The following is a 144,179-nucleotide window of genomic DNA, read 5'->3' as shown; positions in this document are numbered from 1 at the left end:
GAATTAAAAGAAGGCATACCTGAATGAAACTGTTACTAATTCTCTTGATCTTTCATGCTTATAGAACAAGTTGAATATCAAATCTTGGCATTTATGCTTCTAGTAACAGCAAGCAGATTTTTCAATTAATTATGGCATCTGTGCACTTTTGAAGGTCTTATTCCTCTCATTACTTACTGATTGCTGCTCTGCATTGTGCTTTATTCAATAAAATGCACATCATTAAGGTCTAGTTACAGCTGTGGCATCCTCCTGCTTTAGAGCGTCACTGTAAAACATATTTTATCTTGACATATTTCTGAAGATTTTTCTATATAAGCAGGGATGGTGAGATGTGGGTTGAATGGACCCTATAGTTAATTTCTATTGATTCTACGCATTGATTCCTATATTCACAATTCTTTCACTCATTTATTCAACAATTTTTAAACTAAATTCCTGCTATGTTCCAGTCATTTATAGGCTTATAAAGATATAAATGTGGGAGGGCGGAGCAACATGGCGGCGAGGAGACGCTGCCAGTAAGATCTCCCATTAAAAAAAAGTTAATAGGGAGGAAAAGCGGCAGGTCCCAGTGAGAACTGGGACACGGAAGATAAACGGGTGACTCCAGCAAACTACCCGAAGAAGAAAGTGGCCATAAAAGAGGACTAGAAGGGAGGGAAGCGCAGAACCCTGCTCCCCTCCCCCGCCCACAGAGGCGGCACTCTCCGGCCAGCAGAGAGGAGGAAAACAACAAACCAAAACGGCCACCAAGAACAAATGACGCAGCAAGCGGGACTGTGAGTGGAAAGGAACTATTGCAGCCACCACACCCCGTGAACGGGAGCTGAGGCGAACCCTGCAGGATTCGCCGCGGCGGTGAGCGAACGGCTCCGGGCGCCATTAGAGAAGAACAAAGACCCCGGGAGACGCGCACACAGCCCGGGCTGCCAGTAAGCTGGCGCGGAAAAGCAGTGCGCTTGGTGCGCTTGAAAAGCAAATGCAGACCTAGATCGCGGCTGCCCAGGTACCCGCGCCTGCGACCTAGGCTTGCGGGGAGACGCGCGGAGGTCCTCACTGAGGTGAAGGTCCCTCCCTGAGTAAGCAGGAACCAGGCGCCCGGGCACGGAGCGGTGCAAAAGGCGCCATTCCCGCGCCACTGAACTGGGCTACAGCCCGCGTCCTGGAACTGAGGGCTTTGAACTGAGACCCGGGGCACGAAAATTCGGGGCGTGGGTTCTCCACGACGGTGGGGCACAAGGCAGACACAGCACCCCAAAGCTGTTGAGGTGTACCCTACCATTCCCGCTCTGTTCCCTGTCCCACGGGGTGGGGGGAGGCGAAAAACAGCCCCCCAAGGACAATAGGAGAGATCTCTGGCGCCACCTAGTGACCAGGAAAAAAAAGTCACTAACACCCCATAGAACAGGAAATTTCTTAAGACTGCTTGAAAAGGGCAGAAGGCTTCTGGAGGACCCAGTGGCCAGCCGGGAAGTTAGCCCACGCCAGGCCCCTTCCGACCAGCAGTCTGAGCCCACAGAGGGAGCAGGCACCCACGTCCGGGGCAGACCGGGTGCGCAGAAGAGTGGGCCTGAAACCGGAGGCGCAGGGACTGCATCCCGCTTCGCCATTTTAGAACAGGGACATTTCTTCAGTAAAAACTGCCTAAAACCAGCAGAAAGCTCCCCCAGAAGACAGAGATGGCTCCTGGAAGAGCCAGATGGGAGCGGAGAAGTTCACCCAAGATGCCAGTCAGTCCTAGCAACACAGTGTCCCAACACATACGACAAATTAGAAAACAGACAGTAGGGAGTAGAAGAACCACACGCAACCTAACAACTCCTCGGGAAAGAAGCACACCACAAAAAGAAAACCACTCCCCAGATTGCAACGACAGCAACTTGGAAGAACTTCTGAGCCTTCCAGAAAGAGAATTTAAAATTGCCATGATTAAAAAAGTGATAGATCAGAAGAAGGAAATTGAGTCCCTAAAGAGGGAAGTAAGAGAAATGCAGGAGATCAAAGAATTAATGGAGGAACTAAAGAACTCTGGGAAAAGCAATGAAAGCAGAATAGATGAAATGGAAGAACGAATAAGTAATCTTGAAGACACAGAAATAAAAAGAACCAAAACAGAAAAGGAAAGAGAAGTACGAAGGAAAAAGAATGAAGAAAGACTTCGGGAACTATCTGACTCCATGAGGAAAGGAAATATAAGAGTTATAGGAATTCCAGAAGGAGAGGAGAGAGATGTAGGAACAGAGAAAATATTCCAGGAGATAATTGAAGAGAACTCCCCAAATGCGAAGAAGGAGCTGAAAATTGATATACAAGAAGCAAGAAGAACACCAAACTTCCACGACGAAAGGAAAAACACAGCAAGACACATAATAGTAAGCTCCCAAGAATCCAGGACAAGGAAAAAATAATGAAGCTGGCAAGAGGGAAGAAACAGATAACATTCAAAGGAAAACCAATCAGGCTGACATCAGACTTCTCTGAAGAAACACTACGGGCAAGGAGAGAGTGGAGGGACATAGTCAACAGACTCCAAGAAAACAGATGCCAACCAAGAATACTCTATCCCGCAAAGCTCTCTTTCCTCCATGAAGAAAGAATATGGACCTTCCCAGACAAAGAGAAACTCCGGAATTTCATTGCGACTAAACCCCCACTCCAAAAAATACTACAAGGAATCCTAAAGCCAGAACCTCAGAGGGACGAATAACAACGAAAGAAGACCAAAAAAAAAAGTTATTAAAAGAATAAATAAATAAAATCAAAGGAAAGACAAACATAATGGCAAATACAGATGCTAACATATCAATATTAACTCTAAATGTAAATGGACTAAACTCTTCAATAAAAAGACACAGATGCAGCCTGGATTAAGAAACAAAACCCAACCTTTTGCTGTCTCCAGGAAACACATTTAGATACAAAAGATAAAAATAGGCTCAAAGTCAAAGGATGGAAAACAATCCTACAAGCAAATGGGCCAAAAAAGAAAGCAGGATCAGCTATACTTATATCAGATAAAACAGACTTCAAACTCAAAAAAATAAAAAGAGACCCCAATGGTCACTACATTATGATTAAGGGGACAACACTTCAAGAAGAAATAACACTCATTAACATATACTCACCAAATGAAAGAGCACCAAAATATATCAGACAACTGTTGTCCTCTCTGAAAACAGACATCAGAGAAAACACATACGTAGTGGGAGACTTCAACACACCACTATCAACAATGGATAGATCAACAAGACAAAAAATAAGTAAAGAAACTAAAGCTCTAAATAAGGACCTAGAGCATTTGGGCTTAACAGACATCTATAGAACACTAAACCCAAAAAAAACGGAGTACACATTTTTCTCAAGCGCACACAGATCATTCTCCAGAATCGATCACATACTGGGGCACAAGACAAACATCAACAGATACACCAAGATTGAAATCATACCAACCATCTTTTCTGACCACGAAGGCATCAAACTAGAAATAAATCATAAAAAGAAGGCAAGGAGCTATCCTACCTCATGGAGATTAAAAGCCACACTACTGGAAGACCACTGGACTAACGAGGAGATCAAAGAAGAAATTAAAAAATTCTTTGAATTGAATGACAAGGAGGACGCCAATATCCTAAATGTATGGGATGCAGCAAAAGCAGTAATAAGAGGAAAATATATAGCAATAGAAACTCACATCAAAAAACAAGAAAGAACTCAAAGAAACAACCTAATCTCGAAGCTCAAAGATCTAGAAAAAGAACAACCAAAAAACCCCCAAACCAGTAGATGAAAAGAAATAATAAAAACCAAAGCAGAAATAAATGAAATTGAAACTAAAAAAACAATCCAAAAGATCAATGAAACCAAGAGCTGGTTCTTTGAAAAAATAAATAAAATAGACAAACCCCTAGCCAGGCTCACAAAGGAAAAAAGGGAGAAAGCACAAATACACAGGATCATAAATGAAAGAGGAGAAATCACAACGGACACAGCAGAAATCAAAAGAATAATCAGTAACTACTATGAACAGTTATATGGAAACAAGTTCAACAATCTAGAGGAGATGGACAAATTCCTACAACTCTACAATCACCCAAAGCTAGATAAAGAAGAAATAGAACACCTAAACAGACCAATTACAAGCAGCGAAATTGAAATGGTAATCAAAAACCTCCCCAAAAACAAAAGCCCAGGACCTGATGGATTTACAAATGAATTCTACCAAACATTCAGAGACGAATTAGTGCCTATCCTTCAAAGAACTGAGAAGGAAGGGACAATACCAAACATGTTCTATGAAGCCAACATTACACTAATACCAAAACCGAACAAGGACAACACAAAAAAGGAAAACTACAGGCCAATCTCCCTAATGAACACTGATGCAAAAAACCTCAATAAAGTTTTAGCTATCAGAATCCAACAATGTATCCATAAGATAATTCACCACGACCAAGTAGGATTCATTCCAGGGACACAAGGATGGTTTAACATCCGAAAATGAATCAACGTTATCCAACACATCAACAAAAAGAAATATAAAAACCATATGATAATATCAATAGATGCTGAGAAAGCTTTCGACAAAGTGCAACACCCATTCATGATAAAAGCCCTTGAAATTCTTGGGATACAAGGAACATACCTCAACATCATAAAGGCCATCTATGACAAGCCAACAGCCAGTATCATTCTCAATGGTGAGAAGCTGAAAGCAATTCCATTAAGATCTGGAACAAGACAAGGATGTCCACTCTCACCACTGCTTTTCAATATAATACTGGAAGTCCTAGCCAGAGCAATAAGACAAGAGAAAGACATCCAAGGAATCCAAATAGGAAAAGAAGAAGTCAAACTATCACTATTTGCAGATGATATGATAATATACGTAGAGAACCCCAAAATCTCCACAGAAAAACTAATTCAACTCATCAATCAATTCAGTAAAGTGGCAGGGTACAAAATCAACACGCAAAAGTCAGTAGCCTTCCTATACACAAACAATAAATCTGAAGAAGAAGAAATCAAAAAAACCACCCCTTTTATTATCGAAACAAAAAAAATCAAATATTTGGGAATAAATCTAACAAAAGAGGTAAAGGACCTATACAAAGAAAACTATAAAACACTGTTAAAAGAAATAGAAGAAGACACAAAGAAATGGAAAGACATCCCCTGCTCATGGATTGGAAGAATAAACATTATTAAAATGGCCATCCTACCAAAAGCAATATACAGATTCAATGCTATTCCAATCAAAATCTCAATGCATTCTTCAAAGAAATAGAACAATTATTGATGAAATTCATATGGAATCACCAAAAACCCCGAATAGCCAAAGCTCTACTGAAAAAAAAAGAAGGAAATGGAGGCATCACACTCCCAGACTTCAAACTATAGTACAAAGCCATAATCATCAAAACTGCATGGTATTGGAACAAGAACAGACATACAGACCAATGGAATCGAATAGAAAATCCAGAAATAAACCCACAGATTTATGGTCAACTAATCTTTGACAAAGGAGCAAAGACTATGCATTGGAGCAAAGAAAGTTTGTTCAATAAATGGTGCTGGGAAAACTGGGTCGCTACATGCAAAAGAATGAAGCTTGACCACTACCTCACACCATACACAAAAATCAACTCAAAATGGATTAAAGAACTAGACATAAGACCTGAAACCATAAAATACATAGAAGGAAATATAGGTGAAACACTACGGGATTTGCACATCAAAGACATCTTTACAGACACATCACCCAAAGCAGTGATAGTGAAGACAAAGATAAACAGCTGGGACTACATCAAATTAAAGAGCTGCTGCACAGCAAAAGAGACAATAACAAAAACAAAGAGAAACCCCACCAACTGGGAGAACATTTTTGCACCCAACCCTAATGATAAAGGACTGATCACAAAAATCTGCAAAGAGCTGATGAGACTCAGCAACCAGAAAGAAAATAATCCAGTCAAAAAATGGGCAGAAGAGCTAAAAAGAAACTTCTCTGAAGAGGAAATGCAAATGGCCAACAGGCATATGAAAAAATGTTCAACATCACTTGTAATCAGGGACATGCAAATCAAAACTACCATGAGATACCATCTCACACCAGTGAGAATGGCACATTTTAAAAAAACTAGCAACAACAAATGTTGGCGAGGGTGTGGAGAAAAAGGAACTCTCCTGCACTGTTGGTGGGAGTGCAAACTGGTCCAACCACTATGGAGAGCTGTGTGGAGATTTCTGGACCTACTAAACATAGAGCTTCCATAGGATCCAGCAATTCCACTCCTAGGTATTTACCCAAAGGACACAGAAACATCAATTCCAAAGAGCACCTGCACCCCTATGTTTATAGCAGCACTGTTTACAATAGCTAAGCTTTGGAAACAACCCAAATGCCCAAAAATAGATGACTGGATCAAGAAGATGTGGTACATATATACCATGGAATATTACTCAGCATTCAAAAAAGATAAACACATGCAATTTGCAGCAACATGGATGGCGCTGGAAGGGATCATGCTCAGCGAAATAAGCCAAAAAGAAAAAGAAAAATACCGATGGTCTCACTCATAGCAGGAATCTAGAAAACTTAAATAAGGGACCAGGAAAATGAATATAAGAAAGTGAAAATCAAAATCAACAAAAAACTATGAACCAGGGACACTTTTGCGGGGGTGGGGGGGCGGGAGGGGAAGGATTGGGGTCAGAATGGGGCGTTTGCAATTGTATGGGGGAATATAAAAATAAAATTTAATATTAAAAAAAAAGATATAAATGTGAATGGTGGTTTTCTTCTCTTAGCTAAAAGTTTAGAGATAAAATAATTACAAACCAGAGTAAATGCTATGAAGGAAGCAACATATTGAGATTTACAAAATTTAGAGCAGACTAGGTCCTTCCATGCCTCAAAGCTTTCTGAGCTCTGCACTGCCTGTGCAATGAGGCCAGACTCCTCAGTATGACATTCAAAGCTCTTCACAATACAGACCCCGCCTAATGTTCCCGGTTTCCATTTTCTCCCATACTCCAGGTTACATGAAAGCATTCACCTCTCCCTGGGCATGGATATACAGTTGAGCCTTGAACAATGTGGGCATTAGGGGCACCAACTCACCACACAGTCAAAAATTCATCTATAATGTTTTCTCTCTCCCCAAACTTAACTACTAATAGCCTGCTATTAGCTAGAAGCTTTACTGATAACATAACAGTTAATTAACACATAATTTGCATGTTAGATGTATTATAGTCTGTATAGTAAAGTAAGCTAGAGAAAAATGGTTTTTAAGAAAAATTTTTAAAAATAATTTATTTATATGTATTTTGCATCATTCATTTTTTACAGTGTTTGCTTTCTTAAGAAAAAAGTATGTAGTACTATCCTGTATTTATCAATATCATAGATTTATGCCATCAGTTTACAAGAAAATCCACAAATAGGTGGACCCATGTTGTTCAAACTCAAGTTGTTCAAAGATCAACTATAATGGCAAGAAGCTCAGAGCCTGACTAACCTGTCAAGAGGGAATTTGTTGATTCAAGCAAGGCAGAGACAGTCTCATGCAATGTATGCTTTGGATGGTAACTCTGCAGAGAGGGATGTGCAGGATGACACCGTCTGGTGGAAGTATAGGATCTGTTAGGAAGCACTGACAAGGCTTCTGCAAGAGAATGGCATAGACTGAAATGTCCATGGCAGTGGTAGAGCTATGAGAAACTGAGATGGTCTGTTTTCTGGGACTTGGTCATGGATTGACTGTGAAGAGAAAAGCAAATGACCCTTGCCTCCTGACCTTGACGACATTAGTGAGTTGTCAACAGAGGCAGTAAAAGTAGCAGTAAAGTGGTGTTAAGGAGCTAACATTACTTTAATCAATATATAGATTCTTCCAGAGAAAAGTCAGAAATAATTTTTTCCTCTGGGACTCACCAGAATCTTACAAGAAAATGATTCAGACTTCTTGGAGGTGGTACTCTCACATAAAGGACATGGTGAGGATTATCTCATAAGCCTCTAACCTGGGGCCTCAGAAGGGTGCCACAGAGGCTGAACTTAGCTCCAGACCAAAAAGGTACTTTATTTTCCACAGAATTTTAAATCAGAGAGTTCCTCACAAGATTTCTGATTTCCAGCTTCTTGTTAAAAATAAGATCTGCTTACGGTCTTATATGACAATTGGCTAAACTGAGAGGTGACTCTCTCCTTCCCAAAGCATCTGCCCCCTGGTTGGCCATAGACCCCACTACTGCCTAATGTGCATCCAGCTGCAGACTGAGAAGTCCTCTTACAGAAGTACTTTGTAGAAGGGTCCTTGTGCAATATATCCAGGGTCTTCTCAGACTGAGACTCCACAGCATACAGTGAAGCTGTAAATACAGTCCCTGCTTGGATTGTAGTGGCGCTGATGTGCTACCCCAAATCCTCCCCTGGGTGCCTGATCATTGAGTGCTCCAAGTCATAGCTGTTCTTCTGTGTTTCTCTCCACCCACGAAGCATGTGCCAATGTGTTGGAATCAAGCCCGACGCTCTACCCCATTGCAAGGAATCCTGTAGACTACCTGCAGTCTATCCATTATTTGCATGCTATTAGTAATAACTTCAACAACATTAATACGAATAATTTTAGAGCAATTACCATGGTCCAGACATTCTGTCAAGGATTTTATATGAATACACACCTCCTTCAGTGACTCTGAGGGGAGATATTATTATTCTCATTTTATAGATGTGGAAATAGAGACTAGGTAAAATTCTTGGTTTCTACCTTTAAAGAACTTCTGGTCAATGGTATATTTTAAAATAAAAGTGGATGTTTCTTCTTATGAGTTTTGACTCCTTTCTCATCTTTGCCAATTAAGGTCCCTGATCTGAAAGCTTCCAGTCCCAATTTGTGTGTGTGTGTGTGTGTGTGTGTATTTCTGAGATAGTATTGATTTTAAATATTGTTAATTTGTGTAAAAATCATGAATTATTAATTCATATTATTTGTTGTGTTTATAATGCTTTGAATTTGCATTGTGAATTTAAAAAATTGGACACAAGTCTCCTTATGAGATAGAGAAGTCTTTTTTTAAATTTTTTAAAATAAATTTTATTTTTATATTCCCCATACAATTGCAACCCCCTCATTCTGACCCCAATCCCTCCCCTCCCGCCACCCACCCCCCCAAAAGTGTCTCTGGTTCATAGTTTTTTGTTGATTTTGATTTTCACTTTCTTATAGTTATTCATTTTCCTGGTCCCTTATTTAAGTTTTCTAGATTCCTGCTATGAGTGAGACCATCCGGTATTTTTCTTTTTCTTTCTGGCTTATTTCGCTGAGCATGATCCCTTCCAGTGCCATCTATGTTGCTGCAAATTGCATGTATTTATCTTTTTTGAATGCTGAGTAATATTCCATGGTGTATATGTACCACATCTTCTTGATCCAGTCATCTATTTTTGGGCATTTGGGCTGTTTCCAAAGCTTAGCTATTGTAAACAGTGCTGCTATAAACATAGGGGTGCAGGTGTTCTTTGGAATTGATGTTTCTGTGTCCTTTGGGTAAATACCTAGGAGTGGAATTGCTGGATCATATGGAAGCTCTATGTTTAGTAGGTCCAGAAATCTCCACACAGCTCTCCATAGTGGTTGGACCGGTTTGCACTCCCACCAACAGTGCAGGAGAGTTCCTTTTTCTCCATAACCTCGCCAACATTTGTTGTTGCTAGTTTTTTTAATATGTGCCATTCTCACTGGTGTAAGATGGCATCTCATGGTAGTTTTGATTTGCATGTCCCTGATTACAAGTGATGTTGAACATTTTTTCATATGCCTGTTGGCCATTTGCATTTCCTCTTCAGAGAAGTTTCTTTTTAGCTCTTCTGCCCATTTATTTACTGGATTATTTTCTTTGTTGTTGTTGAGTCTCATCAGCTCTTTGCAGATTTTTGTGATCAGTCCTTTATCATTAGTGTTGGGTGCAAAAATGTTCTCCTAGTTGGTGGGTTTTTTCTTTTTTTTTTTGTTATTGTTTCTTTTGCTGTGCAGAAGCTCTTTAATTTGATGTAGTCCCAGCTGTTTATCTTTGCCTTCAATGAGATAGTGAAGTCTTAAGAGCAAAAATCACATCTTATTCATGTGACTGCTCCAACCAGGCTAAAATGGTAGAGCATACTGCAGGCCTTAGAATAATGTTGTTTAGTGAGACATCATTTCATTACAATGTTGATGAACTGAAGTTATTCGAGGACTCCTTTCATTGTACATCTTTTTGTTTAAAGTCATAGTTTTCCAAGAATGTATGGAGGACATTAACTGAGGACTTACTGTGCTACATGGAGTGGACAGTTTGTCTTGTACCATCTAGATTCTGGGTCTGTGCCTTTTGCTTAAAAACATGGCAGATTCCTTTTCCTCTGTGTCCATCAAACCATTTTGGTTAATATTATGGAAACTCTCTCTGAGGCATCAGAGCTGATGACTGATTTTTAGATACTGGATCAGCCTGCGTCCAAGGCCTCAACTGATAACTTCCATATAGAAAGGGTCAGTTATCAGAATCCCACAAGTGTGAGGACAGGGACATATTCAAACAGGTAACCATAGTTAGTTTAGAGCAGTGGATCTGAACCAGGTGTGACTCCCCTTCCTACACCAATCCCTCAGATACTGTCTGCATGTATTTTTGGTTGTTACAACTTAGGGAGGGAGGATCTACTGACATCTAGTGGGTAGAGGTGAGGGAGCCTATTAACCATCTTACAATTCAAATCCCTAAATGTCAATTCCATCCCTGAATGTCAATTCCATCCCTAAATGTCAGTAGTATTGAAGTTGAGAAACTCAACTTGAGCTGATTTTCTATTGCTGCTATAGCAAATTTCCATGAACGGTAGCTTAAAATAAGTTTATTGGGGGTGGGGGTGGGGTAAGAATGAAGAGGAAAGGAAGCACAATGGATTATAGTAGGCTATAGTGGGTAGAGGTAAGGGAACCCGTGAGGATCTACCCACTTCTACCCACTATAGCCCAGGGGTGATTTGATGGTGGGTGCACTACAGTGTTAGTACCTGATGGGGGTATCCTAATATTACCTCAATTAAAATAAATTAATTTTAAAAAGACACAACAGTGTTGTCTTATGGCTGTGGGCATCAGCAAGTGTCAGCAGGGCTGCATTCCCTTGCGTTTACAGCTTCTGCAGGCCACTCAGAATTGTTGACTGGCTGTTGCCATCCTCCATCTTCAGAACCAGCAATGTCAGGCCAAGTGTTTGGGCTGCCATGTTTTTGTTCTCCCTCTCCTGCTTCCCTATTTCACTTATGGATCCTTATGATTATGTTGGTTCTACCTCACAATTTTCCTCTTTGCAGGTCATCTGATTAGCAACCTTAATTCTATCTGAAATAATCCCCCTTTGCCATTTAATGCAACCTATGTTTGGAGATTAGGACATGGGCATCTTTGGGGGCTATTTTTCTACTTACTGGAGAGGTTCTATCCTATCCTACAAGTATTGATCACAATCTACCCAAAATCAAGTGCATTTATTGGCATTATTAAGATCAATCTTCAAGTCATTTAAATAATGTTCAAAAACCATGATATGACTTTGAGAACTAGGTGTGTACTTCTCAAACTATGTAATTTACTTAATTATTTCTTCAATTACAGTTATTTAATGACCAAGGCCTGCTATATAAACTTCAGTGGCATTATTTCCTGAGACTAATAGTTAAGGGCTCTAGGATTAATCACACCTGCTTCCCTATGTAGTGACCAGGTGAGGGGACTATACACAAAGATCAATAGACAATGAAAATCAATGTGCCTCTTCACTGGGTACCAGATGCAATGACTCCCAATACAGAGATAAGCGATCCAAGAGAGACTTCAGTCTGCTTCCCAGAAAATTCAAGACACTATTAAAAATTTCCTACCCAGTTACAGGTACAGTGGTGGAGGAAGAAAGACCCTGGCTGGGTCTTTCCAGAGAAGAATCCTCTCTTCCCGCCTCCCACCCAGTTCTGCCTGAAACAGGGAACAGGGTGTGTACACGTGAACAAGCAACAACTGTTTTCTGCTCCCTTGGACCAACACAGAAAATTAGGCTTTAAAAAAAGGCTAGGGCCTCCCTGGTGGCACAGGTGGTTGAGCACCACACTGCGAAGCTGTCTGCAGCCTGTGCAGGGCGGATTCGATCCTGGCCAGCTGGGGAGAAACCCACATGGTGCAGCAGACCTCTCCTGCCTCACCCGCTGCTCCCCTCAGCAGTGTATTTCAGTCAGTCTGCTTGTTCTTTTCCCCGCTGTCTCCTCTCACCCTCCTGCACATCTGGCCTGTATCCCGGTTCTTGTATAAATAAATAAATCTTTAAAAAATAAAAATAAAAAAAAGGCTAATGTCAGTTTATGGCCTGCTGGAGAGCCATTCTAACCTTAGGAAGCAAGCTGTAATTCAGGGACCAATGGCAAAGGAAACTTGGTTACCCTGAGGTTACCTGTGGTGGTACAGAATGGGGGTGGGCAGGGCACCCGTGGCAGAATAGGGACTGAACTCAGTACTCTGGCTGGAAGCAGGGTATTCCAGTGCTGGCTCATCTCTGTCTGGGGCAGCTGCCTCCCACACCTTGCTCAGGCCAGGCCTGAAGTCCCATCCCTGGTGTCCCACAGCCTGGGGTTCCAGTTCCTTTCAAGTAGGGCAGGTGCACACAAAGTAATATTACCTAGAAATGCACCTGCAGATCAGTGGTGGTTATTTTAGGAAGACGTTAGGGAAATAACACTGATTTCCAGCATTCTCTGGCTTTTGGTAGTAAAACCCTAGTGCCTGGCATGTCACACAGACCATGGTGCTGTTGCCATCTCCTGGGCTGTCATGTGAGCCCAGAAATAAATTTGCCCTTGGAGCCAGCAAAATGATTTATCTGAAAGAAAGTCTATAATGAGCATGTGCTTCAAATGAGAGAATGTGGATCATACTGCCAGAGCCCAGCCTGTTACAGTAATGCTCTGGAGGGAGGTAGCTTGAAAATCATTTTTATTAAGGCAATGGAACACACAGGGTGGAGAAATGGAACTTGCTAGCAGCCAAAGGTCTCATATCCCTTCACCTTCAATTTGCAAGTGTCTGGGATGCCAGGCACAGTTGGCAGGGACAATTAGTAGGGTGGTGATGCTGGTGATGGCCTTGTGGACTGTCTGAGCCTATAGAAAGACCTTCCTTACATCTGTAATTTGCCCAAACTTGCTTTCCCTGGTTCTCTTTGCTCTGCATAGATGGGCATCAGGATGGACCAGACTCTAGTGCCTCCACAGTGTTGGCAGGTAGTGCTTCAGTTAAGAGGCTTGGTGGGGGTTGGGTGGGGGGGACTGCTGCCTTCCCTCTCCCTGTCATTTTTCAGGCCCCACCCTCCTGATCTCCACCAGCATGCTTGCGTTTTATTTGCCTTGGTGCTTTATATCAAATCACTGTGATAATTATACCAATAGCCTTCTACCTAATTTCTTGACCCTCCCTTGGTGCCTGAGGAAGAAAAAGACAATCCCTGACAACTGGGATCTGGTTTAGCACCCACACATGGAGCACCCACATCAGACACAGGTGCTCTGTGGCTGTGATGGAGCTAGACAAAAACAAGGTCACTCCACAGTCATGGCCGAACACAGACAAAAATAAGAACAGTGTTCAAAATGCAAAAGGGACTAAACATTCATGTACTCTGAATGAGTGACTGCTACTTTACCAATTGCATTTCTAGCCTTTCTGTCTTCTCACCTTCAAGATGAGAATTATAAAGATACACAGTTATATGTTAGCTGGATGGTATCTAATCTAGGGGGAAGACCTGCTTCTTTAACTTTCAACTCACCTAACAAAGTTCTAAGTCCCAAGTTCTGCTGTAAGTCCCATCACCCTTCCACTGAGCTACCCCACACTTCTGCAATGGTCAGTACAAGCAAACTACTGGGTGCTCCCTGACTGGGACAGCTGCCATGTGCTACAGTCTGATCTCCACGCAGCAGCACGCAGATCCTCCCAGTGCAGGTCATGTTGCTGTTCCCAGAAGTTCTGGGACTTCTGATCTTACTTTGAGCAAAACCCAAATTCGTTACCATTGCCCACAGACCTATGTGACTGATGGGAGACAGAAGACCTCTTCCAAGAATTCTTTTTTTGGTTCTTTTCTCTTCTAGGTCATTGTTTTGACAGAAGATGGCAGAGGAGGAAAAAATTGGAAGTAACTGCAGCCCTGGAGCCACAGGCAACTAATTTAGAGTATACTTGGCCCTCAGATCCATGCCCTACCAACTCCCAAGACCATGGCCACCTAAGGTTTCACACAGCTAGTAAGTAGTCAGATGGGATTTAGATCAGCTTCTCTCTTCTTCCTGTCCCAGGATGAACAAGAGCAAACCCAGCCTTGCCCTGGCTGGATTCTTATATCAGAGGGTCCGAGGGGAGCCCCAGGAGCCTCCGCACAGCTGTAGCTGCCCTTCCTCACATGCACTCATGTTGATTTCAGCCTCAGTTTCCATGTTCGCTTCTCCAAATTCTTGCTACTGGAGGACTCTCCTGGATGCATGTCTATGTCCCTGACTTCTTCCTTGAGTCCTGTTTTTAAAAAAAAAGTCAATATATCTATCTAACCCAGTGAAATGAATGTTTGTTTACAAAAGCCAGCCCTGTGGTCCGCCAGTCAGAATGAAGATAGTGTATTGAAGTGGACACCTGTGAACTCTCTGGAAGAAAAGAACAGCCTGTCTCTCTGGGAGGCATTGTGTTTCTAGGAAACCCACATGGAAGCTCCAAATATGTCATTATCTGCTCCCCAGCATTCACCAAAACAGACATTCATTACAAAAGGAATGCATATCTATTGTAAAAAATATAGGCGTTTGATAAAGGAATAAAGAGAAAACCCTGGAATCCTATCACTCTACCACAGATATGTGTGTGTATTTACAGCACTAGAGTCACACTACTTCCTGTGTACAAGGTATATACATAAACCTTGTACATAAACATGCAACTGGAGTTATATGTTTTATATATTGGCATTTAAATATATTTTGCTAGTTTCATTTTTAATAGCTGGCTAATGGCATTATTTTGTATAAATCAGTACTTTCTAAAATTTGGGTATGCTTTATAATTGCTTGGGGGAGCTTAAACATTTTTGTAAATTCCTGGGCTCTTTTCCACACATTGCTGTGTCAGAATGTCTGGGTTTAGAACCTTGCATTTTTATTAAACTCCCTAGTGATTCTGACACAGCCCCATTTTCAGAACCCCCATACCTGTGTGCTGTTGTGAGCAGTCAGAGGAGGAGGTGGGCTCAGCATTCCTGCAGAGGCGAGAGCCAGATCCCTGGGAGGTCTGGGTTCTTGCTGCCTTTCTCCTGGAGGGCGGTGCAGAGCCAACATCCTGGAGTTCACAGAGGAAAGAAGACCTGGAAAAAAGGGAAAAGTTATTGAAATGGATTAAGACCTGCTTCTTCCTACCTGTGACCTCATTTGATAACTCCTCAAAGGACAACTCCACTGCTGTTTTGCATGTTTAAAATAATTCTACCACAAATGCCCTATTTTTTTTTCCTGTGAACACTTCTGCAATTTCTTTCATCTTTTCAACTCCTTACTGAAGACTGGGTCCTACTGCTGTGTCTGGGTGTCTGCTGTGAAAAGACAAGTGCCATCTTTGTCGATGCCAGCTGAGAGGCTCCCTGGAACCTCACCTTGGAGTACTGGGATGTCAGCTCTAAGCTACCACGGGGCTTTAGATTTAGCTTAGTGACTTGAGGTGATGGCCCCACCCGCAGTGTACTGCCCTGCCTGTCCTCCCAGCTTATTCTCCTTTCAGGGTGTCCCAGCCCCATTGCCTGTGTGAACATCATCTTCCTGACCCCACCTCATAAAGACTGTGACTCATCAGAGCTTGGTGGCTTCAGGGGATTCCAAGACCCAGGTCGTCTTTGGACATCAAGATGAGTTTCAACCCCATCCTGTGGTTCCTAAAATGAACATGGAACTTTGAATTCCCAGTTCCAGTGAGGCCAGGGGCACTGGTGCCTGCTGGCCTGCAGCTGGGGAAGGCCCAGGCTGTGTGGCCTGGGGAGCCAGGGATCTGCCACTTCCCCTGTAGTCCAAGCCTTCCAGGCTTGGGGTGCTGACTCATGCCTCCACTGACCTCACTGTACAAGAGAAACCCAGCATTCTAAGTCCACTTCTGCTTTCAGAATGTTTCATTCTAACTTCACTCAGTGGATGGTGGATTAAGCCCTTGTTCATGGCCGCGGGCAGACGCTGAGTAAGAAAGTAGCTTCTTAAATGTTGTGCGTCAAGGGCTATCTGCCTAGGCCTTTCCCAGCCGGCTCCAGACCATCTGCGTGATTAGAACTTTTTTCTTTGAGTCAGAAGCATTGGCTCTTGCAGAATCTCTACATAAATACCCACATCTTGAGAGGAATCATGCCTCGGGCCTTTCTCACCAGTGCATCTGGGGGTGACGGCACATTAGTTGACAGGCAACAGAAAGCAATGGCTTTTTGAATCAGACCTCACAATTTATGTGCCAAGTACAAGGTATTTTCATATGCTTCATTTCATTTAATTTCATCATTTCATCCCCTCATGAGGCAAATGTCAGTATCTGCATGGTGCCAATGAGGAAAAGGAGACTCAGAAAGTAAGCAGAATGCCTGACACTGCTCATGTGGGGTCTGGGTTTTGCCCTGGGGTTTTCTGACAACTTATCTTATGGGACAGTGGTGACATTTGCCTGCCATCACCTACTTCTGCTTCCTTTCCTCTCCTCAAAGTCCCAGTGCTACATTTACTGTAACCAACATCTTCTCCCTAGAGTTGACTCTAGTTTCATCCCCTTTTTCTTGAAAAGAGATGAACTGAAGTTGATGAGTAGGAGGCCACGGTATTTCTGAGGGAAGGCAGTGGGCCCAAGCGGGGCCTATGTGAACAATAGCTGTTATAATGGGGCTTTCAGGGCAGGGTGCGCACAGTGCCTTGCATTTGTCTCTTAATCAGCCCCTGGTGTATTTGGCTGGTTCCTGCCATTGAAATCTCCTAACACCCTGAATAAAGAGCCATTGTGCTGCTTTCCCAAACAGAATGGGGCCTGTCATCCCAAATACAGAGAGGAGACTTGCCTTTTCTGTACAGAGCCACTGTCCCCGCTGGTCCTTATTCTCCCACAACAGTTGCAAGCAGGTGCTACCAAGGGCATGAGGTGATGCAGTTGGCAGCCCCCAGAAGGTGCTGGGACTTGATGCCTTCTTGGAGAATGGCCTGATTACTTACCTTAAACTTAAACCTTCAATCAAGTCCTTGAGTGGAGGGCACCTGAAGCAGCAATGCTCTTAAATAGGGCTTCTCAAACCTCGGTATATATAGGAATCACCTGAGGCTCTTGGAAAACTATAGGTTTGGATTCAGCCTGTGATTTTGCATTCCTAACAAGCTTCCAGTGTTACTGATCTGTGGCCATGTTTTTGTTTTTGTTTTTGTTTTTTACAAGAAAGGACTTAGAGACTTGTCCAATAAGGTCACTTTGACCTTCAATCATTTATGCCTGGAGCTGCAGTCGAAAATACATTGTCAAGAAGAGTAAGTTTCATTCAGAAATGATCCACCTGATAAACATGCAAGGAGGGTCTACTAGAGTTTGGGAGTAACGATATCACAGGGATGATGACAGAATGTGCCTGACTGTAACTATCAGGTCTGGGAGGCAGCAACTAAGCTAATAACTTGGGCACAGTTGCAAATGAGATAAGTGGAATAACGGGGAAGTATTTCCCAGGAGCAGGATCTTGGCAAGTACATACACTGCTGAAAGAGGGGTAATTGGTGGGTATCAGAAGAGAAAGAAAGGATGGGCAATGACCTGGGCACCCCAAAGGAGCCACAGAACCAGAGGGGGATGGGAACTGCTCTGTTCCTGTACTTGATATTTCACACAGAACCTGGGTTTTTGATTAGTCATCATGCAGAGTCTCTGTGGTTTTACTCAGTTTAAATACCTCTCCCTACTCCCACCAACTTACCAGTTGTAACACCAGCAAGACACAGAACAGATTCTCTATGGATCCAGGCAGATGGGTAAAGGAGGATTCCTGGAGCCTTCAGTGACTTTTTCAGGCTTTTTATGATCTTTCTACACCATTTGTAGTGAAACAACCAGGTACGGGGCAGGCAGGGAGGCCTGGGGGCCAGTAGGCTGGCAGGCCTCCTAGTCCCTGCAAATCTTCACTCTTTCTGGGCTCTCTGGCGCTCTCTCGTGGTCTCTTTGCCAGTCTCTACTGTGCTCTGTCATCCAGTCCTCTGCCCTCGTGCCTCTGCTGCTGCCTTCTGTGATGCCGCCCTTATATATGCTCAGTCGCGCCCACTCATGCACGCCCACACCATGCTGCAGGTGGCGCCATCAGCACTGTGTGTAAGACCACAGGTGTCAATTGTTGATGCTAATGGTGGGAGGGCAGAAAAAACTCAGCAATGTCCATTTATCCTACACCATTCCTAGGGTTCCCTGAGGTTGCCAGAAGAATTGACCTGGTTGCAATATTAACCCTACCCTTTCAGCTCCTACTAAATTCATACATCAGGACAAGATGTTCCTGTCGCACCACTGAACTTCCCAGCAAGCAATCTATTTTTGACTATTGAATCCCTTGCACAATCCCAGGGGTAGGGCCTGGGGACCATACAATGATATCACCCACAACCCAACATATCCCCTCCTTTTTTTTCAGAGAATTTTCCTCAAGCTCAATACCCAGAGGTATTTTCCTTCTCCCTGAAGCAAACTTATGGTAGGGTGAATCTATGGGTGATTAGAGCTCAAACAAAATGCTGCCGTGTTTTAAAATACTAAATAAAAATTCTTTAAGAAGATCCCATCTGGCATTATTATTCTTTCCACTCAAAATATGAGTAAAATGGGGCACGGGTATGTGTTGTAACCTTCCTAAGATCACTTGGCTGGTCATGGCCAGGCCTCCGGGGCTCCCTTCAGTTAAAGTGTTAGTGTGCCAAATGTTAGTATGCCTGGGCTGTGGCTAGGAAGCTAGGAGACCAGTGGTGTCTTTAGGTTTGTTGGGAAATTTACTCACCTTCTGGGCCCCAGTGTCCTCTATAAAAGGAAGAATGTGGCTCACTAGGGCTCTAATTCACAAGGCCCTGGCAGGCACAAGTTGTAGCTGTGGCTCTTTATCAATGATCGCTTAGGGTTTGGGTTCAGGTCCCCTTGCTACACTCAGGGAAAGTTATGTTAAAAGAACTGCTTTGTTGAGGGCTGCTTCGTCTCACATCGCCTTCCTGCCTGTTGCCATGATTCATTCTTTCTCTCTTAGCTTTTGCCTTGGTTATCTCTGAAGCCCTGAATGCTGTTTCTGCTCTCTAGTCCAGCCATCTTGTGACATTTATCTCACATGCCACTTCCTCACTGAGACAGTCACAGCCTCTGCTTTCAGGGATTCATTCAGCAGAATAAGGCACCTATAGCCAAAGATGACTTCTGATAATAAATCCTGAGGATTTATGGCAATGATGGGACACTCAATTTTTTAGAATCCTTGAGTAGGGCTTTAAATCCATCTTACCTAGATGTGAAAGGATAAGGTGGGTCAATTTTACATCTTGATCAGGGAGGAGAGGGTAAGGGATGGATGATGTAAAATTGAGCCACATATTCCACGGAGTGAATTCAGATTAAGGATCACGTTGCCATTTTGCTCGTGTTCTCCCTGACCTGCAGCCTGTCTCCTCAGTAATGGGGCTCAGCCACATTCCTTAATATTCACCACCCAAAATATTCACATAGGATATTCATATTGTGAAAGTCTGGTGAGTGGGGATTCATTTTAGCACAGAAAAGCAAATTTCAGTGTTATATAATTCTCTACCCCCCAAAAATTTCAGGGTCATTTCCACAATTTGGACTCCAAATGCAGCTCAGCTCACATTTTTTTTTTTCCCTTCAAATTAATTGTGATAACAGTTGTGGAAATAAGATACTTTAAAAATTTCTAGGTTCCAAATGTATTCATCAGGAATACATTTTACAGTGGTCCAAGATCGGGGCTGGACACTGCACTCGTGGTTGGGGATATTGGTGAGTGAAACAGGGTCTTTGGCTTCAAGAAATTTATAGATAAAGCAGCACAGATGAGGGTTCCAGATTTGCACATGTGTGGCGGGCACCTCAGAAGAGGAGGAGTCAACAGCACCTCTTGTGTCTGAAAATGTTTGCAGAGGAGGTGACATTTGAGTTACACTCTTGAAAATAGTCAACAGGCACAAAAGGAGAAGAAGAGGTTTCCAGGCACAGAGCAACAAATAGTTTGTATTATTAAAATGTAAGCAAGGGACTGCTGGTAACGAATTAACAGCATGTTCTCAAAAAAAAAAAAAAGAAAGAAAGAAAGAAAGAAAGAAAGAAAGAAAGAAAGAAAGAAAGAAAAGCCTAGCATCTGCTGATTTTTGTGTTTGCTGATTTCCATGGTGTAAATGCTCCCAGTATGGTTAATTTCAAGCTAAGTAAGCAGTATCACTGAATATTGGCCTGGTTGGCAGGAGACATGCTCCTTTGTTCTTCATAGGACAGTGCTAGCTCCACAGTATGCAGGGTACAGAAGAGGCTGAAGGGTGTTAAATTTTGCCACTAGTGTAATAGTGTAATCCCTATAAGAAGGGGAAGTTCCAGGTTCCCTGCCCCACCTAAGGAAGGGTGGAGCTGAATAGCAAGGGGAAGCTCAAAAATACTTAAGAGAGAAGGAAGAGAGAAGGCTTGGAAGAAGCATGTGGAGAAGAAATATATGAGGAAATCGATTTCACTTCTTGACCTTGGACTTGTACCAGGAATTTGGGGAACAAGGAAGGAGCGCTTGGAAGAGATGTGGGTGAGAGTGAGCAGTGGGGAGTCTGACAGTGGCAGCCTTTGAGTTGTGTTTTGATTTTGCTCTTTTCCTTCCAGATTTCTTTCCACCTTCTGCCCCTTTCCTATGGTTCCACACTAGAAGGTGCCTTAGACTTGTGGCAGGCTTTTGGGCCTCAGTGGTCCTGCTTTGGGCCAACCTTTTTTTGGATGGGCATTTACCCACGAGGGGATGGGCAAATTTGGGTGTTTAGATGAAAACTATTATCTTCCAATTGCACACTAATTCTATTTAAGCTCTTTTCTATTGAAGATCTTATGTACTAAGAGTAAAAAAGATGCTATTTAGGGTGTGCAGGTTTAGGGGTCCTGGGGTACCCCTCAGTCTTCCACTAACACCAGACTGTAACTTCACTAGAACACAACTTCAGTGCAGGGAGTTTGGTCTTTATATCCCTGCACGTTATCATCAGTCTGGCAAAAAGTAGGAAAGCACTCAATGAATACTGTTGAAAGAAAGAATAAATGGAGGATAGTAAAGGCCTATAAAGTGTTTAGATTTTAGCCTCCATGGAATGTTTCTAGAGCTGAAGAGGGCCATGATTAGTTTTGAGATTTATAAAGATTGTTCCAGCAGCAGTAAAGGGGAGTGGCAGGAGGTAAGACTGGTGGCATTGGGAAGTACTACAATTATCCCAGTAGTAGTTAATTGTGAGCTGAACTAAGGCAGGGTATATGGGAATGGAGAAAAAGCAGTGATTTAAAACAGGATCTGATGTCTTCATTTGCATTTGAGAGCAATCACTTTCAAGCAATATGAACAATGGGACTTTGTTTTCCCCCTTGAATTATTTTATTGTTTCACTTGAATTGTTTCATTGTCTAATCCCCAGTTCACTGATTCTTGCCTTCACCTGATCAGAAGTTTCTATGGCTCATACTAGGAGGGTGTGCATAACTTTTCTAACAATCCATTGGGCTAAATTCACATGATCAGAGCTAACTATAAGAGAGGCTCATATATATAGTGCAGCTGTGCCCAGGAGAAGGGGTGAGGAGGGCTATGAGTGAGCAGTAGCTGTATATACCAGAGGGGAAGTCTAATTCTAGACTTCATTATTAGTAGGCTCACTTGCCTGCAGGCACAAGGCACATTTATTAGTAATAAGAGTGTTGTTTTAATCTCCCTTCTGTCATCCTTTGTTTTAAAGCTCTGTTCAAAGCTCTCATGGGGAAGGGAGAGGCTATTTTTGGACCCCTCAACTCCAACATTTGGTGCATGGCCTTGGATCACTGAGAAATAAAACATAGGAGTTGAATAACAATTGGGATGAGTTTTAGATTTTAATTTCCTTTGAACCTTAAATCAAAAGGGGAAGAAAATGATTTTGGACTTGAAATCCTTTGGACTTTAATATATTTGGACTTTAACTTAATCACTGAATTTAATCATTGAACTTTAATTTTTCTCAGAAACTTCATGATGAGAAGGCGTTTATATTCAAATTCAGGATATCTAATAACTGGTATTTTATTACTGTAACATCTTAAAGACAATTAATTTCATTGCAGAACATATAATAGTCTTTATTTAGAGTGACCATATAATTTATCACCCAAACTAGGATAGTTTCGAGAAAGAATGGAGGTTCTATTAATTTCACTGTGACAACAGGTATAAACCCAGATTACCTTGCGTGAACTGGGATGTACGGTTCTTTAGCTATGTTGGACAATGTGGAAGGACATACTTAGGAAAGAAAAGTGGAACAGGGAATGAATTTCCACTATCGTAGTAGACTTAATTAATGAAGATTTTCTGATCCATATAAAATCCCTGTGGGGATCAATTCCAACAGGTCCACTAGGGGAGGGGACATAGGAGGTCTCACAAAGGAACGGTACCAGTCAGTGATCATCCAGGCAGGGAAAGAGGATGAACAGTAGGCACTTCAGATAGAGAGAACTCACAGCAGGAAACTGGTTACATACATGTTGGAGGACTGAAAATGCAGAAGCCAGGGGCTTTCTGGGCAAGCCAAAGGGTTGAAAGCAAATCATTGGGAAAGCCGGTAGTGGGTGCTTCTTCTCCACTCTTGCTGTTCCTTTCATGTGGAGTTGTTACATTTCCAACTTCGATTTGTATTTCAGTCCCCCAAAGTGGGTGGAAAGGACCGATTAAGAATTTGGGGAGAATAAACTAGGCATGCTCAGCTCAGCCTTCCCTTTCTTTTGGGTGTGGGCTGCTCGTAGGAAGCTGACACGCACCTTTGCCCTTCCATGTGTAAGTCTTATCACTTTACTCATAAACCTAGTACTTGTTGGTGCCTGCTCTATTCCAGGCACTATTCTGGTCCTGGGGATACAACAGTGAACAAAACAGAGAAGCTTGTCTCAGGGGAGATATAGACAAACGATAAACACACCAGTAAGCACATGACATGATGTGTCACAAGGTACGAAATGACACGATGTGTTACAAGGTACAAAAATGCTACTACCAAGAAAACCACAGAGAATGAGGAGCATCAGAATCACGGGGCTGACAGCTGCAGCATTCAACACTGGGTCCCGAGGCTCACTTAGAAGGTGCCATCTGAACAAAGATTTGAAGGTAATCAGGAAGTTAGACAAGCAGATATCTGGGGGAAGTACATTCCCAGAGGAGCAAAGGGATGGGCAGAGGTCCTAAGCTTGTGTATGTCTGGTGTTGTCAAGGTTCAGCAAGGAGCCAGGGCAGCAGAGTGGAGCAGGCGATGGCCAGAGTGAAGGGGCTGAGGCCTGAGTGTAAGGGGGAGTGGCACGGAGGTCTGCTGAGATAAATTTCTAGGCTGTAGATGGAGCCACTCCTATCTGAGGCGCCACATCAGCAAAACAAAACTTCTGTGACTTTCTCGATCCTGCAAATTCTCCCCTAGACCAGAAAAACAGCTGTCCAGTCAGTCACTCCCCAAAGTCAGGGCAATTTTCTTGTTCCTTATTTTCTCTTTTTCTTTTCCTGTCTTCCTATTCCTTATCCTGCAAAAAATTCCTGTCTTCTGCAGCTCTCTGGGCCGTTGAGAATGAAGACAGCCCCCACTTCATGAAATATTCAGAAAGTTTGTTTGCATCATTTAAATTGTCTTCTTTAATAATTTTTAACAAAAGCATGCCAAAAAAAAAAAAAAAAAAAGACGTGCTATTTGTCATCCACACTCAGAAACCTAATAAATGCCATCGCTATACTTCTGTACTTCAGTTCAAAGTACGGACTAATGATGCTAGCCCCCAGTCCTGGGTGTCCCAGGGGGTTGTATGGGGAGGACTCCAGGTTTCTGGCCCCAGCAGAGGCAGGAATAATCACCAGGTTCATCTGCTGAGGTGTTGCCTGCAGCAAAGTCTCAACTAGCATTGCCTATCACTAGTGCTTTAACCAGCTTTGCAAACAGGTGCCTATGGTCCCTGAGCCTGCCCACCTCGCCTGACTTCAGCTTTGCCCAGGACAGCAGCATTACAGCAGTGACTAGTGCTGTTGGCAAATATGGGAGCACTGTTTCCCTTTAAGGAAGCAACCCTCACATGTGACCCCTCTGGTGGGTGGAGGGCGTGCCCTTGAGAATTCTTCAGAAGGTCTGCAAGGTCACGACTGTTTCTATAGCAGCACTAAGAGGCCATTTGCTTTTTCACTTTAACTCTCATGTATATAGTGAGATTTTTCAGAGATTACGTGGCACATTACAACACAGCAGATTGAATGTAGAAGCACATTAAAATACCCCCCTTTTTGCTAACTGCATATTTGTGTGAAGACTGATTTTCTTTATATATTTCCATCAAAACAACATATTGCAACAGATTGAAGGCAGCAGATACGAAAATCCAGCTGTCTTCTATTAAGCCAAACTTGAAGAATTTGCAAAAAGTTAAAACAATATCACTCTTCTCACTACATATTTTTTGTGGGGGCAAATATAGTAACTTCTATATGAAAGGCATTTGTGTTAATACACAGTGATTTTATTATTATTTTAAATTATTGTTATTATGAATATTTATATTATAAATTATATTATAAATTATTGTAAATTTATAAATAAATTTATAAGTATAATTTTTTAGCTTTAATTTTTATTATAGTCAATATCAATGGATGTGATTCATTCATAAATAAACACAAAGGGGATCCTGAGACCAAAAAGGTTGACAAAGCTTTTCTGGAGAGTTTTGATGTGATCCCTCAGCATGGCACGATACAACCTCAGAACACCTACTTCTTCAGAGATGCCCTTGTCCCAGACTTCCCGGACACCTGGCCATCCTTCCTGACTTGATTCTCTTTGGGTATTTACAAGCTTGCAGAACTGCTTTAGTTAAGTTTGTCTTTCTGGAAAAAAAAAGTCTACTCATTTAATCCTGAGTAGAAAGAATACAAATTAAAGTGACCCTAACAGATATGTGGACAGTTGCAAGAAATGATAGAGTTGGACTCCTGTGAACATACAGTTGTCCTCAAGGACAACCCAGAGCAATTGGATGGAGGCAAGCAAGGGGAACCTGCACAGTTTGTGGCCATGAGGAATTTGGGTTCAAACCACCTGACATGGCTTGGATCACTGGCTCTTTACTTCTGGTTTGTTGAAGAGTAGCTCTAGAACCACCTGTGCCGGAAGTCTCTGTGTTGCTTGCCACACACAGATTTCCTTGGTAGTCCCACGACCCAATGAATCTGAATCTCTGGTCTTGGGGATGTAGAAATACTGCTTTTAACTCCTTGGGTGATTTTATGTTGCAAGCAGGCTTGGGCCATTTGATCAGCCTCCTTAAAAATCTGTCAGGTGGTTATGAAAATGTGTGCATTATGGAAATGCCCTTGGCTGGGTCCACATATTTCTCTTAGCCATGTTCCAAGAGTACCCAACTCTGGTTATAAGTTCTTTGAGATTAGGACAGCACCACCTCCAATGCTTTCATTTGTTTGCAATTCATTTGTTTGCAATTCATTTGTGCTCTTGCAGTAAACTCTTAGCAAGGGCAGCCTATGCTTCTGCACCCTGAGGGATAAGGATGGCAGAAAGGATGGGGACAAGGAGATGAATTTTGGGGAGGATATGGAAGTGGGGGCCAGGAGTAAAACCTAAGAACTCAGGTCCCCTTGATAGGCAATAAGAGAACAGAAGATGGATATTGATTTCTGCCAATCCGCAAGGCTCTGTGGAGGAGCCAAGATGTTTCTGCAGATTTTGAAAAGTGTGGCCATTAATATTCCTACTACTGGATGATGATGATACATGCTGCTCTGAATGATGAAGAGCAACCCAGAAGGTCTCTGTTGTCTCCGGTGTGTAGCTAAGTTCCAGCTGATGACTTTCCTGTTTCTAGCCAGGTTCTCTTGTCTATGCTGCTTCCAGAAAAATTTTTCTAAAAGACTGAAAAAACACAGTTTTAGAAACTTTTTATTGTGAAATATAACACACATTCACCAAATACACAAAACATACATATATAGTTTAATGATTAACTGGAAAGTGAACACTATTATAACTGCCATCCAGAACAAGAAATATATAGGTCCCTGCCAATCACTCTGCCTCATGGCACCTCACAAACTCAGCTCTCCCCTCCCACAAAGGTGCCCAGCCTTGGCTTTTAGAAAAACTAATTCCCTTGCTTTGCTTTAAGAGACTTCGCAGCTATGTATGTATCCCCAATCAGAGTAGTTTGAGTTTGGTGTTGTTTGAATTTTATATAACTCAAATTATATAGTATCTTTTGATATCTATCTCCTTTGCATTATATTATGCCTTTAAAGATTATTTTCATGTTCTGGCTAGCAATTGTGTTTTTTGTTGTTGTTGTTGTTGCTATAAAGTAAACATACATCCCATTGTATGAAATATACCACAATCTATCTATCAGGTGTATTGTTGGTGGACATTCGTTTTGCCTCCCATTGAGGGGTTATATAATCAATGATACTATGACCTTTCTTTCATATATTTCATGGTGATGCATATACACCTCTCTATATGTGTACTCAGAAATGGAGTTTTGAATCATAGGGTATATACTTCCTTAATTTTATTATTTACAATTTTATCATTAAAGGAACATACTCTTACAACAGAATGGTTGTATTTATTATTCACCTACCAGAATAGGATGAGCATGATCAATGCTTCACATCCTCGTCAGCACTTGATGTTTTCAAAGTTTTAATTTTTTGCAAATTTGGTGAATACATATCAGTATCTCATGTGGCTTACTTTCTCCTGACTTTAAAAATATAAAGTATCTTTTCATAAGTTTGTGGCCATTTGGAAAACTACTTTTCTGAAATGAAGTCATTTTTCTATTTACTATTATTTTTTTCTAATTGATTTCATGAGTTTGTATACATTCTAACTAGAATTTGATTAGGTATATGTGTTGCAAATATTATTTTCCATTCCTTGCCTTTTAAATGTTTTTTAAAAAGAATTTATTTATTTATTTATTTATTTGTTTGTTTGTTTGTTTGTTTATACAAGAACCAGGGTACAGGCCAGATGCACGGGAGGGTGAGAGGATTCACCAGAGACAGAGCAGGGAACAGAACAGGCAGACTGACCAAAATACACTGCTGAGGGGAGCAGTGGGTGAGACAGGAGAGGTCTGCCCCCGATGAATAGAAGTTTCTACTCTTGTGATCAATTTTATCAATTGTTTCCTTTAAAAGTATTTTTTCTTTGCTTTTTAAGAGTTCTTTTCCTATTTAAATATCTTAAAGATATTCTACATTATTTCTTTAAGGTCATTTTTGCTTTATTCAGTTAGGCATATACTCCACCTGGAAATAATTTTGCCTATAATCCAATTGGCTTCATTTTAATGTTTTTCCATGTTTTTTGCATTATGTGTTGAAAAGAACACCCTTTCCTTATTCCTCAGAATGTTACTTCTGTAATAAATCAAGTTCTCTTATAGGTGGTCATCATTTTCTAGACTCTTTCTGTTTCACTTAATAATTTGTCTACGCTGGAGCTAATACCACAAACTTTGTTATTATTGAACAGCATTTAATTTCCTCTAGACTTACTTGCTATTGTTTCATATGAATATTAATATTGAGTTGCCCCTGGGAACCACTTAGGTGTCCATGAGCAGTCTGAAAACCATAGGACCAATTGTTCCAAGCCAACATTCATGCCAACATTTTGTAAGCATGGAATTGCACTTTCAAGATGTTAACTGAAGCAGCCCCGTTGTGGATAATGCATTTTTAAAATGCAATTGCAAAGAAATGAGGCATGGGTTTTTCATGTTTCCAAAGTTAGGAGATTGGAATAACCAGCTCCCTTCAACCAAATGCAATTGAAAAGCTACAGGGAACATTGGTAGAGCTACATCGAATATGAGGTATATTCAAAAGATGATAAAAGTACTATAATTGCCAACATGTTTGTAGCTCACTTAAGATATTCTGGAGAAGAAGTTTTTGCTAAAATTATTTTTGTTTTCTTATTTTTTCAGCAGACCCAGACTGTGATCTTTTTCATTACTGTGCGTGTGGAATAAAGAGGAAAAGTCATTTCTGTTTTTCTGTATACAGAGTTGTATAAATGAAGAGAGGGAGAAAGTTTAAGCAGCATATTTGTTTGATTTAAAAGGAATACTTTGTTTCTCATGATTGATCACAAATTAAAGGCAGTAAAAAGGTGTTACCACTTTCTGGGGAGAAAAGGTATAACTATTGTTTGAGATCCACATTGTCCTGAAAGCACAAAGATTTTTACCATTCATATTTGAGTTAGTTCAATAAAACGGAAACACCTATCTTCTTTAGTAGTGTGGTTAAATATATTATGCCCACTACTCTTGTGATCCCACATTTCCAACTGTGCCCAAGGTCGCACGGTAATGTGACCATAGATATCTGACTTGGTGTGGTTAAGTAAGCGCCTGTATGACATGTGGCACTGCGGTGGCTTCTCTGAGTCCACTGGGTACCCGAGGCTACCAACAGTGACATGACAACACTAAGCTTCTCATTTTCTCCAAGAGCTCAAACTGTATTTTGCAATTGGGAAATGATGCTTCTCTGACTTCATAGTGATAGATGACAAGTTACACCTTTTAAAGGGCAAATGACTAAGCACTTGATCAGAGTCATCGGTATCTGGGGAAGGCGTTCCAGAAGCTCTGAGTCTCTGGATGTAATTTGAGCTTTTGCAATCTCAGAGCTTATATCTGCAAAGATCCTTTGCTCTAGCCATACTCTTCCCATCTGACAGAGGACAGCTGACTGAAATGATTGCCCAAGGTCATAAGACTAGCAATTACCACTGGTCTCATAATTTAAACCATGCTTAGCAAATATATAGAAGTGAGGGTTCCAGAATCCACACCAACGCAAAGCAAGTTCCATTTTGATGGCAGCTTATCTTGCAGCAACTTGTGTCATGATCTTGTCTCATTCTCAGGGAATGAGACATAGCATTACAACAACTACAAAATCACACCCACTGCTTTTAAAGAGCACAAAGCCCCTCACTCTATTCTCTCCTTAACTTTCAAAATCTACTGATGGATACGGTAGACATGTAATATCTCTTGTGGACCAGAACTTGAAAGAGATTGAAAGCATCTGTCAAGAGAACCCAGGCCCCCTGTTTTGCCATCTAGGATACCCGCCAGATTTTGCACTGTTAATTGGATCCCATGCAGGCAGCTATTTTAGCAATAATTCTGTGGGTCTTCAGTGGCACATCTTGATTTAAAGTGAAAACGTTGAAAAGCACTTCTCAGCCACTCAAAGCTTCCAGTGTTGCTCATGTTTGGCTGATTTGACAGAGGGGAAGCAGCCTTCAAAACTGTTGTATAGACATAAAATGAGATTATTCAGGTACCTCAAGTTCAGAGAATAATTTTCAGAGAGATGGTGAGTGAGGAGTGTAGTTTCTGCCTATAGAGATGCTTTCCCTAAAGTCAGATTGAATTGAAAATAGAGTTTATGGAAAAAATGCCACTGTGACCTTAATCATGCAGTCTTTGAGTTGACACCATAATGAGAAATGGAGTGCTATTAAAATATACTGCACATTTTAATGAGTCTACTAGCAGTAAGCCAAAAAAAAAAAAAAAAAGATTTAAGCTCTGAATAATTCTGGGAAGGAGGACTTTGCCAAGGAGATTTTAATGTCAAGAATGTATGTGAGGCTAAAAATAAGAAGCTCACATGCATCCCAGAATTGTGGGTGGGGATGTATATATAATCAAATTAAATTATGCTATTTCCACTTATAGAAAAATCTGATGGCAAAAATTGACTAGAAAACATTTAGTCATATTTCACTTGGATTATGCTTATAAATACCAAACTCTAGACTTGTCAAAATAAGCCCACCAGCATTTTCCTGCTGAGGTGTGAGATAGACAATGATGCAGCATGCAAAAACTATAAAGAGCTTATAAAAACATCGTGCCTGGAAAAGCCACAGGAATTCAGTAACCAACTAAGAAGAAGTAGAGAGTTCAGAGGGGAAAAAGTGTTGCTGAGGAGTGAAGAATGGAGTGAGGAGCCCAGAATGATTTATATATTGAATGCAAAGGGAGGCACTTACAGAGAATTTCAGATTCGTGAGGCCCAGGTCCCAACACTCAGAGACCAGGTCAAGGGTACATGACTTTTGGGCACTATTTATTTTCCTAGTAGAGAAAGTACCCTTCAATTTTGACTTTCCCCTGGAAGGCCAGTAATTGTGCTCTTTTCACTAAGAATTGTTGATACAATGGGCCTGTGAGGTTGGCAGCTTCCAATACACCCATCTGCCAACCAAGGCCATCTGCAGAGGAGACACTAAGCTCCAATGCCTGAAAATGAATTTGCTGGCATATCAAGGACAAACATCTTCTTGGCTAGACCTACTGAAACTCCAACCTAAGAATAGGAGGAAAATCTAGGCCTAGTTAAATCTTTTATTTACTTTTTAAATTGTAAGTGGAAAACTCATGTCAACCCTCTTCTTTAATCTCCTTCCCTTGCCTGTTGCCTTAGCTTGCCCAAGCCTAGACCCTGGGCCAGTGATACCACTGTTCATTGGGTTTGGTGCTGACCAGTGAGAAGGAGGGCTAGCAATGGTGAGGACAGAGAGGCCACCTTTCTTGGCCGGCTTGAATAGATGGTGGCTTCATATTGGCCAATATTTGCTGAGACAGGCGACAGACACACTGTCAGGATGTGTTCTTTGTTCACTCCCCAAGTAATGACAGGAGCAGGGTGAAAAAGTCAGCTCAGCTTCCATGCACATGAACAAGGTGAAGAGAGGAACCCAAGCCGATGGGCCTCAGCCAGGCTCACTGCTCCAGCATCTAGATGAATTCTGGCTTGGACAGAACCTTCATCTTGTGCCTCTCAGTTTTCTCCCAACATGTCATTCTGGAATCTTTCCCTAGAGAAAGAAGACAGCAAGGAGGGAAAATAATGTGTCCTGATGAAAGGGAAGTGGTATGTTAGGAGAGATAGTTATGAAAAATGTATTAAGGATCAGACACCATGCTAGGAATTTTACATATAAGATCCCCATCACTCACAAACCTCCTTCCCACTGGTCAGTATCAACTCCCAGTGGACAAAGACATTGTTGTTCAAGAGATAGGTATTAACCCAATTTTAGAGGAGGAAATTGAAGGTTAGGGAAATTATTATTTTTTTTTAAGTTTTTTTTTATTTTTAAAGATTTATTTATTTATTTATTTATACAGCACTGGGTACAGTCAGAAGCACGGGAGGGTGAGAGAACTCACCAGAGCCAGAGAGGGGAGCAGAGCAGGTAGAAGGACCGAAGTACACTGCTGAGGGGAGCAGCGGGCAGCAGAAGGGATCTGCGCGCCATGTGGGACCCTCCTCTGGTGGCCGGGAAGCAGCCGGGGATCGAACCGGTGCTGAAGAGGCCGTGGGCAGCTTCGCAACCCAGCGCCCAACCACTGCGCCACCGGGGAGGCCCAGGTTAGGGAAATTAAATAACTTGCCAAGAAAACACATAATTATGAATCAGCAATATCAGAATTTGACATGGCCACTAGCCTCAAACCCAAGCCTTAAATCATTCTACTATTCTATTTCCAGGATTTCCCCATCTACTGCATATCCCTTGTGCAGGGAAACAACTGAAAAATAGCAAAATGACTGAGTAGTTGTGGGAGGGATCTAATTTCAGCTCTGCTATTCACTGTTCATATAACAGTTCATACATCAGTGTTCTATAATATCACTTGTGAGTCTCAATTTGTAAAATGGTAATAATGTTGTATGTCCTGCTATCACCCAGCATTTTACTGAGGCAATTTATGGGGCAAAGTTTTGATCAAAAGAAAAATCTATATGTGACCTAATTAAGATGGTGTTTGTAGGTGACCTGAGCTTGGGTTTGAAATTGTTATACTTTTCTAACCACATTTGCGTCATCTATGACTTTCTGGAGAGGTCTGGAATGACGAAGACACATGTCTGAGCATGTCTGAGTCCCTGTCTGTGACCATCAGCATGTCTGTCCCAGCCAAGAGAGCCTCGTACCTTAAGGGGAAACAGATGGAGCGGCTGAAGACACAGTAGATGAGAGGGTTGATGGCACTGTTCAAGGCTGGCAGGTTCTGGATGATCACAGAGGCGTAGAAGCGCTCCCTGGTGTCTAGAAGGAGGCTGAAGTTGTCCAAAATGTCAAAGAGGAAGTAGGGACTCCAACAGCAGATGAAGGCTGGGGGAAGGGGAAACATTAACCTGATAGCAAGCGATAGTCTGAGGGGTTTCCCTGGTTTGCACTGACTGGACTTCAACTAGTAGGTTACTAACCACCTGGCATCTATCAGAAATATTTAGTACAAGTTGTGTGTGTTCACATTAATGTCACATTTGTTTAAACACATGCATATATATACATACACCTGTACACATCCACAGACACATTTCTAAAACAGAAAATTCTCTGGAGTTTCTCAATCTGTAAAAATCACAGTTGTGACTTTTTATTAAAAGTCTGGGACTGTGTCAGGTGTGGCCTTAGCCTCTCATCCCCATAGCGGAGAAGAAAACCCAGCAAAATCCTTTGGAGATTCTCTGGAGAACAGGAAGCATTTTGAGCAAATAGTGACTCCTCGTTTTAGGCAAGTGGGGAAAGGCAGTGTCTAATGTTTTTGAAGCACAGTGTAGCTTAATCAGACTGTTCTCAATTTTCCTTTTCATTTCTAAGTTAGCCACTGCAGAAAATACCCACCCAATACCTTTCTCCACATCCATTAGCGTGTGTGAGATCTTATTTCTGTTTGGCTCTAAATCCTCAGAGAAAACGGGTGGGAAACGGAGACCCCCCCAGTGTGACAGTTTACTTAGTAGGTCACCTTGATTAGACTGTAGGATGCTCAGACAGTTGGCTAAAGATTATTTCTGGGTGCTTCTGTGAGACTATATCTGGAGGAGATTAAAATTTGAATTGCTAGACTGAGAAAATCAGATGCCCTCCCAATGTGAGTGGTGGACCACATTCAATCCATTAGAGGCCTGAATAGATAAAAGTCTCTAATTGACTCTGTTCCAGCGAGGCATGATCTCCTTCTTCCTTCAGACTTGCTTTCCCATAAGAATTACTCCATCAGCTCTTCTGGATCTGCAGACCTTGGGACTACTCAGTCCCAGAAATAGCAATAGATATGGGGGGTGGGGTGTGTGTGTGTGTGTGTGTGTGTTTTCCTGGTTTTCCAGGGGCTGCCAGTGGTGCTGCATTGGGCGGCAGTCCTCCTCATGTCCTGTACATCCTCTGAATGCTCAGCCTTACTTATAATTACCCCAGTCTAGAAAGCTAACTCTACTTTATATACGAACACAAATGGTTTTTAATAAATACTGATTTTTCCAGAAATGCAATCCCCTTGTAAATAGAGGCTTTAATTTGGAACTTTCCCAGGACTTGTTCACTTGCTCAGAAAATCAAGTGACTGACAAAAATAATCATTAGATTTTTTATATCTCCATGAAAAACAGGTGTATTACTTTTCATTTGCCGTTTTTATGACCTGCAGGTGTAACCATTTGAGTCTTTCATTATTCTTCTAGTGTAGCTGGGCCCAGTTATTTACATACTGAAATTCACATTGTTTTTCCATAAATTATTTCCTTTCTATCCCTCTTTTAAATTATTATCTATTGAACTTCTATGAATTATGCTAGGTAGATAGTATTATGTATACATTTCAATTTAGGATGGTAAAAGGCACTAGGAATTATTTACCATAGAAGTGACCACTTGGGGCTGATGAAACTAGTGACATGGGCTGACCTTCTTGGGCACATCCCTGCTCTCTGACTGAACGAACCCCCACTGCCTGGGCATATGGTTCTTGAACACCAAGGTATGTGCTGCCTCTGGAACACATGTATGAGATAGATTTTTTGCTTAATTCCAGCAAATGTGTATCTGTGTTTCTGACCATCTGGGAAGGCTAGGGGGGTCTTTGATCTACTTCAGAATCCTCTGGGAAAGGATTTTGAGCCTGGTAGGTTGTATAAGATTTATCCCTGGTCTGTCCTCCGAGCTGTTTTGTACCTCCATTCTGCTGATTGAGTCACACTGCTTGTGGTACAGTTGGCATTTTGAGTTGTGTTTTATAAAGGTGCGACCTTCAGCTAGCCTGGGACTTGGCTTTCTCAGAGCTCCAAGCGCTGCATTAGGGGAAGGCAGGAACACTATTTGAGCTAAATTAAAAAGGAAATAGCACAATTCCTTTTCTTTCTTATATATCCTCATTAATTTATTCGACAAATATTTCTTAAGCACCTAGTGTGTGTAATCCTTTAAGGTCTTGTTGATAATAATGTAATGAACACAAAAGCAAAGTCATTATTCACATGGATTTGTTACACCAGCAGGGGAGACAGTCAATAAGCAAATCAATATGTAACCTGTAATGTCAGGTGGAAGCAGGAACTATGAAGAATAGGGCAAGCGCTAGATGAAGGCTCTTTAAGACTTGTCAAGGAGACCTTTCTGAGGAGGTAACATTGTTGGGAAACAAGACAATGTTGGGAACAAACTATACCACCTTCTGGAGGCAGAGCATTTCAGGTGGAAGAAGCAGTGCATAGTCCCCAGGGTGTGGAAAAATAGCAAAAAGACCAGTGCAACTGGTATAGAATGAGAGAAAAGGAGAGTGGTGGGAATGGGGCTAGAAACTTGGCTGGGGTCAGATCACACACGTCTGGGAATATGTGGGATGGGTAAGGTTTCATTACCAATGTGTGAAAAGTCATAGGCAGATTTGCAAAGTAGTGGTAGTAGTAGCATCTGATTCATGTTTTTAAAAGATTTATGTTGGGGCTTCCCTGGTGGCACAGTGGTTGAGCGCTGGGTTGCGAAGCTGCCCGTGGCCTCTGCGGCGCCGGTTCGATCCCTGGCCACCAGGTGAGGGTCCCACATGGCACACAGACCTCTCCTGCCACCCGCTGCTCCCCTCAGCAGTGTATTTTGTCGGTCTGTCTGTTCTGCTCCCTAATCTGGCTCTGGTGAAATCTCTCACCCTCCCGTGCTTCTGACTGTACCTAGTGCTTGTATAAATAAATAAATAAATATTTAAAAAAAAGATTTATGTTGGCAGTTTTACAGAGAAGGAATAAGAGAAAACAGAAGACTAGTTGTAGTTTTTTAGCAAAAGTGAGTGGCAAGAGCTGTATAAATGTTAAGAAAAGGTTGGATTCGAGATCTGTGTTTAGATAGAGCCCTAGGCTTGCCTATAGACTAGGTATGTGGGGTGTGAGAGAAATGGAGTAACAACTGATGACCTTTAGGTTTCTGGTGTGGACACTGGGTCAAAGATAGTGTTGTTGACTGAAATGGGCACAAGAGAGGAAGGACTGCATTACAGGGTGGAGGAGAGCATGCCAAGGCTTCTGGTGTGTCATGTTGAATGTGATCAATATATTAGGAATACAAATAAAGATCTCAAGCAGAAATCATAGATAGAATTTTTAAACAAAGGAAGTGTTCTGAGAAGGAGGCACTGGTCATGTTTTGCTTGGGAGTCAGTAAGATGAAGATTGAGCATTGTCATTTGCCATTTTGGAGGTTATAGTAACCTCGATAAAGGTGATTTTTATTGAAATACCAGGAAAGAAAGGTAATAGAAATTGGTTACAGAGAATGAGAAGTGATAGTGGAAGAGCTGTTCTCATAAAGAGAACAATGAGGTGTATCTGTTACTGAAAAGTTCATCGAGGGCCCTAAAATAATATGCTTACGTGCATAAGATCCAGCCAAAAGGGGATTTGCATGGAAGAGGAGACCATTGGAGGAGCAAAGAAAGAAATAGGGTTCAGGGCTAAAGTGAACACTTTGGATTTAGAAAGAAGCAGAGACAGCTTATCTATAGCAATTGGAGAAAAGACAGAGCACATGGTAGAGATGCAGGTAGGTGGGCGGGTTTGAAGGAGGGAGGATGAAGAAGTTGTATTTTAATTACCTGTATACTTTCTTAGTGAAGAAGGTCATTAGCTGAGTGAAACTAAGAGAGAGGAAATTTTGAAGGTTTGAGGATAAGAAAGAATGCACACCAACCTGACACATATTAGCTGGTCCAGAAGCTATATTTTTTTCTGAGATGAGGGTCTTAATATTAGATAAAAAAAAAAGAAGGGAAAGAAAAGGGACAAAGAAAGGAGAGGAGAGAAGAGAAGATGGCCATTAGGGGGGTATTTAGAGTAACCCTAAAATCAAACTTCTCCAAGAGATGAAATGCCACTGCTGTCTTCCTTTTGTTCATGAACTTTAGCCCCAGGGGCAAGTATGTTATAAGGAAAGCAGCAGAATCAACAGGGTGAGGTTAGTATCAGCTATAGGTCGTTATGTCCTAATCATATTTTCTCTAAATTATCTGCTTGTGTCCTCGGTGGGAAACTATATTCACAAAGAAAGGGATTTGGAACCAAATGTTGGAACTTGAAGGAGTCAAAGAAGGACTGATAAATTCCACAAGTCCATCTACAAAAAGACAAAGGTAGATATGCCCACAAATTCCTTTCTTGTTTGGGCTCTCTGTCCCTGGTTCTAGGAACAAAAGTTGCTTTTGAAAGATTCACACAATTCTGCAACACAAGGAGGGTCGTTGCTTACCTAGAATGATGACAATGCTGTATCTGATGGCCTTGATTTTTGCCTTTGAGATGAGCCCTCTATTGTAGCTGGTGCACAGCTTTCCATCTGTAGATACAAAAGGTGGAATGACCAAATTGCTGTTTCTGCCAGTAAGAAGGTTAAAGACACAGCTGCCATGGGAACACTGTCTCCTGTTCACCTATAACCAGCAGACATCCTCAGATACTTTCGGAGTAAACATGGCTATGGGATGGATACCAGAAACAGCTCAGTTTGCAGCTTCATATAAGCAACTGCTTTGGGACATCTAGACTGTCTCAAAAGGCTTGGCTGGATGCCCTGAATCAAGTGAAGTTGGAATTAGCCATGTGGCCATAGGAGGCAAAGCTATAGCTGTTCAGCAACCTCAGACAAAGTCACATTCCAACAAGAGTTACCCAGGCCAGGCAGAGATTTTTGTATATATTCCCAAACAGAAACCTGGATACAATTTTAGTCCTATGTTGGTGGTTGTCTGATGGTAAAACATTTGAGGAGTAAATAAATCTTAGAATACCCTAGAATATGAACTTGATGAAGATAGGGATTTTATATCCTCTAAACATAGTGAGTGACTAACAAATATTTGTTGAATGAATTAATACAAACCTCTCTCTAGCTAAGAATAAATAGGGAAATAAAAGTTGGTTAGGATGGGCAAAAATAGTGCAATGACTCTTAGTAAAAGGAGTGAAAGGATAGCAATTTGGGGGATGGAGATGCTAGGTGGAGATGCTCTTTATATTTTACAAGAACTTTACCATCAGGGATACTGTCAGCCCATGTGGCACCTTTGTGAAAATTGAGGCAAGGTTACCTTCCTCTGGAAGGACGCAGCCCTGCCTGAGAGCCCACCCTCAGTGGGAAGCATGGCCAAGATGCCAGTCCTACATACCCTCAGTTGGGTGCCACTGATTAGGGCTCAATGGCATAAGCCTAGGGGTGGACCAGGTCAGAGGCCCACCCAGGATGCCTGAGTCAGATGGTGCAGGACAGCTGTCCACTAGAGGCCATCTGCTGTGCTCACTTGTCCTTACTACATTGTCTAGATTCTACATTTGACATTTATGTTTTATTGAGGTAACATTGGTTTACAACACTGTATGTGATCCAAAGGCATAAGATCACACCTCCTCAGAGGCATGTCACCACCAAGGCCCCCTGAGCCCTTCACCACCTTCCACTGTACCCCTGCCCTCTTGCTTCCCCTCCATGTCCCTGCCTCAATTTTCCAGTCAGCTGAATAGGTTTGTTATCAGTTTGGTTTGCTCTGACCTTTGTTAATCCACAATGGAAGCTGTTCTGAAGTTTACCTTTATATTATTCTACCTCTTCTCCAACCCAATCCAAGGAGCACAGCATGTCTATAAGAGATAAGAACTGAAAAAATAGGCTTAATTACATTTCATGTTGTCTAGGAATTTCAGTCCAGAAGGAAAGATAACACTCCCCACAAGGCTGAGTGAGATGACAGGGATGCTAACGAACTCTGCAGGGAGGAGAGAGCCATGTCTCCACGCCCACCGCTGCTCAGGGAGGCTGTGAGGCAGGTGCAGAAATGCCAAAGGCAGAGCTGGGCTCTGGGCGTGGGATCAGGAAAGACAGAGACAGCAGGAAAGGCCTCAGCAGAGACACAGTTACGAGAACATGTAGGTTGTGTTTGAGCCAGGCTGAGTCATCTCATTTGAAGGGGGCCTGAAAGGACGTTAGTTGAAGGGTAGGGAAAAGACCTAAGGACAAAGAGGATAGACCATGAATATCTTAGTGAGGAGTTTGGGTTGAATTACTGAGGCTGCTGTAAGCCAGGAAGCTTCCTAGTGTTTTCACAGTGTAAACATTGACTCATGGTAAAGGACAAACTATCACCAGGAATAATGGGAATAAGGGGCTTTTTATGTGCAATGAGCTGATGTGCTAATTATAACTGACTTTTTATTTCTTAATGTATGCCCTATAAAGTCCCTTGTAGGCACTATTTGGGCCTTCAGATTATTCTTTGCATTTTTAAAAGATTTTATTTTTATATTCCCCACACAATTGCAACCCCCTTATTTTGACCCCAATCCCTCCTTTCCCTGCCACCCCCCACATTGTGTCTCTGGTTTATAGTTGTTTGTTGATTTTGATATTTTCTTTCTTATAGTTATTCTTTTTCCTGGTCCCTTATTTAAGTTTTCTAGATTCTTGCTATGAGTGAGACCATCTGGTATTTTTCTTTTTCTTTCTGGCTTATTTCTCTGAGCATGACCCTTCTAGCTCCATCCATGTTGCTGCAAATTGCATGTGTTTATCTTTTTTGATTGCTGAGTAATATTCCATGGTGTATATGTACCACATCTTCTTGATCCAGTCATCTATTTTTGTGCCTAGGTATTTACCCAAAGGACACAGAAACATTAATTCCAAAGAGCACCTGCACCCCTATGTTTATAGCAGCACTGTTTACAATAGCTAAGCTTTGGAAACAACCCAAATATTCTTTGCATTTCTCAGAACATGAAACCTCAGTTGGATAAAGGAAGCAAGAAGAAGCATTGACCAATTTACAGCAGTGGTTCTCAACTGGGGACCATATACCCCCTCCGCCCCCAGAGTTACATTTGGCATTGTCTGGACACATTTTTGGTTGTCACAGTTGGGGGTGGAGGTGCTCCTGGAATCTAGTGGATAGAGGCCAGGAAAGTTGCAATGCCTAGAACGGACCCCACGATAAAGAATTTTCTGGTCTAGAACACCAAGGGTGCTGAGGTTGAACAACCCTGATTTCTAAGGTGGTATTTTGGAAAGGACATGAGCTTCAAACCAATTGCCTACCATTCCCAGCCTCAGTTTCCCTACTTAAAAAAATGATATGCAAAATACCAAACTCATAGAGCTATTTTGAGGATTAAATGAGAATAATATATTCAGGATGCTGATTCCCATGCTGGGAAGGTGATGAATTATTAATTGGGATAAATGAGGTTTAAACAGTATTTCAGGAGTAATATGAACTGCCTTTATCCAACTGAACGGAAGGTACTGGGTACATTCAGACAGTCTATTATACAATGCTGTTATCTGTATACATGAATTATGTACCTCAAAAAATGATTGGGGTGGGATTATAACCATGGGCGGCAAGGAAAAAGGGCCTCAGATCAAATTATATCCTTTCAAAGTGTCCCCATTTGCTGGAGTAACAGCTGACTCCTATAAAGTATGGCTCAGAAGTCTTGGTTTCCGAAAACTTCTCAAGAATGACATTTGTGCTCTGAAATTTATTTAAAATAGAAACTTGTGGTACTTTCCACAGGGCAACTGGGGTGACAATATAATCAACTACCTGCCCTTCGATCTCCCAATGCGATCAGTGAAAAGAGTCTTTAATCTGACCACTCTGGGAAATGCAAAGCCTCCAGCTTCTAAAGATGGCTCTTCAAAGAGAGCTGAGCTACAAAATGCCATAATTCTCCTTTATTGGGAGATAAAAGGATTATTTCTACTCAGGCCTTGGTGCTGAGCTGGAGTGAAAAGCAGTTAAATTCAGCCATAACTGTGCTTTAATAGCTGGTGTAGCCTGGAGCCTGCAGGTTCATTAGATTTGGACTGGAAGCAACAGCTACCTTTGGATGTTTTAGTTCAAGGGTGCATCCCTAGTGGGGGCTCCTGCTGGAAACGTAATCTCCAAGGACCAGTGCCTGCCCCATCACTTTCCCAAAGCTCCATGACCCTTGCAGAGACATCTTTTTGTGGCCATGAACACCTGATGGGGGAGCGGTTGATATCTTGGGATCTTAAAATGAGGCAAAATTTATTCCGGGCTGTGGATCTATCTGTGGTCTTACAATGACTACAGGTGATTTGTTTGTTAACCATGAAGTCTAACAGGCAACATTTTTAAAATAAATATTTCTTCATATGTTGGCAGGTTTATATACTTCAAGTTGATTAAAAATACATTTTATCAGTCTTGCCTTATTTCTAAAATTTTTAAAACTTGAAATTCATTTTTGAGATTTGATCATTGTTGTATTCTCTATCTACAAATATAACCTGAATGTTAAATATTATAGCACATGAGCTGCTTAGCTGCGGGATTTTTGGCTGCTTCCTTTCCTTGTATTTTTTTTTAATCCTTTGACCCTCTAGCAAACTGGAGGTCACAGCTACATATGAAGATTTGTGACATAACTCACCTAACTTACTGCCTTTTCAGTTCTTCATCTCAGGTGGCGCCAAGAACTCTGACAAACTCATAACAATTATGGCAGACAGCTTAGATGTTCATCAAATTCATTGCTTTTCCCTTGGGCACACAGCTAGACTACATTTCCCAGGCACCCTTGCAGCAAAGTGTGGTCACATGACTAAGTTTTTCTTAGGAAACATGGGAAGAATCCATGTGTACCATTCCCAGGCCTGACTCAGATAATCCATCAGAGTAATGGATTGATCTCATCTTGATTGTCGATGTTGAGTGGTGCCTTATCTGCCATCTGTTAAACACAGCCGGAACATCAGCTCAAGTCTCTGAATGATGGATGTGGGATAGTGCCCTTCTCTTTCACCTTCGTTGTCAACTGGATTTTAATTGAGCAAAAAGTAAAATTCTATTTTGTTAAGGTTATAGATATTTGGGGGTTTTCTATGTTATAATTGCTAGTATTTCCTTAATAAAAGCAGAAATTGATACCTCATTTGCAGTATTGTCCTAACAAGAAGCCAAAACATGTGGCTTTGGCCTAAAGTAGACAGGCAGCATGTGAAAAGGAAACTGACACTGAGGCTGGGACACTAGAGAGCCATTTGATGGAAATGTCACATATGATGCTTGGGAAGGCAGGCTGTGTCTACTTTGCCTAGCAGCCCAGGAATAAAACTGTTGCATCAGTCAGGGTTCTCTAAAGAAATGGAAACAACAGGAGATAGAGGAACATGAGGATATTTATTATCAGAACTGGCTTATGTATTATTGGGGTGGAGAGATCCCATGACTTGCCATCTGCAAGGTCTAGGAGAAATAGAAAAGTTAGCAGTGCAATTCAGTCCAAGTCTAAGGTGTGAGAACCAGGGGAGAAGATGTGAAAGTTCAATCCAATGGCTGTAGAATCAGGCAATGGAAGGTGTAAATCTTAGTTCAAAGGTTCAAGAAGCAGGAGTACTGATGTCAGAGGGCAGAAGATAGGAAGATGGATGACCCAGCTCAAGCAAATTCTCCCTTCCTTTGCCTTTTTTGTTCTATTCAGGCTCTCAACAGATTGGATGACACCCATGTACATTGGGGAGGACGCTCTCCTGCTCATAGTTTATGGATTAAAATGCTTTCAGAACTACCCTCGGAACATACCCAGAAGCTATGTTTTACCAGTTACTTGGGCATTTCTTAGCCCAGTGAAGTTCACACATAAAATAAATCATCACAATTAGTAAACAAAATATTAATAGTATATGCTGATTGTTACCAACTATGTCTAGCAGGGTATTAGAAAAACAAATCACCTCAGACAAGCACTGGTTGGTTTTTGAACGAAGCAAAAGCAAGTTAAAAATTCTAAGATTTAGAATCTTGCAGAGTTGAAACTGTCAATTGCTTCTAGCCTCCATTGTACCAGCTACATACTTTGTGTAGCCCAATGCATAATGAAAATGCAGACACAGCATTAGAACAAACCTGTACACCTTCTGAGCATGTGGGCCCTGTGCCAATGAGGCAGATCCCCCAAAGAAGCTCACCCTGGCCCTCAAGTTAAACTATAATATTGAAAGATTTTAACCAGCAATGACCCATTAAAACTCATTCCTGAGATGAGATCAAGCTAAAGATGTGGCCTCTTGTCTATTATTTCAAAGGCCTCAAACTCTTCCATTAAGTTGAGAGGCAGGGATTAGGAGAGGAGGCAACGAGACGAATCAGACCTGAGAATTTTGCTAAAAATGACGTTTTGTATATGGTTGCTGGAATATAAAACTGATGAAGCAACTAGACCAGGAATCTATTAAGTTGTTGAAGAATGATATTGCCAAACAAACCTTGAGTTTTTATTTCCTTGTCAACACTTCAGAAATATCAAACTTTAAAATTTTTACCAATCCTTGGGTGGAAAATTATATGTAACTAAGGTTAAAATGTGCACTTTCTTGACCAAGGAAGTTGAAAATCTTATTTTTGACTATTCCTGTTTTCTGCTCTGTGAAATATCTGTCACATTAATTTTTTATCTGTTTATCATTTACATCTTTTAAAATTGATTTTTAGGAGTTCTTCATATATTTTGGATACTGATCTTTCTTGAGGCAGTTATGTATCGCAAATAGCATCTCCCAATTTGTCATTTGACCTTTGAAATCAAATTTATCCATCATTTCTTTTATGCTTTTTTAAAAAGAAATCCTTCCTTATTCCAATGTTTAAAAATATCACCCTAAATTGTCTTTTAAAATGTTTGAAGTCTTATGTTTTACATATAAGTCTCTAGTTTCCCTGGAATTTCATTTTGCCTGTGGATTGAGGTAAAGATCTGATTTCATTTCTTTCCATACATTCTGACACATGTCAAGTTCTCATATGTGTGTATGTCTACTTTGGGGCTTTTTTATTTTCTATTTATCTATTGTATTGTGTCAGTACCACATTCTATTAATCATTCTGACTTCATGACAAATCTTAACATTCAATGTAGTAAACCTCTCCTATCTATATCTCTCTGTCACTTCTACATCTCTAGGAGTGTCTTGGTTATTCCTGACTCTGTTTTTTACATATATTTTAGATTTGGCCTGTCAAGCTCAATAAAATATCCCATTTCAATTTTCAAAAAGCTGCAATAATCTGTAGACCAATTCGGGAGAATCTACATCTTACTACCCAAGAATATGGTATAAGCTTCATTTATTATGTCTTTTGCTAAATGTAATAATTTTTAGAGAAGGCTTTTACTCACAATGACTGATAAAGAAAGGCTCTTTATCATGGGAATTATCTTTTTTTTTTAAATTTTAGGTAGCTGGATGTAAATAGGACTCTAATCTAGTTCCTCACCCCATCTACCTCATTTGAGACATGTAACGTGGCTATAGCATGGATCACAGCACATCTTCCAAGCCATAATGACCAGATGCATTTGTACATTATATTTTGCCTGTTTCACAGGTACACCCCCTCAATCCACTGTCTTCATGCAGTCAATGCTCTGTTTCTAGAAGTGGACACCTCTGCGCATAAAGAGCTGGCTGCTTTATGATTTATAACTTACAAGATAGGAAATCTCCTCGTCTACATCTTGCCCTCCCCTCTTGTTTATGGGAAAATCTTTAGATTATTTATTAAATAGTTCTTATTTATCATTCTTTGTGGGAGTAAAAATAGACACATTTTCCAATAATAAGAGTGATTCTTAAACTAATGATGGCTTGAATTTTGCAGCCTGTGTTTACAAAGTGAGCTTCTGTCCACACTAATCACTGTTGATGTCTCCTTGCTGATGAGTAATAATCCTGGGAAGCTAACACAACTGGAGATTCTATTTACCAGCCAACTCCAGAGCTGCTGCAACAACAGCCAGAAAATCAAGTAAGCTCCATTTATGAATAAGATACTGAAAGTACATGGACTTTTGAGACTACCATCTGCCACTTTGCAAAAAGGGGTCACTGATGTTGTTATAATGGTGTAAATTACTAAAAATTAGGTGTAATAGAGATAGAAACTTGTATTAAAGAATAAGGACTGAATGTAGCTGTTTCCACCTCTCAGCCAGGCCTGAGTGACAGGGGAGATGCTTGGATTCTGGCTCAAAAACAATTCTGAGGTACTCTCGGCTGGCACGGCTTGGTGAGGCCCAAATTCCCCTTTTCTTTGCCCAGTGTTTAGGGGGACAAAGTGGAGAAGACAGAGGCGACCTGGGACGGCTTTAGGTGCATCTGAGGTGCTGACTGCTCCCTGATTTAACAGTGCAACACAATTATATCCAAGAAGCCCAAGCTCATGTTTGCTAGAGGAAAACCTCTGCAGAAGCAAAATTAGGCAACAGTTGGACAGTGCAGACTGGAGACGTACCTGAGTAGTTGGAAATCACCATCTCTTGGACTTTGCTTTTAACCCAAATAGTTCGGATCACAATGGTATAGATGACACTGTGGAGAGGATGAGAAAATGTTAAAAAAAACCTGGGGGTAATATTCCATTGTGTATATGTACTCAGCTATCAAAAAAGATAAACTCATGTGATTTTCAGCAACATGGATGGAGCTGGAAGGGATCATGCTCAGCGAAATAAGCCAGAAAGAAAAAGAAAAATACCGGATGGTCTCACTCATAGCAGGAATTTAGAAAACCTAAATACGGGACCAGGAAAAAACCTAATTATAATAAAGTAAAAATCAAAAGCAACTATAAACCAGAGACACACTACTGAGGGGTGGGGTGTGGGGGTTGGAGAGAGTAGGATCCAAACAAGGGGGGGGGTGGGAATTGTATGGGGACTATAACCAAGATGAAAATGCATACATTGTGCAAAAATGACAATGATGTAAAAATATATATAAAATAAAATAAATAAAGTTCAGATCAGGAGGCGCACACACACACACACACACACACACACACACGCCTGGGGGAGCCCTACTCTGAAGATGCAGAGAGGATTATCCATACTTCCCTGAGGGTGAGGTGTTGAGGGAAGGGTCTCTCAACCATGCCTGCGTCCTCTACTTGCAGGTTATAAAATCACAGTAGAGTGCAGCTTTTTAAATGAGCAGGCAATGGCCTTGTGAAGTTAAATAATTCTCTAATATAACTCAGATGGTTAGAGGTATAGGTGGAATTAACATCCAAAAACAGGATATAGGGTCAGAAAGATTTAGATTTGTAACCAGTGCCACTATTTGCTGGTTTTGTAACCAGTGCCACTATTTGCTTGGCTTCAGACAGTCTTCACTGTGGCCCCATGGTTCGCTAGTGCTGTGTTCATGCCTTTTTATGATTTTTCTCCTTTTCATTTTGGTGGGGTCGGTGACTTGTTTCTAATCAACACATTGGGTTGAAGGCGATGGGATATCTGTGATTACATGAGTCCAGCACCATCCGGCAAGTGTCCTCATTGCTGGCTTTGAGTAAGCAAGTGCTCTGTGTCCTACAGTTCCAGGAAATTATTTCTGTAAGGAACCCATGGGAGCTGGAAGAAGATCCTTCTCTGGTTAGTCTCTGAGGACACCTCACCATCACCTTTTTGGTGGCCTGACAAGCCCATTTAAACTATGCCAAGACTCCTGACTCACAGATAGTAAATATATGTTGCTTTAAGTTACCAGGTTCATGATAATTTTTTACTCAGTGATCAATAACTAAACAGTGAGTGATGTAAGCTGAGTATTTCTGGTAAATATATATGTTGAAATACTAATACCCATGTGATGGCATCAGATGGGACCTTCAGGAGGTGATCAGGTGATGAGCATGGAGCCCGTGACTGAGACTAGTGCCCTTATAAGAAGAACACTCACTGAACTCCCAGCTCTCTCTACCGTGTGGGGATACTGAAAAGATGGTAGTCTGCCATGCGCAATCTCGCCCTCACCTGATCTTGGACTTGCAGCCTCCAGAATTGTGAGAAAAAAATTTGCATTGTTGATAAGCCCCCCACTCTATGGTATTTTGTTAGAGCAGTCCAAATGGATGATGACCCTGAGCCTCAGTTGTGACTGTAGAATGGAGTGAATCTAGAAACCTTTAAAAAGGATTTGGTTATCAAATGGGACATACAAAGTGCCTAGCACAGTTTGAAAATTAGCAGATTTAATGCATGTCATTTTCTTTTCCCTCTTCCCAATCTTTCACATAATATCATACCTATGCATGCATGACATAATATGTGCCTAACATGAAAACAATGTTTATGATTCAAAAGCATCACCAAAATTTGTATCCTATATGCCTTTAGATAACTATGAAAGTATATACCCTTCTTTAATGTTATGATATTTCAAATATATTAAGCATTTTGACTAAAAATTTTGGAACAAAACACTGCTTACTTTTAAAATTGTACAAACTCACCTCTTGAGAATCACTGGTTTAAAAAAAAAAATCAGAGCACTAGTTAGTAGTAGCTGACCAAGCTCTAATTGCTTTCAATGATCTTTGGAATATGACTTCATCACTGTGTGAAATTCATTTTTATTCTCACTCAGCAAACCACTCTGAGTGCTTCAGGAAGGCTCAGGTTCTTTATGGAGCACCCCACACTTTTTCATGTACTTGCCTAGGAATTTTCTGCTCTTTTGGAAGAAAAAAAATAAGAAAAACATGGTGAGTCTATTCTTTACAAAAAATTGATTATTTTTAGAGGAGGGGAACTTCTTCCCAGGTAAATATAAATACAAGAAAATGTTATAACTAGCATGAAATGCAATTACCATTGCAAACCCAGGGCTTAATTAATCAATAATTCAAATATTTATTGATCATCAACCACACACACAATGGAAAATTAAGAAAGGTCATATGTGTTAGGGGTTTAGAGAAAAGTCACCCCTTCTCATCTACTTAGGTCCAATTAGGCAAGTGGAAATTCAATAACAGAGTTACTGTTAGCCCAAAAACTCTTAACAAGTAGAACACCACTTTCTTTTATTGCCCAAACCAGGCACATATCAGCTTGTAACTCATGCATCAGAGACGTCACTGAGTTTTCTTTGTTGCCCTCTTCTCCCTCATTTCTTTCATCTAGGTAATCAGTAAGCTTTGTGGATTGTCCCTTCAAAATGTCTCCCTAACCTGTACCCTCCTTTCCATCCCTGCTCCTCAATATCAGTTCAGACCTTTATAATCTTTTTTAAATATTTAAAAAAAATTAATGCTTAAAAAATTTTTTTTCTGTAGATTTTTTGTGTGATAACATTAGTTGACAAGACTGTATAGGATTTAGGAGTATAGGCCCACAGCTCCTCACAGGTATGCTACCAAAGCATACCCACCACCAAAGCACCTATGATCCTCTACCACAACCCAGTGGGCCCCCTCCCCCCTCTTCCTCACCCCTAACCTTTTTTACATTTTAATGATTTCCATTGCAGTAAAATAAACACAACATAATATTTACCAAGTTTAATCATTTTTATGTGTGCAGTTCAGTGGCATCAATATTTGGACTGTTGTGGAACTTCACTGCCATCATCATGACAAGCTGAAATCTTATACACCATAACACAACAATACAAAAGCTTCACTAATTTAAATGTCAGTTTTGCACAGAAGCCAAACTAACCTTCTCTGTATTGTCCCAATTTTGGTATATGTGCTAATGAAGCCACCACCCCTTACAATCTTTTGCCTGATTATTGCCACGATGTTCTCACATGTCCACTCTGCTTCCATCTCACCACTGGAACTCCAGGACAGGAGGTACCCCTTGACTCAAAATCCCTCCAATCCCTCTGCTTTCCTACCAGATGATATCCAGTCTATTAAACAGAACCTCCCACAGCCCACTGCTATCTTCCTCACCTTTACCATGGTCATTCTGCCTGCCTCCCCCTCCAAGTGTCTCAATGTCTCTTTCCCTATGTTGACAGGAACAGTCAACAGGAGCAGGATAAAGCCAACCCTGACTCCACAGACTGTACACTGTTGACTTTAGGTGAGTGTGTATTCCAGTATTTCCCATCTCTTTGTGTCTGCTTTGTTCTTTTCTTGAAATGAATTTTTAAGCCCATTCTCCATGCATCCTTTTGCATTGAAACTCTCCAAGTTGTCTCTGTTCTCCAGTGATAATTAGCTTGCCTTCTTTGAGACCTCCATGATGGCATAACACTAGTTACACTTATTGAACTGGTGAAAACACACACACACACACACACTCACCTGCACATCCATATATATAACATGCATGAGGGACAATGTGCATGATGGTCAATAAACTGAAAAAGCACTGTTTCTTTTCTCTACTTAAGCTGGAAATTAAGAGTGCACTCTTACTGAAAAGCAACAAAATCAAATTCAGGGAGTCAAGTGTGATTAAAAAGGAAAGAAAGAAAGATCTGAACCTTAGCTCTGAGAGGTAGGAACTTGTACCAAATCTTTCCAGGAACTAGTTAAAAAACAGGTTCCTCATAAAATTCCCTCCGGGCCTGGAGGCTCAAGGAGGAGTTGCTGATAGAGGCCAAGTTCCTTAGAGAGAAGCTCTTTCTTTCACAGGTGCTTGACCATGGAAGAGTGAAGCTAATGACGGCACTGGGAGGAGATGCTCAGAGGAGCTCAAGGACAGAAGGAGGTCACTCTGAATTGCCATGGTTCTGCTCCCCTGGAGGCAAAGAGCAGGATTTAAGGAGATCTTAGTGCAATGAGGGCTGAGTGAAAGCCACTTGTAAAATCATCCCCTTAATCATCAAATGATACTTTGCTTTTTCCAAGGACACTACAAAAACGTACAGGTTTGGCTACAGGCATGTTTGAGAAATCCTGGTGGGAAGCAGCAGCTTGAATTAATGGGGGCAATTTCAGACAGTGAAAGACCCACAAGATAGAGCTGGTGAGACAGCACATTGTCAGCCACGTGGTTCACAAGCTCTATCTGCCCTGCTGAGCAGGAGTTTTGACTGATTTTATGAGCTGATGGGAAATCAATCAGGAGAGAAGCAAGGACACACGCTGCCACTGGAATCGATGCGTCCATTGCCTGTGACAATCTGGAGCTACTTTCTTCAAAATGTTTTCTTACCATTGCAACTACCTTCTCTCCACTTAGATGTGCTCCTTTTTTGTGACTTTGATTGGTTGCCAAAATAACCTTATTTTTCCTTCACATTTCCTTCCAAAATGACCATGGTGGAGAGGAGGCAGTAAGTTGAAATAAAATGTAGATATTAACTTGTTGACTCAGCAGAGATGACTGAACCATCTCCAACAAAGTTAGTGAACTGCCTTGGGGAACTGTCCGGCTTCTGCTCAGTTTCACCTCTATCGACAGCAAGTCATGCAGCTTCTCTGTTATTCCAAGTTTACTGGGTGAAAAGTTCAGGGGCTGTTCTATGTGATGGATAACTTTTTTCCAACTTTAGTATTTTATGAGACTAAAGATGAGGAAAGAACAAATGATTCCTGTAAGGCCAGAAACACTTGAAAAATATCCCACCCTTAATAATAAATAAATAAATATTGAAACAACAAGATCTATTTTTAACCTTTGGTCCACAAAGACTTAATGGAAAAAATGGTAGTAACTGCTATTGAGTTGGGGGATGGATGGAGCACACCTTTTCTAGAGGGCCGTTTATGAAGATGCATCAAAAGTCTTAAAATGAACATCATTGTTGGTCTAGCAATTCCACTAAAATGAGTTCTAAGTAAATAATCACATACTCAAGAACATGAATTTTAAGTAGAAAGATTCTTATCATAGCATTATTTGTGATATCAAAAATCAAAGATTGATGGTCTTCACCTAGGGGAAATTGTCTGATACCACATAGCAGACTAGGGACCCTGGCAGAGCACAGGACTGGCATGGCTCATGTGCACACTCAACATGCCGGGTCCTGCAGTCCCCTGCCCCACCCACAGACATAGAGGCCACATGACCAAGTCAGACCCTGTGTTGACCAGGTGGATGTGGTTTTATCAACTTAAAGACTATTTATGTCCCACCATTGGCTTCAAGGTGAATGGAATGTCCTATGGCTTGGTTGCGAAGGCCAGCCTTTTACCCTTGCCACTGGAAAGAGCTTATTGCTAACTTCTCCCTTGTTGGTATTTCTGTCCTTTTCATTCCCCGTCCTCACACCCACTCTGACCTCTGGTCACAAGGAAACCTGCTTAACAGCATAAGTGTCAGCCACCTAGCATAATGCCTGTCAGTTTTCACACTCAGCAAATGTCAGTGCCTTCGTTTTTATACTACATTGGAGACATTGGGCTTAGCACATTGTAGCTTCAGATAAAATTGTGTGGCCTGGCCAGGTACCCCAAGGACTCTGAGAACAATGAGTGACTATAGGAGAGGAGAGCAGTAGCTGGTGAACCAACAAGCTCTTTCCACAGGCCTTGCCGGCTGGCCTCTTACCTGATGATTGTCAGAGGGATGAAGTACACCAGGAAGGCCACGATGGTCATGTATGGGGTCCAGTAGGAGTCATCAGGTCACAGGGCCCAGCATTGCACTTCACCATTGGAAAGTTTCCTTTTCCCAAATATTATCAGGGTGGGAATGGAGAACAGGAAAGAGAGGCTCCAGGCAATCATGATGAGGAACTTGGCTTGATTTTCTGCTCAAAGGAAAGGGAGGGATGCCTGGGTATCTGGAAACCCACAGCATACTTGGAGCTCACAGCAAAAATGATCACTGTATGGGAGAAACTAAACCTTTCAGGGCCTCAGTTTCCCCATGTGTAAATGGGGTTATCAGGACCTGCATATGGGACTAATACAAAGAGCAAAGAAAATACTCATTCAGAGGTTAGCACATTGCCTGGCACCAGATTCCATGCTCCCCAGTTTCTACATTCCTTGTTCTACTATGATTTTCCTGACTTGCAAGATTGATGCATCCATTGCTATAGTATTAGGGAGCTCAGTTTGGATCATACATATTTGATAGGCTACTGTGCAAATGTGATCTCCGGTTATCTTGCCCATAGATGTAGTCTTTGTTTTGTCTGAGATCTTTCCATTGTTCTGGGAAGCATGGTGACAGTGTTTGAAATTTGTTTGCCAAATGGTAAGGGACCTTCTTTTTTTGAACAAAGAGGTAATTGTAGAACAGAGAAGGAACACTGGGCTTGGCTTTGGAGAGCAGGATTCAGTCAAATCAAACCCTAAAGCATGGTAGCTATGACCTTTCATAGTACATTTGGCCTATTTCAGACATAACGTTCTGACCTGACTTTGGGAAAACCACTAAGTCTCGGTTATTTTCTATAGTAGTATTAAAAAATATACTCTACAACAAATGGTATACTCTTCAACAAATGTTGTTGAGAAAACTGGAAAGCCACAATCAAGGAAAGGAAAGTCAGACTACAATCTATACCATACACAAAAAGTAACTCAAAATGTATGGAAGATTTAGATGTAAGACCCAAAACTATAAAATATGTAGGAGAAAACATAGGCAAAATACCCAAGAGCATGGACTTTAGGGATGTCTTTGGGGACTCAACTACAATGGCCAGGGAAACAAAGCCAAAACCAGACAAACTAATACATCAAACTAATACACTTCTGCAACGAAATTATCATTAACATGAAAAGACACCCTATTGAATGGTAGAAAATACTTGCACATCATACATCTGACCAGGGGTTAATATTTAAGATCTACAAAGAACTCATGCAACTCAACAAAAGGAAAATAAATAACCTAATAAAAAAGGAGATAGGATCTAAATAAACATGTCTCCAAAGAAAACATAAAGATGGCAAACAGGCACATGGAAAAAGGAAGGGCCAAATGGACTGAGATGCAGGTTTATGGGTGCTCTGGTGCTGGGCATGTGTGATGCCATCCAGCTGAGAGTGTGTGAGCCTATATTCCTAACTCATATATTAGTGTAAATCAGTGTTACCTCAATAAAAAATTATACAATTAAAAACAACTTTGGTAATGCATTCATATGTAATATATTGATTGCATATATAAAAATGAGTTTATAATATATATGCTGCTTTATAAGCCAATTAATTATTCTATAAAAATATTGTGACAATCTTTTTCATGTCAAATCTGCATCTATGCGAATGGCAGTCACATTTTTTCATACAAGAGTCTTTCTTCCAATATAATTTTATCTTAAACCCAGTGCAGGACATCCAGTCTGAAGCTGGATGACAGCCAGAACCTTCCAAAGGAAGGTTGGAATAATTCCACCTGCCCTGGAATAATTCCACAAAAATGAGTCCTCTGGGGATCAGTGTGTGAAGTGCAATTTGAAAACCACCCATAATAGAACATTTTTTTCCATGGTTACACCAAACTCCAATTTTATAGCCAAATAATATAGCCTGTTATTTAGTATTTAATAGTTTCCAATTATTTTTTATTATACATAACCATATGCATCTCTTATGTATCCATATGTATCATCCTAAAGTTATTTCCTAAGGAGGAACATTTAGAAGATTTTGACAAATGTTGTTCAATTTCTCCCAGAAGAGTCTACAGTTATGATTCCCACCAGGGTATCCTTCCCAACACTAAGAGGATTGTGCCTCTGAATCTTCTTTTCAGGTTTGTATGTTTTCTTATCCTGATGTTTAATCCTGCAGTTCTAGCTGTACAAAAGAGCACTTCTATTACTTTTTGTTTCTTTTTTTCTTAGTAGCTTCTTTTATGACCTCTGCCTTCATATGTTCTTATTTCTTTGCCAGAGTTACTTATATGAAGGATATTAGCTTTTTGCCCTTTTATATGCAGAGGTTTCCTTTTCTGTCATTTTGCTTTTTAAGTTCATTTACTGTATATATCATTTCTATAAAGAATTTCAAATGTTCCCTGTAGTAAAACTATATACATTACCTTTACTGTTTTTGCTATTAGTTTTATTTCTAGAAACATCTTTTCTTACTCAAAATTATAAAACATTTTATTAATTCTCATATTTTTTCATGTTTAAAATTTTTACTTTTTTTGAGACTCTACCCACAATATGGTGGAATAGAGAGGTTGGGATTACCCTCTCCCTTATAAACTATTATAAAGAAATTCACTCATGGAAGACCCAGATGCCATCCCATTGATAAGAGTCCCAGGACTTTCCCATGGATATCTTGAACTAAGATTGATATCAGAAGGAAAAAGAAAAATATTGGATGGTTTCACTTATAGGAGGAAACATAGGGGAACCAAATAAAGGATTATGAAAAAGAAGACAAAACTAACAGCCAACTATAAATCGGAGACATTCAACAGGGGAGGGGGAGGGAGAAGGATTAAAACAGGGGCAGGATAAGCACAAGAGACCATGGTGATGGTTCACGGGAGTCTTGATGGTGGGAATTTTATGGAGATTACACCTGAGAGGAGGAAGCAAACTGCACAAAAATGAATAATGACATAAAATATATAGAGAGAAATTAAACAAAATTGATGGTCTCTGAGGAGAAGTGAGAGGAAGTCAAGGTTGGGTGAGTAGATACCCCAGCAGGCTGGGGTTGACTGCAGAAGCCACTTGTGAAACTCTAAGGAGTTCTAGGAGAGTGGGCACAGACCTGCCCTGGGGCAGTGAAAACTCTGAGGTGCAGACCTGGGAAATTGGGATCTCTTTAGTCCAAAAGGACACTGAAACCTCCTTTTCTTCTTCCCTCCTTTCCTCCCCTCCTCTCTCCCAGAAGAGATCAAAGAGAAGTCAGGATGAGCCAGGTCAGACTCCAGGAAAAGCCAACAGCAGAAAGGAGGACTTGTGAGATAACTCTCGAATGCCTTGGGGAATTACACAAACAGCAGGCAGTTATTGCAGTCTTGCAGAAGTGGCAGCAGAGTGGGGGTGGGGTGGCAATGGCCATTTGCTGGAAGCCACAGTGACAAGTTAGCATATGCTTGTCTGCCACTCTCTGGCATAGCACTGCCTCCTGGCCAAGCACAAATTAGACCCAGAGTATGAGCCTGGTAGTCCAGACTTAGCTCCTCTCACTGGGAGATCAGGCTTCCCAGGTCATTACCTATGGCAGAGAGAAGAAGCAGGGAGGTGGGGTAGGAAATTAAGACAGCCTAAGCACAGAATACAGCCTGCTGCGGAATGAAAGAAGAGGAGGTAGAGGTGACTAATTCCATTCCTCAAACTGAAATTGAGTATCAAAGCCCCAGATTCCCCAGCTGACCCTTCCTTAGGCCTAGGTAAATAAAGAAGAGAAATAAAACTGAATTCCCAGTACCCCAGACACGTGTGTGTGCACATGCATGCACACACAGACACACACATGCACACAGAGTAAATAAAGTGACACACATGCCTAGAAGCAAGGGACATCTCAACACAAGATGGAAAAGCAAAATGAGGACAGAAGTCCTGGGACAAATAGACGAGCTACAGAAATAGAGGTCCTATCAGACTAAGACTTCAAAACAATATTGAAAATACACCAAACTAGGATTTCCCCAAATTTAGCCCAGACACTCCGCAGGCAAAAAGAGGATGGAAAAAAGTGTTCAGAATCCTACAAGACAAGAACTGTCTTCCAAGACTATACTCTCCTACGAAAGTGCCATTTAAGTATGAAGGTGAAATAAAGGCTTTTCCAGACAGAATTGATGGAGTTTACCACCACCAGACCTGCCCTTCAATAAATGTTGAAGGGAGTTCTACAAAATAAAAGAAAAAATGAAACACAAATTTCTGAGCAAAATGGCTAGCAATACAAAACCCAAAGCATGAGCAAGAATATTGAGTCAACAATAAAACACTAAGGGGGAGGAAGAAATGGACAAAACCTTCATAGTCAAATGTCAGAAGGCAGACCAGCTCATAAAGGACTTAGGACACAGGAATTAAGTAAAATGCCCTTCGTAACAACTAACTAAAGATCCACAACACAGATCCACAACAACAACAACAACAACAAAACAAAGAAACTGATAGAAAAACTAAAGAAAGCTACCCAGAAAAAGCAAGGCAGAGAGAAACAAATGAAAAAAAGAAACAAACATAAAACAATCAAAAACAAAATGACTGACAATAAACAGTTTATTCAATAATCATTCTAAATGTGAATAATCTGAATTCACGGATTAAAAAGACTAACAATGTGGGTGAAAAAGTTTTAGGTAGAGGGGGACAAGAAATGGAAGGAAGTGAACCATTTATTAATGTAACAGGATGGTCCCCAGGAAAGGGGGAGTTTCCAGGTTCCCTGCCCCACCCAAGGGAGGGTGGAGCCGAGCAGGGGGAGAAGAAGCTGCAGAGGAGACTGAGGAAGGAAGCAGGATGGAGCCAGAGGAGCCCTGGAGGAGGCACATGGGGCCAAGAGACGTGAAGAAACTGTGCTTGCCTTTTGGTCGTGGACTGGGTGACACAGATGTGGGTGAGAGACCCGAGGGGAGGTGACAATGGAGGCTTTTATTTTGATTTTGATTTTGCTCTTTTCCTTCCGGGCTTGTCTGGTTGTTTCTGACCCTTTTCTGTGGGTCCCCAGTGGAAGATGCTTTGGACTTGTGGCAGGCTTTGGGGCCTTGCCCTGGGCCAATCCCATTTGGATGGACTTTTACCCACGAGGGGATGGGTAAATTTGGGTGCTTCATTTAGAAACTAGATTCTTTGCCTTTCCTATATTGTTTCCTAATTGTATTAAAGTTCCTTCCCATTAAAGTCTCATGTTTTGTGTTAATGGGGCAGATGGCAGAACCCTATATAGAATAGAATAGGCAGGTTTGTGGGGTTTGGGCTGCCCCTCTCCCTGCCCTGTAACATTAAGAGGATAATAGTAGGGAAAACAGTTTCATCCATACCCACGCCCGCTTACCTGATTAAGCTAGCTTACCTCCTTGCAAGAACTTCATGGGGTAAACGATGGCATGGCATCTGTCAATGCTGAGGGACACCAGGACATAGGTAGAGGCATAGAGCAGCACAACCTGAAGACAGGAATAAGAGGGGGTTCATGACTTCATAGAGGTGAGGAAATGCATATAATGGGAAGGATATTTGTGCTTTTTAGAAACCTCGACACTGAACCGAATGAAGGGTGAGCTTTGGGTTAGGAAGAGTCATTCCACTGACCAGGAAGCAAGTCGCTCTCCTTGGTGTGGGAATTTCCCTTGTTAGTGGTGACGGGTGGGGGTGCTCCCCACTCTTGCTCTTTCATTCTGTTGACTTCTTGAAGGCTCTACATTTCAGTATCAGTCCCTCTTGACATTTGCATGGTACATTTGTTTGCAAATGACTTTTAAAGCTTAACTAATTTTCTTTGCTACAATTGACATTCCACCGTAATCAGAATAAAAGTTCAGTTTCCTTTTATCAGTGTGAGTTGTTGAGAGATGATAGCATGGTTCCAGGAAACCCATATGCTGTTTTTTTTTTTTAATTTTTTTTTTAATAGAGGCATGTTTTATTTATTTATTTATTTGTTTGTTTGTTTATACAAGCACTGGGTACAGTCAGAAGTGCGGGAGGGTGAGAGAATTCACCAGAGCCAGAGCGGGGAGCAGAGCAGGCAGAAGGACCGAAGTACACTGCTGAGGGGAGCAGCGGGCGGCAGGAGAGGTCTGCGCGCCATGTGGGACCCTCCTCCTGTGGCCGGGGAGCAGCCAGGGATCGAACCGGTGCCGCAGAGGCCGCGGGCAGCTTCGCAACCCAGTGCTCAACCGCTGCGCCACCGGGGAGCCCCCCCATATGCTGTTTGGAATCATTTATCATCATCTGTGTGTCACCCTCCGAGCTCCCCTCACCACTCACTTCTCTAACAGAGCTGCTTGCTAGGGTCAGTCCCTGGGTCTCCTCTTCCTCCTCCCCACTCTCCTTTTTATTAACCTCCCCCATGCCCTTTAATTATCCTGTGTACAGTGCTACTTGCATATTTCTGCAGGAAAGGGAATTGGGATGTAAGAGGTAAATATCTCTTGCGGAAAAGGCTACTCAAAATGCAATTAAATGAAATACCTCTAAAGGGTGGTCAAGGTTGGAAATTTTCAGGTGACTCTGAACCTCGTTTCTATCAACGATATTTCTGTTTTGTAAACTTTAGGTCAAATATAGAAGATAAAAGAGTAACTCACAGGCTTATGTCTTAAGTCTAAGGATGAGTGAATTTCTTCTAAAATTAAATAGAAATATCAAAACTGGCAATAATTTTGTGTTGAATTTGTACTTTTTGTTCTTTTCCTGGCTCAAATAGTAATTTGCTACATTATTGTTCTTTATTAATCTTTTTATATAACACTATCACAAACATACCCCTGCACTAGTGTTGTGGAAGGTGCCACAGGAGGGGGTAACTGTCAGAGAGTGAAGATTCTCTTTGGGGATATGAAAAGACATTCTTCTCTTGCTAAAAAGGTGGCAAGTTGACAGAGAGAGAAGTGACAGCCAAATTTAACAATAAAAATATCAGACAGTTGTTCCCTTAGAGATAACGGGACCTTCTATGTGTGGCTCATGAATTCACTAAGGCTGCCCACACGCAGTTGAGGAGGTGGCATCAAGGAAGTGGGAAAAGAGTTCCTGACGGCAGCAGAACCCTGTGGAGTAAAACTTCATGGTGAGAAGTTCACAAAAATCTGTGCCATCGCCACTGGGTTAAGCCAGGGCCTCATACAAGTTTGGAATCTGGAGCAGGAGGAATGGCAGCAGAGGGTTGCCCCAAGGGCAGGGAACAACAAGAGATGCACTGGAGACACAGTCAACAAATGCTTAATTTCAGGGGTCTTCAAACATTTAAGCAGAGTGAAAAATTAAGATTAAAGGTGTCTCAGATTGTCTTTCCTGTCTTGCCTCTTCTCCACAAAAATCAATGCCAGAAAACTGCACAAAACATGTTTAGAGCTCTGAAAGAAAAATTATGATCCAAGAGTTTTATAAATATCATTTCAGTGATAAGGAACAGAATAATTTTCTTAGATATAAAAAAAGGGATGAAAATATAACATTACACTCTTTATGAAAAATTTTCCTTGAGGAAATATTTCTGCTGATGGAGAGTTGTTTCAATATCAAGAATTCAAGAAGAGGGAAAAAGACAGAATGGTAACAATTATGGTAAACAATGAGTCAGAAATACAAGATACTTGCAAAATAACTGAATATGCATTTCAAGTAAAAAATTGGGAGAGTTACATGAAGGGAGAGTAAAGGAACAAGTCATTTTAAATTTCCATTTAAGCATTTTAAAGATCACTTTTGCTTTTTATTTTGAGATATTAAATTTAAAAATTAAAGAGAAGTTATCACAGTGAAATAAAAATGGAGAAAAGTAATGTATTAGTTTCCTATGGCTCCTGTACCACACTGCCACAAACTTTGTGGTTTAAAGCAACTTAAATCCATACATTCACAGTTGTGGATATCTGAAGTCTACAATCAATTATACTGGATCAAGAAAAGGTGATAACAGGGCCAAATCTATCCCTTCCAGACAGAGGCAGCTGCCATCATAAATGGGGACATATCAATCTCATCGCCCCTGTCCTTGGTTACAGTGTTTTCTCCTCTTGTGTCTGTGTGCCAAGTCTCCCTGTCCTTCTCTCTTGTAAGATACATGATGATTACATTTGGCCCCACATGGATAATCCAGAACAATATCTTCATTTCAAAATTCTTAATCACACCTTCAAATCCTTGTATGCCATATGAGGAAATTTTTTAAGGGTAAGGATTTGGATAACTTTGAGGAGGCCATTTAACAAAGTAGTCAGGGAAAAAAATAGGAACTTTTTAAAATATTTTATTTTATATAATTCTTACATCATTTTTCATTTTTGCACAATGTATGCATTTTCATTTTGGTTAAATTTCCCATACAATTGCACCCACCTCCCCTACCCCCGTCTTTTGAACCTAATCCTTCCTCTCCCCGCCCTACCCCCCGTAGTGTGTCTCTGGTTTATGGTTGCTTGTTGATTTTAATTTTTACTTTATTATAATTAGGTTTTTTTCCTGGTCCCTTATTTAAGTTTTCTAGATTCCTGCTAGGAGTGAGACCATCCGGTATTTTTCTTTTTCTTTTTGGCTTATTTCGCTGAGCATGATCCCTTCCAGCGCCATCCATGTTGCTGCAAATTGCATGTGCTTATCTTTTTTGAATGCTGAGTAATATTCCATGGTGTATACGTACCACATCTTCTTGATCCAGTCATCTATTTTTGGGCATTTGGGTTGTTTCCAAAGCTTAGCTATTGTAAACAGTGCTGCTATAAACGTAGGGATGCAGGTGTTCTTTGGAATTGATGTTTCTGTGTCCTTTGGGTAGATACCTAGGAGTGGAATTGCTGGATCATATGGAAGCTCTATGTTTAGTAGGTCCAGAAATCTCCACACAGCTCTCCATAGTGATTGGACCAGTTTGCACTCCCACCAACAGTGCAGAAGAGTTGCTTTTTCTCCACACCCTCACCAACATTTGTTGTTGCTAGTTTTTTTAATATGTGCCATTCTCACTGGTGTGAGATGGTATCTCATTGTAGTTTTGATTTGCATTTCCCTGATTACAAGTGATGTTGAACATTTTTTCATATGCCTGTTGGCCATTTGCATTTCCTCTTTGGAGAAATTTCTTTTTAGTTCTTCTGCCCATTTTTTGACTGGATTATTTTCTTTGTTTTTGTTGTCTCATCAGCTCTTTGTAGATTTTTGTGATCAGTCCTTTATCGTTAGTGTTGTGTGCAAAAATTTTCTCCCAGTTGGTGGGGTTTCTCTTTGTTTTGGTTATTGTCTCTTTTGCTGTGCAGAAGCTCTTTAATTTGATGTAGTCCCAGCTGTTTATCTTTGCCTTCACTATCACTGCTTTGGGTGATGTGTCTGTAAAGACATCTTTGAGGTGCATGTCATGTAGTGTTTCACCTATATTTCCTTCTATATAAAAAATAGGAACATTTTTAAAAATTCAACACAAAGATTAAAGCAAATTGGCAGAAATAACATCAAACACAATTTGTCACAATAAATATGCATGGCTTAAGCTTCTTCCCAAAATCCAAATATATACTAATTAGAAAGTAAACATCTAAAACTAAATGATTCCCAAAGCTTAAAAATAGAGTAATGGTCAAAGATGTATCTAACAATTAAAAGCTAAAAGAAAGCATTCATTAAAGTCAACTAAATTAAATTCAAAGCAAATAGCATTGCATGGGATAAAGGAATAATTTATATAGATGAAAGATACAATGTATAATAGCAGTGGAATATTAAGAAACCTACATGACAAGTATATGCAGATACTACATGCATATCTAAATACATATGTATAATTAAATATATATCTTTATATATATGTGTATAACTCAATGATCAGAATTTTAGAGGGAAAGTAAATACCTAGATAGAAATAATTTTTAAGAATAACACATATTATTGTTAAATTCTAGATAACATTTTAAGAAATTGTCATATACTTAACAACTAAGAAAAGAGACTCCAAATAGATTCCAAAAAGTGGAACTTAAGCTATTCAGATATTTTAAACAAGTAATGACAGTTGAAATTAGTATCATGGCTATTTTCTTTAACTACAATTTGGAAATTTAAACATTCTTGTAATTAACTTGAGTGAAGAAGGAAATCAAAGTACAATTATAGTCAATTCATAAATGTCAACAATGAAAATTTAAAATATCAACAACATATGGGATGCCATTTGGAGAACAGATGGCAGATTTGGGACATATGTCTGAATTTTCACTATCCCATCCCTAAATTCTAACAAAAATGACCTAGGAAATATAAAATCAAAGAAAATCTTGCAGAGGTGTGAGGCTTAAAAGCAGGAAACTTGAAAAAAATTATTTAGAAAAATGCTACATTGGATTCCTTTAAAGAAGGATCCTTGGACTTTCATAAATTGGTATAACTTATTCTTTAGAACAATTTTAGATGTACAGAAAAAATCAAATAGATAGTATAGAAAGCTGCCATGTTACCCTCCTGTCCCTTTTACTAACATCTTACATTAGAGTTCATTTATTAAAATTGATGAATCAATATTGACACTTTATTATTGGTATTCCATTAAAGTTGCTATAAGTTTCACTTTTTGTGTTACATTCCATGGGTTTTGTATATGATGAGTCACTTTTCTTTTGCTGCTTTTAAGATTCTCAATTTTTTTTTTTGCTCTTTTTATTTTATGACACATTTAGATATGGATTTTTTCAAGTTTCTCTTCTGGTGTTTATTGAGCTTCTAGAATAGGTAGATTGTTATTCTTAAAGTTTTGTCAGATTTAGCCAGTAGTATTTGAGATATTACATCTATCATTTGCAATAAATGTTAAACATTTCTAAACCTTTTCTTTCTTTTCCTGTGGAATTCCCATTATGAATATATTGGTATACTTGAGGCTGTCTTATAGGTCTCTGAGGCTTTATTCAGATTTCTTCATTCTTTTTTCTTTCTGTTCCTTTGGTTGAATAATTCAATCCAATGGGCTCATTTTCAAGTTTGCTGATTCTCTCTTCAGCCTGCTTAAATTTGCTGGCAAATCCCCCTAGTGAAATGTTTTACTTCAGTTATTATACTTTTCAACTCCAGAATTTCTATTTAACTGTATTTTATAATTTCTAAGTCTTTATTGTTATTCTCTACTTGGTGACACCTAGTTTTCATAGTTTCTTCTAATACTTTACACAAACTTCCTTTAAGTTTTTGCATATATTTAACATAGTTGATTAAGAGTTTTTTTCAAGTATACCAATATGGGGCTTACTTAGGAACAGTTTCTTTTGATTTTCTTTTTATCCTATGAATGGATCATACTTTATTACGCATCTTGCATTTTGTTGTTGAAAAGTTACAATTGGATTTGTACCTCTCTCTGGGGTTTGTGGTTGTTGCTGTTTTATTATTATTATTATCATTATTATTAGTTTTTATTTAGTGAGTTTACTGAACAAATTCTGTAAAGTATGCATTCTTTGTCCTGTGTGGTCACTAAACTCTCTACTTAAGCTTAGTGATTGGTTAATAAATTGAATAGCAATTTTCTTAAGTGCCCGGAATCAATGTCTCCTAGTCATTGCAGAGTGACTTGTGTGAGTGTTAAGGCATAATTTTATCACTCAGTCAGGTGGCTGACAACTTTGCCTTTGCCTTCACTTTTTGCCTGCACAAAACCTCAGGTCAGCCAAAGGTGATTTTGTAGGTGTCTCTGTTTCTTCCTGAGCATGTACACAGTCCCAAGAAACATTCAGTTTTCTAGAATTCTTAATATGTCAGAGATTTTCAAATCCCCTATGAATATTTCACTACCCAGTTTATGTTTTCAATTTTCTATTAGTTTATTGTTTTCCCCAACTTTTATTAATCCTTTTGACATCTGTGGAGTTAATCAATTGCCTGTAATTGTTTTTGACAAATGTCCCCAGGGAGGAGGTTTATCATTGAGTCAAATAAAATACAGACAGCCTTGCAAGTGGGGTCTTCCAGAGAACCACCAGACATATTGAATTATGACACTTTACTGGGAATGAGGCTTTTCAATCCTCTAGTCCTCTTCTTCTCTGTGTAGTGGTGCCAGACTCTGTTTTCACTGTGAGCGCTACCACAGAGCTGGAGACTGGATGATGAGACTAGTACAAGCTAAAACCCCACAAATAATATTTTTCTTACTGAGATTCAGGCATTTTATTGACTAAATGCTCCCTGGATTATTGAAAACCTTTGATTAATTTCCAGAGTGGTTAAAAATTGGATTCTGAAAATTCTGAAGAGTTTTCTTGTTTCTTTTACGGAGAAAAATATTGCCGTTTCTTATTCTGTCATTTTTGCTATGTCATCAAAATATATTTTGTATTATTTTAATACTCATTGGAAATACTGTTAGAAGAATGTTACTGGCATAAATAATTCTGAATCAACATTTTAATTTAGTAATTAGGAAAAAAGCAGGTTTTGTTTTTGAAAAATGGGCAGATAAATGTGGTAACCAGCTTCTAAGATGTCCCCAGTGATCCTTGCCTCTGGTTTTACTCTCTTTTATGACTCCCTTCCCTTGTATTAAATTAGGTGTGACATGTGTGAGTAATAGAATAATGTGGAGGTGATGATATATGACTTTACAGACTAGTTCATAAAATATATTGCCATTTCCGCATTGGTCCCTTGAATTTCGTATCCTTGCGAAAGCCAGTTGCTGTCTTGTGAGAACCTGTGCATAAGAATACCTGCAGAGAGGCCCATGTGAAGAATGAGAACTTATCCAAAATCAGCAGGAACTTGCCAGCTTCATGAGGAAATGACCTTGAAAGTGTGCTCAGGCACAGTCAAACCTCCCAATGACTATAGTCCTACACAACACATGTAGTTCTCGTGATAACTGTTCACTAGGCCTGCCAAGCCACACTGTTTCTGAACTCTACTCTTGACCAACAAAAACTGAGATAAGAGGTATTTCTTTTTCTAAGCCACTAAATTTTGGTGTGACTTGTTTTTCAACAAATGATACAGCAAGCAATTGATCACATTTACTTAAAAGGGAGCACAAATCTTCAAAGAGAAATTGAAATATGTTCTGAAAAATTATCCCTGAGAAAATACCAGCCCCTGACAATAGAGGCAGGTTTTTCACTTCTACCCAATGTTCAAGGTTTTGTTCAGAGCACAAAGAAGATTGCAATTGTAACTATTCTGTACCATTTTCTGAGGATGGAATAACTCCATTACCAAGATCTGAAAATGATAGAATAAATGAGAAACATAATCTCATTTATGAACATAGATGCAAAAATTCTAAAAAAAATCTTATTAACAAAAGTAATCTAGGAGCAGATGGTTTTTCTAGAAATGCATTATAGGTCTACGAAGCTACAAAAATTTAGACCAGAAATACCGGCATCAGAATTGAAATATGTTATTGAAAAATAACTTTAAGAACCCAGAAACAGGACATAATAAACCTAATACCAGTTATAAAATAGTCCATTCTTTCCATTCTTAGTCAAAGTATCTTAACCTATATTACATACATATGTGGTATATTAATGCATTTAATTATGTAATAATATTTATATGGCATATATGTAATAATTTACACCAAATATATTTGCCTAGTTTTTATATATTTCACACTGAAACATTTGACAGGCAAAGTATAAACACATTCAATATAAAAAAATAGAGTACAGCAGTAATTCAGAAAATACCAAGTTTCTTGGTTATACAATAACTGAAAGTAGATAATTTAGATAAAAAGGCAATTTAGAGAAAAAGAAATTAAAATATATTTTTAAAAGTCCAACTCAGATGGTAATATGTGAAAAGCAATTTACAACTACTAGAGTATTTTAACTATTAGAGCTAAAATTTGAAGAGTTAAAGTTAGAACACCTATTCCTATTTTCTAACAAAATGCCTAAGTTCATCGAAAAGAATGGTACCTGGTGTCAGTTACTTTTGGGAAGTGGAGAAAGGTAAAAAAAAGCGACAAGTTTTATGAAGATTATTTACCTGAATGTTTGTCCTCTCAAAATTCACATTGGAATCCAACCCACCAAGCAAGAGTGTTAGATGGGGCCTTCGGGAGATAATTAGGTTAAAAGGATGGAGCCATTCTGCTGTGATTAATGCTTTTAGGAAAGGGCCTGAGAGAGCACCAAGCCCCTTCTGCCAGGTGAGGAAGCAGGAAGTTTACTACCTGCCAGGTGAGGAAGCAGGAAGTTTACTACCTGCCAGGTGAGGAAGCAGGAAGTTTACTACCTGGAAGACAACACTTACCTGACCATGCTGGGCCCTGAGCTTGGACTTCCAACCTCCATAACTGGGAGAGATAAGTGCTGTTAGTAAGCCATTTGTTCGATGATATTTTGTTATAGCAACCCAAATAGACTGTGCTTGCTTCGGCCTCACATATACCAAATAGACTAAGACAGAAAATGTCAAAAGTTTAATTTTGACCCTAAAATTTTACTTACTGCTTAAAATATGAATGTTTATGTCTTGTTATTGCTTATTTGGCTCCCTCTATGTATTATTTTTTGGCAAAAAACCCCACATTTATAAATCTTACAAATTTTACTTGTCTTTTCAACTAGGAGGGAATGAGCAGTTTTCTTGCATAAAAGTGCAGGATTTATATTATTTTCCTTAAGAAGAATATTAGAGCTAATTTTGGTGTCAGTTCGCCTCATCACATTTGGAAGGTACTACAAACCTGCAAGTAGCGGACCCCCCGGCAGACCAGGTCAGGAGCCAAGAAGTCTCCGGTGACTCGCCAAATAATATCTGTCAAGATGTTAACCAATCCTGTGAAAAAGTCTAACACAAACACACAAGTGGTTAATTTTAGTCTCTCAAATTTGCAGCTGTGCATAATAGAAATGAATTCCTGAGGAATTTTTTTTTCTGATTTATCAGGTAGCTGTTAATGAAATAAATTAAGGCAAGGCAGGAGTTGCTTGGCTTTCATTGGGTTTGTTACACCTCAGCTGTTACACCTCAGTGTAATCACTTCAGGAGCATTTGGTAGTGACTGAAAGAAAATCACACTAATGATAGAGTTAATCTTTTTAAGTCACAAAAGAAGTTTTAAAAGGATTTAGACCTATATTAAAGCCAGGGCTATGCGTGTATTGATAAAAGCCAAAATGAAAGGGAAATATCTAACAAAAATCTCTCAAAGTTCCCCTTACTTCACCCATTATTTTATAACTTGGACCTCTTGTCACCTCTCTATCATGAATTGTAACTCCACTCTCCCCAGGTTCCCTTCTTCCTTCTTTCAACATATACCTTTGGAAACAGTTTACTGGATGACCTATCAATTGAATTAACTTAGCTGGTTAAATAAGGACCCTAGGCCAAGATATGATGCCAAGATCAGAAATTTTGTGTTCCTGCGATCATCTATACTCATTTCTATAACAGATTTTGTAAGTTGTAAATATTTCTACAATGAAAATGATAAAATATACTGCTCACCTAGAAGCTCTCTCCTACCTTCCATGACTGATATCACTTGTGATCCAGAATCTTCTACAAAACACAGCTATAGTAATTCTCTACTGATTGATGGATAGGACTGGAACCTAAGAATATATAAGCAAGAATTCATTGACTTGGGGTCACTTTCTTGGGACGTGGGAAGTATACCCTTTCCAGGATGCAAGAGGGCTGTCACACTCATTGCTAGGGTAGTTTTTAGAAACCTGGAGAGTGATGGTTATTACTGAGAAAAATAGAAATGGCTGAGTTGTCCTGGTAGACAGTAGAGAAAAGAATAAAAAGGTGGAAGGAAGTAGGCATGCTGCAGTGGTTACAGTATGAGGTCAGAAGATCCACTAGAGAATTCTCTTCTATGGCAGCATTCAGAAGACACATCTTTCATCAAGGCTACCAGAAATACACTGGTGAAGAAGCTCAGTGGTCACTTGTATCTGCCTGCAAGGGCAGATGGTAGAAGAGGTGGCCACAGAGTCAGGGCTTATGACACTATGGGAAATGTGTGCCATGATCATTATCCCCCATTATCTATGGTTATTCATTTGGGTGACTGGACACTGAGGAGAGAGAAATATTTAAAAATTTTGAGGAATGTTAAGCACAAGTATCTATGTTGACATGATACCTAGAGATCGGAAGTGTCATTAAGCAGTTATTATATCCTTGGTAAGGATGTATTTAAAGTATCTAAGGATAATTTAAAAACTATGAGATAAGTTCCCCATTTTATAGATGACTAGACTAAGTGAAGTCAAAGAATTTTTTAAGATTTCATAGAAAGTTAGAGGTTACCCAGTTGTAGTGCCAGCAAGGCACAGAGCAGGTTTTCTATGGTCCAGCCAGACAGGTAAAGGAGAGCCCTGGAGCCCCAGGCTTTCAATGATCTTTCTACACCATTTGTAGTGAGGCAACCAGGTTCAGGGCAGGCAGAGGGGCTGGGGGGCCAGGAGGCTGGTAGGCCTCCCAGCCCTCAGTAAATCTTCACTCTTTCTGGGCTCCCAGGTTTTCTCTCATGGGCTCATCCTTGGTCTCTACTGCACTCCGCTGCCAGGCCCTCTACTACCATGCTCTGTTTGCTGCTCACTGCTGCCCCACGCCTGTGACGTTGTCCTTATATGTCTGGCCTACCGGCTCAGGCACGCCCACTCACTACGCCCACACCTCGCTCCAGGTGCCGCTATCAGGCCTGTGTGTAAGAACACAAGTGTCGATCTTTGATGCAAATGGCGGGAGGGCAGAAAAACCTGATCACTTCCGTTTACCGTACACCAGGTTTATAATCCAATTTCTTAGATGCCTATGTCCATGGTCTCCAGTCTACTCTCTATGTGCACTAGCAGAAACTGTTAATTCCCCTAGTGAGGGAAACCTGTGGGGCAAAGGGCATTCTGGTTTCTTGTGGCCAGTGCAGGGAGTCAGGAATGTTCCCACTTCCCCACAGCATATTCTCTTGGGCTTCCCCTGAGTCTCCCAACTTGCTAATTTTGGAAGAATATCTGGAACAGTAAAATGGGCTGACAAAATATCCCCACAACACACAGCAACTTGAGACCTCAAGGGAATATGATACCTGTAGGGTAGGTAAAAGGTATCAGGCTTTTCTGCCCTCCCGCCATTAGGATGGATGACGGAACCCTGCGGTCCTGAGTGCATGCCTGATGGCGGGCACCTGGAGTAGGGTGTGGGCATGCGTAGGTGGGTACACCTGAGCTAAAAGAGACTGGTTTATAAGGGTGGTGCAGCAGAGTGCGGTGTGCCGGTAGTGCGGTGTTGAGGGTGGAGGAGTGGAGTGTATGGAGGAGTGCGGCGACTACAAACAATGGTGAAGAGCATGTGGCTGCTAGAACCGTTCACAAACCTACCTGGAATGGGTTGGTTGCCTTACACTACCATAGGAAAGAATGATTCCACAGAATCCAACCGCAGATATGGAAGATCTTCCTCTCAAATAGAGTTCAAGGGCCTCCCCTGGTGGCGCAGCTGTTGAGTCCTGATCTGCGAGGCTGTCTGCAGCCTCTGCGGCGCTGGTTTGATCCCCGGCCACCGAGCGAGGGTCCCACATTGCATGCAGACCTCTCCTGCCACCTGCTGCTCCCCTTAGCAGTGTATTTCGTCAGTCTGCCTGTTCTGTTCCCCACTCTGGCTCTGGTGAATTCTCTCACCCTCCTGCGCTTCTGACTATATCCAGTGCTTGTATAAATAAATAAATAAATCTTAAAAAAAAATAGAGTTCAAAATTGCCTTGATAAAGAAATTCATTTCCTGTGGTCATCACTACACTACATTCCCTGTGATTTTTTTTCTTTTCCTGTCTCCTTCTCTCTTCCTCTTTTCCTCCCTCTTACTTTCTAATGCTTGTTCTATCTGTTCTTTTTTATTCCCCAGATTAGTGTACAAGTATGAGGCTCTGTCCCCTTTTTATCTCCTCACTCTGGCCATGGCTGCCCTTTAATCTCTTTTGGCCCCTTCTAATTACAGAACCACTCTACCCTTAGAAATTGCTTTTACTCTAAGAACTGAGGAGGCAAAACTTCCCTGTCTGGATCTTCGTAGATAACACCATCAAGTCTGAGCCCTCCAGCTCAGTGTGAAAGCTTTCCACACCTGGCAGTGTCTACCTCCCACCAAGTGAGCACCTGGCATTTTTATATTAGACATCCTATCAATCACATCTTGTGTCTTTGATATGCATTCCCTCTGCACAGAATGGTCCCCCTCCATTTATCAGCCTATTGAATTCTTCTTTGTCTTTTGATTTACAGTGAATATAACCCCTCTCCAGAGGCTTTCCTTGACCATGAATGTGGTGTGGTCCATCACAGGTGGTGTGTGGCCTTCCCAATCTGTCTCTTCCTTTGGTTTCTCCATAGGTAACAACAATTAGAAGCATTGGTAACCACATAGGAACTAGAACAAAAGTGTTAAAAGGTGAAAAGAAATCTCATGGCAGTTTTGGGGAGTAAGAGAAGTTCTAATGGAGAAGCTCAGGTTTCAACAGGTTCATGAGAATTGTGGGTTGCAACCTGAACAAGTGGGAATTTCATGAAGTGTTTTCCAGCAGGAATAGCAGAATGAGCAGAATGCACATTGGCATTACTTGGCTATTCTCCTTTAGTTTACGTATTCCTTAACTTAAAAATAATGGGAAACAAACTAAACATGTGTCTCTAAATTTAAGTAGCTATATGAACAATTATAATGTATTCCAACAAAATTTCTTCCTTGCCCTGGAGCTCAATCTTAAATAAGCCCATATCTGTGAATGGAATTGTGCCATAGCATTTGTTATTTGCTATTAGGCAAGTGATGCTTTATCTGATCAGTAAAAAGCCATTTAGCTACCTAAGTAATTGAGTATATTGCAAATAAGCTGTTCCTAAACGGTAATTAACAGGACCTTTGCAACAAAGGGTACACTTTAAAGACTTAATTGCCTCCATGTAGAACTCTAGCTTTAAAAAATCAGTTCAGTGAAAGATTCTAGAAAATGATAATACTCAGAAAAGCCAACACAGGCTCATAGCAGGTTTATTCCTTGGGTGGTTTCTTAAAATATGAATGTGGATTCGTAGATGACGCGCTACTATGGGTGGAGTGGGGAGCAGCCAAGAATGAGGTAATACCTGAGTAAAACTCTGAAGGATTGGTAAGGATACATCAGCTGAAAAGGTTGTGAAGAACATTGATTGTACCAAAACAGCAATGAACAAAGTTATGGAGACAAGAAAAATGAGATGAGAGGGTACATGATTTATGTATGTGAAATAAGTTGTTGAAGATTAAAATAGAAGCTGGAAGTTCCAGGAAAGGGACTAGAAAGACATGAATCCAGACTTTTTAGGGTCTCATGTGATAACTAAAGGATCTTGCCTTTTCCCTATATACTCTGGGAGATATTGAATGCTTCCATATTTAAACATGTGTTTTAAATAAATCTGGAGTTATTGTGAGGTAGTTACAACTTGGTAGTTACAATAATGGAATTACCATTCAGAATTGTTAGGAAACAGTGCAGAATTCAACAAGAAGATAATTAGTACCCGATTTATGTCAAACAGGAATAAAGATATAGAGAAAGATAGAAATTTGAGATACAGTTTTTAAGATAGACTAAGGAGGTTTTGGTGACTGAATACCAGATGTTTAAGTGGGGGGTAAAGAGAGTAGTCTAAAATGTTTTATGGGTTATGGGCTCTGACTTGGATGTGTCTGCTAGATTTTGGTGCCTTCAACTAAGTCTGAGAATAGAGGAGGAAAACTTTACTATATATGGGCAGTTTTCAGTTATTCCAAATAAAGCAGATATGAATATTCAAGTATGAAATTTTGCATGAACATAAACTTTCATTTTGCTAGGATAAATACCGGTAGCCATATCCCCTCCATTTTGTAACAAAAATATTTCCCTAGCCTAAACATTAGGAATAAATGGTATTAAACTCTACCCACACTTTGTTCTCTCTTTTCCCTACTTCTCTTCATGGTTAACTGTTAGCTGGCTCCAATTGCATTTTTGGGAAACTGGGAAAATTATGTTACATTCCTAATAAAATTCTCTGTGTCTCTTTGAGGTTGGTAGTGGTATGAGACACAAACATCTGCTGATTGCTGAGAAAATACCCTGCTGGGAAAGTCAAACACTTTGACTCATGTCACACAAGCAGCCCTGCACCTCCTTGAACCCGAAAATGCAAAACCCCATAATTACCTCACATTCCTTCCCCTCACCTTATACAATCACAGCATTTCTGTTGTTTGGGAGCCACTTCATCAGGGTGCTAACCTGATTCCTGACTCCCTTGATGGCCTACTTGTATAATAAATGTTTCTGTGTGAAGACATTTCTCATGGTTCAGAATTTGGTTTTTTGGACATGAGAGAAAGACCTGATTTGGTTGTTTACTTACCCAAGAGTAAGACTATTGAAACATAGCTAAATACATGTTTAACATAAAAAACTGCTCAACAGTTTTCCAGAGCCTCTGTACCACTGTGTATTCCTTCCCAAAATATATGAGAACTATAGTACTTGTGCACCTTTGTCAGCACTTGGTATTGCCAGTCTGTGTTCTTTTAGTCATTTGACTAGGTGTATAGTGGTCTCTCATGGTTTCAATTTGCAATTCCCTAATGGTTAGCTATGTTGTTGCTTTGGTCATTCTCAGTCTTTCACAGCCTTTGAATTCTTCTTTGGATACTTTATTAGGTGTGGTCTGAGAGTTTGAATGCTCTCCTTTTCTCTTTCAGTTGCCTCTGTTTTCCTGCAATATCATTACTGCTGTGCTCAATGCTCAATGCAGCAATTGGTAGTTGCTGAGCCCATTTTGTCCCAGCTCAAGCTTAATCTTATATTAAACTATTTGCCTGGGCCTTAGGGTGAAGCATTCTCAGTGTTTCTATTTTTCTTCCATGGCAATCAAACTCCTGCCTGTATCTGTGTTTCGTGTGGGAGAGAGAATTTGTGCCCTTCCCCAATGGTTGGGAGACCTCTAACAGTATTGAAGTAGTTTCCGGAACCCAGTCATTTTACACCTCCATCACCAAGAGTTGAGAGGGTCTTACTGATTGCTAATGTATGTTTCTGTATGAGTTGGAGGCAACAGTATTTGGTCCCACAGTGGCTTAGGGGTTTTGATGAGAGATGTTACTGGGCAGGAAGCCACCATTTCATGTCTTTCCTATAGTCATGGTCTACAGCTTCCTGTGTACCTCCATAGTCTCTGTAGCAGCTCCTCAACCTTGCCATCATGGTTTCACAGAGAAGACCCAGCCACATTAACCATCTCCTTCAAATGTAGAGTAAGATAAGATAATGATTACAGAATGAAGAAAGTGGACCATTATTGGACATTTTGATCTCCAAGCAGATTTCAGCAAGATCTCTACCAGATTGTAAGCTCCTGATTGGCAGTGGCCATGCCTTCCCTATGTGTAAAATATTATTCCTTTTCATAGTGCCTGTGGAGATACTTACTGATTACTAGTTGAAGGAGGGAATATTGGCCGTTTAAACAGATTTGCAAACCTCTTTAAAATGCAAAGGCCTTTGATGTACAGAGAACTAAGCAGAGAAAAATTAAGTCACCATTTTCCACATTTATACTTGTTCTCAGTTGCTGCTTGTTTTCCCATGCAGAACAGAACTATAGGAATAAAGGGTACCTAGCAAACTGAGAAACTTTTTTTCTTGACAAGTGAGCAGCACAAATGTTTGCAGCACTGGATAAGACACTATTGAATACAAACACAGTTTTTATGGTGATACTGACATTTCTGATAGTGGAAGAGCCTTTTATCTCTAACTGTGGTGTTATGGATGAGGTATGTTCTGGCTTTCTTCGAGGTATGTTGGTTGAACACAAGACTGTATTTTTTATATTGTTAAGGGCCCCTCTCTCTCCACTTTTCTATTTGAACAATAAAATGCTTGAGCATGCTTTAAATGGAGCAAGATTTGAACACCTTATTTGAAAATTTGCTTAATGATAGAACTTGCATTGTCCAACCTGATGTCAGATACTTAATTGCCAATTAAAATGATTTCTCAAAACATGAAGTTGTGTCTCTAAGTTTGGGGTTCATTTTACAATACTAATATGACTAGCTGAGTTTAATGATTTAAACGGTCAACTCCTTAGCTCTTTGTTAATCCCAGGAAAGTGGCCTGCACCTCAGCCATTACTGCTCAGTCAGGTAAATAATCATCACATTTATTCTCATTAGCACACTCTCTTCATAAAAAGCTTTGTTACCAAGATTTTCAACTGGTCTTAACAAGTCGTAAATGTCATTAGTGTCTCCCTTTCTCCATTGGTGTACCAAGCAAATAAAAATCAAGTGTCTAATTAAATAAATCCAAGTCCTCCTAAAACCTATTCTCTTCACTTATATACTGTGCAAAAGAATCTCAGTAGGTGAGGCAAAGTGTCTGGTCTAGGTCTTTAGTCACTGTTAGATGGTGACGAGTTTTAGCACACATATATGCAGACATCAGGTTAAACAAGAACAAATCTTTCCTTGAAATATGAGAAAAGAAGGCATTAAGTCACTACTACTTTTCTCCTCATTACACTTTAAGGGGAATTCTTTGGTAACATGGGGGTAGGTATCATCACTGCACAATATGGGGCACAAACAGACCTGCTGCAAACATAAGAAAGTGCAATTCAAAACCACAGTGAAATACCACTCATGCCAGTGAGAATGGGCCATGAAGAAGACCAGAAACAACAAGTGCTGGTGAGAGTGTGGGGAAAGGGAAACCCTCTTCCACTGTTGGTGGGACTATAGCCTGGTTAGCCCTATGGAAAGCATGTGGAGGCTTCTCAAAATATTAAAAATGGATCTACCATATGACCCAGCAATTCCAGTGCTAGGTATCTAAACCTGATGGATATAAAAACACTAATTCATAGGGAAATATACATTTCTATGTTCACTACAGCACTATTTACAGAAGACATGCTCTGGAAATAATCTAAGTGCAGAAATACAGATGAGTGGGTCAGGAAGGTGTGGTACATTTACACAATAGCTTTTTAAAAAAAGAAAAACTCTTTCCAGTTGGAACAACATGGATGGAACTGGAGGGAATTTTGCTAAGAGAAGTAAGTCAGAAGGAGAAATATAAATACTGATGGTGTCATATGTGGACTGTAGAGAAGCAAAACAAAGGGTCAAATAAAGCCAAACCAATAAAAAAAAAAAAACCCCAACATAGAAATCTGTCTGTAGAACTGAGACTATCAGATGGGGAGGGTTGAGAACAAAGTAGGGAGGGCGCTCAATGGACTATGGTGGAGGATTAAGGACTATGGGTGTCTTTGTGGTGGAGGTGGTGTGGTAACAATACCTGAGGGGGGAGATCCCATACTTCTAAAACACAACCAAAGTTCTACATCAATGTTACCTCATCAAAAAAAATTTTTTTTAATTATCTGGAATATTTAGAAATTCAAATGAAGGAGAGGAGAAACCATTTATAGTTAGTCAAGAGATGAATTCTTTGAATAGACTCTTTCCTTTGCGGTTCTTGTTCAAGGAAAAGCGTGTTGTAGCAGATTGAATGGAGGTTGTACCTTGCGGCATGGCATTCTCTCATCTAATTCTGCTGCAACCAGGTGTAAGTCTGGCCATAGGAAAGTGAGGCAGACATGGAGATACACTGCTCAGATTCCTCTTCAAGACAGAACTCACAGGCCAGGTGCAAGGAATGTAGTTTACTGGCATCCTAGTGCTTTTAGATTCCTCAAGGTCTCCTTCAGCTTTCTAGTTGAGAGCATGCTATTTTTAGTCTAAGCTCTGCAAATGATTGTGTGAGGTGTAGGTAGAGGCATCTAGTCATTTCCATCTAACATGGGAATCCTTTAATGAGCTGGCAAACTGCAAGTTTGCCATTATCCTCCAATGAATCTTCTTGCCCAATCCTGCTTCCTCCCTTTTCTTTTCATAAGTGTTACCTCCACCCAAACCTTGGCATATCTAATTCTGTTTCAGCACTGGTTTCCCAGAGAAACCAACATACAATAGGTGGTAAGGCAGGAAGGGGCACAAGATCATTTCCTTTTCTAAAAAAAGATGGTATTTATGGCTGCCTCTTTGCATAATCTGAGGTCTTAGCAAAAATTCTCTTTGTTCGAAAATAAGGCCACTGAGAAAACAATCAGGATCTAGAAACTACTATGGATGATGACATTTTGCTCAGTGTCTGTCTGTCATGCAGCCTCTGTGCCTGTGCTTGGGAAGTTTGGTTCCTACTCAAGGTCTGTCAGAATCACTGATTCACTCCTTGGAGGACGTCTTTCAGGACATTTTACTGATGTAAATGTCCTATATGTAAAGTTCCACAGAATCACTGTTCTTGATGAGGAAACATCTTGCTGTGCATGTCCTTCAAGATAAGATAAATCATATCTGATCAGTTTTTGCTTTTATTTTTACCACTAGGGATCCCAGAATGAAATATGCTCAGTTGCAGTGACTTTGTAGTACCTCCATGTCTAAATTTGGGACTCGTCTTTCTTTGTAGTTATGATTTAATCTTTTGCACAACCTTCATATTTTATTTCGTAATTTGCATTTTACGGAGTCATTTTTACATGTCTGCAATGTATGCAGAATGAGTCCTGGAGTTCGATGGCAGGGTTTTAAAGCTGCCCTGACAAGTGATCTCTGTGCAATCTTGGGCATGTTACTAGCCACACAGAATATATTTTATATCCACTAAGAAAACAATGATAGGGCCTCCCCAGTAGCACAGCAGTTGAGCGCTGGGCTGTGAAACTGCCCGCAGCCTCTGCAGTGCCGGTTCGATCCCCGGCCATTGGCGAGGGTCCCACATGGTGCGCAGACCTCTCCCGCCGCACCTGCTGCTCCCCTCAGCAATGTACTTTGTCACTCTGCCTGTTCTGCACCCCGCTCTGGCTCTGGTGAATTCTCGCACCCTCCCACGTTTCTGACTGTATCCAGTGCTTGTATAAATAAATAAATAAATCTTAAAAAAAAAGAAAACAATGATAATTAATATACTGACTGGCAAAATGGAACCAAGAGAATACTTGAATGAATAAAACACAACAAAGGTTAGTTATTATGAGTGGTTCAGGGGTTGGGCCACTCTTTGTTAACAGGTATGCTGTTTGGGGCAATTCTTTGCATTCCAGGAAATTTGACATCCCTTTACTGAGTGATAACTCCATATGCACTGCCATTTCCATATGTCCCAGGACCACCTCTGGCAGAAAATCACTGAAGTGTGGAAGGACATCTGGGCTTGGATTGAGATCTAACGTGGCATTCCTAGACTAGTCTCACTTAACACTTATCATGATTATGCCTCTGACCCTTTCACACCAATATATCCTGGTCTATACTCTCATTGTGTTTGGCTAATTCCATACCTGGGGCTGAAAATACAAGATAAGCCTGGAACATCTTGTTGAACATGAAAATAAGGACGTGTCCAAAGAATGTTGAGAAACATTTCCAAAGGAATAAAAGCCAATGGTGGAGCTCTCTGGCCAAACTGGCAGTCTATGCATCAAAATTGATAGCAACAAATTATAACCCACTGAATACAATAAAACTCTAAAAGTACTTAATGATGTAAATAAATAAATGGATGAACAGAGAAAGCTCTTTCTTACAGGAGAGGTCAATGAATAAATATAGTAGCAAGACAGAATTAGAAAATTATCATTTGGAAACTTTCACAGTATTGATTCAGGCAAGAATCTATCCTAGGGTTAAAGGTTTTGAGTGAAGGTTTGAGGAACTACAGGAAATTCATGCAGTCTTAAAATAGTATAAAATAGTTAAAATAATATCTTAACATTGGATAAACCTGGCAATAATATCACTAGTACTGAGACATATTCTGTTTCTCCTGTTATTTTATGCTAAGAGGAAACACAGCAAAGTGTTACTATTCAGGATAAGTAATTTTGTAGTATTCCTCCCAAAAGTGCATAACGTAAATCTAATCAGGAGAAAATATAGAACAAACTTAGATTCTAGACTGTACTGTTTAAAAATATTTATGTCAGGCCTCCCTGGTGGTGCAAGGGGTTAAGACGCAACCTATGAAGCTATGCGCGGCCACTGTAGCATGAGTTCGATCCCGGCCAAGAAGCTACCCACATGGAACAGCAGACCTCTCCTGACTTGCCCGCTGCTCCCCTCAGCAGTGTACTTCAGTCAATCTGCCTGTTCTGTTCCCCACTCTGACTCTGGTGAATCCTTTCACCACCCACACCTCTGGCCTGTACCCCAGTTCTTGTATGCATAAATAAATAAATTTAAAAAAAGTTATGTCAAAAAGCACAATGAAAGACTAAAGGCTTTTCCAAATTAAAGAAGATTAAAGATATAAGACAACTGAATATGAAGCGTGATTCAGGATTTTGTTTGCTATAAAAAATACTCTCAGGACAATTGGTAAAATTTCAAGCAGGTTTGTAGCTTACACAGTAGTGCATATTTAGATGAATATATGGATGGATTAATGGATGGATGGACAGAGATAGGTAAGTAGGTGATAGATGAATGAATGGATGGATGGATGAATGGATGGATGGGTGGAGAGAGTGAGAGAGGAAGAGAGAGAGAGAGAAATGGTAAAACAAATGAGAAAAATGATGATAATTGAAGAATATAAGTATAGGGTACATGGAGATACTTTATACTATTTTTTAAAATATTTTCTATAATCTAAAATTATGTCAAAACAAGAAGCTACAACACAGTGTCCTAGTTGGAAGGACATATGAGTGGTTGCTCACTCCTCAAGGGGCAGACCCTATTCAGCACTGTGAATCTGGCCCAGTACTGTATATGTAGGAAACATGATGAACAAGGCTATTACATTAGAAAATGAGTTTTATGATTGTTTGTTTTTTTTTCTTTTTACACTAATGTAGTCCTTATTGGCAAGTTACTATACAATGCATATGTTAATTACAGACTCAGAAAACGATTTGCAGGCAGTCAGATATTTGTTCCTTAGGGCCCAAGAGATACTGTAATTTCACATTCTCTGGTGGTCTGGCAGGCAGTTTAGGATTCAGATGTATAGATGCTATTCAAAAACAGTCACAATGGCTAATACATTATGTTTCTAATGTGCTAGGCATTGCTCTAAGCATTAGGTATTTTCTTGAGGAAATACCATGCATTGTTGACCTCTTGGTGGCTGGCACTGAGCCATGTGCTTTAAGTGCTTTACTTAATTGAATCCTTATGGAATGTCCCCAAGATGAAGAAATGATATTATTGCCTTTCTTCAGACAGCTTCAGTGACTGAAAGAAATTATGTATATAATCATGCCTGACCTGACCTTCATTGTTTGTTGAGACTGTGCCTGACTATCAATTGCAATGTTGGTTCGATAATAATGTCCCTGCTTCTAAGATTTCTGTACTTTTTTTTGAGTTTCCATGGTTGTACAGCACCTTACAACAAATCCTTTTTTTTAACTAGGATTACAATGCATGGTATTTCCTCAAGAGAGAAATAAAGTTAGTGGACTTTCAGTAATGTGTCAGAAACCACAGAAATAATAAATGGTAGAGCCAGGATTTGAACCCAGCCCTTCAGAATTTGTCATTTGGTTTTGTAGTTTTAAAAGAATAATTTTTAAGTGTTTCAATGGTTGAAAATCAACATAAGAAAAATATTTCGTGCCACAAGAAAGTTATATGAAATTCAAGATTCAGTATCCAAAAAATAGATGTTTATGAGAACACAGCCATGCCCTTTGCTCTCATATTGTCCATGGCTGCTTTCAATGGGTAGCTGAGACACAGATCATATAGTACAGATAGACTGACATGTTTAATATCTGGCCCTTTTCAGAAAAAGTTGACACATCTCTGCTCTAGATCTTAGACCCATGCATGACTTTTCCATTATGCCCAAGTCCTGATGAATCAAGATTGGTTATGACTTGGCAAAAATTCCAGCGCTCTTGTGGAATTATTAAAATGCCATGAAGGTTGCATTGCATTGGCTTACATAGGACAGTGTTGAAGGTACCAGATGGGAACAGATTCCTTCCTTTAATATTAACAAAAATCCAATCTCACTCTCTTTCATGTTCAAAAGGATTTGATTAATTATGTCATGAAGGGGGAAAGCAACTCATGCTGTTGGTTTGGGCTAGCTGGCAAGTTGAGCAGCTGTGATTACAACTCCTGTCCCCATGTCTGACAGCCTCCCTAAATGCCTGACCTTATCTAATGGAGGCTGCAGAGTTGGAGGTTGAAGCTCAAGTTTTTGAATCAGAGACCTGTGTTTGTACTGTGGTTCTGCACTTGCTAGTTAACTGACACACTAATTCTCTAGCGCTGATGCCTAAAGTCACTTATTCATTTGACAGTATTTTCATTTTAATGGGGATATCAAACAATGGCTCAGGACAGCTTCCCTAGTAAAGGGATTCCGGCAGTGTGGAACAGAATGGGCTGGCACCTTGCCGAGGTCACACAGCAAAGAGACGGTAGAGCTGTGAATAAAACCCAGTCTCATACCCCTGCCCCTGCCTGAGGTTGCTGCCATACCAGGAACTTCTTGCCCCATTTTTGAGCTGTGTTAGCCCCTATGGGCTGAACTGAGTGTGAAGCAGCTGTGGTGTGAGAACTAGAGTGTTTGCTCACTGCCAGAGCTGGTGTGAAAAACAGCAGCCCCAGGAGGCTTGATCAATAGATATTATGCATATACCTACAGCAATAACATTCTCTTCCATTACCAAGCTAACAGTCCCAGTGAAGTGCATGCCTGGATTATGACAGTTTTATTTTTCCTGGTTTGTCAGACCAAAATCAGGGCCTGACTGATGCCCATATGAAAGTATAAAAGGTACATGACTGGCAGAGGCCCAAATCCTTTTTCTCTGAATTAGAGGCCCTTGCTCCATGAACTGGCAAGAGCCCCAGCTCTGTGCACATCAATTATGTTCTCTGGCCGAGAGCCTTGCTGAGCAGAGCTAGGCAGTAAACATGCTTGGAGCTGTAATGAGCCTCATTTGCAGTGCTGTCCCTATAGTAAGGAAGCAGTGAGGCCATGGTACTCAGATTCTTCCCCTCCATCCCTTCTTTCCCTCCTCCCTCCTTCCACCTGTCACATCAACTGAAGGATCCTGGAATGTCAGCATTTATTACACTTTTGTTTGTAGTTTCGCAAAAAAAAAAAAAAAAAGGAATTCTTCATCTTCTAAAATTGAAATTAATTGCCAGTATGAACACTTACTCTGCTGGATGTCAAAACTTAATTGCATCCAATTAAGTGTTAATTCTTCTCCTGTCTCTATAGCCCTCTTTAAATTCTAGAGAGCTTATGTAGCATAAAATTGTGTGTGTGTGTGTGTGTGTGTGTGTATGTGTTGTTTAGGGGTCTGGTCCTTGGTGTCACCCCTTATCTTCCTTGGCATCTACTGAGATTCCCCCTATCCCATCTTGCCTTTGTCATCAGATTAAGGCGGCACATCCCTTGTTCCGGAGGAAGGGGCCTTGAGGCCACAGGCTCTCTGCCACAAAAGCACAGCTCTTGGTCACTTAGAATACATCCTCTATCCCTGTACCAGGCTTCGGGGGGCAGAGATTGTGTATGATTGCTTTAGACTCTGCGTAAAGACACACAGAGACATTTCTTTTCACTTTCAGTTATGGGTAGTAGGGAAGCTCCAGGGCCTCCCTCACTGCCTGGACCTTCTCCTGAGAGAGTAGCAGAGTGAGTCCCAGATCCGCTTGTTCGTGATTATCTCTGACTGGTAGGTCCCCTTCCATTGCCACTCCAGTATTTGTCCTGAGTTGGTTCAGGGTTCAAATTCTCTTCAGCAGTGTCCCATGGCTAAGCTGTAGTCTCCTGCACATGCTTTCCTCAGTCTGTCCCAGTCTGGATTCAGGAAACCTGACTTCTTTTCTTGCATATCACTTGAAATTCAAAAGCCAAGAAATATTTTCTTTACATATTCCTTTAATAACCTTTCATTGTGGCAATGAAAGCCTCCTAATATAGTTGTCTAAATGCATGATTATGTAATAATTGTAATGTTACAAAATAAAGGGAAAAAGCATTGCTTAAGAAGCAAAAATATATGACATTACTAGATTTGTTTTTTTTACTGCTTGCAGTCTTTCTTAACTAAAATTCTAGAAAAAAAGAAAAACCCTCTGTGGAAAATGATTGGAGTCCTCATCTTTTCCATTTTTCCAAGATTGGTACCCTAAAGAAGGTGCCAAGGACAATTCTTAAGGGTAATTCTGGCTACATAGGTGAGATATAGTTTATTACATCAATAGATTCCTTAGGGAAGTGATTTTTTGGAGTATGGTCTGAGGGCTCCTAAGGGTCCCTGAGACCCTTAATCTATAGGGTCAAAACTACTTTTCATAATAATACTAAGAATTTACTTGCACTGTTTGCTTTGTTTTCTCATGAGCGCACTGTGGCCTTTGGAAAAATTTGCCACACAAACACCAACAATATGTGTACACATAGAAATCAGATATACAAAAATTTCAGTATGAGAACTACCAGATAAATGGTACTATATAAAATTTAAAAGTATGTTTAAAAAAAATCAATCAGAATTGTAATTTGATGAGATTAAAAGATCACTCTCTAACTGACCAGTTAAAACCAGAACAAAATAGAACTTTTAAAAAAGAAAAAAAGTAATAAAGTTAGACTCTCAATAAATGTTCACTAGAGTGTTTAAACAGAAGCTTAGAACCAGATGAAAAGAGAACTAGTAAGCATGAAGATAGATCTGAAGAAATTACTCTAAAAATAATAGGGGAGACAAAGAGGTGGATCAAAGAGAAGTTAAGAAACATGGTTAATAATGAGAAAGCCCAACAAAAATCTCATTGGAACTCTAGAAGGGGATGATACAGAGAATGAATGGCTATGAGTTTTCTATGATCAATGAGGATGTCACTCCTCAGATATAGGAAATCTGACCAACTCCTGGTTTTAAATACCCAGTACTATTTTGAGAAAATGCCTCAGCTTTAGGATGATGAAATGATTTCACAGAGGTAATAGATGTTTTGACTCACAAACCAAATGGTCTCACAAATAGAAAACCTTGGGGAACAAAGCTTCTTGTTGGGGCACCTAGAATTTCAAACACAAAGAAGTCATGGGGAAATTTTATCTGAGTCCAAGATCAATGCTAGCAGGAAGGCCTGGCCATTTAATTCACTCTGACAGTTTGATGAACATTTGTGGAACCTGTGCCAGATGCCAGGATCAGAACTTTCCCCAACTCCTCTGCTCTCCCTGTTCCTCTTAACCTGAGGTTTACTGCTCCGTTGTAACAGGTGTTCAAGTCACTTCCAGGACTAAGAAGGTGAATACTGGCTTTCAGAAAAGAAGAAAAAGAGAGCACTTAAACATAAAAATACAAAGTGTTTGCACTCCCACCAGCAGTGCAGGAGAGTTCGTTTTTCTCCACACCCTCGCCAACATCTGTTGTTGCTAGTTTTTTTGATATGTGCCATTCTCACTGGTGTAAGATGGTATCTCATGGTAGTTTTGATTTGCATTTCCCTGATGACAAGTGATGTTGAACATTTTTTCATATGCCTGTTGGCCATTTGCATTTCCTCTTCAGAGAAGTTTCTTTTTAGCTTTTCTGCCCATTTTTTGACTGGATTATTTTCTTTGTTTTTGTTGAGTCTCATCAGCTCTTTGTAGGTTTTTGTGATCAGTCCTTTATCGTTAGTGTTGTGTGCAAAAATTTCCTCCCAGTCAGTGGGGTTTCTCTTTGTTTTGGTTATTGTCTCTTTTGCTGTGCAGAAGCTCTTTAATTTGATGTAGTCCCAGCTGTTTATCTTTGCCTTCACTATCACTGCTTTGGGTGATGTAAGACTAATCAATACAAAGTAAAAATCAAAATCAACAAGCAACTATAAACCAGAGACACACTACGGGGGGAGGAGGAGGGAGGGGCAGGGAAAGGAAGGACTAGAATCAAAATAATGGGGGAGTGCAATTGTATGGGGAATATAACCAAAATGAAAATGCATACACTGTGCAAAGATGAAAAAAGATGTAAGAATTATATAAAATAAAATATTTAAATAAAAAAATACAAAGTGTTCAAATAGAAAAAGAATATATCAGACAAATACTAACTGAAGGAACAATGCTATTGCTGCATTAATATAAGATAAAAATCTTTGAAGCTAAAAGCATTACTAGAGATAAAGAGAGTTAATGAATTTTGATGAAAAGTTCATTCATCAGGACGATGTAGTTAGAAGTTTTATCCTGTTAGAATAAATAAAACATTAATATAATTACAGGTAAAATAGAGAAATCTACAACCACAACTACAAACTTTTAGCTATTTATAGATCAAGTGGAAAATAATTACTAAAAAGAGTGAATCATACACAGATTTTGTGATTGTGGTGTATACAAAGCATAACCAGTATTGCTGAATTGAGTGGACCAGGACATTGTAGATTTCATTATTGTTTTATGTATTCATGAATTCATAGCTATAAGATTTTAGGTAGAATATAATTCCCTGTCCTGTTGATATTGGTCTTGGCCATGTGACTTGCTTTGGGCAATAAAATGTATGAAGACATAATATGATACAAACACAGTCTTGAAACATACTTCTGTAGTTGCTTTGTCTCTTGAGCTTCTACCACCATGAGCACACACCCCAATCTATCCCCCTCCAAACAAAGTGGGAGACATATGACACATATTGAAATCACATCCTGATGCTTAAATCCAAGTCCAACTTAGTCTAGACTCAGCTGACCGCAGATCATCATAAAAATAGTTACCATTTTAAACAACTCAGTTTCAGGTTTGTCAGGTAGCACTGTTGTGCAAAAATTTTTATCAGCAGTTTCAGATAACTTCCTAAGGGTACATTATCAAAACCTTTGCTATTATTTCAAAGAAATGAACAGAGAAAGATGTTTCAGTCTTTTGAAAATTAATTCATTAAGCATTACTTTTCACAAGCCCCATTATATTCTTTCTCGATACTAACTGAGAAAGCTTTCACTTTTTTTAGCATCTATATCCCAATCATCACTCACTTTATCTTTTGGGGGAAAGAAGGGAGATTGGCATGGAGTTTGCGGGGAATGTGTGTGTGGAACCCCAATATATATTCATCTCTTCAAGCATTCATTTATTCATTTATCAAAGTCAACAAAACAGAGGAGAGGAAAAGAGCTCTGGGATCAGAAATGAGAGGAATGGCCTGACCATGAAGAACACAACTATTTGATCTTTGTTATAGCCTTGGCCTCCAACGTGGTCTTTTCCCTCAAACCTCTAAGGTCTCCCCAAGAAACTTGGCTATCTCTGCCTCGATTATGGCTATGCAAGAAGACTGGGAAGGAAGGATGGTGTTCATACAACCCAGTGAGCCTCAGTGGAATGGAAAACAAGAGTCCTATTAAAGTTTTATTGATCACCTATTGCTTTTCTTTCTCCTACATAGATTTCTGCTACTGATGACAACATCTAAATTACTCTTCACCAAGTAGGCCTTAATCGACATGGTTTAGGTGGTGTTGGCTCTGTTCTCCTCTCCTAGAATGCTCTCATGCCTCAGGATTGGCTAATCAGAGTAGCCCATCTCATGACCACTGTGATTGGTCCCTCGCTCTAAGGATGACGATATAAACCTTGTGCTGTTGGAGTCCCTCGTGGAGAGAAGGTCTCTTCAACATCATCTCAAAGGAAAAAACAGCTTTAGCAGGGAGAGGTCAAGCAAGAGGAAAACAGATAAGGACAGAAGTAGATGACAGAGAACATGGCTATAGGTGGATGTAGGTTTTCAAAGAAACTGAAATCTAATTGTGATGAAACTTCATGGCTATTTAGTCCAATTTGCTGGGAAATACAGTCCTCTGAGAAGACTTATTCCATCTCATTCTAAAGGACAAGAAATGAAAAATCTAATTTCAGATTGGAGCAAACTCTAATGGGATGTTGCTATTTCAATTTCCACATCTTTCCTGAGGACAGTCATCTATAATCAAGCCGCTTTTTCTTGTGACTTTTGAGAGAATATACTTTCCCCAGTACTAGCAAAGGTTTATTTTTCAAATATAGAGATTTGGCATGCCAAGGCTGTAGATTTGTAGGGTGAGTTAAGCTTTGAAGAGATTGCACATTGTCGTGTATTCAAAGCTTGACATGTGTTCAGCTTTGAAATTGCCATGCATATTTGTCATCTAAGTGCCACCTTATCCTCCATACTGTCCCAGATCTACACCTGCAAATTAGACTACTATTTCCATTAGTCAGTTGTCATCAAATTCTAGCTCTACATAATTTTTTGAATCTGTCTACCACCTCTATTGCCATTGTTTGGTTTAGAGCAGCATTCTCAGACCTCACTTTGCATCAGAATCATCTAGTCAACTTCAAAGATATACTGATGCTCAGGAGTCACTCTAAGAGTTCTAGATTTAGTTGCTCTAGAAAAGTATTCAGGAACCTGTAGATTCAAAAGCTTCCCAGCTGACTCTAACATCCAACCAAGGCTGAGAACCGCTGGATTTGAGGCTAACTTGAGATCTCCATCATCATTTTAGGATTATTCAAATAGTCTCTCTCTTATGTTGCCACCTTGCCTCCTCTAATCTGGTTTCATACCTATATGTCCTCAACACCACAGCCAAGGGAATCATTCTAGAGTATCAATCCTGTTCTATTACTCCCATGACTGTGATTCTGCCTTGACATTAACCTTTATGTATGGCTTAAAACATACTTTATAGTTGACTTCTCCCCTCCCATCTCCTGAATATCATCTCTGTGCCCCTTCTCTCCCAAGTTTATCCGATAACAGTAGTGTAGCAAAGCAGTCTTTGGATTTCAGAGGAAAAAATAGCGCAAGACATTTGTGAAACTGTTTTCTTGAATGTCATCTAATTTCTTTCCATATAATGCAGTATATTATAACTGAAAAATGTTGTGACTTTTTCACTCTATAAAAGCAGAAATAAGGTAATTTAAATAGTAATTGTAGTACTTTGTCATGGAAAAAATCTCCATAAATATTGCCTTGTATCTCTATGGTAACATTGACCACTAATGATAATAATCATTCTTTTAGCAGGATATATACATTTCTATGTTCATTAAAACATTATTTATAATAGCCAAGCTATGAAAACAACCTAAGTGCCCAAAAAGAGATGAGTGGATTAATATGACATGGTTTATATATGCAATGGAATACTACTCAGCTTGAAAAAAATAAAATCTTGCCATTAATGATAACATTCATGGAACTAAAGGGATTATGTTAAGTGAAATACATCAGAAGGAGAGAGACAAATACCAGATGATTTCACGTTTATGTAGAATATAAAACACAAAGCATTCAAGGAACAGACAAAACCAGGTCCAAAAATACCCTTTAAATCTGGCTGAGGAACTGAGGCTACTGGAATGAGAGGGTGAGGGTGAGGATGGAGATAAAAACAGGTAGGGGACCAAATGAATCATAGTAGAGTATTATTTGGACTTTGGAGGTGAGTGTGGTCTGGTTACACACATTTGTGGAGATGTGAATTTATATCCTTAAAACATATACAGTGTTGTAAATCAATAACACTCAATAACAATTAAAAATAACAGTACTAGAAAAAAGATAGTGTAAAAACTTCACAATTTAGAATTTTCTACTTTAAATTTCTTATACCTTAGGTTTTTGCTGACACAGTCTATTTGAAGCATAATGATAAACAATATCTTCAGAGAAATTTGGGAACAACAGTATTAAATTCAATAGGTTTTTAATATGCTCATATGTATATGAACATATATATATAATATATACATATCTACAGTAAAAATGGATGAAATAAAGATATGTGCTACTTGAAAGTTCTGGAGATTATGGTGGTGATGATTGTACAACAACATGAATTTACTCAATAGCAATGAATTATATGATTAAAATGGCAAATTTTATGTCATGCATATTTTAATTATGTTCTGCAAATTTTACATTACGCAGAAATAAAGAATCATTTAAAAATTTAAAACATTTCTTCATGGGTCAACATTTGTAGAGATGTGATTAAGAAATCCCTCTTCATAAAGCCCTATTATTTAAATTCTGCAAAGAAAAACTATTTCCTAAAATTTCCAAACAAATTTTATTTTTTGGCATATGTTCCTCCAAAGTCTTAATGATACTTTTGCTGTGCATGGATTCCTGTAAAGAGTAAGACATCTGCTAACACTCTAAGTTAGACACCATTTCATCTTTTTTTTGTTTGTTTTAGCTCTAACTGGATGAGCAATTCTTGAATTGGTTCAGGCAATCATTAAAAGTTTCATGAATCACCTTTACTTCTTTCTAAATGCTGGACTTGTTATTATTCAAACTTTAACAGATAGATGAGATAATATTTCTCTTCTTTGTCATTTATTCAGAACTTTTCCTTTTTCTCCAAGAACTATTAATCTCTCTTTTTTTAATGGCCATTACTAGCATTGACAGTTAGCACCCTTTTGTGGCTACTTTTCACAAAAATAACCACCTCATTGTAAAAGTGTATTCTAGTGCTACGGATACACTAGAAGAATCTAGTAAAGCTGTGACTCCTGGGGTCTGCTAGCCTTGCTGTCTAGTTTAGTAATGTGCTCTGCATGCTACTCTGGCAGCATGAATGAATCAAATCCAACCTCAGTTCAATTAAATGTAATAACATGTCATGGTATGAACACCAGAATAGCCCAGAGGCAACTTTGGGATTTTGTTGCGGATAAACAAAATAATCCAAGACAAACCTTGGGAATTCTTGCTGGGTTGCCTGGATTATGAACCAGTGAGGACAATGGGTTTTCCCCTTGTTAGGAGCTTGGGTTACAAATGAACCCAATTTTTCCAGGGTCTCAAGACAACAGCAGGCTTTCCTAAACAACCGCTATAAACAACTGACACCCAAACCACAGTGCCTAGTGCCCATTTCCTGACACCACCCACCCTACCTGCATCGTCCCTTGATAAATAAAAGGTGACTAGAGAAACTGGCACCCTCTTCTGGAAGCACATGCACTCTCTGCACTCCCCATCGGAGATCAGATAAGCACACACTCACTACTCACTGCCCCCTCACTTCATAAATTTTATCACAAACACTTTTACCCATCACCAACGCAATTAACTTTGACCTCAATCTTGAACTTGGTAGAGTTTTAGTCTCAGTTGTGAATTTTGGAAGCTGAGAACTCAGGATCACGTTTGTGTTAGGACCTTACTGCACCCATGCTCTCTTGTGCCCTCCCCATTTGCACATCCTATTCTGCTAGAATCCCTTCCTCCAATTGACACAAAGCAGCAAGGGGCACTAAACCTGGCCAAGGACACTGCCCAAATAGTTTATCAGTCACTGTCTGAGTTCTTCACCCATGTGCACAATTACAAGACTACTCAGGTTCAGAAAACAACAATAATGGGATTTATTTAACAGACCAGGGAAAAACAAAGAGTTACTAAGGCTAAAAATGGCCGTTTACCTCACTTGATTCCAGATTCCAACTCAGGAAGACAACAAAAGACATAGAGAGGCTCCTGGAGCTGCCGCGATGGCCCAGCACAGCACCAGACAAGTGACTCTCAAAACAGCAGTTGCAGCAGCTAAACAAGGCAACAAACGGGCACACTCACGCTCAGCGAGGCACCCAGCCTTCCCTGCCAGGCTGTAACAGCAGCAAAACCAGGAACTGTTTCAGATGCTCCACTATTTGCAAAGCCTCCAAAATTTTTAAAGCCTGCACCCGACGCCAAAATGGGATATTTTTTAGCATTTTCCCTGGGGCTATCTATCCTTACCAGCAACCCCCCCCCACCTCCAGGGGGCACCACCTGTAACAGTCTTTGGCTTCAGCCATGATTACACAATGGCCACCTGGAAAATCTCACCTGGGATTTCAGGATCCATCTGTGTAGTATTTACCTGTATTCCCTAGTCCTCATCTAAAGTAGAGGAAAATTGAGGTCCCCGGTGGCGCAGCGGGTTGAGCACAGCGCTGTGAAGCTGTCCGTAGTCTCTGCAGCAGAGGTTTGATTCCTGGCCGGTCAGGGAGAAACCCACATGGCGTGGCAGACCCCTCCTGTTGTGTCCGCTGCTCCCCTCAGCAGTGTATTTCGGGCGTCTGCCTGTTCTGCTACCTGCTCTGTCTCTGGTGAATTTTCTCACTCTCCTGTGCCTCTGGCCTGTACCCCAGCTCTTGTATAAAAATAAATAAAAAAAAAAGTAGAGGAAAATTGCCCTCCATCTGTGCTACTGGGAGATACTATTGTCCAAGGCAGTTCTTAATACTAGGGTATTATTTTCCAGAATCTGCTCACCCTGGGAGCAGAGGTTTGCCACTATGATTTATTTTTTATACGTAATTACTTTGTATCACATAGTGATTTGTACTTGTGAAAAATTAGAAAGCACCAAAAAGCAAAATACGACCCAGTTATACTTTTGACAATTTGTTGATAATCATTTAAGATATGATTTAATAAAAATGGTCATAAATATTACCAATTTCTTGAAAACTACTTTCTTTTCCTTATATGCAAATATGGCTGCTCGTTGTTAGTTTTACGGACATTTATTTAGTGGGTGACATTCAATGTCTGAGGTATGTTCATGAGTAATCACATTTCCTTTTAGTTTTATCTTCCTATATGTTTGTGTTTGTTTCTATTAGATATCTTGATCTTGATTTGTAGGTAGTATTTATTCAGTGCATATATTAACTGTCAGTTACATAAAGTACTTTTTACAATGTAAACATTTAAATTAATTTATAATTTTAAATTTAGAAATTTAACTTAAAAATTTAAATTTTATCCACATTTTTAGGCAAATCTATTGGTCATTATTAATAATTTCTACCTTGATGTCACACTTAGAAAAATACTTGCTCAGCTAGTTAATTGGCTTTTTCCCCCAAAAATCGTTTTCATGTTTATAATGGAATCTTTAATCAAATGGATGCTTATTTTAGTGTAGCTTCTCCTTCTTTCTCCCCTGCCCCAACAGTGTTTATTTAGTTCCCATTCTGTTGAGGAACTCAATTTTTTTGGCACTGAGGAGACAGCAGTAAATAAAGATGACACAGTTCCTAATTTCATAGAGTGAGCATTTTAATGCAAAAAACACATCATATCACAGAAACCTATATTATAATGTCACAGAGTGCTGAGTGCTATTACACCATGTGAAGTGGGCTAAGGAGCTAAGGGAAGGGTAGGAGTGTGTTATGTACATAAGCCCAGGGAGAGCTCTGCATATTGGCTTCCAGGTTGTTTACTTTTGCACAGCAGGCTGAGGTCTGTTAGCTCAAAAGCCCACTGCTGCCAAAGTCAAATTTTTACATCCAATTATTTAAAATACTGTCTAAACAAACTATTTTCTAACTATTTAGAGGCTGTCTGCTTTATATACCCTGAAAAACTGTCTCTAGCATCTGCTACTGATGGATAAAATAAATGCTGGGACTCTAGAGACCCAGGCTGAAGCTGTGGCTTCAGGGCTCCCTGCTGTGCTATTGGGTAGTGTCACCTGCACACAGAACCTCTCTCTGCTCAGTCCCCTACACCATCCTCCCTTCTGAGCAGTGACCCCTGCACCTTAGCTCTGGCAGGACTTTCTGAAATGTAAACTCGTTAAAGTGGTACCTAAATAAAGTGTATGTGTGTTACTGGTTACTGCCATTCCCTGGTCACAAACTTTTTTTTTTCTCTGCTCAGACTTCAAACTCCTTTCAGCTTTCCAGCTTTCTGCAGGTGCTATGCTACTTAGGGGAGCCAATGCAGCCTCACTGGGGAGGGAATATTGAGCAGAGACAAGGGTAGCTTTTATGGGGGGGGGCAGTTCAAATCAGAAGGATGAACCAGTACCCATTGCAGATGGCACATGTTTAGAAAGGAACAGAAACACCAGTCTACGGGAGCCATGATTATCCTGCCACTAGTTATTCAACCATCCATCCTGTCCCTATTAATTTCAAATGCACTTTTCTTGTATCCCAAATTCTTATGTGTATTTGATTTCTTTCTGTCCTTTCTTCTGCTCCTTCACTTCTGAGTTGTCGGCCAACATAGCCTTGTTTTAAGGTGAGCAGCTGCATTTTACTCATTGTTTTCTTTTTCATAAAAATCTTAGAAAATATAAAGTGTCTATTCCCAAATGTGACTAAAATATTATCTGTTAGTTTTTAATATTAAAAAAGTTATAGTTTATATCTGAGTTGCACAAAACTAAAATTTTGATTTGGAAACAATTGGATGCTCTCCAAGACAATGTCTTCTGACCAGAATCATCAAATGGATTTTTAATTATTAAATTTTCAAAATGTCACTCAGTAATTTTCCTTATATAAGTTACTACATTTATTTTAAAGTATATTCATATGCATTTTTGTGCTCTGGTAGCTACTGAAGATTCAATCTTTAGTTTTTATTATATTTGCTAATAGGTTATTGCAATTATATAGAAAAGCTAATTGCTTTTTGTATTTTTTGGTTTTATAATCAGCTACTTTAATTAAATCTCTTGTTAGATCCAATGGTTTTCAAAACAATCTTGTGCTTTCTTCTTAATCACATCATTTGCTAACTGATAATTTCACTCATTTTCCCCCCACTTATATCTTTTATTATATTGTTTCTTATTGGGTTGAATTAGGTAGTTCTTGAACTATGGAATCTTTGTGTGTATTCATTGATTTTTCTGTCAGAATTTGGATTTTGTTTTTCAAAATGTTTAAATCTTGCAAAACTCAGGGGTACATTTCTATTCTATTCTGGTACTGAGCATATTTTGATTTTTTTTTCTTTACAAGGAGATGGAAATTTCTGGACACAAAGTGTTAAATAGACATCAGTCAAGGGGTTTTGTTCCTCCTTTATGCCCTTTCACATATAATGCTAGATAGTCTCCAGTATTGCCCACACTACCAGGACCATCGGTCAGGGTGCGACCTAGGCATAGCCCAAGTATACCCTGCCCCTGGGGCTTGAGAAGATTCCCCTGGACAAGGATGATGGTTCCAGAGAGGTTTGCTCAGAACTGAATTGGTGGGGGGAGAAATGGGTGTTGGTTATTGCAAAGGGTGGGTGAGTCGGGTTTTAAACCTAATAAATTTCTTAGGCCAGAAATTGTGGACACACTGAGATGTAATCAAAATTTCATTTTTCACTTGACAGGCAGAGGAGTGAGTTGCTCTCCTCTTGTTAGCAAAAATATAAAAAGCAAGTAAAAATGCTTTCTAAACAAAGAGGGACTGTAATGAGGAATTTACAACATTGTATATTCTTCCTCCGCTCCTCTTGGAAGCTTATCTAGAAGAGACACACAGAGTTGATTGCCACATTCTTTAGGACTCTCTGTGAGAAGAAAGCCAGTCCCTATAGTTGCCAGGGGTCTCAAGTCCAGCAGAGGGGTTTTTCCTGAGTCTTTCATAAAACCAGACTTGGAGCCAAGATATTTCTTTCAGAGATGATATCACTAGCACAAATATTTGGATGGTTTCTGAGAAACCTAAGGTAACCAAGAATTTTCTCCAGTTCCATTTGGCTAGGTCAAAGTCCAGTTATTTTTAGAGACTAAGGCAAGACCATTACCTCCAGCTGGAACCTTCAAATTTTATTGGGGCTATAAGCCCTGTGCCATCTCTCTAATTAGCATCTCTTCCCCAGGTAAGGCCTGGCTCAGCCAGCACACTCCACCCAACTCCTACACCCACAGCCCAGGCTCCTGTGCGCCTCCTTCACCCATCATAGGTTGGGAGGATGACATGATTCAACGTTGCTTTCCTAAACCTGGTGCATTTCTTTGGTCCAAAACTGACACCTGGAATAGCTTTGACTTCCAACCCTTGGTTTTCTGAGTTCTGTGGTGGAGAATTGTGTCTTGATGAGTATCCCTTCCAGGTACTGCAAAGGCAAGTTTTGTTTTTCTTCCTTCTTGGTGGTTTTCTATTTCACCTGCTCAGAATCTGGTAAGAATGTCTCATTCTCTCCCTCCCCTGCCTAGACCCTGTGTCTGCCTGTTATTAGCCACTGGTGCGTATCACCACTCCAGAGATTCTTAAAATATTATTACAAAATTTACAGAATAACTTTGAGAGGTAGTTAGTTTAAAAAATCCAGTTTCCTGGACCCCACCTCAGACCTATTAAATTAATATTTCAGCTTTTTCTTCATTTCTCAACACACCTAATCCCCACAAATGTGTTATGCTTTATCAGAAGAAAGAAATCTTCCAGATCCTGGTAGGAGAGAACAGATGTCAGGAAGTGAAGCTGCGTAGGCTTATTGGTAGAACTGAATGAGTTTATATCCAACTATGAACAAAGGCTGCCAAACTCTAGGGAAAACTTATATAATATGCTTTCTTTCTCTAGATCTCTCAGTCTTATTTTTTTTGAATCTATTTCTGTGACAATATGGCTAAACTGTTTAGAGGTTTGCATCCTGCCAGCTTTACCCTTTTTCTAGAATTAGTTATAGGAGGTGATGAAAAGATATCAACATTAATTATACTTTTGGAGAAACCAACTTGAATTCAGATTTGAATAACTTTGAGAGCAAAGGTCAAAGGGAAAGCACAAAGGGCTATATCTCTCTTGAAAACAGCATAGCCTTTAGAACAAAAGTCTAACTTATGGGGGAGATAGATGGGTTTTTGGTCAAACAATTGAAGTTTTCTCTTTGACATCTGTAGATATCAGGTTACCTTTTCATGTGACTGTTGTAAAGATAAAATGAGATGTTCATAATAGGATTATTATATTATTATTATAATCATTATTATTATAAACTATAACTGGTAAAATATGTTGAACAAAGTGAAAAAGATCCCTTTTGATAAAGAATTTAAATGAAGGGCCTCCCTGGTGGTGCAAGGGGTTAAGCACTGCACTATGAAGCAATCCATAGCCTCTGCAGCACGGGTTCGATTCCTGGCCGGCCAGGGAGATACCCACATGGCACAGCAGACCTCTCCTGTCTCGCCTGCTGCTCCCCTCAGCAGTGTATTTCAGTCAGTCTGCCTGTTCTGTTCCCCACTCTGTCTCTGGTGAATCCTCTCAGCAGCCCCTCCCCCCCACCATCTGGCCTGTACCCCAGCTCTTGTATGCATAAATAAATAAATCTTTAAAAAAAAAAGAATTTCAATGAAGATTTAAAATGAAAACTGTGAAAATTCTAATGACCTACTCTCCCTTTAAATGTCTGCTGAAATAGGTTATTATAGACCACCTTACTTTCTGCCATTTAGGAATTCATGTCCCCTGAATCCTGCATACAAGAGGATGGTGTATTCAAATCCTCAGGTACTTGGAGTCCTCAGAGAAAACCGGTCAGTGTGATGACTCCTCATGTTCTGACCAAAGCGCCTCTCTGTTAGGTGCTACTCTGGAGCAGGTCCTGGGGATGTGCAGTTCAGCCCCTGGAAAGGTCATCATAATTATTATTGGGCAATGGAACCTCACTCTGCTATTCTAAGTCATTGGAGTCAAATAAAAATTTCCTAGAAATAGTAACTGTGCCATGCTTGGCTGATCCAGGATTCCCAGGAGTTCTCCTTTCAGGAGTAAATGAGGTGCTCAGTGGAGAATAACCCCTAACTGCAAAGCAGCCTTGGGCAGCAATGTCTGGGGACTGCCACAGTCGGGATGGATAAATCCGTTGTGACTTAACATGTGTGCAGGGTCTAGAGGGTACAGTGCTTTGCACTCCTTTTGAAAATGTTCATTGAAATTTGGTGTGTCCAAAATTTGGCTGGGGAAGGCCACCGTGAGACAGGTCAAAGAATAGGACACACTCCTGGCTGTAATGACATTCCCTCCTCTCCATCCGGCGGCCTCTTCCTTATCCTTTAAAACTGAGAGGAAGCATGATTTTTTTTTACCTCACTGTAATTATCTGGAGCTCACTCCCATATCTAACCAATCTCCAGCCCATTAGTTTCACGTCTTTGGAATCGCCCAAGTCACCCACTTTCGTCCATTCCCACTGCCACTGCCTGGCTTCAGGCTGCCATCATCTCTCAGCAGATAGCTTTAATTACTGTATCTCTTACACTGGCCCTGCAATCCTGTCTCTACCCTTGACAATCTAATTATATCACAGCCTTGTTTAAATCTCTTACATGTAACTTGCAGAAAAAGTAGGAAATCCATTTGTGCCAAAAATAAAACAACATAAAACAGAAAATAACAAGCATGAAAAATCTTCCCATTCAGATATAACAGCTATTAACAATGAACTGCAAAGATTTTTCAGACTATTTTTAATTTAGATGGCATATATATCTTTTTCCAAAGTAGGATTATATTGTAAATATTGGGTTTTAATTTACTTTCTTGACTCTCAACATATCACAGCTTATTACCCTGTAAATGAATTTTATCTACATTGTTCTACTGCATTTAATTATAGGTATAAATTATTGTTTATATTACCAATGACACCAGCTATATTGTAAATCACAATTTTGCTTAGAAATTGTGCCGATCTTTAAATGATTCCTTGGGAAATTTTTCTACTAATAGAATTATTAACTGTATAAACATTTATATGTATTATTTTTCTAATATAATAGATTCTATATTTTTTCAGTTTATACCAGGTATGTATATTTAGCTGTAATTTAATAACATAAGGACTTCTATACCAGATGTTTCATCCTTAGGTTTTTAATTCTACACGGAATCTACATTGGTTGTGGAACACCTCTTGGCATATTTTTAAACATTCATTGTTAATGCTATGGTTTTAAAAACAGTGTATATCTGCACATGTCTTTTGTTGCCTTCATGCATGGAAGGTAACTTGGCTGTATGTGAAATCCTTGAGTCATAAACGATCCCCTTAAGGCTATAGATGTCCTTCTAAAAAACAAAAACCCAAGTAAACAAATGAAAAAGTTGAAGCCCATAGACACAGAGAACATATCTGTGGTTGCCAGAGGTGAGTGGGGGGTGAGCAAGATGGGTCAAGAGGTACAATCTTCCAGTTATATAAAATAATTTTGGGGAAGTAATATACTGCCTGAAGAATACAGTGAGTTATATTGTATCATGTATTTGAAGGTGGCTAAGAAAGTAGATCTTAAATGTTTTCATCACGAGAAAAAGAGAAAATTTTTAAACTATCTGTGGTGACAGATGATAACCAGCCTTTTAGTGGCAATCACTTTGCAATGTGTAAAATACAGAATCATTATGCTGTACACCTGAAACTAATATAATATTGTATTTCAATTATATCTCAATTAAAAAAACTTAACTATCTTTCCATGATGCTTTAATTTTTGGTTCTGCAAAGAAATTTAAAGTGACTGTGGGTATTAGAAGTAAACAATTTTTGTGCTACCTAAAAGGCTGTGGATGTTTTCTCTAACCTTCACAATCGTAGTGCTGACACATAGTTGGCATAAAATAATAAGCAAATGAATGAAAATGCTAGGCTAAGATGTGACTAGATGATGGTGGAGGTGGGGATGGGATGGCATTGCAATTAGTGTTCCTGCAAATTCCCCCTGAGAGTCTCTGCATCCACAAGCCTCCTCTTTCTCTTTGAATCTCAGGGAGGATTTCTTTCATTCTAGGCTCAATTCCACTTTTCTGCCATTATTCTTATTTCTCTCCCAGGAAGACTCCTTATTGTCTCCTATTCCTATCTCCTTTCACACTGTCTTGATTTCACTCATCTTTCCCTTGACATTCTGGAACTTTCTCAAATTTGTCCTTCCAATGACAGTTGGGTTTTTTTGTGCTAGGAATGGGGTCTTTTTAGGTTGTTTAGGTCGTCCCTGTGCCCACAACAGCTCCTTTCACACCACCTGTTCTTTACCCTCCCAGCCTTTCCGTTTATGACACTATTCCTGTTTATGCCTTCTGTATCTTTGGATGACACTAAAACATTTCCGTGAAATAGCTTTTTCTAGTCACTGAGGTATAATTTTTTCAGAGATATGCTTTTTCTTCTGAGCCTTCCAGATGTGCTTCCTTTTTCTTGGTAAAAAGTATACTTCTATAGTTCCAAATTATTTGATGACTTCCTTGTTTTCTTCAAAAAATAACCAGATTTCTTTTCAGATTTGATGATTGGAAGTAGATATCGCAAATGAATTGCTCTTGCTCCTATTTTATGTTCAGCACATGATGAACAAATACAACATTTTCCCAGATGTTTCTGGAGGTCAGGAATGCGCACAGTTCCACGCCAGTCCAGGCTTCCAGTGGGGATTAGGCAAGGGAAGTCTCCCCTTCCCTTTAATTACCTAATTCTTTAGGACTCTTAATTACTGTAGTTAAATGAGTACCACACTCATACAGTACATACATGACATAAAAACATTCTCACGGTCACATATAAATCACACATGTACATTATTCACACCACATGTACATTATACACACAAACCACATACACCCATACACCACACATGCATACACACATAGACATACCACATGCACACCACACGTGCAATGTACACTCACACCACACATACAAAGCACCCATAATTCCCAACATGATAGTATTACGGAGGACTTCTTTCATTCATACACCTGGCTCTATGTAGGGGGTACTTCTCAGGCATTTTATCCTGAGTCTGCTGTCACAAACTCTGCCTGTTTTGCCTGTGGGGCTTGTGGTCCTCTCAGGAAGTCATTAATGGCGTAAAGAGTCCACTTTCTTCTTGCCTTACAGCTGGGCAGCATATAAGGATGAGTTTCCTCTGGTCTGGTGGGTCAGATCAAGTCACAGGTGGTGTCTCTTTCTCGAAGCAGTTGACAATCTGTGTCTGCACAGCTAATCTAAGTGTGGCCTAGATGGTTCCTTGGTTTGCTCTTTCTCAGTGCAGCTCCATCTGCCTTATTAACAGTGTCAATTTCTCTTTGGTTCCAACATTAGATTGTCTGTCAGTGGTGATTTTCAATAGTAATAGAATTTTTCATTTTCCCTGATACTTTAAAGTGAAAAAATAGAACAGGTTGCATGGAGGGCTGTGAGCCAGGCACAATCTTGAACTGGAAGTCCATCTAGATATTTTGCATAAGAGAATGGAAACAATCTGTCTGTGATTTAGGGATATCTGGCAGCAGTATGAGAATACATTTAAAATCCTCATTAAAGAATCAGGTATAAAATATATATTTATTTAGTAAGTTGCCAGCTGCATGATAAATCCCTTTCTTGTTTCCCATAATATTTCTGAAATGTCTTAACAGTGCACCGAGACAGAATGTCATCATTATCCTGGGACAACATGTTATCATTTTTTTCTTAGGGCAGAGCTTTTCTAGGTCACCTGCTGCTTCAGCATAGCTCTGAACACTCCAGCATGCTAACCATCTGACTCCTTACTCCTAACTAAATCATGAGAGAAAACCACTTTGCAGAAATTAAGCCAGGCACCAGCATCGAAATGAAAGGAAAGGAAATCCCCCTGCAGCCTCCCCCCTGAGAGGTGCAGGGATGGGGAAGTGTCAGCCTGCCTGGTGCTTGTACTCTGAGAGTATTTTCTGTCATAATCAGCCATGTTACCATCATATTTTCCATTTATTATGCAAATCTCCCCCATTATTAGGTAGTGAGTGCTCATCCTGTCCTTGAATAGTGATCACATGCCATGAGCTCTGCAGAGGGTTATAGAACAAACACCATCCCCCACCTCTGTGCTCCATGCTGACCCCGGGGGCCTTCTCTCTCACCAAGTCTGCAAGACTAAAAAAGTGGGTTTTAGTAGTTCTTTTGTCTCTTTATGTTGATTTCCAAAGATGTGTACCTGATACTTTTACAGTGTTGTAATGTAATGCTACTTCAATGTAAGGAAGGACAGAAGTGAGGGAAGGAGGGGGAGAGGAAAGTTAAGAGCTTTGAATCTGGGTTCAAATTAGGGCTCTATCATAGAGTAAACTGGGCACTTTGCTGAGCCTGTAATTTCTCATCTGTAAAGTAGGGTAACAACACCTCCTGAATTTGCAAGTCTCTGAGTGTGTGTGTGTGTGATGATAAGGTCACATCTGCAAAGTGCTCAGATGTTATCTCTGGTTTACAGAAGAGGAAGTCTCAGAGCACTATTCTGATTTCCCATGTGTGCTGTCAAGTGGCAGGCCAGGTCCTCTGGCCCATATGCCATTCACCACAGCTGCTCCTCCTCTTGTTCTTACATTCAGAACATCGGTGTTCAGCAAAGACTCTTGCAAGCATTCTATTCTATCCTACACCATAATTATTCTTCAATCTCCAGGATTCATTGGTGCCTTAATTGTAAATCTATGTGTGTTCTTAATCATGTCAAAACTGTTTCTCTCCTTTCCTTGGGCTTATGAGACTTGTATGAGGTATTTAGGAGCTGAAGACAGAAGTCAGGTTGTTTTAGAACAACCCAATCACAGAAAACAATCCTCTAAAAGCGGTTCTTGAGGTGGGGGCTATACTCTGGGGGTCACATCATATAATCAGGGTGCAAGCAACAGGACCCCATGGGCAGATTTTAAAGCACACTTTTCTCCTTAAGTCTATTATCTGCCAAATGGGCTCTGATATGAAATATCCATCTGTAAATCAAGTCCTGAACAGCTCAGTCTTGAGCACTGTTTGCACCATGTCCTGGTGTCTCAAATCTGGAGGCCACCCACACTTCATCACAGCTTTTCTGTGCCTCTTTCTTTGCTTTTAACCAATGCTGACATCTTCACCCCTCCAATCTGGACATGGAACTTCCCCACCCTCAAGCTGCACCCATTAGGTGACCCTCCATGTGGTGGTCTCAACATCGTGGTACCCCTGGGACTACAAAGATGAGCCCCCAATCTCTGGAGTAACAGAATAGATGAGTCAATGGAGTCTGCAGTAAGCAAACAACCTGCAGAGACTCAATGATTCAGGTTGCTGTGGTCTAAAGACCCTGCTGTCCCCACAGAAGGCCACTGCACTTGTTACTGAAAATGGAGAGACAGACTGGACATCCTAAGACAATCTGATAGAAACCTTTTCATGGGTTTATCTTGAAAGTAATATAGCACCTCTGTTCACAGTTCATTGGCCTGAACTGTGACCTCTCTACCAATTAGGATCTCTGCACCTGTGTGTGTATGGCCTCTCTGCATGCTTGTGTGTGTGAAGGATTTGGATAAGGCACCCCTGCATGACTGCACTAAACCAATGGCCCACGTCACGAGGCAGCCAGGGACAACTAGGTAGCCATTGACTGATCTGTGGCCATGGTCTGAGGTGGTCTGGGAGTAGCTCAGAAATTACATCAAGTACCTGCACAGGAAGTCTTCCCTATAGATGTGGCTCACATGTCCCTTCCAGTTCCCCATAAAGTTGATTACCCTTTTTCTCCCCTGGACCCTGCTCCTCCTGCCATTTTCACATAAACAATCATGCTTCTTTATTACTGCTAATAAATAGCAAGAGGGCTGCTCACGGAGCAACAGAGTCTTGCCTTGCAAACCTGCTCCATGACTCCCCTCAGCATGTCCCTGGGGACGTGCTGGCATGTTTCTGACCCAACTTTGAAAAAGGCATAGACCCCATCCAGAAAGGAAGAAGAGGAAATGGAATATATTCAATATGCAGCATTACTTTTGTCACAAGTTTAAGATAAGGCCACATAGAAAGTTCTGTAAGTGTGATTGGTAAGTCCTTGGTAGAGGCTCCAATGAAGTGGTCCTTTCCTGACTATCTTAAATGCTTTAGTGCTTGGGCAACTTTACAATCTGTTTAAACCTGATTGGCTGTCAGAAAGAGGATTTCTTTAGAAGGACTTTCTGGAATCACATTCCCATTTGCTTATTACAACACAGTGCTGGCTTGGGATTGCATCACCTATACATGCGTGAGTACCTTGATTAAAATCATTTTTCTCCTCTTTGCTGTCTTGCAAGCAGCTGCCTTTCAAGCAGCTCAAATTACAAGGCCATTACCCCTCTGCTCTATTCTCAGCATCTGCCAGACAGAGGGGAACCTGCCAAGAAGCAGATGCCCTGACAGCCAGCTCCTCTGTCTCACATCAGTTATCTGCCACTCATCTTCTTCCAGGTAGAGGAAGCACAATGGACTTGCCATTTGTGTTAATCTCCCACATGTCTGCACCATGAATTGTACCAGCCTGGGGTGTGGGGTGGTGCTTCTTTTCAGAAACCATGGTTGCTGGGCTGAGGTGGAAGGGCTGTGATCCTACAATAATTTCTTATTGACATGAATGTGCGTTTAAGTCCTTCAAAATAATAGGAAATCTTCACTTGGCTCAGGTCTCTACAGCACTTCTTGATACATGGCCGAAATCGCCGTGCAGCATATCTGCCCCTGTGGTCCTCACTTCAGCTCTGTTTCACACCTGAGGCTGGTCAGGAATAGCTTTCTAGGTCTCTGATGGTTATCCCTGTGCACTCCCACTTGTTCAGCCTTCTAGTCTGTCCAGTTTGGAACTAAGACACCAGTTTTGGTAAGTGGACACCTTCCTTCTCTCCATTTCCACTTATAGGGGCCTGTCATCACTAGGAAGTCTGAGGGAGTCTTGCAAGTGCTCTCATGTGTGAGAGTTCTTCTATCAGGTAGTTTATACTCACTTTGAAGGGTCCCATCAGATTGTCTTCTTCTGAACCTGTGTTTCTATTTGACTTTTATACCAGGATTTTTACAATCTCAGCCACAATCTGGTCCACTACCTAAGTCCAGTTGTGTGGGCACTGTTTGTCACAGATGTGCCCCTGGACCCACCAGCCCTGTTCCTAATCCATGTCCTGGTGTGGTCCCTTTCACTTGAATTATGGCTGCTGCCATGACTCCTGCCTGACCAATGAATGTGGAAGAAGTGAGGTTTTCCATAGGAACCCTTGCAACTTCTGCCTGGTACTCTTGAACCAGGTGCCAGTCTTGAAGGAAGCTCTGGAGAGACCCACATGAAGAGGAGACTTCTCGGCTGCCCTTGCAAAGCACTTAGTCTTAGTCATGCCATTCTATTTACTCCTAACTGAGTCCCAGACTCCAAGGGGCAAAAGTAGGCTGTCTCACTCTACCCTTCCTGAATTCCGGCCCCCTCAGAAACATGAGGGACAACAAACTGAAAATTAAACCACTGGCATTTGGGACGGTATGTTACACAGCCATCAGTGACCAGGAATAGGGAATACTGTTTTCATGACTGATGATCCCTGGAGGTATCCAGTGGGTGCACGGTGGGTTTGCAATCCTATTTCTTGTGGTTTCTATATCTGGAGGGATCTGGGACAAGGGATAGTTGATGGACTTTCTGTGATAAAGCTTCCATTTTTTGTTATAGACTATGCAGTTTCCCAGTTCCAGACTTTATTGAGGGAGCCCAGCTCTAATCCTGGAGGCGTGGCCTCCACACAGAGATGTGAAACAGAGCCCCTAAGTGTTCCATTTGATCCTCGATATGTTCTACAGGTTCAGCTCCTACCACCTTCCTGCCTAAGATGTGCCCTTCATTTCTGGTACCTGGAGATTTCACTTCATGCCTTTGAGATAATGACCTTAATTTTTCAAAAAAGATTTTTTCCCCCAGAACTTATAATTTTGAATGGGGGTGAGGGTGAGATATAAGGGAGGAATTTCAGAGGATGACATTTTCACCCAAATTCCCTATCTTCTCTCTAGACAGTTTTTTGGCTTTTGCCCTCCCATCACAAGACCGTGCTCTCAAAACCATGAATGTGCTTGCTCTTTTGAAAAATGCATATTCATTAAAAAAATGTCATTATGTCCTAGGTTATTAAATTCACAGTTGTAGTCTATTGTTCCACCAGGATGGCTCTGACAATTGAGATTCTGTTTGCTGTGGGGACAAGCTAGGGTAGTAACAGATCCAGGAGGTTTGCTCCCTGCCAGTCTGTGTGTCTTTTTAACAATGCCAAAGAGCTATGTCCTTAAGATCAAGACCACTAGTCATCCATCTCTACTGCAGACAATAGCTAATGGGGCCAGACTGCTCGCATGCCTCTCCTACATAATGTAGAATTTTTTTTCCCATTTAGATTTTAATAAAACTAGCAGATGGGAATTCAAGCTGTAACATTCAGCAAGTAAATTAATATACTGCAATGTGGCCCTTTGACAGATACTCAAATGAGTATAAGGCTATCAGGGCAAGTAAATGGAGACAAAAATAATTATGGCAGGAAGGAAACTGGAAACAGAACTGAGCTGATTACATAAGTCCTTTGAGAAATGAATAAAGCACTTTCTCAGAAGTAATTAAGTCTCCTCCTTAGTTAGGCTTGTACACTTAAACACATCTTTAAGTTTTACCTCTGATCAAGACTACAGCGATGACCCAATGCCCTATTTTATTACTTGCCACTTCTGGTCGGGTGTCAGGGGCTTCTGTAATCTGGCTTCAATAATCATTCGAGAAGTGGTTTTTAATCTTGGGTGCCCTTTTGAATCACTGAGGAATTTAATCAACTGTCAATGCCTCTCACACAAAAATGATCAAACGATGTAACTAACGCCTTAAATACATCATTGTATTTAAACTATTATGCCCACCACTCAGTTTCTATATTGGATTTGAATTCTGAAATGATAACTTGGAATACACTGTGAAGAAAGGACATAAAAACAAAGCACCAACAAAAAGATTAAAGAAAACAAAGCAATCTTATAGAATATAAGGCCAAGTTAGTGATTACCAAAAGGGGAGTGGGTAAGGGGTAGGAAACTTGGGGCTAAAGGGGTCAACTGTATAGTGAAGGTGTAAATGGACTTTTATTGGTGAATTTAATGTAGTTGATTATACACATGTTGATTTATATGATGTACACCTGAAATCTAATACACTATTACTTCAATAAAATTATTAAAGAAAATACGGCAAGTAATAGAAGTGGAAAAGTAGATTAGAGAGTTTCAGATCGGCATCAATAGCCTCAGATAAGTAGTTAAACATTTACTTAAATATATTCTATGTTAGAACTCTCCTGGGTGCTGAGTGCAAGGGGTAAGAGATTATAAAAAAGAACAAAACAAAGCAAACCTTAGTTCTTGATTTCTGAGGGCTCATGGTACACTGGGAGAGACGATGTGCACAAATAGCTATAAGGCACATGGTGATGATGAAGTGGCTTAGAGAACTAACTCTATGTCAGTTATTTTTTTTTTAAGATTTATTTATTTATACAAGAACTAGGGTATAGGTCAGAGGCGTGGGAGGGTGAGAAAAGTCACCACAGAAAGCGGGGAGCAGAACAGGCAGACAGACTGAAGACACTGCTGAGGGGAGCAGTGGGCACAACAGGAGAGGTCTGCTGCGCCATGTGGGTTTCTCCCTGACCGGCTGGGAATGGAACCTGTACTGCAGAGGCTGCAGACAGCTTCATAGCGCTGTGCTCAACCTGCTGCGCCACCAGGGAGGCCCTATAAGTCAGTTATAATAGGGAAATCAAGATTAAATGATGTGGCAAATATTTGTAGAATAATTAATGGAAATAAGAATGATGCCTGAATCCCATCTCAAATTCTGACTTAATAGGTGAGGGTAGGATCAGGCATTGGTACTTTTGTCAAGCACTTTTGACAAGAATGTGCAGCCAGTGAGGAGAAGTAAGCTGTATGGTCTTTCCGGCTGCTTCCAAGCAGCTCTGCAGCCATGGAGAGGACACTCCTCTAAGACGCCTGAACCCAAATCTCACATCTCCCAAACCATGACAGCAGAGAACAGAAGCTAGTATTTCTTGACAGGCTCCTTACTAGACAGGCAGGCATTTTCTTAGTATTTCTCAATGCTGGCTGCATATCAAGGTCATCTGGGAAACTTTGCAAAATTGCTCATTTTTAGTTTGGCATGAGACAAATTGAATCAGAATCTTTGGTGTGGACGATAGACATCAGTGGTTTTTGTTTTGTTTTGTTGTGTTGCTGTGGATTTTTAAACTGCTCCTACAAATGATTCTTACCTGCAGGATGACTGAGAACCACTTGCTTTGGCCTGTAAGATGCTTCTAGTGCTTATATTTGTAAATCCAGCCCTTTCTGAAGTTCCTGTTCCCTAGTCAAGCAAGCCTGTTTGTCATGTTCTGAACACACACATACCTCTTAGTATCCTATTTTCTGTGCTAGAACAGCTCCCCACATATCTCTATGGGAAACCTACTTATCATTTAAGATACATTTCTTCCAGAAAGGTCTTTCTTATTTCTTACATGAGACTATAGTTTCATCCTCTTTGAAATTTCTTTAGCTCTTTACCCCAGGAAAAAGACTATTACCTGCTAATGTCATTCTTCCCTGCTGGGCCTAGCAGAGAGTCTTGTGTGAAGTAGATCCCAAATTAGTATTTTCCATTGAATCAGGCCACAGACCAAAGATAGCATTTCAATTATCTAACATAGAGCAAATAGAAAAGTCTTTCCCCTAATGGCCTAAGGACTTCTTTGCAAGCATCTGACTATTCCTGGCTGTTGAACTTCAAAACAGGAAGCACAAAGAACACTTAGCTACTAACAGCAGAATATAGAAACAGGTAGTTCAGAATGAGTAGTTTTCTTACCTTCATCCTTCTGCTTTTTCTCCTCTCCTTAAAGGAAGGCCATTAAATATTTATTCTAGGCATGTTCACAAGAAAATGAAATTACTGGGAATAACTGTTCTTCTGCAAACTAACCAAACCTCTCAGGTTTGGTCAAAAAGTTGCTTTTTAGGTTTTCCAAGCAGGAAAGATTTTAGATACAAGAAATTAGAGACTCAAGGCTCAGGGAAGCTTTGGTTTGAGTTCATAAAGTCAAAAATACCTGAATGCTAGAAAGCTTAATGTGATCTTAGCTACCTGCAGCACCAAAACAGGAAATCAAATGACTTCTAAGAACCAGCTTAGATAGCCTCCATGATAATCTTGTATTTGCCATCTGCTCCTGCTTTGTGAGGCCAACCATCTCTCTTCCAATTCCCTGTCTGTACTCCTCAGTGACAGAAACTGACCTGGAAGCAAATAGGGAAAATAATTCCATGTGTTGCATGAAGTCTTCCCAAAGTACGTTGTACTGCTCTGTCTCAACTTGAATCTGCTCTGTATATTTGGCTAAACTAGTCACTTTAGTGATAATTATATTCCATTGTATTCTTCCTGAACTCCTTCAACTGTGTATGTAATAATAAATTCTTTCTGTAAAGCAACATATCACATTTTATTTTGGTGTACGAACCCACAGTGCTTAGTAGAGTTTTTGAACCTATAAATAGTTTGTATTAGTTTTCATTAATTCATTTACTCATTAACTCCCTCAATAAATATTTAGCAAATGACTACTCTGTGTCAGGCCCTTTTCTCAGTTCTAGTTGAACAAAACAAAGATCCCTGTCCTTCATTTTAAGGGCCAAAAATCAAGGATAAATTCAATACATAAGTAAATTAATGCATAGTAGAAGATGACAATGGCTGTGAAAAATGAAATAGGAAAAGCATATCAGAGTGAAGGAAATCTCAAGAACTCTAGGGCATGGGACAGGTATGCTGTATCAATTAAGTTGGTTAAAGAGAGTCCCAAAAAATAGTATTCATGATTTTTGAAGCACAAGAGATAGTAAGCCATATAAATTATCTGGGGAAAAGTACAGCATGTCCAAAGGCACTGAGGTAGGATTATGCCTGTCAGGTTGAAAGAACAGCAAGCGCTCCTTTGGGCAGGAGCAGAGCAACTGAGGGGGAGAGTGGCAGGAGAGGAAGTCAGGGAGGTAACGGAAAACTCAGATCATAAAACCTTTTGAAAGCTTTTATGATTTTACTCCCTAGGAGAAAGGAGAGACATAGAAAGGATGTGAGCAGAGGCCTAACCTGAGTTGACTGTCATTTCAAAAGGACCTCTCAGATTGCTGAGTTGAGAACATGGAGCTCAGTACATTTTTTCATTAGTGGGTTAGACAGTAATTATTCTGGGTATTGGGGACCATCCAACCTCTGTCACATCTGTTCAACTTGGCCATTTTAGCACAAAAACAGCCATAAACAATAAGCAAACAAATGGACCTGGCTGAGTTACAATAAAACTTATATTTATGAAAACAGGCATTTGATTGGTTTCACTTGAAGAACATAATTTGCCATCCTTGGCACAGACTATGAGGAGGGAAATATAGAAGCAGGATGACTTATTAGGAAGCTTTTGAAGTAAGCCAAAAAAGAGATGATTGTTCAAAACAGTGGAAGCAATAGAGGTGGCAGGAAGTGGTCAAATTTCTGATGTACTCATTTCAAAGTCAGATGATTTCATGATTTCGTGAGCCCCATGGTCTCAGAGGGAAGGCAGTTTTGGTAGAGCTGAGGAGAGCTGGCCTCAGCCCCCCACCTGTGAGTGTTACCCCAATCCCCCACCCCACCCAGCAAGGCCAGATCCAATTGAGATGGGGAAAACTGTGAATGAAGAAGAGCATTGTTAGACATGGCCAGCAAGGTAGTAGATTTATAAGTCTGGAGTATTAGGAATTGTATTTGCCTAGAAAGTATGTTGTATCAATACATTTTTAACACAACCGTTCATTCCTTGAATTTTGATACAATGACCCAATTGTATAAAAACCTTGGGGATTCAGGAGGATGTAATGAGATTTTTGTGGCAGAAAAAGTTCATCATAGATCTTTTCCAATCTCTGTGCATATAAAAATTGCCACACTGTTTTTACTGACCAAGGAACCAGAATTATGTCACCGGAAGCTGTAAAATTTCCCTTAATTACCAAAATTAGGTACTGGAACCAGTTCTTAACACTTAGAGTTTTTGGCAAAATTCATCCTGAATGAAGCCGGTAATGGGTGGACCAGGGGCATCGCTGCATGGGACAGAGTGGCCTCTCCTCTCACACTCCTGGGGATTCTCGGAGTGACTGCAAGTGGTCCTGGAAAGGTAGCAGGCTGCCAATTCTCAAAGGGGCCTTGAACAGATATGGGCACTTTTAAGTTTCTTTTAGAGGAAAATGACAATTTACGACTCCAAGTTCTTCATTCTTGTGTCAAGTCCAGGGGGAAGGTGAGGGGGCAGTGTACAGGAGGTTCTTGAAGGCTCATGGCAGGACACTTCCCCTTTCATTATACACATATGGAAAATGGGAGTATCTAGCTCATAAGTCTGGATTAAGGTTGGAAAGGATGATAATTGTAAACACCTTGAAGGTTGGTGGTTACCACTCACCTTTCCATATGAGCATCAGGAAGAGAAACATGATGATAGTTTATCTGTGTTAATTCTCCCATGTTACAATGAAGAGGATAGCATCATAACTTTATAAATATTCCCTTTCTGAGGCAGTGTTATAGTGTTTTTAATTATCAATGATATCAGAAGGCCCCAACTCCTGGGAAGAAGTATATTATTCTTCCCTCTGGAATACAGGTATTAAGTGCCTGGCTGCCCCAGTCCTGAAGAACTGAAAAAAATATTTTTCCCTCCCATAAATAGATGCTCCTGAGGGTGAGGACTCTGTCTCTGTGTCCCTCTTAACATTTGTAGTGTGCATGGACAGCTACCACTGTGACATCTCCTTTTGATAAGCGCTCTGGCTTTTAATTCAAGTATCTCTCCCACCTATTTGGCCCATATGTTTGGGGAAAGCTAGATCTCAAGGAGAGGGACATTCGACTTCAGCCTCAGCTTATTGGTACAGCCATAAATCTAGTTCTCACTGGTTGATTCAAATAAGAACATACAACTAAAGTAAGTCAGTGAGGTACATGTAAATGTTTTCAAGAACTGTTCTGGGAAGGGTGCCTTCTTACACTGCTGAGAAAACTTCTAGAAGTCCAGTCTTCCTCCACCCACGTGGACAGGGGTTCTCCTGAGTTATTAGAAGGTGGGTGTCTATTATGGGTTGAATTGTGTTTCTCCCAAAATCATATGTTGAAGTCTGAACATCTAGTACCTCAGGATGTGACTGTATTTGAACATAGGGACTGTGAAAAGGTAAGTAAGGTCAAATGAGGTCATATGGTTGGGTCCTGATAACTTGCCCTTACAAGAAAAGGAGCTGGGAACACAGATATTTGCATACACAGAGGAAAGACCTGGAAAGACAAGAAGACAATTGTCCACAAGCCAAGGAGAGAGGTCTCAGAGGATACCAGACTAGCCAACAATTCCATCTTGAATTTCTAGCCTCCAGAACTATGAGAAAATAAATTTTGCTTGTGTAAGGCACCCAGTCTTTGGCAGCCCCAGCAAATGAATACAACAAGAAATGGGAGCAAGGTTTAGGATGATGCCTTTTACCATCAGGACAGGATCCTTGATGATACTACTGAATTGCCAAAGCAAATCAAGCCCCAGGCTTATTTGACTTCTTTATTTGTTCCTCTCATGAACTTTACATGATAAAAACAAAATTATTCCCTTCACTGCTTTATTATTTGCCATGTTAATTATAATCAAATTTACTACCGCATTCTTAGCATAACAGTTCCCCCTTATCTGCAATTTTCCTTTTCACAGTTTCAGTTGCCTGTGGTCAGGCATGATCCCAAAATATTACCTATACCACGATATTTTGAGAAAGAAAGAGACCACTTTCATCTAACATTTTTTATAGTATATTGTTATAATCTATTTTATTAGCAGTTATTTTTGTTAATCTCTTACTGTGACTTATCTTAAGTATATGTATACAAGTGGAAACATAATATACAGAGGGTTCAGTATTACCCAGCTTCAGGCAGCCACTGGCAGTCTTGGAATCTAGCCCCCGTGGATAGGGGTGTGGGCACTATTGTACCTAGTACAATCCCTTATCATATTAAGTACTTAATATTTGTTGAATGAGGAAAGGAAGGAACAAATAAAGAAGTCAAATATGGAGTTGTAGCATATTGAAGCAGGAAGCCCAGGGAGCTAGCAAGCAACAGGATAGGGAGTCAACCTTATTATCACCACATTCCATCATGTGGGTCAGAGCCCGATACTACCATTATTAAGCCACAGGCTCATTTATAAAGATGGCCTGTGGCACTTGTTATAGTCAAAATAGTTTAATTAGCAAACATCTGAAGAGATAAAATTCCCCTGAACTTGTAATTAGAATCACAGGGCTATTGTATCTAGATCACGTCTAGCCTCTTAAGATCATTCAGATAACCCCTTCATTTTAGAGAAGAGAGAAAGAAGGGTTAGTGAGGGTGAGTTCCTTTCCTAGTTCACAGTGTGCTGAAGTAGAGGTAAGGAACAAGAGCAACCCAATTTTTCTAAAGAAGAGAATTCTTGAGGAAGTATTCATTTTCTTTTAATTAAATCATTCCCACAGTGATAAGATAATACCTTCTTTTCCTCTCAAAAAATATTTTCTTTATAAGCATAGACTATCTCTTGAAACGTTCAGCTTCTTTTGAAACATTTAGAGTAGGGAACAGTGATGGCATTGTGAAGCCACTGTAGGAACAATCTGCATGAAAGGCACATGCATTTATTAGATGTTAGCCAATTAAGAATACTTAAGTAGAGTAAGTCAGATAGTAGAGAGATTTTGTAGCATTAAGTAGAAAGGAGCACAAATGTCAGGAAAAAAGAATATACATAGGAAAACTGATTAGGCAACACTTAAAATTTTTGGCGTCTGTCTTGTTTTCTTTGTACATTTTAAGAAACAATGACATTATGAAATAAAAGGCAAAAGATGAGGTAATAACACATTAGATAAGTTGTGAATGGGAAATACTGAAAAAACTGACAGAAATAAAAAGGCACTAGATATTAACAATGAATGTTTTGAGAGTAACCTTAAGAAAAACAACTTTTAGATACTTTGAAAATGATAAAAGTTGAGTTAATACTGCTGATAATGGAATCTAAATCGAATCAATGATTAGGAAAAGTTTAGATAATTCTTTCAAATGCAGAGGAATAGGACCAAGATAGTTAAATGATGAGAGACAAAAATCATATTTATTGCCTATGGATATTTAGTGTTCCTGAATCAGATCAGAACAAATGGAACACCATCAACATTCAGACATAAAAAAAAAAAAATGAGCAAAGAAACCAGTTTAATCTGATATCAAAAGATCTTATAAGGAAAGTAACAGAACTGACCTATCAGACCAGCAGATATAAGCAGGTAAAAGCATGAATCCTGAAAAGGGAAAAACAAAACATAACCTGGAAACAAAGGAAAATGTGACATTCTGTAAAGACATAATAAGATTGATTTTAGACTTCTCCTTCGTAAAATGAAATTTCAGTAGTCAATGGAGAAACATATTTGGAGATCTGTGTTGTGAATTCAAGATTTTTATGCACTTACATATTGTCATTTTTGTGGCTGCTAGAAAAAGATTTTTATAAGTGTCAGTTGCTTGAGAATCCAATTCAACCAACAATTGTGAAAGGGGAAAAATTACCAAAGTATTTCAGAAAATTGAAAGTTGTATCAGAATAGAGGTACCCAGAATCTTTGGTGTGCACTGAAATATGTAAACATAGAAATACTTGCTGGTAATCATTGCAAGCATAAGCACAAGGCAGAAGACAAATGCTATAAATATGTTTTAAAATACCATATTATTATTTTTTAATTTAATGCTTAGCAATCAGATGCAATAAAAAGAAAGTAGATGAACCTGATATTAATATCACACAAATAAAATTTAAAGCAAGGTCAAAGATAATACTAAAAGGATGTGTGTGTATGTGTGTGTGTCAATGGTTTAATTTTTTTTGTGAGTGTGTGTGTATGTGTATGTGTGTGTGAGAGATAGAGAGAAAGAGAACAGAGAGATGAAGCTCATAAGCTTACATTGAAGATATCCTAATGAGGAGTCTTTAGGAACCTAATAAAAATGATAAAAATTTATACAATAACTATTGAATAAAATATTAGTATAAAATATGAGACAATTGAATGCTTTTAATAGAAATTTAATTTACCTATGAAATAGGTGAATAGAGGAAATTTGTAGACTATAACTAATAAGGCAAATTTAAAAATATAAGGACAAAGAATATATTGAGACTGATTATAATAAGGCAGATACTGAAAGGTATATAAAAATAGAACTCTGGTCCACAAGCCCAGAAAGTCAACCTACATCTGCAATAACCAGTCCAGAAAGTCAGGAAATCACTGCTGCCTCCTCCAGATAGCCAGGCCTTGATTGAAAATTGAGTTTCCTTAAATTTTTATCTTAACTTGGGCCAAATAAAGAAAGTCAAAGATGCACGACTAACAATCATGTAGAATGCTATCTATGCTTCTAGTCAGACTGCCGATGCCTTTCTTTGTGGACAACTTCCACTCAGGGTACCCTGCAGTTTTCCTTCTTATTCTGTAAGAGGGTGGTCCCCAGGGAAGTAAATAAATGAACTGAGTATGTAACTCAAAATCCAGGAAATAAAGGTGAATGAAGTCAGCATAGGAAAGAGGCAGTGAACCCTACCTTTGGCCTTATGTACCTCAACACACCTGGCCTCACCTTCCTTTCTGAACCTCTCAATTTTCTCTGCTGGAAGGTAATTAACAGGAAAGTTTTGAGGGTGGCAATTTCTTTAGTTCAGTAGTAAATTGCTCTCCAGAAAGTGCTTCAAGCAAAGCTAATTTCTTTTCCCAATATGGGAAGATTTGGCCTTATCAGAAGAAGAATGTTATTTGAATGTGTGCCCAAAAAAATCTTTCTTTCGTTTGTTGAATACTCAATGGGAGTTAGTCTCATTAGCTCCCCTTCTTTATTACATTTGAATAAAACCGACAAGTTAGTCTTAAAGATGATAAATGACTAATAAATTTTAATTGGCACTTTAACTCATAAAATATAAACAACCATTAAATTCATCCAGAAAATTGTTAGAATGGAAGTGCTAAAAATTGCAGAATGTGCCAAAATAGCAGCTTCAAGATCTGGTTTCTCTCCATTCTCAAGACTCATCTTAGAGGAAAAATTCATTATGGAATATGTAGAGAAGAGTAAGTTAACACTGTTGTTGAAGCAGTAAAAAATGTGGAAGAGAAGAGAATGAGTCAAAATATAGAGGAGCCAAATGAAAACACTCCCTCCATTAAAGTGTCTTGGTAAGTGAGTTGTTCTTTGTTTTCACAAATGAGTGCCTCCAGAGTAACAGTGGGAAACAGACAAATTAGGTGTGGATTCTTCTCTGATACACTGGCTAGAGTGTAACAGAAGTTTCCATTTTAAAATAAACAAATTATATGTGAGTAGCTGTGTATCATTACCGAAAAACAGAGAGAATCCTGTCCTAACTTTAGGAACTAGTATGACTCTATAAACCAATAGGCTTTTATTTTCAGGGACTTTTTAACATCATGCTTTTTCATTCTTCAGCAGGTGATGAAAAAATTTTGATAAAGTTGTTTCAATAAATGAAACTACTACAGTGGTGGCATTAATAGCTAGCATTTATCATACAATTATTCTAGGCTTTTTACTTCATAGATATGATCTCATTAATCCTCCCCACAGCTCTGTGTGGTATCCCCACTTTTTGCTTTAAGAAAATGATATCCGAAGAAGTCACTTTTTCAAGGTCACAGAGCTAGGAAGTAGAATTGCTGATATCTAAACTCAAGTCTGAATACCCTAAAACAATGGCAAAGCAATATATTCATCCACACTGTGGAAATTCTTGTATTATTTTAAAGGATAATTTAATACAATAGTTGACAGAAGAATAATTACTTGGAAAAAAAATCACATCTCCATTGGGGTGTTGATTAAAATCGCAAACTCAAAATGTTGCCACATTTAGCTCTTTACAAAATCTGAAACTGTTAAATTTTGTTTGTCTATACATTGATATAAAACCTCAATGCCTCCCCTTGAAGAATTTGAAGTGAAAAAGTTTGAAATGGGGGCCTCCCTGGTGGGGCAGGCAGTTGAGCACAGCACTGTGAAGCTTTCCGCAGCCTCTGCAGTGCAGGCTTGATCCCCACTGGTGGCAGAACAACCCACATGGTGAGCAGACCTCTCCTGTCTTGCCTGCTGCTCCCCTCAGCAGTGTATTTCAGTCTGTCTACCTGTTCTGTTTGTTCCCCACTCTGTCTCTGGTGAATCCTCTCACCCTTCCGCACATCTGGTCTGTACCCTGGTTCTGGTTTAAATAAATAAATCTTTAAAAAAAAGTTTGAAATGGGTGAAATTTGTCTATTTGTCTTCAGTGACCTTGGCCTCGTCCCTACTCCTTTTCATCCACTGGCCCCAGAATGCTTACCTTTCTAAGAACTCTCAGAAATTCACTCACTCTTGGAGGCAATAAACAAAAGTCAGAGATAAGTGTTTAGAATATTATCACTTTAACAGGCATCAAGGAAGCATTCAAGTGACAGTCAATTCAGACATTTCACAGATTTGAGGGGCATTGAGATGGAGCAGGACAATTTCTGGGGGCCCTGTCCTGCCTGTCTGCCAGTGAGGCAATCCTGCTGTCCCCGAGGAAGCTAGAAACCAGCCAACTGCTCAGCTATAGATATTTTAAACTAAATCACAGCACTTTCACCAGCCTTTGGGGCTTGTCTTCAGTTCTTATATCCATCATCCCTAGTTACTCTTAAGCTCTAGCTGTTCAACCCCACTTATTTATTAAATATATGGCACCAGACTCTCCATTCCACTCTGTGTCACTGGGTTTCCATCCTGAGGTGGCTCAGTGTGCCCATGGGTCACTTATCCCACACAGTCTTCCTGGGAAGGTGCATTTGGTATGGTTAAAAATAATATTATTGGAAAATAGACTGCCTGGGTTTGAATTTCTGGTCCTCCACTCACGGCATGACTTAGAGGAAGATCTAAACCTCTTTGAGCATTAACTTCCCAGTCTGTGAAAGGGGATTATGACAGGACTAAGTTGTAGGATTAAATGAGATAATATAAAGAATTTAGCACAGAGTCATGTACATAATAAACATTTAATAAAGCATAGCTTCAATTATTGTGGCCCTGTTTCTAATGACTTTCCATGACACTCAATTTGCCTCCTAGAACATTGGAAACACTGACTTTCACCATCTCTGCAACAATTACCTATAAATATCTTGCTTCTTGAACACATAATTACTTCCAGCTTTTCTTTAGTTTCTTTCACTAAACCCACCTTAAGACTTGAGGAGAAACTACATCTAGGAAACTTTCCAGATACAGGAAAATAATTTCCTAAGTACATCCAGAAAATGACTTAACATCTCATTCATTTTATATTAACTTATTATGAGAGGGCGTCTGATTACCCACACCCCTGCTTGGCTGAAGGTGGGCTGTCAGGAACCAGTGCTGTCACAACCTCAGGAGCAGGGGGGCGGAGCCACAAACAGCACTGGCAAAGAGCACAGGGGCCCACACAGCTGTGCAGTTCCCAGTGGCCATGGAACTGAGCACCCCAGGAGGAGGGGCAGGATTTTGAGGGCACAGTCCTCTAGAATTACTCATGGCACAGAGGCAGGAAGGACCCACACCCTTCTTCCTCCTGAGATTGGAGGCAATCATCAGACTTTGAATCTCTGTGTATTCTCACTGCCCACCAAGGAGCAGGGAAGGCTTTTTCTAGTAGACAAGTCACAACATTTACCACCCACAGAACTGACCCTTCTGCTCAACTCCTAGTGCTTTACAGTTGGATGGATGAGCTCCCCTTACCGTAAGAACAAATGGCAGCTGGCTTGGTGATGCCGAGAAGCATCAGCCCTTCCCCCATGTGGGCTTAACAGGCATTGGACAAGCCTAACTACTATGCATCTACAGTTTCTCCCAGTAGCAGCATGTGGACCAAGTCCACAGGTTCCTGGCCACTCTGCTCTTGCCAGAGGCTCAGGAGAAAGATACTACCAGCAAAGCCTGCTGAGATTAGAATTAGACTGAAGCTGAAAGGTCATTTGAATTTTGGGGCTCCTAGGAGAACACTACTAGTGGTTTAACTTAATTAGCCTTTACCAGATGGTGAGTGCAGAGGCATATCCTCAGCTCACACAGCTGCAGCACTGAGGGAGGCTTTGAGTTAGATAGTCTACTACAGCAACCATCACATACAATCAGCTGCCCTACCTGGTCTCCACCCTACAGACTGGATTCGTGGACAATCAGCCTGTGCTGCTCTTGAGTTTTGTTGATTCTGATTGGGTCGAGGTTTCAACCAACACAAAAACAGAAAGAACAGCATCTGAAAACAGCACCCTTGGGGTACAATTCTAAAGCAAGACCATTACAGTAGGGCTGGGAGGAAAAGTCATGGAGCTCAATCCATAGAAATAATCACAGAACATCAAATAGAATAAGGAAGAAGAGGAATTCACCCCAGTCAACGGATCAAGACAAAACATTGAGGGAAATCTGTAATGTAACGGAAATAACCAAACTACTCAAAGATACTTCAGAGCAGCAGCCTGATGAAATTAAGAGAGCAATGGATGTGCAAGACAAGAAACACAAGGACAGGAAAAAAAAATGAGAGAACTCTAAAGAGAAATCACAGAAATAAAGAATGCAATCGTTGAAATTAAAAATGCAACACAGGAAATCAGAAATATGCTCAATGAGGCTGAGGAGAGAAATATTGAGACAGAAAATGTGGTAATGGAAACCATCCAAGAAGAACAACAAAAGGAGGAAAGAATTTAAAACAAATGAAGACAACAAAAGAGACTTAGGGGACAGCATCAAGAGGAACAGCATCCAAACCATAAGGATTCCAGAAGGGGGAGAGAAAGGGGTAGAATTCCTATATGAAGATATAATTGCTAAGAACCTCTCCAAACTGGGGAAGAAAACAAATATCAAGATCCAAGACGTTCAAAGAACTCCAAACAAAATAAACCCAAACAGACACACAAGATACTTTATAATTAAAATGGCAAACAATTAAAAAAAAATTCTTAAAGCAACCAGAAAAAAAAGAAGAGTCACATATATAGGAAGCCCTGTATGACTATCAGCAAATTTCTCAGCAAAAATTTTATAGATCTGAAGGGAATGGCATGACATTTTCAATGTGCAGAAAGGAAAAGACCTGCAACCAGGAAGCCTCTAATCTCTGAGCTAATGCTCAGAAATCAAAGGAGTGATAAAGAAATGTAGATAAGTAACAGCCTAAGGCATTGATCTCCTCTAAACATGCCTTGCAGGAAATATTAAAGGGATTGCTATTAATGAAAAAATGAACCCTCATTTAGTAGCAATAAGACTATAAAATCAGAAAGTATAATGGGAGGGGAGAGTGAAAATGGGGACTGGTGGAAGGAGCTTAAAATTAATTTACTCACAACTAAAGATCGGCTGTAAGTACAGAACCAAACACATAAACCACAGGTAACATTAGAACAAAAATACCAAGAAGATAAAAATGGAAGCGGATATTACATAAAAAGTAACTATCAACATGCAAGGGAAGAAAATAAGAGAACAAAAGAATAGAAACAAATTACAAATATACCCAGAGAAAAATAAGAAATTGGCAATAATTGTTTATACTGATTTCATTGATTTCCCAAATATCAATGCCCTTAGCTAATCAATTGAAAGGCACAGAGTAGTTGATTGGTCAGAAAACCAAATCCAGCTTTGTGCTGCCTTCCCCAGGGACGGGGTGCCTGACCGGGTAAACACCACTGCCAGCTTGAGCCCCACCGGGCCTGCTCACACTGGGCAGGGGTGCTGGAAGAGCTCTCCTGCTTTGGCTGTGTTTTGTTTTGTTTTATTAATTTTTTTATTTTTTACATCATTGTTCATTTTTAAACAATATTTGCTTCCTCACCAACCCCTCAGGTTGGGTTTTGTTTTTTCAAGTGCAGCTTGTGCCAGCGGGCCCTCAGGCCATATATGATGGGGCCAATGGTGCCAACAAAGCTGCTTTTGACCGCAGTCTGTGTCCTGGGGATTGGATTTCAAGTATAGCTGAAAAAAATTTAAAGGCAGACGGGCACACATTTGCAAAATATATGCAAATTAAGACTAGCTTATTTTTATCTTTGATATATGTAAATATGATTAATCTACTTTAGCCTAGATTAATATAACTCATGGTGAAATTTCAATTATTTATTCCTTTATCAGTTATTTTGACTATATTTTATGCTCAAAGCTCCCTTGCCATCCAGAAATATACATTAAAAATGTGTATGTTTGATTATTATTGTAACTGGCTAGAGGTGATTTTTAAGGGAGCAACTTCCTTTGTTTAAAAAAGATGGCTGACTTTTTAAGAAAGATGTAATGTTCCCAAGGCCACAGTTTCAAAGCAGTAAGTGAAACAGAATTCCATAATTCAGATAAATAAACATTTGAAGGAGAAAGAAAGTAGAAAAGTAATAAGACATAAGGCTAGAGCAAGGTAAATGAGAAGTATTTGATGGTAGCTGAAATTTTTTAAAATATATAAAATTCAATTTCAACATACTGCTTTTCTGTGATGCACTATCCTTCTGTTGGCTGAAATATTTAAGTAAAGTATTTTAAATATAGAAATACATATTTCTAGAGGTGATTTTAAAGAAAATAAGGGAAAAGGGAGCCAAGTGTGTTATTAAGGACAGAGAATAATATAATTAACAATAAAAATACCAACTAGGCAAGGTAAGATATTCATGAGAGCAAGTAAAAGGTCAGTGGAATTAGGAAGCAAGAACCAGAAGTGATGAATAAGAATGCAAGGTCTAGAACACTTGAAAAAATCCTGGGGAAGACATTAACATGACATAGGGGACTCAAGTCACATTTACATCAATCTCAAGGATCAGTTGACTCCTAAGCAAAGTATCTTACATTCTGACATTTTAGCTCCTTTATCAAAGGATTGAGATCATGGCAACATGTATATGGAATAAAAGTTAATATCTTATGTAGGAAGTTAGATCAACCTTAGACCTTTGGTAAAACTTTCCTCTAGGAAATTAAAAAAAAAAATTCCTCAACTGACTTCTTAACTTTTCCAGAATGAATTAATAAATAAAAAAGAGTAGAAGAACATTCATTAGAAATTAAACTTGGATTAATATAGCTGACTATGAATTAGAATAGAACATACACTCTTTGACATTATAAAATTTAATTCATTAACCATTGTTGATAGCACTTTAACTTCCAAACTCATATCCTTGCCATCTTTAAAATCTTTTTTCAAAAAATTGTATGATTTTTTTAATTGAGGTAATGTTGACTTATAACACCGATATGACTTGGGTGTAGAGATTTGTTCCTCTTCAGGTGTATTACGAAACCACCCCTACCCCCACAGCACCCATAATCCATCACCTTTTAATTCTTACTCTCTAAAAGTATAGTTCTGCACAATGTGAGTTACAATGTTGTAATTGAAGAAATATAGTGAAAATAAGTTAATACACCCTCATCCAGAAATTCGGCATCTCAGTATTTTCTGGTTGATACTAATAACCCTTGACTCTTATAATTATAGGAGTGAAAATGGCACTCCTGCTCATAGGAGGGAGTAAAGGAGTTTTCTCCTAACCTAAGTGCCTCTGTGACTCAGGCTCCTCTTACCATCTCTGGATTTCTCAACGCCTTTGCTTTTCAGGCTGGTTACTGTAGTTCAGCTCAAGCAGAGGGACTTGCTATACGTTGTAGATACGGAGAGGGAATTTCAGGCTATCAACAATGGGTAGCATGGCTAAGGTCCTTTTATAATTTATAGTGTCATAATTTTGTATGTTGTGACTCAAGTCTAAATTCAAAGAACTTTCCACTGTTATTACTACAATTGAGAATACAGCACAAGTTGAGATGTACCAAAACAGTCGTTAAAGTCATCTGTCTTTGAACATGAACCCTACCAATTTGGATTCTACCCATCTCTAGGGGTGTCTCTGTTTCATAAATAATTTTGTAACTGAAGAATATCTTATTCACCATTCCCTCATGGCACAAGGCATTCATACTATATGGCCATCCCTGGTCCCAGGTCGGATCTTATGTTCTTATACTATGCCCAACAATTATGGTACATGTCACTTACATTTCAAAGGCAATGCCCACAGACTTAGATCTGCAAAGTACTTGACACTTTTCATTTATTATTAGATATAGGGATATAGGCCTTAGATTCATAGTATGGTATGATGTGGTGATATCACTGTGGTGCACTGTGGAGGCTGCTGTGGCAGGGAGAGTGAAACCCCAAAGAACCACTTGGTGACACCGATTATGGTATTCTTCACATCTGTTGTTAGTGTGTTATTTTTATAACGGGATCTTATGGCTATTTAAATGTATTAAGTTTGCTAAAAGAAATATTTAAACATGGGTTTTCTAATGTCTTTTGGCCTGTTGGTATACTATTTCTTTTGGTAAAATAATAAAAAGTGAGGAGCCATAGAATTTCCTCTCAGCTTGCTTCTCTCCTTCCTGCACTGTCACGAACCTGTGATGGCCAGCTGAGTCACAAAGAAGGTCATTCTTGACTTCCTCTTTCTCCTCCATGTAGAGAACAGCACAGTGGAGTTTCCAGCAATGGTGAAAACAAAGAGGACCCCCCAGGTCACCAACTGCTCAGTCTGTGAGAAACAAAGCGACATAAAGTGCCAGTGAGGACCAGGGTACTCACCCACATGCAAGAGCCTGGCTTTGGTGCTGCAATGTCTACCCCCAAACCTCATATCCCCACATGTCAACAGCCTCCTCTCAAGAAATCAAAGAACAGTGGTCCTTATTTACACTTATAGCTTTGAAAATTGAAGCAATGTTTAAAAAAAATCTATCTGGAAATATATGTCGAGTGACAAAAAAAAATTATATTTTTAACCAAGCAATTTTAAATCTATGTAAAAGAATTTAAGGCATGAAAAACAACACTATAATCACAAAGATGTACATTTTTATTGCAAGAAGAAACTGGAACGTATTTAAAGATAACAGAATAGTTAAGTAAATAAAGCACTTCAATTCAGTGAACTATTGTGTAGTTATTATCAAAGCCAGCCCTGAAGACTATATGGCAACATTAAAAATGCTTATATACAATGTTAAGTGGAAAAACATGATAAAATTGTATATTGGGTATGATTACAACTTTGCAAAATTATATACTTAGGGAAACCCCTGAAGTGTATTGAACTGTTAAGAGTGGTTATTCTAGGGTGATGTGATTATGGGTTATTTTACTCTTTTTTCCTCTGACAGAATTTTATAATATAGTTATTTTGAAGTTTCACTGAATAGTATATAATTAGTAAAAATAAAAACAAATCAGGAATGTTACTTATTTAAAATGCCAAGTACTTCATAAAAGTTTTCCACAATCCCTTCAAACAGAGCTTTTCATCTGTTTAAAGTCCACAGCCCAGAGTAAGCAGAAGCTCAGGAAACTGGGTTTAGATGGACACAGAGACAGGACAGGCTGAGCCATGGGAAAAGAACAGGGGACCAAGGGGATCCCGAGGCAAGTCTGGAATTTAAAGCCAAGAGATATTAGCCCAAAAGGTCTGGGCATAATCCTGGCAACAATACACATGTTTAAGATGGAAACCTGTTATGGTTCTCCTATTAGGAGGAAGACATAAGAAGAGCCTGATGTAACACCTTGTGATGGTAAAATTTTATGTATCAACTTGTCTGGGCTATAGTGCCCAGTTAGCTGGTCAAGCAATAGTGTAAGATGTTGCTGTGAAGGCATTTTGTAGATTAATATCCACAGTCTGTTGACTTTCACTAAAGCAGATTACCCATTCAGAACGTAAACTGAGGTTTCTCAGACGAGAAGGAATTCTTCCTCAGGAATTCCTTAAAGAACACAGGAAGAAATTGTGGCAGAATTTCCAAACTTCTGCCCACTTTATGAATTTGCCAGTCTCCACAAATATGTGAACAAGGCCCTTAAAATTAGTCTCTCTCTAGCTGCCTCTCATTCTCTCTGTCTCTCTGTTCTCCGTCTCTAAATTTGTATAATCCTGTTGGTTCTGATCTCTGTATGATACAGGGCAGTAAGGGGCACTAAAACTGGCCAAGGACAGCGCCCAAATAGTATTCCAGTCACTGTCTGAGTTCTTCACCCACAGGCAGGGTGGCCAGGGAACTAACTCACATATGGCACAGCAGATCTCTCCTGTGTTGCCCCTGCTCCCATCACCAGTATATTTCAGTATATGCTCCTGTTCTGCTCCCCCCTCTGTCTCTGGTGACTCCTCTCACTCCCCTGCACCTCTGGTCTATAACCCAGTTTTTATATGCATAAATAAATAAAAATAAATCTTTAAAATATAAATAAATTCATTGTATATCTACAAATGAAACTTTTGAATATTATCAATCAAATTATCTATATGCTAACTTAAAATTACCTTCTACTCCTAAGAATTCTTTTTTGTATTTTAACGTGATATGATATTTTTTATTTGATTACTGCATTATGTCTTTGCTACAGAGTTCATCTCTACTAGGAGTCAATTGCTTTTTCTGCACAATTCTTTTTGCCTTGAATTACCTTTGTCCTGACATTAATTTGTTAGATCTGATTTAGTAGTATTTATATGTTAATGTATATATTTGTTTACTTACATATTTGTAACCATTTGTTTCATTTTCTACCAAATATCTCCTGTGATTAGCATCCAATTTTTTTATAAGCCTGGAAAATATTTTGTAATTCATTGCAATGGACTAATTTCTAAGCTATATCAAGATGTTAATAGCCCACGAAGAAAGTGGGTAATGAAGATTAATATAGGTTAACAGAAAAGGAAATTAGAGGGCCCTTAACAAATTAAAAGATGCTGAATTTCACTCACAATAGCTAGTGTTCACTAAGCATATTTTATGTACCCGGATCTGTGTTTTCCATCCTCACAACAACCTTTGTTTGAAGTACGCACTGTTTGTATCTCCATTTTATAATTGAGGAAATCGAAGCATTTAGGAATTAAGTTTTCCCAAATTCATATAGTAAATAAATTGTATAATGAGAATTATCACTCAGGTAGACTAACAAAAGACACTACTACTATTTTATACTGTCTCCCGGTATAATAAGCACAAGGACAGATAAAAGCTAAAAATATAGTAAGACAGTCAGCTTTTAAAAAAGATGAAATAGTATCTTTGGGGACAAAAGTGATAAAGCTTGAGGTAATTATGCTAAGTGAAATAAGTCAGAATGTGACAGATAATTACCAGCTGATTTCATTCTTTTTTAGAGTATGATATAGATAACCAAAGAAAACAAATTGGCAAAACACAGCAAGAATAACCCTCACACTCATTACCAGAGAACGTCCAGGAAGGGGGGAGGGGAGGGGAGAGCAGGGAAGCCCAGTGATGGGGCTGGACACTGGGGCTTGGGGAGACTGAAGCAAGTTCCCATGTTGAGGCGTGAAAATTATGCAGTCTGGTAATGTTTGATTTTGACTTAAATTAAGACTGCTTTGGGTTGTGATTTTTACAAAAAACTATGATTGGTGATATGTAAGAATTTACATGGTATTTCTCATTTTACTTTCTATTTTTCAGCATTTACATTTTCTTTGCCATTGGTGTTTACATTGTCATTTCCCCCCCTCTAGCCATTTGAAACTTATCCATTCTCTTTTATCACATGCATTAACTACTAAAGAATTAATGTTATTTAAAGTTTAATTTTTAATAACCATCAAGAATTATTTAAACTTGGATATCACATTATGATAAATAATATATCAACCTACTTCTATAGCTTCCACTCCTCTTCCCCTCAGGGTCTATTAAAATAATTTGTTATTTTTCTATCCAGATGATTAGTAAATTTTAACATAATCTTTTTTTTTAGACATCCTATTTGGCATTTGTATTGAAATTTCATGGACATGTTATTAAGACAGATTTAACTCTTAGTTCCGTGTCTTCCTTACATTTTGATAGCCTGTCCTTTCTTTTATAGTACGTGACCAAGTTTTTCTTGTAATTAATTCCTAAGTAAACTTTATATTTCACTTCAATATTTACTTTAGGAATCTTCTGAATTTTTAACTTCTGAATCTCCATACACCGGAGTGCATATTTCTGTGGCACCTTTACTGTCTTTAATATTTCAGGATTGCAATATTTTCCCATGTAGACACACATAGGGAATATGAGTGCTGTGTTGTAGAGGACACAGATATTTCTCTTGTCTTTATCTTAATCTATTTGAGATTTAGGTACAGATATTTGGTGGACTTTCACCCTAACACTCCCAAAATTTAAATACTAATTGATCTGAATTAATTTTACTGTCATTATGATTGAGCTTTTCATATTAAAAAACTCAAATTTTAAAGTCAAGTAAATTGTGTTTTACAGTTGTTTTTATTTTTACTTCTTCTCTGACTTCTCTTTCTGGCATTTCTGTTGTATAGATCTTAATGGGCTTTTCCTGCCCCTCTCTCTCATTAGATTCGGTTTTCCATTGTTTAGTGTAATTTTATGAGAATTACTTGAGCTTTCTTGTAACTAACAATCAAGTTATATATTCACTCTCGCAGTTCCTTGCAGTGACTGTATTTTCATGCTAAAATAATTTCTGAACTCAGGTATGCCCTTTTTATTCTATAATGTCTTTTTAAGTCCTGCTGAGAAAGCAAATTGAGCTTCTCCAAGATTTTCTCCTGTTTCTTTCAGGAATCTGCTTCATGGGGAGCGTTTTGATGCCTTAAAATAATTTCTTTTTTGAATTACAGAACACTGTATCATACCCAGCAAATTTTCTCATCTTGTGTCATGATGGGGGTGCTTTATTTCCACACTCATCTAGTAAGTACTAAGTCAATCTCTGGTGAGTTCTTTCAGTGTAAGATAAGAAAGGAAGGGAAAAGTTAGTTGTTTATGATGGTTCTGTGCCAGACCTGAAATCCAGATCTCCATAATGACTGGGGAGAGAGCAATGTCTGGAAGCGCTGAAGGAAACAAGGTACTCTGCTGGCGATGGCAGGGTGGCAGGAGGGCAGTGGTTACAGAGCTCTCTTTCTCAGTGACAGTGTCCCAGCACCAGCTGTCCACATCCCTTTAGCTGGGGAAAAGCAGCTGCCACCTGCCTCCACTATGAGGTCAGCAGATAATGGTGAACTTCCTACAGAGCTCTGCTCACTGGCAGCCGACCTCAGCCTCAGCCTCTGGACTCCTGGGTGTAGGAATTCCCCTGGGACTGGCCTCCCCTGTCCTTGATGCTCCTCAGAGAGTCTGTCTGTCTTGCTCTTGGAATGTCTCACCAGCTCTGCACCTTAAGGAATTACTCCAGTTTTCTATCAGGCGGGTAGCAACCTTCATATTTTCTACTCTGACACAATTTTTTAAACTAAAATTATACTTTGAAGACCTTTCAGATACATGTAAAGGAGACTTAATCAAGCAAACTCAGGTGATTCTGAACTAAAGTTAACTTTTTTCCCCAGAATATATGTCTCTCTTCATACTCCCCTTTCTCCACAGAACTATTGCCCATGGTAAGTGCAATTGGGCCACATTCCAGAAAAACAACACTGGAGTGGATAAGTAGCTTCCTTTTTGTATGACTCCTTGGTTGATACCAATATTCATGTTTCCAGAAATCAAGTTTCTTGCTACTAGAAGAGCCCTCTGGTGACTGGTGGGCATAGAATGGCTGCTTTCTGTGTCTTTGTGCTACATAGTACTCCATCCAGACCCGGGCTTCTAAGCCCTGCAAAGCAGGCTCTGGCTCAGCTCTGCTCTAATGGAAGTGGACAGTGACAAACACTGCAAATCAAATTATCCTGGTTAGATGTGTCAGTGAATTGGAAGTCAGGCCTCGGGAGGACTGGTAGTCACTGCCTGTTTGCCTGAGACTTTTCTTAGGCACTCTGGTCACTGTGTTTTGTGCAAGTTACCCATGTAGAGATCCCAGTGGGGTCCTTGGGATTGAATGATGTCTTTGGGAGCAGGTTGAGAGAATTCTGTGAAGCTGGGTCCTTTCCTTCCCCTTTGGAGTTTTTTATTGAAAGACAATCTCCCCTTACCTCATAGGCTTCAAGAAATTTCCAGGTAGAGTTAGTCCCTCACTGCTGTTTTAAGGAGTCCTCCTATGAGCCATGTTCATTTATTTATTAATTCATTCAAGATCAATTAAATGTCTGCTAAATGGAAGCAAGGTGTTGCTGTTGAAGGGGAAAAAAAAACCTCATAAAGTATAAAAATTACACTCAACCAAGTTTAAATCTTGTTTCATCAAGTAGTACAAGGGTCATTAAGTATGAAAACACTTAGCTGTGAGATGATTTATTCATAGCACTCTTACCCATGCATGTACACACACAGATGCACACAAAATCCCAGGATAATATGAGAATTTGGAAAATTATGACTTGGAAATAGAGGAAACAAGTGCACTCAAGTGAGTGATTTGGTAGGAAAGTGGGTAGGCTTTGGAATCAGCCTGATCTAGAATCAGATTCTTTGCTATTTACTTGATACATGATCTGTCCACAAGTAATGACTCTCTGAGCCGCAGTATCCTCATTTATAAAATAAGGGTAAAAACAAAACCTGCTTCAGATCTTCATGTAGGTAGACATGATGTTGAAGATAGAACTTTCTAGCTGAGTACCTGATAGCACATAAACCCCTCATCTGCAGGAGATATGTTCTAGCACTCCCAGTGGATACCTGAAATCAGACAGTACTGCACCATCTATGTGTTATGCTTTTCCTACACATACATACCTATGAAAAGTTTAATTTACATAATTAATATATAATTGGGCAGAATAAGAAATTAACAACAAAAACTAATAATATATGGTAATTATAACAACATACTATAATAAAAATTATGTGAATGTGATCTCTCTCTCTCCCTCCCTCTCAAAATCTTATTCTACATAATATTTTTTGACTGTATTTGACCATGGGTAACTGGAACCACAGAAAGTGAAACTGCAGATAAGTTTCTCATATGCATAATAAAAAATCGGTTTATTTCCTTCCTTAGTTTTATGGGCTACCTATAGTTTTGAGGAGTGATTTATAAATAACTCACTACCTTTTCAGAACTATGCTTGACTTCACACTATTCATCTAATTTTCAGGTCCAGTCTATTAGAATTTCACCCCAGCCTAAAAGCACACCACCTCCGCCCTTCCCCCAGATACTGAAGGTATCCCAAAACTGTTCTCACTATTGCAGAATATAGTTGGGGATTAAATGCCCCCTAGTGGCCATGTGAAGCAAAATTCTACCCAGTCGTTCAAGACCCCAGAATAGATGACTTCGTAATTTTACAATGATTAAAGACTACAGAGTTTCCAACTCAGTTACATGGTTGTAGGTTATGACTATTTGGTTTTCAGCCTCCAGTTAATGAGGCCATATGTGATGTCACCTGTCTGCAGACTCAGAGAATTTCAATCTGGGATTTAGAGGTATGAATTGCTGATTCCCTTGATGTTGGTGCTGCCCCAGAGCTGATACCTGGGGCTTGAATGCATCATGAGCCAAGTGTCCAGAGCTAAGAGACCCACTGGGGCAGGCATTAGGTGTGGGTCACCATTCCAGCCTGGCATCCTGTCTTCCCCACAGAAAGTACTTAATAAATAAATGTTTGGTAACTATATGGTTGCTGGCACCTGCAAGAGTACTTATGAGGATCACAGAAAAGGTTATTTGAAATAAGAATTTTCTTAGGTAACACAGGACATTTGGTTGGGTGATTTCAGTTGAAGCTGGATATCTTTAACTAGTTTGGAAAGAAAGATGTGATTTATCCAAATCCAAGGAATGATGCTTCCCTTTTTCATAGAAGTCCTAGAAACTGGAAGACAAAAAGCCTAAAGTATCTTTAACAACATAGGGTAAATGGGACCCAACATTATTTGAGCAAATCACATTAATTTAGCCCCTGGCTTACTTAGTTTTTAATGTGCTTAATAAATGTTTTCTTTTGCTTGGTCAACATATACCAAGCATCATTTGATTGGCTTTACATGTTGTTCACTTGATCATTATAACGAGACCAAAGAGATATCACTATTCTCGATCTCAAAGGTCAGGAATTGGCCTCAGCGCATTTACTAAACTGGGGTACAAGGCTCATAATTGATGCTGTTGGGATGTAAACACAGCTTTGCTTGATTGAAAAGTCATGGCCTGCCTACTGCATTGGTTTTCTGTGCCAATGTGGGGCCAGAGATAGTGAAGTTGTCTTGTACTTTCAATTTTCAAGTGGAAAACAAAACTTCATTTTCCTTCTGAATCAAAGCTTGTCAGAAGTTGGTTTCTAGAGCTGAGTGAGTTTCATTTCCATGTCTCCCAGGACTGAGCATAAGATCAATGTTCAAGATGAGTTTGAATGGCCAGACACTGGCGTGCCATGTGGTTTCCACACAACAGTTACAAACGTGACACAAGATGCAGCTACACCATCAGGGATCATAGTGATCTCAGCAGCCTTAACATTTCCATGGTTTCTTTTACAATCATTGTTATTTCTGTGATAGTGAAGATGAGTATCTCAAACACAGGAAGAAGCAAATATATCTTACTTCCCAAGGAGGAAATGAAGTCTCAGAAAGGTTATGACTCAGCCTCAGCTCTCAGCAAGCAAGCAAAGAAGCTTTGCTCCTATCACTGAGATCTGAACGCTAACTATCACTCACAGTACCTGGCTCTGAAGTCTCCTCCAAGTCTCATTTACTTGCATAGGTGGGTTGGAAATATCAAAAGCAAAGTTCTGAAAATGACTAATTCCACTGAAGATGAATCACTATGTTACAGAGAGACACACAGTTTAAACTAAGACAGGCAGGAGCAGACTGCAAAGCTTTGGATTCCTGAAGGTGCTTAATTAGCCTGGGAGACTGAGGTATGTTAAGAGGGTCTGGAACCTCATTTTTAGGACTTACTCCCAATTTTTCCCCGTCTTGCCCCACCTGCTGCTACAGCAGCTCCGAAGTGGTTAACAGCCTGCAATAGCCAAACAAGAGGCATGGAGGTGGGCCTGGGCTTGCTCAGGAGTGGCTGCCTTTGCTTCCGACCCTAACCCATCTCCTCCTGGTGATGCCTCGTTTGAAAATTTGCATTTTTTTCCCCTACCATTCTACCTGGGAGACACCCTTCCAAATACAGTTTAAGTATTCTCGTCACAACTACCTAGATGCAGTCATCTTTTCTAATTGTTTTACTTAAAGCTATGAGAATTCGATCTTGGATTACCTGGGATAGGCTTAATTTCTAATAGTGAATTCTGAAAATAAATATGCAAAACTTTCTAATTAGTCACAATTATAAAATATAAGAAAATTACATAAAACTACATATAGGTGTGAATGTTAACTTTATATATTTGTAAGGCTTTTCATGTCAGTTTAATATGGGTCAAGAACAGGAATATTATTGCACTGACTAGGGGCTGGCAGGTCAAGCTGACAGCTGCATGGATAGAGAATGTGAATAGGATGGGAGGTGTCACTGCTCTGGTGTGTTGAGGTTGACAGCAGGACTGTGAGTCAATCTGTGAAGCTCATGTAAAATAGGGGAAACATTTATCCCTAGGGGAGAGTCTTGGCGTATATGTTGGTGCAGAAATGATATTCAGGTCAGAAGCATGAAACCATTCTGGAAATTATGGAGCTGTGAACATGACTGTACACATCTGCAAGCAGTATAATCAAATTCATTGAGATTCAGTAGCAGAATTCAATATACTCTGAGGATAGAAGGAAGGCCAAGACATGGAGCTCATAGACTAATGGTAAAGGGAGATATGTGATCAAACTATTCCAATGTGAAAAACTATACTGGAGACATAGACTCTCAAATAGGGGACTTGCAGTAGAACCTAAGGAGGGGATAGTATGGTTAGTCAAGAGCTGTACCCTGGAGAAATGACTGTGTGAGTTGAGATAGAAAGAAATGAATACAAGTAATTAGTGCCTGGAAACAGTGTAAGTGAAGAAAGAGGGAAAAACTCAGGTTAGTGAGCATGGGTAGGAGCCATTCATGTACACGAGGTGCGTAGTCACAGGGCAGGGAAAGGCTTATAATGAGAAACTGGACCTGTGTCCTGAAAACCAATCAGGTTTGGTCCATTCTGATCATTGCTCCAAATTAGAAGAGCTCACTTGCAGGAGAAAAGATTCGCCGTCATAGCCCAAAGTACCTTTGCCCTCCTCTCTACACCATCATGAAAGAGGAAAGAATACAGTACCTTCAGCTTCTTCATCCAGGACTACTATTTGTGTGACTTTCTGTCATCTTTCTGGCTACTAGTAAATCAGATTTCACCAGAAACAGAGTAGTCAAAGTTCCACATTTATTTCAATGTGAATCTCTACTGATTTCATTTTCAGATTAAAAGAAGACACCAGATTAATCACAAATAAGGTGTATTGGAAGCTTTGAGACAACTAAATTCAGGATTCCATCTGAATTCCCATAATATGCCAAAGCACAGATGTTAGAAATTATCTAAAAACCCACTGGGTTTCAAGTCTAGGTAGTAATTAATATTTGTTGAACAAACAAATGAAGCATCTGCTATAGATCAAGAACTGAGATTAACATTTAAATTGCTATTTGAGCTCTAGAATCTTGAAATATTGAAAACTAACATATTGGTAAATCAGGTCCAATTCTCTACAATGTAGCATAAACCAAAGTAACTACTATGCAACAAAAAACACCAAGAAAATTCTTCCTGATAATCCACACATTTAAAAAATGAGGCTGCAGGAATTCATTTTCTGTCTGGAGTTATTAAAAAACAGGGGGAAATGTCTAAGAAATCTTCCTCCTGAATGCCCATCTCAGCCGAAATTAACCTTCAACCTGCAGTTTCCAGACCATGTAGGAGTCTCAAGTTCAAGTACCTAAAAGAAATGGGGGGAGGCGAGGGAGGACAGAAAATGGAAGAGCAGAAGTAGATGCAAGGGTCAGGGTGTGGAGCTGAACTCCGGATACATGAGAACAGGTAGGGTAAAGGGGCATGAAAGGCCTTCAGGATGAGGTTTCCAGGGAGTTCATCTTAAACTGCTACTCCTGGCAGCTTTATTTCCTCTGCATCTAACCTGTGCACTGGGTAGATGTTCAGCAGCGTTTAAAAGGCTAATGAATTACTGCTCACCCACTTCATTCAGCTGATCACCAGTCTTGGTTTCCATTTGCCCTCTGGTTGACTTCCCTGCATTCCACGTCCTACATGCTCTCTGAGTCTTGTAAGCCTTAGCTGCCCAGGGTCAGACACCAGCCCCTCCATCTGTCATCCGTCACTCCATGGAAGCCTCTTGGAGGCCAACAGTCTCCTGACTCTGAGCATCACTCTGACCTCAGTCTCTTGGATTTTGATGGAGTTGGATCTATGCCCAGGAGCCCTGGTTAACCCAGTAGGGGCCAGTCCCTGGGTCAGGATCCCCTGCCTTTCCCAGAAGGAAGATTATGTCTCTCTGCTTCATTGATATCTGATCTGACTATGAATTTATTTTGGCAAATGAATGATGGGCAAAGGTGGTATGTGCCATTTCTGGGCAGAGGTTGAAAAATCCAGTGGCAGCTTCATTATTCTCTATTTGATACTGATTCTGATATTATGGAAATGTGTTGAGATGAAACTTCTTCAGCCTGGGGCACTAAGTTACTAAATAAACAGTTTCCTTTAATTTATAATAAACATGTGGCACAAGCAGGAAATAAATAATATTTTAACTCCCTGATAATGCTTGGTTATTTGCTTCCACATCATAACCTAGCTTAACCTGAGTAATGAAGGAGAGAGAGAGAGAGAGAGAGTGTGTGTGTGTGTGTGTGTGTGTATGTATAAAGCTTGGCAGGGCTAGCATTCAAGAAATTATTCTAAATTTTATTTTGCATTAGTAATTTCTGTATTCTTGAATACACAACATTTTTTATCCCAACGAGGCAAAACGATTCTCAAAAGGGACTAAGTTCATTGGAAAGGGAATTAGATTTACTCTTAATCAAGAGAGTATCTTCTATTTCATGGGTTGCTATGTGTCGCCAAGGGCAAAGATCCACAAAACTAAATGAAAGAAAGGAAATTTGCATTGGTCACTAACAATATTCCCTTTCATTTTTATTAAATTAGGAGTTGCATATAGCATCCTTGAGTAAACACTTTAGCTCAGTGTGTGTGTGTGTGTGTGTGTGTGTGTGTGTGTGTGAATGGAATTCTGAGTGTTATGGGGAGATCTAGCATTTAATGTGGAGCCTAGGGCACTGCAGGTCTTGCAGGAGTCATGGCTCCAGCCCAGCAGAGAAGCAAGAGGGATCTCAGGTGCTGGAAGCGGGGCGGAGTGAGTGAACCCTTCTTTCCTGCCGCTTAGGAACGCCACCGGCCCCTCTAGATCCTGGACCGCCTTCTTCCTTGCCGGGATGCTCTAGACAGAAGAGCTTTATAGCATTAAGCGAAGTCCTCTTTATAAATGCAAGTAGCCATGGACGGCTAAGGGGGCTGAGTCTCATTTCCTCAGGGTGACTTTTGTGCTAATATTTGGAATCAAATTATTGAGGAAAAAAGTTTTGAGATGAAAGGAGGACTGGGGAAAAGCAGGCAAAATAATATATATATTTATATAGATAATATTTATATGAATTTATATAATATTTATATAAATTTGTATATTATTTTTATAAATTTATATATTTATAAATATATATATGTATATATATATATAAAATTGAGCATGCAAAGTCCAAACTGAATGCCCTGGTTGGGATAAGGGTATGCAGAAGAGGCTGGGAAAGGAATGGCTTCTGGAGCAAGGGAAAGCTTTATTTGAATTCTAATTAATCGTGTCAAGGTTATGCTTACTTCCTATTCCTCTACAACCATTTCTATCTGTAGAACTGTCTCTTTCCTTCAAAAATAGCTCTCTAAAGGGGGAGAGTTCTGGAGTGTTTCTATTTTATTCACCCTGTGAACACTAAAATTCAGAATCCCATTTACATGTGTTCAGGAGGTTAGGAAGACAATGTGCAAGCATCCAGAAGTCAGCAACCTCTGGGCTCAGCATGTCTTGCATCCTCTCACTGAAGGGGTCATTAGTGCTCCAGAGGTTATAGAGAGGGTTTGTGCATCTGGGATTCTAGAAGGTAAAATGGCTTTCACCATGAATGCATTCTATCTGCCTACTTTTCTATTGTTTTCTTTCAAAATAAATTCTGCTTGTCTAAATCACTCAATGCTCTCAGTTGAAGTCAACCTTCAGCAGTAGGGAGAATCGTCAGGGTGGGTGAAGGATGTGGGAGACTGGGGAATCTGTGTGGAAGGAGAGGTGGAGGTGGAGAGTGCTGGTACTTACAGGGTGTGGAAGAGCAGAGTCTGGGGCGGGGGGGTAAGTCTAAGAGGGCCAAGAGTCTGGGAAGATGAAGGATCTGTGTAGACAGAAGTCTGTGAGGCTGGTCTTTGTGGGAAAGAGCATTAGCCCCTCCCCTGTCTTTCACCTTCTCTGGGCTTGGGGGTGATCCTTCCAGGAGATTAGAGGGCAGAAATCTTCCATGAGTGTCTCCTTTCTTCCTTCTCTATCCTAAAACCTCACCTCCCACCTGAGAATTGGCTCCTTCCTTCCTTCACTAGCCTGCATGACATCCTCATTCTTCTAAACCCACAGCAGAGCTGGCTGCGGGGTTCGGAGCCCATGTCTCCAACTCACACTTTCCATGGTTGTTTTAAACTATCATCAGTAAAGGATGTTATTCCTTATGATTGAAGGAAGGGAATTAAAAAATCTTATTGAACCATCATGAAAAAACATGAGGTAATGTTTTTAAAGTGCTTTTAGTATTTTTTTAAAATAAGATTACATAAGTGAATAGCTTTGTCATCTGGACTACAGAGAATCATTCTGAAAATTTTTCAAGCTATTTTCTTTGGGAAGAAGAGGAGAATTTCTCATTATTCAGGAACATGCAACCCAGTCTGAATCAATGTTTGTAAAAATCTATTAAATCCCTTTGTAATTTAGACAATGACAGGACAAGAAACTCTAGTGGAGCAAGTCCTGTGGCCGTGGCACTCATGTGTGGAGGGAGTGAAATGTGTGTTCGATTCTCTGTGGCCAACTTTCAAGGTCTTGACTTCAGTGCTATTAACATCTACTTTGCATTTGATATTTCTATCAATTAGAAAACTGTTTGGCTCAAATGTAAAAGAAACTCCACTTAATAGTGGCATAAAGAAAGACTTTTATTCTATAATTAGAAAACTGAAGGTAAGTGGCTACTGTCCTCAATTTGTCAACATTACTTAGGCTTTTTCTTGCACAAAATGGGTGTTGCCACTTCATTCATTGAGTCTGAATTCAAGGCAGAAAAATGGGGAGGGATGAAAAAGACAGTCATATTTTTTTCTTTTTACCAGAAGAGTAAAAATACTCTATCCACAGTCTCATAGATTTCCAGTTAAGTTTGCCAAACTGCAACCTTCGACTTCAAGAGAGACTAGAACTATGAGTGAGAATTTTGCTGGAAAAATGAGAAGGAGATTGAAGTAACCATTGAGTTAACAGAACAGCACTGCTATCTAGAGGAATATACTCAGGACCTGTTCCTAAATACACCCTCCCCTTCTGCAAGCTCATCTAATGCCTCCTTTCACCAATCATGATGGTGTTTTCCAAAATTTTGATAACATAATAGTTATTCTTCATCAGTACTAAATATTATATAGTCAAAATTCATGGCTAATGCTTGAATTTAACTATAAGGAAGAATGAATAAGACCCCTTAGAGTTGTGTCCTAAATCCTTTTCCTATATTAATGCCTAGCACCATGCTCAGTGAATGAAACAGTTCATTCACTCTTCAAGAGGTTGTAAGGTCTAATCTGGACCAGGCATGGTTGCTGACACTAGAGACAGCAGTGAAATGAGATGAAGCACCTGTTCTCATGGATATAGTCCTAGAAACTGAGATAGATAACAAATGCATAGACATAAACTATTACATCATATAAATCAAAGAAGATGTTTGAGGAGGTGACATTTCAACAGAGAACTATGTGAAGTGAGAGCTTTCACACTGTCCATTTTTATCCATACTTGATGCTTTTGGAACTCCACTCATCTTCAATTCTCTGCAAATCTAAATCTATATCCCATTTCAGCTCCTCCTAGGACCTCATACTTTCACTATGCTGTCACATGGGGATTTAAAACTTTTAAAGAAATACACTTTGTTGAAAATTAAGTTCATGACATAATTTTCTCTATAATACATTTTTATTAAGGTACAATTTACACAGAGGAAAATTCATCCTTTTAATGTGCAGTTCTATGAGTTTTGACAAATGTGACTGTCTACCATGAAAATATAAACTAGTTCTATCATCCAAAAAGATTCCCATGTGCCCTTTTGTTAGCAATCTCTCACTCCACTCCCAGCTCTTGGCAACCACAAGTTTGTTATCTGCCCTTAGGGGTTTGTCTTTTCTTCAACATCATGTCAATGAAATCATTATAGTATGCATCACTTTGAGTCTGGCTCATTTCACGTAGCACACTGCACTTCAAATTCATCCATGCAGTTATGTGTCTTTGTAAGTTAATTCCTATTTATTACTATCCTTGTATTGCTAATTAATATTTTATTGTATGGATATACTACAATTTGTTTACCCATTTTCCTTGTAAGATGTTTGGGTGGTTTCCCATTTTTGGCAATTTTCAAATAAAGTCAGTATTCACATACAAGCTTTGTGTAGACACATGTTTTATTTCCCTCGGGCAAGTACCTAAGAGTAGATTTCTGGACTGTATAATAAATGCATACTTAACTTTATATGAAAATGGCAAAAAGTTTTCTAAAATTTTTTTTTGACCATTTTGCCTTGCTATCAGTAATATATGTAGTTCTAGATGATTCACATCCCTGTGAGTGCTTGATATTGTTAGCATATTTTTTTGCTCTAGCTATGCTAATAAGGATATGGTGGTATTTGATTATGGTTTTATTTTGCATTTTCCTGATGATGAAGTAAGTGGCGCATGTTTTCTTGAGCTTATTTTTTGGTAATCTGTTTAGCTACGTTTTCTATGCCCATCTGCTAATTAATTCTTGCCAGTGGAATCCAAGTCAAATTCATGTGTCATTTCAGGCCAAAGTAGATAAGAGAAGGCTTGTCATCTCCCTTGGAAACCACTTGTTTTATAAGACAGGGTACACGTTGACCTGCTTGCAACTGTGAAGTGAGAGAGAAATAAACCTCTGATGTGTTAAATTGTTGTGATTCAGTGTTTAGTTTTAGTGTTTCAGAACCTAATCTATTGTGACTAACATCAGCAGTTGCATCAGATTCCTTTTTTTTCTTCCTTTTTCTTCCTTCCTTCCTCCTTATTTTATTTATTTTTAAGGAAGTTTCACACCTTAAACTTCTGTCAGATTTCATGTTCACACCTGGTTAAAAGAAAAATGAATGCTACTTTTAGACTATCCTACAGTTGATGGGAGGTTCAACTGAGATCTGTGAACTGTATCATGCTGTAAACTGTAAAGTGCTAACAAGAGAAGAGATGTATCACTATAGCTTAGATGAGAAATAAAAAGCCCTGATTAGTCCTGAATGAATTCATCATGACCTTGGGTGATTTTGCCATCTTGTGACCTAGAAAATATTTTTGCCACAATAGAAGCCCATCCCTACTGTCTATGGAGAAGGTAACATTTCCCATCTCTGTAAATAATCATCATGTAGTGGGCCCTGTTGTATCAGAACTATAAAGGAAGAAATAGAATACCCCCAAGCTCTCTTCTTCCATATGTATTCTACCTATATATTTAGCTCCTTATGTTCTATATTCCATATAGATAAAATAGTTATATATTCTATAGTAATTACTTATTTTAAATCTATATTCTATATTTTCTGTGGTCTAATAGAAGTAAAAGGGATAGTTAAATTCACTACCACTGTTGAGGACTGTTAAAAAAAGGAGACAACAGACCCCCAATAGTCATTTGTGCTAAGATCCATGTCACCAAACCGAGATTTAACATCTAATCTAACTGCAGTTTCTATTTGTCTCAGGAATGTAAACAGCAACTGGGAAACTTGGCATTTCCAGGCAGTACTAACAAGGTAAACACCCTGGTAAACCCCTTGTACCCCCTTCAAAGTTGGGTGAAGGTAAACTAACCTGAAACAATTCTTGATTGTTTAACTGCACCTCTTTTCTGTCTGTGAAAGCCTTCTCATTGTTGTACAGCTTCTCAGAGCTCCTTCTACTTGCTAGATGGGGTGTCTGCCACCCAACACATGAATCATTTTATAGGGCCAATCAGATCTTAAAATTTGCTCATTTGGTTTTCATTCTTTAAGAAGACCTAAAGCATATTGTAGCTGTCCTGAACCACTTCAACCACAGAAATCTCTCTTCAAATCTTCAGAAGCAAATGGTGGCTCCTCACCTTTGAGGAAAGTAAGTAGCTTTGAGGAAACAAAGCAACTAATTACTGGGAATAGAAAAGCTAACATTTATTGAACACTTTCCTCCAGGCTGTTTGCTGTTCTTCACTAGCATTCGGTCACATAACTTTTCAAAACAACCCTCTGAAAGACACTTCATAATCAGTGTCATTTTCTAATGCAGAAGCCAAGGCATAGAGAGAAATGAACTGTCCAAAGTGACATACTACCTCGTGATGGCACTGTGACTTAGCCCCAGCAGTTTGGTATTAGAGCCTGTGCCTCACTAAAATGGTAGAGAAGATTTCAGAGTCTGAGTTAGCCAGAGATGACTAGGCTACTAATTCTGCAATCAGATGGACTGAGAGGTCCAGAGAGAAGTTAAGTTGAGCTACAGAAAAATAAGTTACATTTTTTATCCACTTGAGTGTATGGCTTGAAACATTCTGACCCACTATATCAACAGGAAATTATTTCGAGCATGACAGGGTGACATTTTCAAGCATTAATGGATGTGCGCCTTCCCACATCCTTGATAAAACCTCCCTCAGCCTAGGCAGCCAGAAAGCTGTACCCCTCAGGGTACAATTTTTACTCTATCAATGCAGACAAGCAAACATTGGCTTTCAGAATGTGTCATGGAGGATATCATAAATAGCTTGAAGAGAAATGGCTTTTTCCCTTGCAAGAGATTTTAGGGCATTCAGATCACAGAGCCTGGAATAATAAGTTTGAAAGAACAGAGGGTAGACAGTTTTTGTTTTCAAATTATGTTACTGAGATAAAGTTGGTTTACATTGTTCTATCTTTGGGACTTACAGGTTTAAACCTCTACAAATGTACATCAGTTTTCTGCTGACAGAGCAAAGAGGATGTGGGTTAGATGGTACAGATTAAGAGGCAACTTCGACAGTGATTAGAAGACATGGCATTGAACCCTTCAATGCCATCTTTTGTTAGCACAAAAGAGAGGAAGAGACAATGCCCACTATATTTGGGAGCACAAGATTAGAAGAATGCTGAGGTTCACTCACTGGGTGGGGACCATGGAACGGTAGCCTCTGGGGTTTCCCCAGCTACCATGAAGCAGGTGTTGTACAGTTATGATGGCCCTGTGGCCCAGAGGCAATGACAGTGTTCTCTGCAGCCTAGGGTTGGGCTGGGCAGGAAGCAGACAAGTCTTTCATTCCCAGCCGCTACACAGAAATTCAGACAGGATTAACAGAGGGGAGGAGGGTAATGTGAGCATCTTTGTACTTGAAGGAAATGTGACAAAAGGACACTGCAGGAGCAAGCAATGGGCACTTGATCTGGGCTGTATGGGGATCTGAACAAAGGTCTGGAGCAAGGAGGACCACTTCTGAAGGCTAGATAGGATTCTTCATCTCAGCTGACATCAGCTTGCCAAGATTCTTCCTCAGGTTGAACCCCTGAGGCGGGATTGCATCCCTTCCAGCCCTTACCTGTGAACACACTTAAGATACCTCTCTTGAAACAGAAAATGGGAAAACTCTTTGAATGTTGAAAAACTCTACACTGACAGAATGTACTCTGAATTAACTCAATAAATTCCCTGCCATCGTAGTTTTAAACTTGTAAGTCCCAAAGATACAACAATGTAAACCAACTTTATCTCAGTAACATAATTTGAAAACAAAAACTGTCTACCCTGTGTTCTTCCAAACATGAGAGTGTTCTTTTTCACGCAGTAGAGTGAATAGCACGGGAGTTGCATGACATCCTGTGGACCCAACCAGCTGCAGCTGGGCCCTTCTCAATGACATGGAATGAATTGCATGGTAGAGCTCACCTGGGGTTAGGGATTGGACCTCTAGCATAGCAGAAACACACAGCAAATAACAAAGCTTTAGTAATTATTTAACTGAGCAAAGCAAAGAGTAATTTCCTTTTGAATAGCAGCAATATTCAACTGTAGACACTCAGAAAGAATATGTTAACTGAAACTAAATAGAAAAGGACAAAGAAATGCATGATGGAAATGCAAGACCCCTTTTTGTCATTTGCAGGAGATACACTGAAAAGTCAGAAGCCAGAGTCTTGGATGTGAGGATGGGTGTCACTGACCTTGCTCTGAGATCTAAGGAGAGAAGAGAAACAAGCAAGTCTCAAAATGATAGGATGGGACAAGATGACAACTCAAGAAAGCAGGGAGGGGTTCCAGCGATGATCACTTTATTGGTCTAAAGGTTGGTCTCTGGTGATGTTCTCTGAAATGAGATGCACAGACCCTTAATCTTCTTCAACTGAGCTCTTACTAAGGCCCAGTGTGAAATATTGGGACACTGGTTGAACTGGAATTGTTTGTGTTACAGTAATAGAGAAAGGTGTTAGGAAATTGAAAACTGTTAAGAAAATCAACAGTAAGACAGCAGGCAGGAGGGTACACAAACAAAGGAAATAAAATGTCCAGTCACCCTCAAGCACTTAGAAGCAACTGTTTACATATAAATAATAACCTAATTGTGTATCAGTTATACCTATCCACTGAAGGAGATTCAATAAAAGATCATCATTAGGTGCTATTTAGAAATCTTCATTCATGTTTCTCCCCTCACCTAAGAATAATAAAACTGAGTACATTTGCATTATTTTGTAATTTAGGCAATTTAATAATTCAGACAGGTTTCCCTCCCAGTTACTTTGAATTAATTTTCTCATTTTTAAGAATCAATGATTCCAGATACATTGCTAGCAAATTCACTGGCAAAAATTAAAGGCCATTGTGAAGAGTTTCATCTTTGTCTTCCATTTGGATAACTTTCTATTCAGGTTCCCCACTTATTTTCTGATGATTCAGGTCCCATCCTCCTTGAAAACTTCTGGTAGTTTCTTGAAGACCATATTATTCCTTAATGCTGGTGGCTAGGAATGGAGGAGTCGAACTGGACGGGACCTTGAACATACGAGAAATTAGAAACTGTGAAGGAAACTGAGAAACTGAAAAACAGTTTCAGGAAACTGAAAGTGTGAAGGGTCTGAACTGAGAAACTTAAACCTAAATAAGTTAGTTTTATGAAGTCCATGATAGAGGAAGAGATTGTTGAACTCACCCCATAAGCCCCCTGCCGATATCCAAGGACATGCAGAGTAGGCTAGAATTGTAGAGGGGCAGGGGCAAGGATTGGGGGTTACAGACGGGAAGGTGGAACAGACCATAAGCGTGTGAAGGAAGGAATAGTAAAATCTAGAGACGGATGCCTTATGTCCTGCCACCAACAGAGCACTGGGGCTCAGAGGAGAACTGGAGTTCTGGGTAGGAAACCAAGTTAGAAGTCCAGGAATGTGGCCTGAGCAAGACAGCTAAGAGTGGGTAAGGCTGCAGCACAGTGGGTGCAGGTTACTCAGGATAAACCAGACACCCACCCATGGTATCACACTAATCCCATACACTGCCCGTGGAAATCTATAACTTACCTTGGTCACATTGGCTTGAAAAATGGGATAAGGATAAATTGAATGCAAATGTAGAGAATGTGCCTTGGTGCAGACAACTGGTAGAGACCAGGCAAGGCAGCAACTCACATGTGGTGTTGTTAACCAGACCTCCACCTCTGACACAGAGAAAGCCAGCTTTCTATTGCCTGCTATGGCAAAACAGAGGCCATTGACAAGAGCAGATCACCACCCTTGGTTAGGCAGTAACTGTTTATTAAGCATGTCTGTTGCAGTGCCAGATTCTTGAGAGAATATGAAGCCGACAGCATTTCTTTCACACAGGAGCTTAACGACTGTTCCACTTTTGCCCAACACATACTGAAATAGCAGTTTAAGGTAAAGTTGGATAAAGTGGAAGAAAGAGAGGTACACTCCATGACATTACTGGCACTCAGAGGAGAGATGAATCCAGGAGGGCTTCATAGAGGAAGCAACCCCAGAAGAGCCTTAAAGAATGGGTGGAATTTAGATAAACACAGATGAAAATAGAAGCCAATTCCAGGCGGAAAGATATATCATGGGTTGTGAGAATTCAGTGAATACGTTACATTGGACATTTAGCAAGATTCCTGGCATCAAGAAAGCCCACAGCAGATGAGTTATATGGCTATAGCTGTTGTTATGAGTTCTGCTACTTTTACTGCTGTTACCATTTTTATCTTTATGTTATGTTTACTGCTTTTGGTAAAGACAATGGGGATTATAATGACTCATTTGGGAGAGAGTAAAGCAGCACACACAGTTTTGACTTTTTTCTTGAGAAATTTGTGGGATAAAAGGAATCACAGTAAACAAGAGTTTGCAGAACTGTTTCTGTTCCAACAGTGTATCAAAACCTCTACTCAAAGGGAACCTTGCAAAAAAGTTACACCTAAGAAATTTAAACTGGCTTCTCACAAACACCACCTCTGACTGCCATGTAACTAAATATCACTGCTTTAGTCAATGAATGTCTCTCAGAAAATGCAAGGGAACAATCTAAGCCCCTAATCAGAGGAGAGCTTAATTCCTCTTTCTGCTTCTCCTCTTAATTCCTCTTTCTGCTTGCAGTTGTATTATTGCAAATGTATCAATAGCAGAGTGAGAAGAAAACAATGTGATTCCCTTTAGTTGCTAGAGGTGATGTTCCTAAGACAGAGTACACACTCTGGGAGAGCCCAGCAGGGATTTTTTTTGTCCAGATATTCAAACCACACCACCTCGGGAGTTGTATTCAAAAAATGGCAAATGAAATTTCAGTTAAAAATGATTATTGCTTGAGTCTCAGAACTACTGCCTTATTGCTGATCATTATCTCTTCTGCAGCGGCCTGTCTCTTCATTCTGTTTGCTGTCATGTTCTATAAATATCAAAGAGCTGCAGAGGCAGCATAAGGGAGAGGAGCCATGTGCTTCCTGAAGCACAAAGCCTGCTTGCCCAGGATGGAGTCTCCAGGTCTGCAGGCTGAGTTCACCGAGGTGCTTTTTCAGTCAACAATAAATGGCAACAAACTCCAATTTCAGTTTCTACGTTTTCATGTGGAGCTGGGTGTTGGCATACGTTAGGCAGTGATTCCAGGGACTGGGCCCCTTGTAGCCAGCCTAAGTGGCTTGCTCAAGTTCTGCTTCACTACATTGTCCCTTGGTCCTTGAGAAAGAGCCAGGCTGGCTCCTGAGAGCTCTCCCTGCTGAAAGTTTCTTTTTACAAAACATCCAGAGGATTAAAAAAAAAAAAAAAAACCTAAAATTTTTCTTGATTATTTTCCTTTCTTGTATAAAGGATCAGTTTGAGGTCTGGGAATTATTTTAACACCTTACTGCACCATCAGGCAGTGTGTGAAACAACCTGAGGTCCCAGCATTCCAATGTAAGAAACTGTTTTAGTCCAGGTCTCTGGATGGCTCTGGACCAGAACCTTGTTGTGGAATAGGGAATAGTATTGGTTTAATGAGGGGCATTTCCTCTACATGACTCTCAGACACTTGGAAGCTGAAACTCACCAAACTCTATTCCTTCATTTGTTCTAGGAGGCAACTTATTACGAAGGGTGGCACCACCAACTACTATCCAAAAAAATCTATCAGGAATGTTCAGTGCAAAGGATCACCAGAGGAGTGTGGTCCCCCCCTCCTTACTAAGTGGGTACCTGTAGGGTAAATAGTTTTCCAGGCTTTTCTTGCCCTCCTGATGGGGCACCCTTAGTTGTTACATTGTTGCAAGCTGCCTTTTTTACTTCTGTGGGCCATGGGCCGAGTATTGAGATAGTCACCAAGAGAAGCAGAAGCTGTAGAAGCAGGAGAGGGAAGGGGACAAAGAACATCAGAGAAGCCCAGAATGAAGACTTGTGGGGGGGCTTGGAGGCCTACTGGCCTCTTAGCCTCCTGGCACCCCTGCCTGCCATGTGCCTGGTTGCTGCACTACATGTAAGAGCTCAATAAAAGCCTGCGAAACCCACTGAGGGCTCCAAGACTCTCCTTTACCCGTCTGGTCTGCTGGACCATAAAAACCCTGCTCAGTGGCCCTTCCCGGCCCTACAGTGCCTCTCATTCTGCAAGCACTGTCCTGGGGAATGTGCACTTTTTCTCCATCTCTGATCTTCCTGACAAAACCCCACAGCTCCAACCTCTACAAGAAACAGACATTTCAAACACTGCAACGGAATGAATTAAAAGTGCTTTTACCTAAGGAAAAGAGGGAACATGGAAAACATTATCCAGGCACAAATGTTACTGATGCTTCACACATTTTCACCGATAGCAGAAACAAAATCAGTATTCAAATCTGAAACTATAACATAGGTCTATGCATAGTAAGAAAAACCAGTTTTACCTCACCATTTATTTTTTATTCCTTTCAGTACAGAAAGTAAACTACACCCATTCACAATATTGGCTACAAAAGAAACTTTAATTGATTCTCCTAAATTCTACCTGTCTCATTATTGAAAATCAGTGTTGGGAGGGGAAGGCAGAGAACTCACCTTGAAGGAGTAGTAGAAGGAGCCCCATTCCTTTTCTACCCCTGCAGTAAAAGTCACTGTTTCAGTGCAAAGGGCTGGGGAGAAATCCAGGGTCTGCGAGGTGGTGCTGGCTTCGGGGCTGCCCTCTGTGAGGTTGGCTGGCATGGCTCCCCTGGAGTTGAACCTGGCTGTTCTTGCACCTGCAGTGGAATAAGAGGCCAGCTCCATCCTGAGAGCTGGGCAGCAGCTGCAGCTCTGCCCTCCTCTGCTTCCCAAGGAGCGGAGTTCAGCTGAGCAGAGGCTCAGCTATCCCAGAGCACACCTCATTAAAGAGCTTGCCTGACCACACAGGTCCACACGTGCCTCTCTCCTCAACAGCCCCCAGTAGCCACAGAGCCTTATCATCCCACATCCCAACCAGAGCCTGGATT

At 39.9% G+C, this 144,179-nt stretch overlaps 1 protein-coding gene across 1 annotated transcript; it reads right to left on the bottom strand.

Annotated features, from left to right (window-relative positions):
• Positions 1-31,208: 31,208 nt before the first annotated feature.
• On the bottom strand, positions 31,209-143,913 carry NPSR1 (neuropeptide S receptor 1; the record flags this gene model as incomplete). Its single annotated transcript, XM_084230774.1, is given in 10 exon segments — positions 31,209-31,288; positions 32,402-32,593; positions 36,995-37,081; positions 45,054-45,130; positions 51,055-51,131; positions 51,135-51,256; positions 56,463-56,556; positions 65,784-65,887; positions 120,405-120,537; positions 143,770-143,913. Coding segments are annotated over 10 exon segments (1,110 nt in total).
• Positions 143,914-144,179: the final 266 nt, after the last annotated feature.

This window comes from Talpa europaea, assembly GCF_964194135.1.
Source record: "Talpa europaea genome assembly, chromosome: 3".
Classification (NCBI taxonomy): Eukaryota; Metazoa; Chordata; class Mammalia; order Eulipotyphla; family Talpidae; genus Talpa; species Talpa europaea.
This window is presented reverse-complemented; position numbering and strand designations above follow the sequence as displayed.